General features: G+C 33.6%; 1 protein-coding gene across 4 annotated transcripts; it reads right to left on the minus strand.

Annotated features, from left to right (window-relative positions):
- Positions 1 to 13853: 13853 nt before the first annotated feature.
- LOC118186223 (glutamate receptor U1-like) lies at positions 13854 to 93786 on the minus strand. Of its 4 annotated transcripts, none has more exons than XM_035356301.2 (9): positions 93475 to 93786; positions 63830 to 63878; positions 53600 to 53700; positions 45493 to 45580; positions 41242 to 41400; positions 31156 to 31297; positions 27467 to 27681; positions 17726 to 17927; positions 13854 to 14888 (listed from the first exon to the last, which is right to left on the minus strand). In XM_035356301.2, the coding sequence occupies exons 2-9, from the start codon at positions 63860 to 63862 to the stop codon at positions 14812 to 14814; spliced, it is 1017 nt and encodes a 338-aa protein (XP_035212192.1). In that variant the 5' UTR covers positions 63863 to 63878; positions 93475 to 93786; the 3' UTR covers positions 13854 to 14811. The 4 variants fall into 4 exon arrangements, with proteins under 4 accessions (XP_035212192.1, XP_035212189.1, XP_035212191.1 ...); XM_035356298.2 differs by having other exon boundaries at positions 17641 to 17927; positions 93475 to 93780; XM_035356300.2 differs by lacking the exon at positions 93475 to 93786 and adding an exon at positions 71868 to 71964 and having other exon boundaries at positions 17641 to 17927.
- Between the last annotated feature and the right edge of the window lie 18834 nt (positions 93787 to 112620).

Here is a 112620-nt window from a genome sequence, read left to right on the forward strand (position 1 = left end):
TTTTTTTAATAAAATTTTAAATTAATTAAAAACATAATATTCAAATTATAGATTTTTACAAATATTTTTATTGTTACCAATAGTTAATAATAAATATATTTTTGTATATTTATAGATAAGTAAATAAATGTAACGGGTGGCCATAATTAAACTGACAGTGCTCACAGTGTTCTGTAGCGCGATCTATTTGCGAGAATGACACCACATTTTGTAGGAAGATTAAACAAGACAAGGAAGGGAACGAAGGATTCCGCGAAAAAACAAATTAGTTCCCAAAGTCACCGCTAGGGGAATATTTGACGCTGTGTAATAGAAAATAGAGTGTTAACAAATTCAAATTAATACGGAATAAAATTACCTTTTATTATGCCCATTTTCTGATTTAGTTCAAGTGCAATATGGCAACACTTTTAAAAAAGCGTAAAATCTACATAAACACCGATAAAGTCTCGTGATCTGCAATATCACGTACGTTGAGCAGAAGAAGTTCTTTTTTCAAATTTCATGTTACATCCATTCGCACAGTGCCAGCTGATTGGGTTTTAAAAGGCAATGTGTTACGTTTCGAATCAATCGGATTGAAAATTTATGTGCAATGTCTCCTTCTTTAGTCGAGCGTGCGTTACTGATAAAATTCTTTTACCTCAACCAGTGCAAAGCGTCAGCCGCTCTTCGTGTTTTTAGAAGGCACAAAAAAAAAAAAAAAAAAAAAAAAAAAAAAATGCGTAAAGGTAACGGTTCTGTGTCAGTTAATGGGCTAAAAGCAATGGTTGCGACGTTTGAGAAAACAGGTTCTCTGAAGGTTCAGTCAGGCAGAGGACGAAAACCTGTCCCACAGGATACAATCGAAGCAGTTGCCACGGCGATTGTCGACAGAGGACCAGGCAATATTGCTGCCACCTCTAGCGCTCGTGGAGTAGCTCGGAATATCGCCTTACAGTACGGTATGGAAAATCTTACGAAAGATTATGAACTTCTATCCGTACAAGATCAGCCGTGTACAGAAGTTACTGTACCCCGACTATTAAAAGCGATTGACTTTTGCTCTCACCTTTCTTGCCAGAATGGAGGTGGATGATGCTTGGCCATGGAAAATCTTATGGGGAGACGAGGTCCACATTTACCTGAATGGAACTGTGAATACCCAGAACTGCCGAATTTGGGATGACAAATCACCACATGCAGTCACAGCAATTTCCTTACATTCACCAAAGGTAACTGTTTGGTGTGGGTTCACAGCGGAATTTATCGTAGGTCCATTCTTCTATGAGAACATTACTCCGACAGGACCGGAAACCTGTTCTGTTACCGGAGGGAAATATCGCCACATGTTGAACAGCTTTGTCACTCCGGCACTTCAGCAAAGACAATGCCTGGAGGAAATCATTTTCATGCAAGATGGAGCCCCTCCACACGTTGCTGTACGGGTGCAACACATGCTACGACAGAAATTTACAACATAGTAATTAGCCGCTGCTTTCCAACTGCATGGCCACCTCGGTCACCTGATCTTACCCCATGCGATTTCTGGCTATGGCGTTACCTTAAGTCCAAGGTTTATCAAGGAGTGATCCAGGACCTGGCTACGTTGAAGGATAACATATCACGGATTGTACGGGAGATTCCTGCAGACATGTTACTTTCTGCTGTTGTGCATACTGTGCACAGAATGCAATATGTGGTCCACAACAACGGCAGCCACATGGAACCTCATTTGAATGCAAAATAAAAGGTAATTTCCGTATTGATTTGCATTTGTTAACACTCTATTTTCTATTACACAGCGCAAAACATGCCCCTAGCGGTGACTTTTGGAACTAATTTGTTTTTTCGCGGAATCCTTCGTCCCCCGTCTTGTTTAATCTTCCTACAAAATGTGGCGTCATTCTCGCAAATAGATCACGCTACAGAACACTGTGAGCACTGTCAGTTTAATTATGGCCACCCGGCATACAATAAAATAATTTTTTTTTGAATTATTGGTCTGCTTTCATTACTAAATTGCAATTCTCATTTCATTCCATTTGTCCCGCTTTGTCTCGATGAAAATGTGATCACTTTACACTTGTATCATCTCTTGCATTGAAAGGGATCAAGGAAAGGTTTTTATCGTAATATCATAATATTTAGATTAAATTAGACGGCCTTAAATGTAATGAATTCATCATTAATACTAAAATTAAATTCGCAATACTTAAAAATTATTAATACTAAATTAATATTAATACTTGAGAACTTCTATGCCAATTGTTGGCACGTGTCCAACTAGGTCAGACAATTGCGTCTAAAATACATAGATTGGAATATAACTCATCAATAGATTTGCCCGCAAAAATGGAAAAGACCATAAAATTAAAAAAAAGAATTCTGTATCAATTATGCACCAGGTGACTGCGTGAAAGTTTAAAATGTCAAAGTAATTTTATCGTATATTTTTTTTCTTCGTAACAGTATATGTGGAGAGGAGCGCATTGAAGTAAGAAATGTTCAGCTCTTTATTCGCAATACATATTTGACAAACAAATTCAGTCACAATCATATTTGAACTACCTCGCACCTTTCATGTGCCATTGTCTTCTTATAGTGAGACTATCAAATATATATATTCTTTATTTTTCAGTAACACAAATTATAATGAAAATCATATATCTAAGTCTCAGATTCAATTGCCGTTGAAAATTACAGCAGAAAAAATTATTCTTTCTTTAAAAATAGATTAAAATTTTCCATTTTGTACCGTTGAAATGGAAAACGGAAATTGGTAGCTTTTATAACTTCCGTGTACGAAGTAAAGGACATATTGTAATCTCAAAAAATTTCGGGTATCATATTTCAACAAAAATATCCACTTCGATCGCTCTTGAAAGCATCTGAACTATGTTTTTGCGCGACTTCTGTACGGACAGAATAAAGAACGGACGGAGAAATAATAAAAATAAAGAAACAAAGAACGGACAGAATAAATAACTGTTTTTGCCAAAAACGAATTGTAAAATGGATTTAAAATGGATTTAGAACAGATTTGTTTGACGTCTGTACGTACATACTCATGTATGTATCTCGCATAACTCAAGAACGAGTAGCCGTAAAAACTTTGAAATTTTGTATATGGGTATAACATTGCTATAACACTTTCTCACTATGTTCCGCTGATCATTTAATACGGAACAGTACGTGACAGAACCTACGTGATTCAATGCGTGAGAGGACATGTCACATGGAGCGGATAATAGTAGAGCTCAGTAATGTTCATAAATGAATCAAGGTACATTTACAGTATGAAAACGTCTTGTCATAATCTTGATAGAAAGAGCATGCTCAAAAACAAGCACTTACAAAGAATGTGGTATCCTGATTAGAAAGAAAACACCTGTAGAGTTTCTCCATTAAACTTCCATATATTTTTTTTCCAGTGTTAGGATCGTACGGAATAACGTTCTGGAGTAACTGGTGCGACGTTCTCGATTTATGTACAGGACCATTTGCTACAGTCATCAATTAATTTATGTTTTCTTGGGTAATAATGCCTTACGGTATTAATCGTTTGTTGTTTACTTATCCTTGTTCAATGAACAATGGGAACAGTTAGAAAATGAGCTGTTCAACTCGACCACCAGATTTAAATCCAACTTTCCATTTATGGAACTATATAAGAAAGAACAGCATTTAACTCTACTTACTGATAAGAATGGATAAATGAAATGAAACACTGTAGGTAGCGTCTTTAATCCTAACTGAAATGTTTAATATTTGATAATATGGCTCATAGCTTATAAGGTAATTTCTCCTTCCTTCCAGAACGCCTTCGTTGTGTAACGGTAGCACACTCGGCGCCTATTCGAGAGGTCCAGGTTCGGGACCTGGTAAGGGCATTCGTTATTTTTCACGTCTCCAGCATCAAAACATCTAATGTCTTCAAAAGAAAATGTCAACCTTGCATTCACTTCAGTCGTGGACACCTGCTTTAAATTTAATTTTTTCATTACTTTTTTTGCGAAAAACATCCGTTAATTTAATGCAATATCGAAATTTCCGTGATGAAAACTGTGTTTTCCTAAAAAGAGTAGTAATAAAAATTTATAAATCCACACATCGTGATCATGATCTTATAGCGTCTGTAAATGAAAATAAATTTAAATGCTTTCCTGTTGGATTCCAAATCTGAGTTTAATATATAGCTGATACTTTTGAAGGTGAAACGCTGCGTATTTCCGATAATGGCGATTAAGAGCTCAGTATCTTATCAGCCTACGTTGTCATAATTAATAAAAATATTAGTTCAATTTCTTTTCCTAAGCAATTTTTCATCACTCATATGGCAAGAATTTAAAGATATTTCTCTCAGGCTCCCTTCAGATGCAATATTTCCAGCTAGAAATTCGAGGGTCTCGTGTTCAGTTCCAACAGAGTCTTTTTCAGAAATTTTTTTTTTCCAAAAAGACCTTATGACTTTAAGTATCGTTTATCGTTTTAAGTATCGACTTTAAGTATCGTATTCGTATGCAGTATTGTGCTCGTCCATTAGTTCCTATTTTGATTAAAATATATTTAACTGCAAATAAAAGAAACATAAACTAAATTCTACGTTTAGCTGTGTCTTGCACTTTTAAAGTCGCGAAAATATTAGCTTAAAATACTGAGACATTTAAGACAATTTTTCAATCTAATAATCGACGAATTATGCGTGTAATTTTACTAAGCACTATATTTATGAAGAGCAAAACTGTAATGACTCATTAACTTCATAAAAAATGAAAAGTAGTTACGTTTAAAAAATATAATAAATAAGAAAGGATACAAAAAGACTGCACACGTTCTCGTACGCGCTACAGATTTCCAGGACATGATTATAAATGTCCCTGAAAATGACTACGCGTTAATATCTCCCTCAGCAGTCTTCATGTAACATCTTGCAGCGCATCGCAAGTAGAAAAGTCATAAAAGTATCCAATAAAAAAACCTCTTTCTTAGCAACCGCGGCACCATGCGCGCAGCACTAAGTTTACGAATATTGTGGTCAGAGCGAATTTATGGCGATATATAACTGGAAGAAAATGTTTCTCCGTCGGAGGTAGATAATTTGAGGATAATGTTATGACTGTAATATTAGAAGAAGAGAGGTCGCATCACTTATCCTTGGATGAAACTGCTGTATGTGCGTTTTTAAGATTGAAGGAAACATGTAATGGTTCCTATTTTGTGTTTAAAGTATAATTTTTAATTGGTATGGTGGTTAACGGTAAGTATTTTGAAATAAAATTTTAATCTTCTTTAGATCTTTTTTTTCAAATAAAGATTCAGCCTTCATCTAGATTACCGAGATCTAGAAAAGAAATCTAATAATTTGTGGATCTAACGTAATGTATTATAATTATATAATATGTATCAATGTAATGTTCAATAATAAATATATAAAGTAAGCTATAATAATCCAAATGATTATAAATAGAGTTAAACCTAAGTTCACGAACTTAATTTATTTCTGAAGATAGTTCGTCATCCAAAATATTCGTAAACCGAAACAATATGTCCATAAGAACTCATGAAGATGATGTAATCTTTTCCAAGATCCCAAGTATTTGCTTAAAAAAGGTTACTTTGTACGGAAGTTCGCAATGTGTTCACAAAGATTTAGCACATTCACAAAGATTTAGCAGGCTTAGTTAATGATTTGAAGTCCAATCCAGTCCTTCCTAATGCCTTTAAAATTCTACTATCTTAATTCAGTTATTTTTGCCGATAGATGGTGTTATTTCCTCGCGTTTGGTACTACCAGAGGGTATAAAAATCCGTTCAGTGGTTGCTTTCCATTATTTGAAGTTCAGATTTTCAGCGTGAAGGTGCATTTTCCCCTCGCTCCCTATTTTAACTTCGCTAATGTTTCTTGTCCTTTATGCTTGATCAGATAGCCTGGCTCAGTAAAAGTAGGCGGCCAGTGTAACTCTGATCAAAAATCTAGTTATAACCACGTGCAGTGCTGATAAGGACCACGTGTTTCTGAGACTCCTTCTCCTTTATTTTCTTCTTTCTAGGTATTTATTTCTTTCTCCTGATGAGGAGGGACCTTTAGCTGCCCTCGAAATCGATTGTTTCAATATACTTACGCTAAATACAAGGTTGTTTAACGATTTTGATTGTCACATTAGCGTGTTTCTCTTCAAGTCTTGTACTGTTTTATTTATACATAATTTATTAGTTCGTTGGAGGAATTTAATATAAAATTGCTAGCAGTTTTTTAAAAATATATATATTTTTTTATGAATAAAAAAGTAATGAAGACTAATAAAGAATTTATTGTGTCTCCTGAAGTTGCTCTTGTAGATATATTGAAGTATGTCAGTGCCCTTCGTGAGGTAACATAAAGCACACATTCTCAAATGTCAATTTCTCTTATTTCGTCGCCATACCTGCAATAAAAACCGTTTGCCGAGTATCTTGTCTCGATAATATCTAATAGCTCATTAAAAACGAATGCTTCGCCATTGAAAAGGGAGCAGATTCGGCTGGTGGCGTCAAAGCAGGATCGATAGCTGGTAATGCTGGGTTGTTAGTACTTCATCATGTAACAAAAATATGCTTAGATTTTAAAGATTCTGAGATTTTACACCTGATCAGAGCTAATGAGCAAAACATAAAAGAAAAACTTAACGTATTCTTTTATTTTTAGCGAAATAAAAACCTCTGAGAACTTTGTTTTCAACGAACCACATTTCTCACCATTCTTAGCATTTCCAGATTGACATTTTGGTTTAAAGCCAAACTTTAGCGAGATAAAAACCTGTAAAAAGCCAATCGAATTAAAGTATATTTTTGTTAGTATCATCACATTAAAACTCCTGATATGAATATGTATAGTATGTGGAGGATTCTATAAATTCGTATTAAGAAAATTCCAAATTCCTGTGAATTCCAGATAGTGTTTTAGAAATGATTAAAATACGAAATAAAATACTAAAATCACTCAAAAAGTTTAAACATAATAAAAATTGTGTAAATGGCTACAATGAAGTGACATCTGCCCAAATGGAACCTCACTGAATGGGACATTTGTCAAACAAACATATTTTCAAAATTTTACTGATATAGAGGATTGTGCCATATGGGTTCCGAGAGAAATGTATGCGATTTTTTTTTTGCTAACGCTAAGAACTCGATTTTTTAAGATGCTTTAAGATGTTTCTTTAATGCATTATAAGGTATTTTATGTTAACCAATTTTTTTATTATTTTTAATACAACCTTTAACACTACTTTTACAATTTTATGATAATCAATGCAACTTCTTTTTTCCATTAGCCTTCACCAGGACGCAAATGAATTCAAAGTCTACTTAAGGCCAAGATTTTGAAGATAATGTTTTAGAGCATTTGACAACGGTACTTGTAACGATACACGTTTTACCGCTCAGATCTGCCAGTTAATATTCCTACTTTAGCTATCTGCTAACCGGCGTTAAAAATGCATCAATACAGTTCTGAACTAGCATAATTAGGAAACATTTTTGTGCTTTCCGACTGCAATGTTCTTGAAATTGCAAACTCACTTTATATTATTTTAAATGCAGGCAAGTGGCGATGTTTTGAATGTACGCAAAAATTGTGTTTCCTGTCTAATTCAGGCTTAAAAAGTTATTTGAAGTTTTCATAAGACACTTTTGTACTATTTCAGAGGAACCAATAATTCATTTGTCAGTCTAATATGGTCTGAAAGATTTTGAATTAATATTACACAATTAGGACTCTATAGCTGTAAAGCAGATTTGAGTGCGGGAAAGAATGCACAAACTGAGACTATAAGGCATTTCTCCCGCCTTCTTAGCGTGCCTTCGTGATGTGGTGGTCTGCACGCTGGGCGTCTATTCCAGAGGTCCGTGGTTCGATTCCCTGCGAAGGCGTTGCTCATTTTTCACTTCTCCTTCTTTCAAAAAAATATGTCTCCACGGTTACGCCCAAGTTAAAAGGTGGTGGATGATGATTCTCTACACCCAGCATTTGGCTTTCGGTTCCCTAAAATCCCAATCACCCTTTAAAAGGGAAAGCATATAAGGTATTTCTCCCGCCTTTTTAGCGCGCCTTCGTGATGTGATGCTCTGCAAGCTGGGCGCGTATTCCAGAGGTCAGTGGTTCGATTACCGGCGAAGGCGTTGCTCATATTGCATATCTCCTGCTTCCAAAAAAAAAATATATATATATATAACCTAATGTCTCTACAAGACAACTGACCGACCGCATAATCTAGATAATCTAGGAAGACGTTTCGTGGATACCGTATATTTATCAGGCGATGTTCTCCTATACAAATAAGTGAGTGTAACGAAAGACCAGAACTAGAAGTATAGTTCTATAAATGAGCACTCCGAGGCTGCAATCATGTGTTACCATTAAGAGAAAGGATTTTGATAAGAAGTGATGCTTCTAATAAGAAAGAATTCTTGGACTTTAAAAAGTGCAAGGATTTATCCACAAGTGTTGATTGTTCAATGTCTTCTGGAGGGTAGGAGCGCATTTTCCTCATACAGGATGGTGAACATGCAATAATTATGCATTAATTAAAGTCAAATTTACTCTAAGAACAATTCGTTTAGTATTCATATTTCTACCGCTAGTCGCTTCTTGATTTGGCTTTTGGAGCGTGTTTCATTCTTTCCTTTTTGTTTAAAATTCTGTCTACAACAAGAAGCAGAAACATTCATATTATAACTGCACATAATTACTTCAACTACTCTTTGTGCCATGTTTTTGAAAAGAAAATATTTCCTACACAGTCTCATTCATGGAGAACGAGGCCCACCCGTTAAGTATATCGAGTGAAGCAGTTTTTCATAAATGTATTTCGAACTAAGAACGAAGAACTACTAATCTAATTCTATTGCAACAACGTATTGCCCTCTCGGCTTTCGGAACTTCAGTTATTGTACTATTTAAATTCTATAGTATTTTATTTGAATAGACCGAATTCCAAAGATGTCACTTGCCGTGAAGTTACTTTCCATCATTCGGATATATTCCAGGCTAAATGATTCTATATTCTCGAGTGAATGATATTTTCACCTGATTGAGTATCATAGCTTCGTCTAATGGCGGATGCACTGGGCATAAACATGGTAATGAATAATGAATTGCTTTTGTTGTTGCTTATGCTCCTTGTCTGACGTAGTCAGACAAAGTCCACGAACTTCCACATGGCAAGGAGCGCTAGATTACGCCTGTCTTTGGCAACAGCCTTGAGCACCTAACAGGTGACAGTGCGATTTGGCTCAGTTCTGCCCCCAATTTTGAGGAAGATCAAACCGGTGGGACGGGTCCGAGAGCCTCCCACTCCTCTTCTCTTCCACCAAACCACACGAGAGGACTTTCAACTCGCCGCATATTTAGCGTGTCGTCATGCCGCCCCGACAATATACGTTTACAAACATCCATGCCTTCTCCGGGATTCGAACCCGGGACCTTCAGCACGGCAGTCAAAGACGCTAACCACTATACCGGTTGGGCGACGAATTTCTGTTATATGAAGAAAATATTTTCATATTATTTTGATAAGGATCATTACTCATGGATACAATACAACGCTCTCTATTGATGACATTTAGATTACGTTACTCTCTTAAGAAGAGCAAAAGTTTCCCTCCTTGAGGTACATTCCTCAGATCATTTTTTATTGTACCCATTTATTGGATATTTACAAATTTTTCAACTCGTTAATTTCAGGTTACATTTAATACATCAACGCCTGAGATCCCGAAGATTCCAAAATATCCAAGATAAAGGAAACTTCTATTTTAGAAATGCCTAATGACTTCGAATATATCTCACATGTCATAGGTTATTTAAACAGATACGTAGTAATGTTCTCATTTTCATTCACTGTTATAAAGGAGTGAATTCACATAAGAACGTCATAATTTACCTTTAGTTCAGACAGAGAAGGAGTTGTCTTAATCTTCTGCAGTTCTGACAGAATATTCACTGTAAACATAGGTCCCAAAGAGAGAGAGAAGGATTTGTCATACAGTTGCTTGCGAAAAAGAGAATGAGTTGGCTGAATTGCCTGCTGTTACACTCATCCTTCGACGTAGAATATCGACGAAGACATAGGACCAGACAGACAGAGAAAGACTTGACAATTGCTCTTCAGATAGAGAATGAGTTGCTTGAATCTTCTTCAGGTGCAATCATCCTTCCTGGCAGAATATTGACTGAAGACATAGGAGCCAGACAGACAGAGAGGGACTTGACAGATAGTTATTCGCAAGACAGAGAATGAGTTGTCCGAGTAGCTTGCGCTTACGCACATCTTTACTTATTGACTAACGACTTGGTTACCAGACATACAAGGATATGCCAGACAGAATATTGACTAAGGCATAGGACCCAGATAGACAGAGAAAGACTTGTGAGACTCTCGTCAGAGAGAGAATGAGTTTTATGAATCTTCTGTAGTTACATTCATCCTTTCTGATAGAATATTGACCGAAGACAATTCCAGACACACAATGAAAGACTTTCCATACAGTTCCCGCTAAGATAGAGAAGATATGATCTGAATCTCCTGGAGTTGCACCCATCTTTCTTGATAGGATATTGACTAAATATATAGGCTCCAGTTATTAAAGATCTAACAACTTGTTTTCTTGATTTCTTGTGTCTGATCAGTCTGATCTCTTATAATCAGTTCATGATCACGATACGATTTTATTTAAAAACATTCTGTGTCATTCCATGCCAGATCTTCTGTGTTTCTCAGAGTAGAATCCTATGCATTTATAATTTTTCTAAAGAAAATGGTTTATGTGATGCATCGAATAAGAATACGAGATATAAATTCGTATTGCCGATGTTTGCTAAGCTTGACATCTACAAAGCTTTGAGTTCAAATGTGTATATTAATTGATAGTATATACTTCGAAGAGTACTTTTACCTCTTGAATATCTCGAAATTTTGCTTTTATATAAAGAAATAAGATATTAACATAATTTTTATTTTCTTGTTTCATTTTTTGTATCGTCCGTGCACATACTATGTTCAAGCTATACATGCTCTCATGCTAAAATAGAACATATTTTTAAACATTACAACTGAAACTTTTAGCGTGTCACTCTTTGTTTTCTAGATAAGCATTCTAATTCTTTTTTATATCGCTCTAGTCTCTAAACACTTCCTTAAATGGCTACTTTTAATGGCCTTTTTATTAGCAAATTCTGTTTCTGCGCTTTTAGAACACATAATCACAAGTAAAGAGAGAGCAGAAAAATTAAAGTTGCATAATTTCTTAACATAGAAACACTTCATTTCACTCTTAACACTTCATTTTGAAAGAAAGGCACATCAACGTAAAATTTAAAATTAGCAAACTAGTAACTTATTTTAGCGTAGAGTTTGAATATAACTCCACCGGTTTCCAGAGCCATCAGATACGGGTCTCTGTTTTTCAGGAAAAAGGATGTGGATGAAAAAACATTCAGGCAAATGGAATGAGCGATGACTGTATTTTTCGCGATAGTCCATATTTTCCTCCTTCCTACGTTCATGTTCTCTTTTCTTTGTCCATTACTTTCGATATAAATGTGATCGTCGTTCCTTCCATCTTGCAGGATTTTTTTATTATATTTATTTATTTGTCGCCCAGACGGTATAGTGGTTAGGGAAGCCTTACTGCGATACCAAAGGGCCCGGGTTCTAATCCTGGAAAAGGCATGGATGTAAAATTGTCTGTCCCTTCATAGGAGATAACGGTGACCGCCTATTGGGTGCCTCCATAATAAAATGGCCACCACTTCTGGCCTTAGTAGTAACGCCCAATGCTGTTATGGGCAAGTGCCTGCCATTCGTAAAAAAAAAAGTTTTTTTTTTGTTTCCGCAGAACAGGAAACAGGGTCTAATCCCGCTGTAAATCCACAGAATCTCTTTCAAAGTTCTACGTCAAAATAAAGTTGCTATTTTGTCTAACTTTCAACAGATATCTCTTTTTAAAGCCATTTACTTCCTTCTTGTAATACTTAGTAGGAGGCAAAAATGGAATTTACAAATTTATTTTTTCCTAATTTAGTCTTATTATACAGGATTTTCGAAAAAATATGATTAAACAGCATTTTTTTCAAAATATTTATTCTAGATGCACAATTTTTTTAAAAATAAGGTGGAAAAATATATTGTTTTCCACACAGTTTTAACTGTGTCGAAAATGGCGGTAAAAGTGAATGAATATAAAAATTTAATGTTTTTATAGTTCCTTTAGAATAATTCGAATTAATGTTCTCTACTGTTTCATAAGTCAAATACAAAATGTTCGCTATCTTTATATACAAGATTCACAAACATTACTGTAGTTGATACTTTCCTGGCACCTGACGGTTAATTTAATTTTGACGTTCCTTCCTAACTTCGTTAAATTTGTGAAGTCTCAATAGGTAAATAAGCTTTGAAAGATTAAGTACGTGAAAGAGTTTATTCCCAAATGGCTGTTGGAAATCTTAAAATAAAGCTATGGAATGTGTTCAGCATATCAAAGCATAATGAGCATTTTAGTTACTGAAATACTTCAGCAGTTGGCATAATATGAGAATGAGATTTTGCATTAAGATTTTTATACCCATAACGTTAAATTCTTTGTTTTATGTCAAGCAGTTCTGCAGTTGGAAGTACATGCATATAAGACCAATTTTTTAAAAAAACAAATCATGTAGCCATTTGTTTCGAACATCCAGCTTAAACATTGCAGAAATAGCAAGGGAAGTACATAGTTTTAAAATCAAACACTTCAATAATGTCAGATGTTATAGTATCAACAAGTTCAGAACTCCTTTTAAAGCAATAATGGATAAATTTCAACGATAAGGGAATTTTGCACTAATGATTATTGCCAGTTGTAGAAATTTGACGTTTCTGGAAATTTAAAATTATGGAAAATTAAGTGAAGCCTGTCAATAAAAACTATCAAATACGGTTCTTTTGTTTGAACACAAACAAATTAACTAAATAGATCTGAAAAAAATTGTTAAAGATTTATCTTCAGTAAAATCAAAAATGAAATATTTATATAAATAAATCTGACTAGAAACCAAAAATTTGATGGTTATCTTTAAATTCAATCTAATATTTATTTGCATGTCTCTTATTTTGACTAAATTGTAATAATATACAAGTTAATTTTTCGTAAAGATAAATGTCAATCTATGCATTATAACTTTTACAACTGCTATTAAGAAGAACTTCTTTTGGCAATTACAATATTATGATTTAAAATAGGATTTACCTTAATATTTATCAAACAGTAAAGCAGTAATTATCCGTATTTAATTTCGTTTCGCATACAGAGGCGTGCTATGTTTGACATGAAGAAATATGTAGATATGATACTGATTGTTACATACAGACGTTTCTAAGTTTGATTGAGAATTTAATATATATAATTCAACATACAGCAAGTAAACAGCCTAATAATTATAGCTCTAAATATGGTATTCTCAGGTTTGCAAATAATATTGGCCGCATATCTTTCAGTTGACGAATAACTTATACTAATTTAGACGTCAAACAACAAAAATCAGCGTTATATTTTCAAATTTTCACAGGACTACTTTCGATGGTTTTATCGAACCATCATCCTCAGCTGCAAAAGCGCAAATGAACGAGACAAGATATAGTGATTAGATGAGAAAAGATAAGAAAGCACGGACAAGAGTCAAGATACTGGCGCCATCTGTTGATGAAACCAGAATTAAAGCATAATTTAATTACGAATAATTTAATTATATAAATTATGTTTTAGTTCTGGTTTCATGGCGCCAGTAGCTTGACTATTGTACGTTCTTTCTTGTCTTTTGTCATCTAATCACTATATGCTATATCGTTCATTTGCGCTTTTGCATCTGAGGATGATGGTTCAGTAAAACCATCTAAACTATTTTTGTGAAAATTTGAAAATCTATCGCTGATTTTTGTTGTTTGACTTCTAGATAAGTACTTGTTTGGCGTATAATTGTATCATAATGAATAATTGATAGATGAATAATCAAAAAAATTGATATAATGAATAATCAAAAAAACTTTCAAGGGAATTTTTTAGTGTTGCAAGGAATGTTATCATCATTGAAACATCATGCGCCCTTTTTTATTTGACAACTAACGATAACATCAAACTAAACATATTTTTTTAATGTTTAAGACTTTTAGAATGTATCCATTGGAATTTAATTATTCCAGTGTGTTTTGTTAAAACTGTGCAAAACCTGTTAATTAAACAGGCCTATTGAATATTAAATAGCTTTATATTTCTTTTTCTAAATAAACTATATAATAAAATTTTATTTATATAGGTCAGCACGTATTTCATATGAGAAAAGCTAATGCTGTAAAAGAAATGAATGATTTTCTATGATAAGAGTCATTCTGTATTTCAGTATTCTTGTCATTTTTATTCAATTGCTTTACACCATTGATTTAATTATAGTCGAAACTCTTTTAACAGCTGTTTCATATCAACGAATAATTCCTGAATCCTTGTACTACTGAAATATGAGACAAATGGATTGTCTCATATTTCAGTGTCTCTCATTTAGCAAATACTTCCTGATAACTACAAAATCTTGTCCCGTGATGGCCACTAACGATAGGTTCTATTATGTATGATTCAGTATTTTAGTAATGTGTATTTTAGTTTATAACGGAAATAAACATAAAAAAGTCTAATGATGCTTAATGAAAAGTTCTAATAGCAGTGCAATAACAGCAAATATGCATCCTATACTCCAAAAGAGGAAAGCATCTTTTGTGTGCGCCAAACCTAAGCTTTCTACTTCAGAGTTTCCACTTGTTAGGCATTCGGTATATCCAACATATTCTTTTTCCATACGCCGTTGCAACCAGTTGGATTCAATTGTACGTATGAACCTAAGGAAGAAAAAGTTTCGGTACTTTTTTAATAGGATATGATAATATTCAGTTTATTTAATAAAAGGCATATATTTTTAAATAAGCATATATTTTTTAAATCATTTAGTAAAAGTAGTTTTAAATTTGTAAAATTGAAGTAGTTAAAACAGAATTCAAGCTATATTGGGCAAAACTGCTGCTTGCTGAAAGCATCGCGAAGGAAAATATTTCTAATGAAATATCGCGAGGAGAAAATACCGTCATACAAAATATTGCGAAGAAAGTAAACAGGAGGATCTCGCGACTAAAACTTCACAACACGAAACACTGAGACAAAAATAAAGCGATGACAAAAACTTTACAGTTTCCAAAACATCGTCACACAAAACATTGTGATAAAAAGTAAGTAAGTAAATATCAAATGAGAATAACATGGCAAGCACAAAACAGCTTTACTTTTAAAATTAAACAAGACATTTGTTTGAGTTTCTCTATTGATTTCAAGGACGGCAGGCAAGAGTCTGTCTTTCTCGCAATCAAAATTTAAAATTGCTTTTGTTCCTGAAGAAAAGGCATCTTTTATTTACCACGTTTTCAGGTGATTTTAGTTACAAAAGCAATCAAGAGAGTAAACTCAAATATATATATATATATATATATATATATATATATTTGTGTGTGTGTGTGTGTGTACAATTTACCAAAATATCTTAATTAAAAATTGAAAGAAATAGAAAAACATTAAACACTAAATACAATTAAAACAATTAAAAAACAATTTTTACAATTAAAATTACAGTTTCTAAGCAAAAGCAAGCAATTGGGTCAGCAGGCAAGGCAGATTTTTCGGTGAACAAAACTAAAAGTTTCGTTTGGTCCCACTCGGAAAAAAGACACTGAAGGAGCAGAAAGAATTAATTCACTACTCTGCTAAATTTCAAGTGCAAACAAATATGCCTGCTATGTTAAAAAATTACGCTTACCGCATTTAAACAACTTTTAAATCATTGATAATTCTACAACTACCCCATGCATATTAACTAAAGGCATAAAAACGTTAATCGAAAGATAAGAAATACATATTCAATGATTTTAAAGCAAAAAAATGCGCAATTTACCAACATATAAGATTAAAGAAACTGAGCTGACTGAGCTGAGTAACAGAGTGGGTATATATATATATATTTGGATTTGGAGTGATTAACGACAGCATTTGATGAACTATAAAAACACAATTTATTTGCCAGTATTACTCAGGACAGATCCCAAAAACATGTTTACAGTCGTCGAAAAACTATAACAGGCACGCTGAAACAATCAGCAACACAGCCTTCAGGCTATCAGGCTATAATGGTGAAGACAGCTTCACGGCAAAGCACTAGAGTATAGCTTCCGATTCGGTTCGGTCGTTCTCGGGACTGAAAGTACTCTCGAGACTCTCCACGTTACAACTCGCGATGCACTAGACGATACGCTCGATAGCCTCAACGATGCACACTCATGATGTATCAACACGCGACACACTCGACGACCAACTCGACACTAGACTGCAATACATTCGATAGACTCGCGATCGACTGACGATAGCCTATGAGATTCTGACTGACTACTACTTCGCGTGCAGGCAGAGTTTATATAGCTTTTGGGCTGCCTTCGAGAACATTTTGTTCCAAACCGGTAAGAATTCGTTTTAGAAGGTTCTCCATCCGCCTATGGTATATCGCCAATTTTGTCACCAAATGGGCAAATTTTTGCCAAATATGACAACCTTGCTTTCTTTTGCCATTCTCTGGTAACCCTAAACCCGCTTTGCGGGGAAGCTATCCTACCGCAGCTGTGGACCTTATGTATCAATATATATATATATATATATATATATACTTTTGGTGCGGCCGATTGCAACCAAAATGGGAGATGCACAATTATATCTTGTAGCAGTACTATATACAAACTTTTAGAGTGCTGAGGCTACTCATTTTTGAGTTACGCGAGATGCATTCATAGTACATACCTATGTAAAAAGCTATGAAAAAAATCTCTTCTGAATCTATTTTAAATTATTTTGATAATTTGTTTGGGGAAAAAGAGTCCTTTAGTCTGTCCTTACGTACAGATTTCACTCAAAAACATCGTTAAATAGCACTCGATAGCAGCCAAAATGGATATTTTCGTTGAAATATAAATCCCGGAATCTTTCGTGATTACAATACTTCCTTTACTTCGTACAAGGAAGTAAAAACGACGAAGGCACAAAATGGGAGAAAAAATATGTGGCGGGGACGAACTCAGCAGATCGTTGTTGAAGTTTATAAATAATATTTTGGAAAATCTGAGTAGTTGAAAAGAATCTGAGAGAGATCACTGGAGCAGTCTAAAAGTTTTAGTTTCTAATGTTACAGATTCGTTTCATAAGTTATAGATTCGTTACAGAATCGAGGGCTTATTATTGTGAGTATAAATTGCATAAAAAAATATATTCATTTTTAGTGACGCATAAATGTATGTTAAATTAAATCACAAGTAATTTGATTTCATAATTTATTATTACTTATTCCTTACAATAATTCTTTATGTATATTTATTACAATAATTCTTATAATAATTCTTAATTCAATAATTCTTATAATAATTCTTAATTCAATAATTCTTTATGTATACTTATTCTTTATGAATATTTATTACAATATTCTTTCTCTTTGCATGTAAACTTTGGCTCTTAAGTCTAATTTTGTATTGCATAATAAAAACGTAAATAACATGGGCAACTCACAATCGATTAATCTTCTGAATCCATTTCTTAGAGAAGTTACTATTAAAGGCTAGAGATTTCCAAAGAGTCCAGGCTGGATGTTTACCTAAGCGATAATTGCAGCGAAGTCCATCTTTGTACCTCTTAGCCAAAAAACTTTTTAAACCCATTTCATCGGATATAAGAGCGAATGACCCTTTTAGAACACGTTCCATCCCAACAGTGCTCATGTCGTCGTACTTCATGATACTATCAGGATTCTGAATAACCTTCTTGAACAGCGACTGATAAATCTCTGCTTTTCCATCCTAGAAAAACAAATGTAAATTTTAGGGCATAGAGGAAATAAAATGCTGGAAGTTTGATTGTGTAAGAATATAATCCAAAAGGTTCCCGACTATTTAATTTAGTTGCTAGAACACGTGGTCTAATTTATTGAAAGAAAATGCTTCGATCAGAAAATGCAAACAGTTTATACCGTTCCTTTATTTTAATCTAACCAATTATTTTATGAGTTACATCCTTACTCCCACTTCGCTTTTCGATTCCTTACCAGAATGCAAATGAGATCGAGTATTTGAACTCGAGTTATTGGATTGTAGGACAGAACGTGTTTTTGCCTCTCGAGGCCACGTTACTAGGCTTAGCGATCCCAGATACGATTTCATTGTTCGATTTTGCGTTTTAGTTGCCAGTATTTAAATTCTTATGTCAATGAAACGTTTGAGCCTATTTCGCATTAAATCATTTGTATAGTCCTTGGCTGCTAGACTTAGTTTTAAAGTTGAACTTACTTTTACTTTAAGTTACATAACCACGAAAAGTTATTGGCTGATTCGTAAGCACGAATGCATTTATGTTACAATTCTAATTTAATAAAAAAGGTTTGTTTTAAAAAAGGTTATGCGTGTGTGTGTGTGTGTAGAGAGAGAGAGAGAGAGTGTGTTTGACTCTTTCTGGCGCGATAAACTGGTAGCAAATTCCTAACGGACGTTACGTTACGAGAATTATCGTTATGTCTGGAGATAATAACAAAATCTTGAAACATTTTAACAACCTTTTTATCAAAATTAGAATTTAACAAAAGAGCATGTCTCATGCTTGACAAACTCGGCCAGCTCTTGTGGAGAGATAACTTTAACATTCAATTTAAAATCTAAATAAGCTAATTGTCAAAGACTACATAATGCAGTTTAACGCGAAATTGGCTCACAAATCTAACCGATATAAATATTCAAATATTTGGCAGCAATAATACAAAGCCGAGTAATTCGCGCTATCAGAGCTGGGGGAAACGTAACTTGCATGCACACCGGGCAGAAACATGAACTGTCTTACAACTCAATAAACTCGGCTGAAATACTCAATCTGATTTACATTCTGGTAGGGAAATGGAAAGTTAAGTGACAGCAAATATCAAATAATGAACTAACTGATTAGTTCACATAATGGAAAGTTATAAGCAAATATAGGGTTCAGAGTCTCTTTTGTGTATACATTACGGAAAATTATGACTTAAACAGAGAATGAGACAATAAGATAAAGAAGATTTACAAAATGCCTGTAAAGAAATATATGATAAGGGTAAAAAAGACTGTCTATAAACAACTGAATCTCCTGTCAAACATTGCTCATTAAAATTAAAAGCCAGTCTGAAAAATATGCTCAATGATTAAAGTTTTCAATCAGTGTTAAACATTGTAATTCTTCGTCTTAAATTTCTGCAACTGAATGCAGAATTTTATGTCTGATCTCATATTAGCTAATGAAATATGCATATTAGGGAACTGACAATGCATTGCGTAATGAATGTATGTAGAATTCGGGCGTATATTTTTTCTAAAATTTTATGCGGTTTTTGACAGTGATAATTATTCATTAGCTATGATTCATAATATCATTTTTAAATGAAGAGAAATAGTGGCAGACAATTAGCGGAAGGAGCGACAGACATAAATGGAGATCACCTGAGATTTGAATACCCTGAAAATGTCACACCAAGAACTTTAAAATACCTTTTGCACTGTTAGTATGTAAAACCTATCTGTATTCTTCCACATAAACTAAATTAGATCCTACAATGAACCTGGCGAATTCTCGCACAGGCGTTAATTAAATACCAGCACAGAAGAAGGGTGCAAAATAACCCTTTATTAATTCAAACTAATTTAACAAAAACGCACGGACTTCGAGCGTTACAAAAACACCGTTCACTTGCAGTGGTAACTAAGCGTAGACTATAATACAATTCTGAAAATAAATAGAGCGCACTTCAATTTACGCCTAAGAGGTAGACTCACAGAAAATCTAACCGGCGTGATACTAAACTGATAAGGCCAAGAGGCTTACTAGCGTGACCGCGAAATAACAACGAAACGTGCGCTTGGCTAGCGAAACACGCTCTGAATAAACTGACATAAACACACGTATAAATAGCACTTCACTTAACTTTAAATTTACATCCTAGCGAGAGAATGTGAGGGAAGTTCAGAAGTTTACAACAGGAAAATTTAAAATAAATTTGTTATGCAAAATAAAATATAAAATCAGTATATAGACTGATGAAGGACAACCAAGTATTTGAAATGAGTTTTCTGTCACTCACGATTCAAAGAAATCGTTAAGCGAATTCAAGGTAATTGATGTTAGACCTTCAGGTTTCAACAGGAATTTGAATCAGCTATTCTATCGTTTTACGAAAACTTCGCTAGGTTGAACGGTATGTGGGAATATTAATGTTCCCCCACACTGTGTCTTCTCAAAGAGCTCCTTTAAATGGTGTTGTTTTCATGATAAGAAAAACTAAGAGAAACGGGAAATTCTACTGTTCATCGACGAGTTAGGATATAGCATGAACTATGATTCTATATATGTCTTGATCTGGATGAAAAGCAACTTGCCGTCCATTGTTTGTTAAAGATTCCGTTTCACAGGGCTTCGTTTCAAGGTTTGGGAAGGAATTTACTAAAGCATGACCACACCGAGCTGCATATCTTTGATGGAAATATTACAATTGCTCATAGATATGTGGTCGAAGTCCTGAAACTCTATATAAGAATGGTTGCTTAGGTGTGTTGTCGACCATATTGTTTGCTATTTGTTGAGATATTCATAATCGCATTCTTACTGGTTAAAAAGAAGTATAGCTTTCTGTCAGGTCTGATGTATTTCGAAACTTAATCCCATTCTATTTGTTTATATTTATATTATTTTTGATTGTTTTATGTGTCTTGTTTATGATTTGTTAAAAACATGATCTGTTGTAAAGTTATATCACTATCATAGAGCATCTTACTATCATAGAGTTCTTGATGTATTGGCTGAAATAAAATTTACTATTCTCGTATAAAAAAACTTATTATATAAATAATAAAATTACTTAAAGAAAAATTATAACCTTCTGCTTTATTCATTATATTCCTCATATTTACTGTATATCATATTTACTCTAGCTCTCCATATATATAGGTATTGTATTTACTCTTAGAAAAGAATGAAATACAAAAAAGGTAAGTAATTTTTTTAAAGAAAATATTCAAAATCTGCCAAAATTTAAATTTTAAATTTGCTGTTTCGAGCATTTTTTATTTTAAAATTAATATCATAGTTTTTCAGACGCATTTTTAGTAAAGCAGTTGGCAAATTGGATCGATCAATTTTTTTTTTTTTAAGGGAACCATTATAGGAATCTTTAATTTTATTCTTTTTTGAAGACACGCACAAACAAATAACGAAAATCATCTGCAACAGAACCATAAAAGCAACATTTAACTTTCTCTCCCTCTCATCTTTAGAATACTTTGAATTTGATTACTCTCTAAAACTCTTGCATGCTTTCCAGCATGAAATACAAGAATACACAAATGAAACAAACCGCAATTAATAGCATGTAGATGAAATTCCCTCACACTTGATAAAAGATACACCACTAAATTAAGGAATTTCACGCATTATTATCGCCATACATCGAAGAGGGATCATTGTGTTGATGTCCTTTTCCATGTAGATAGGAGAAAAATAATAAAGCATTTATGAATTCTATCTCTTTTTACACTTAGAATTCAGCTTATGGCACCTATATTAAATCTGAACCTTCATGTATCATAAAAATCACCATACAACTATGCGTGAGTCCTACCAGGAGTCAAAACGGTACCTTGTCACGAGTTTTCGTAAAGGGAGTGGAGTGTAATTCATTCAAAACAAAAACACTGAATATAAGGAAATTAGCTTTAATGGGCCTTTACTTGAGGCCTTAATTTAAAAATATTGCAAGGTAACAGTCCACAAGTCTTGACATTAAATGCTGAGTATTAGCTCGACGAATTCCTTGTTCGGTTTACTCTTATAAGGATTTGCTTAGTTTCACAAACCAGTTATTTTATGCTTTGCAATCTTTCTCGCTGATCATTTTCCTGTCAGAATGCAGATGTCTAGATCGCGTGTATTAAAATGAAATAAAAAGGAGATAGTATTTAAAGAAAGAGGGTAAAATCAAATCTAGATCCGCCTGCTAAAGGCCATGTTTGCTAATTAATTCTCTTGAGAGCAGTATTCAGTAACGATGCGTTATTCTCGCCATTAGGCTTGTCACGCTGATTTTAGGTCAGAGCCAACGTTTTGTGTCTGTGTAGACCACCTTCGGCTATTTTAAGTTAATTTAATCAAAATTTAAAATTCGTTACTTTTGATTTAAGCTATAAATGCTGGCAGTTCTGTAAACAGGAGCAGCGCCTTCTATTAAAATTTTATTTGAGTTAAATCAAAGGGTCTTTTTACACCCTGTATACGTTTCTGTTATAATTTAAAAGGACATAATGATAAGCCAATTTAGGTCTTAAAGTTTTCGTCTATGTTAAGACCAAAGAAGACGAAATTCTACAATCTAATAAGTAAACCAATTTCTTAGTGAACAATAACGTGTTTAGGCCAGCTTATATCCTCTGGAAATCTTCAATACAGGAAATTTTTAGCAGCGGCCATTTGCCAAACCAGTTTCCGAGATCTCCTCCATTTCCTCGTTCACACTCTATTTTTCGATTAAGCCTGTTTTATATACAGACTTTTGCCGTTTAAATCTACCTAATTTTTTGGAAACAATTCGTTGTGGGACTGAAGTAAGAAAGGACAATAAAGATGCAAAAAATCGAGATAACGTGTTAGTTAAACTAAAACAAAATTTTTCCAAGCTGGAACTGGCAGCATACAAGTAAAAGGTACAAGGCTCGATTTATTCGTCCTCTCTTGAAATTCCTATAAAATTAAATTTGCTTTCAGAAGTATGCGTAAGTACTAAATTCATATCTCAGTTTTAGATGGAACATTCTATGTTTTCTAAAAGCAAATTGTAACTTTCACCGTTATCTGAGAAATGCCCAAACTTTAAAAAAAAAAAATGAGTATGCTGTCATTATCCATTACTGAAAATTGTTTAGCAGTCAAAAGAGTAAAGGGGGCAAATACAATAACTTCTATAAAACAATAAAGCTCAATTAATCATTCCACTGTTTGAAAAATTATTGGAAAAGCCGTTGAACTCAGAACTTGTAATATCGAAAAGGTAACAGCTACCTTTTGTTGAAAAAATGTATTAAGTACATCATCTAATGTTTTAAGTACACCGTAATTTGCGTTATAATGATTATGGAACTAAAGTATATTTTTAACCATTCAGCGCAATGTGGCATGTTATGCAAAGAAACTTGGATTTCTTTGGTAAAACAGATCTCTGCCATATCGCATTCACCTCACAGGCCATATGTCTCATTCTTTAACTCCGCTGTTTTGAAGATTATTCTAATATACAATCTAAAGAATCGACAATTTCAATGATTTCAAGCTATCCAAAAGGAAAGAACGGGCAGACACCAAAACAGGCATACTTCCAATACTTAAAGAAATAACAGAAGCTTTGGAGCTCCAATAATCAAGTACTGTCTACGAGAAGAACAGATCTCGCCACAGTGTCTGGTGGGTGGCGGTCGCTATAGCAACAAGGCTAGTCTATTTCAAATAGGGGGAACCAAGAGTTGCTTTATTGTTATTTCGTTTTTGGCGACTGTTGGCTGAGGGGGAAAAAGACTTAAGACACCCCTACGGAAAATGGGTTAAGTCTCGTTTTTACAACAACAGACAACTGCAGACTAACTGGCGAGAGCTTTTTTTATGAGAGACAGACAGTATGCGTTCCAATAGATATTGTTTTGAAAGAGGCTAGTAATAAAATTTATACTGCAGACCTTAGATGTATTTTCCGTGAACTTTTGGAAAAGAAAAACCTATGTAAATTTAAACATAAAACATGCGAAATGACTCTTATAGTAAAATGTCAATAAGTAAATCCTAATTTTTCCTTTATATAAATAACGAATAAATACCGTTTACTATCATCTCTAAATTCTATGAAATATATTTCATAGTTCTTATATTAAGCATAAGTTTTTAAAATTATAAATATCATAACGGTTAATAAAAGGGCAAAAATGACGTCCTAATTTTTCCTTCATTTAAATTGCGAATAAATATTGCTTATTATTATCTCTAAATTCTATCAAATATCTTCCATGATTTTTTTATTAAGCATAAGTTATTAAAATTATAAACATCATAACGCTTATTAACGCTTAATAAAATGGTTATAAAACGTCCTAATTTTCTTTGATTTAAATAACGAATAATTATTGCTTATTGTTATCATAAATTCTATCAAATGCCTGTCATGGTTTTTATATTATGCGTTAAGTCCTTAAAATTGTAAACACTACAACGCTCAATAAAATGGCAAATAATATTTCCTTTGTTTAAATAATAAATATAAATGTTGCAATTTGCTTATTATTATCCTTAAACTATGAAGTAACTCTCGTCGCTTTTATATTATTCTGAAGTTCTGAAAATTATGAATACCATAACACTTAAAAAATGCCTTTATCACCTGGATTTTTATGCACCATCTCTACAATAGTATTTACTTGGTCTTTGTTCTGACAACTATTAGCAGTAGGCATTTACTCCTGTTACAGAAATACTTTAAATGACGCAAATATTCCTGTTTAGGCATTTTTTAAATTTAAAGAAGGTCAATTTTCTAAAAGATATCCCTAAATCTAAATTTTTATACTTTTCTTCGGTCAGTATACATATATTTAGAGCAATTGTACTCGTTATAAAAACAAAACAAAAACGATTTGACACTCCTGTCATACAAATTGACCAACACATTTGATATTAATGCCGGAGATCATTGTCAGGGGCTGTACACAAACTAAAGAGTGAAATGTATACATTCCTAGGTAAGTAAATTTAAAATATCCGTATAGAAAAGGATTTCTGATCTTAAGTTATTAAGTGACAAGCATTTCTATGCAGATTACTATGAAAGATACTGATCAATATAAATTTTTTAAGTCACGGAATTATTCGCGGAATGTTCAAAATTCGAGTTTTAGGAAATATTGGAATACTTCGGTAATGGTAGATAGCCAATTCGTAATATTATTAGTATTAAATAAAAAATGAAACACTTTTATATTAAAATGCATTTTTATATGATAACCAAATTGGTTTTTAACTTCACGAAAAAAAAAATAATAAGCTATTTTTATATTTTATAAAATTACGAATTACTTTGTGGAAATGTTTTCGATGTACCAAATGTAGGTAAATTATAAATTATATGAGATTTAAGAGGTAAAAATCAGCCTCGAATTATTCTTATTTAATTTATTAATCAACTCGTCAATGTAAATTGGCGTCAAAAGTCATAAATTTTTAAATTATATACCTCGGTAAATGCCACTTTTTGGTGTTTTTTTACTTCCTTGTACAAAGTAAAGGAAGTATTGTAATCACGAAAACTTCCGGGTACCATATTTGAACGAAAATATCCATTTTGACAGCTATCGAATGCAATTTAACGATGTTTTTGCGTGACATCTGTACGTAAGAACAGAATAAAGGACTCTTTTTTCCCAAACGAATTATAAAACTGATTTAAAATGGATTCAAAAAAGTTTTTTTCGTGGCCCCGTTTGTACGTACTATTTATGTACTTAAGTATATATCTCACATAACTCAAAAGCGAACAGCATCAGAACTTTGAAATTTTTTACATAGGATTGCCATAACATGAAGTTGTGTACCACTTTTTTTTGGTTGCAATCGGCCGCACCAAACGTATATATATATATACCAACTCTGTTACTCTGCTCAGTTTCTTTATTCTTATATGTTGGTGAATTGTGGAATGTTTACTTCCACAATTCGAACGAACCAAAAAAAAATTCGAACCAAAAAAAAAAAAAACGATTGAATTATATTGTTCTTATCTTCCGGTTAAAGTTGCCATGCCTTTAGGTAATCTGCACGCCCTATTTGTAGAATTATCAACAACTTAAAAGTTGCTTGGTACGGCTAAGGCTGATTTTATTTTACCATAGCAGCCATATTTGTCTACATTTGAAAAACATAGCAGAATAGTGATTTAAGTCAGTTTCTTCACCTGAGTCAGTTTCTTCATTCAGTGTCTTTTTGCCGAGTGGGACCAAAAGGAAACTTTTAGTTTTGTGCATTGAAAAATCTGCCTTCTTGCCTGCTGGCCGAACTGTTTGTTTTTGCTCACAAACTGTAATTTTCATTGTAATTTTTTTTAAATTGTTTTAACTGTATTTGGTGTTTTACATTTTTCTACATCTTTCCATTTTTAATGAAAATATTTTGATTTTGTATGCATTTTTGCCTTGCGACGAAGTGAGAACTGAATTAGTTGAATGAGAAATATATCTCTTATGAAATTCGAGGAAATAAGTTTAAATGAAATGCAGGAAAAAATGTGCATAATTTAAAATTCCGTTCAAGAAAGTCATATGGTGTACACATCAGCTTTTTTTTTTTTTTTTTTTTTTTTTTTTTTTTAAACGAGTATAAAATTTTCCTAACCTGTAAGGATCCTAAGTTTTACTAACGTTTATTTTATTTTAAAACTGTACTATCACTTCTTATTTTCTACTTCCGGCTAGAATTAAATGCTTTAACTTGTTAATGCAAATTGTCTTGCTAACGCCCAAGTACTTAAGTTGTGGCTTTTTGCCAAGCGAGAGAGAGAAGGAGTTTTAGGAAGCAAGCCGCTTGCCACTGTAGTTTTACGAGTTTTCACTCGGTTGCTGGCTGCCTTTAAGGCCAGAGGTTTAGCCCTCTTGATATTTGCAAACGTATTGTAGTTTAAGCAGCTCGGCGTACTACATACGTACCTTTTTTAAATAAAGGCCAGTCTTAGTGCTAGGCATTTGTATACTAATTCAAAGTTAGCTTTTAGTTAGAGTTTTAGTTAGTAGATTTTATATTCTTACGTTCAGACCACAAGTGGTTGGTCTCTGTATTCCGAAGTTCGGAAGTGCCTGTAAAAGATTGGAAATAAAGGGTTTCGTATACCCTTCCTGCTTGTGTTGTCTACTTCAAACCTTCTTGAACATAGATTGAGTAAGCTCCCTGTTCCTATTCAGGATCATTCATGTTTCCAAAGCAAATCAAGAGAAACACAAGTCCTGGCAGACCATAATGTAAGAGGTGGAGAAATAGAGAAAGGTATAGAAAGTTAGATTTCGTGATTTTTTACAAAATGTTATTCTTTAAATTTAGAAATGCCAAAAGATGAATATTTTCATCATTTAAAATATTTTTGTAACGGAAATTATATGTCTACGATAAACCATAGCAAAAATAAAGGACGAGTAAGAGATTTTGTGAGCCCGGCGTATCTATCTACTTCCATCGTGTTATTTATTTCTTAAAGTGGTCATCAAATAAGTAATATGAGAGGGGAAATGTAAGATGACGAAATATATCTTACTTTAAAGACCCCAAATATTGATGAGTCCCGTTCTACAATGGGTTGAATATCCTTTGCAGCTACGAGATCATTAAGTGAATCAATTTGACGAACTTCACGCAGAAAGAGATTTGTCAGAACCATTGCGCTGAAAATATAAGCAAGTATGGCAGCTCCTATCATCCAGATTCCTCCAAGAATGGCATAATAACTTCCTTTAGGCCTAAGTGTTCTTCCTGGGATTAAAAGTAAAGGAATAATTTAATTTAATTATATAAAATAAAACATAATTGTAATAATAAAGGAAGTAGTTTTTAGTATAGTATAGCCCCGATAAACCACCATCGATATTGGAACGATCGGTTACTTGAACTCCTCTAAAGCTTCTTCATACACAAAGGAGTTTAGAATTGAGCCTTAACTTTGGAAACTTTCTAAAGCAGTGCTTCCTATCCTTTTTATCGCTGAGGACCGGTCAACGTTTCATAATTTTACCGTGGTCCACTGAGGGGAGGGGACGTTGATTGTTTATATTTTAGATAGTTTTGATTTAATGATTTAAATTTAATTTTATTTAAATATGCCTTCAAAATAAAATACAGTTACACGAAAAAATGAATAGAAAGTGATTTAACATTTTAACTCACTAGAACGCTAATCAGTGAGAACCCTGAGTTTGTTTCTTTGCAACGAGACTGTCCTATCTGGAGATAATAAGAGATAATAACATCCGAAGTGTGTTATGTCCAATTTATTCCGTTGTTTCGTTTCAGTTGCTGTCGATGCAGAAATCCTCGCCTCACACAGATAGGTTGGCGGAAGTGCCAATAGGGATTTAAATGCTGTGGTGGCAATCTGAGGGTATTCCGCTATGACTTTAATCCAGAATACCTCAGAGTTGCTATTTCGAATGTAGTTTTAAGGCCTCCGCCATTTGCAATCTCCAGCAATTGATCTTCTTCTCGCACGGACATGCTAGGTTCGCCTGATTTGTTGACAAATGGGTTGAGGATCCATTCCTTGCCAGTTCGTGGGTCTTTTGCGGTTGGGAAATAGCTCTCGAACTCTTTTAAAAGAAAAGACATGTGGTCGTGCCCTAACTAGGAAGAATGAATATTCAGGCTCAGTCTCTCCTACAATCCCGCTAATGTCTGAAACATGTCCAGAATGTTTCTGTTCACGCGCCGTTCCTACAACTCCAGTTTGGCTACTTTGTCTGCCAACTAGCTATGCAGCTTCTTTGTCTGCGAGCTTGAAAACTGTTGTCATTTTCCCCTAAAAAGGCACAGATTGAATTCGTTGAGCAGGCTGAAAATGTCATACAGGTAAGCCAGTTTTTCGACTTATATCTTGTCACTGAAATGTGCTGCCAGCGAATCCTAAAACATTTGTTTTTGAAGTGATTTTTCGATTTGTTGGATATGCTGAGGTCATACTGATTCACCTTTTCTTCATCTGTTTGATATGTTTGATTTTCATTTCTTTGATTTACAATTATATATATCGATATACAGCTGGATAATTATCTTCTTTCAATTATTTTGTGCTAAATTACAGTAAATGAGGTGAACGAAAATTCAAATAGTGCTGTGCGTTTTAAAATTCTTCATTAAGTGTTTTATGAATATAGTAAAGCTAATTAGTGCAGCTAGAAATATAATAATACAGAAACTGCTAATCATTATTATCATTTCGAAATTTGAGCACGTGATAATTTTTTTCTTACAAGGGATTTTAAAAATTTAGCACTATTTAATGAAAATGATTAAAATTTTACGGTATCAAAAGATTTACTTTTTCATAATTACTAATAGTAAGTAACAAATTTTAAGATTTTTAGATTTAGGGAATATTATTAAATATTAGTATATCTTTGAATTATTGTTAAAAATTTTCAAATTACTTTAAGAATGAGATTATTGTTTAAAAATTTGAATTTCAAGAATTTAATAATTATTTTAAAAATGAGTTAAATGTTGAAAATATAAATAAATAAGATAATCTGAAAAAACTCGTTCAGGATAAAAGTGTGTTTTGAATATTAGACCAACAAATGACTTATATTCAAATCAGAAATTCGCAAATACAATGGATACTTTTGTATTTGGAAAACTGCGAGGTCTTCATAATTTGTGTTAGATAAGAAATGCCTTAATAATAATAATAACCAAAATACCATTAGTAATATTACATAAGATGTTGCCGCCCAACCGGTATAGTGGTTAGGTATAATGACTGTCATGCCGAAGGGCAGGGGTTGGAATTCTGGAGAAGGCATGGATGTTTGTAAATGTATAATGTCAATGCGGCATGGGGACACTCTAAATATGCGGTGAGCCGAACGTCCTCTCGAGAGGTTGGTGATAGGGAAAAGATGGGTGGAAGACCATCAGACTCGTCCGCCCGGTGTTCCTCCCATCGGAATTGGGGACGGAAATGAGTTAAATGGCACTGTCACCTTTAATAAGATGCTCAAGGTTGTTGCCAACGGCAGGTGTAATCAGTTCTATATCTCCCGTTCTACTGGGCCGATTGACGAACTTCAACTTGCGTTTTTCATGTCTCGAACGCGCGATTTAAGATATGTATTAGATTTATATATAGCATGGTTAAAATATAGGTATTTTGACACAAAATTGGGCTTTATCTGAAATGATATGCCAACTTGTTTCCGTATTTCGATTCTACAATTAACCTTACTTGATTCCTTCTTCTAGAATTCAAAATTTAGATTCATTCCAAATAATATTCGCCCTTTCTATGATCTATTCTTAAAATTTATATTTTTAATTAATATTTATAAATGTTTCGAAAAAAACATTTGAATTATAACCTATAAATGTTTTATTATCATCTTAAAGTAAATGTATTTCTAAGCATACCTGCAAAAAATTGGGTGCACAAAAACTGCTTATTAAATCTCATTCTTAATGGTATATACCTATCTCAATTACGACTGCTATTTTTCTAAGTAATGCTATCTATACTTTTGTAAGCACGTGTTACTCGCGCGTACCTCAATCTATTGGCGCGGTTTGAAATTTAGCATATTTGTTGTAAGCAATAATAACGCCAAATATAGTTTAAGCACTTTGTTAAAATTATTTGAAGATATGAATGATGACTTTTTTTCCGTTTGTGTACAACGAAATAAGGGAAAGGAAAATAGGTTGCTATAAATTAAAAAGTTAACTGTCAGATTTTAATTTCTGTCACAGTGTGCACATAAAAACATAAACCATTTTGGGGAAATATTTGCTTTAATTATTGTACTTTGTCCCAGCTTCTGAACAACAATTTTTAGCCTATAAATCTTTCCCAAACGGCAGACTGCTACTCAATATTTGTCTGATTTGCTTCTGAGTGGCCCAGAATTATATTTACCAGAGATTCTACCAAATGATATTTCGACACCACATTTTGTTTACTCGATTAATACAAATGTTAAGTCTTAAACTGAAAAAGTTGAAATACTTTTGTGTGATTTTATTGGCAGCGCAGAAACAAATTGACAAACTAATTTGAATTAGGATACTCAGGTTGGAGTTTTGATCATTCCACCAAATATTAAATTAAATTCATTGATTGATTCATGAAATGTCATTAATTTTATGCACATAAAGGTAACATGTCTTTATGTGCAATGACTTCAAGATACAGTACTAAGGAAATCTGTGAGATTGTAATACTGAAATAATGAACGAACCAACCTTTTTGAAGTAGAAATGTTGAAGCGTTCCACATGTTTTTGAAAAACGCATACTTGAAAGAAGTTGAATTATCATAAAGTTTGTCAGCAATGGTTGTCGCAAGACTCATAGCAATGAGAGAAAAAAATATGGAAATCCAGATCTAGAAAAATAGGGAGCAATTGTGAGAAAAAATTAACAAAAAATATACTAATATTGTTTTTTTAAATAGAAGTGAGATGAAATTAGGTGCATATATGAACTAGATTTGTTTAGCATTATTAAAAATATACGGTAAGAAACTTAGTTCATATAAATCCACATCATCTCCTCTATCAAAGTCACTAATTTGCAAAACTGTTGTTTTTGAGAGAACCTCATTTATATACTTGATGCTTGCTTGAATTTTTATAAAGCTCTAGTTGTGACTTCAGTTCTATGATTCTTATGCATATGTTAGCAATTAATTAGTTCCTTTATTCAAAACATTTCCGTCAAACATTACCGTTCAAACATTTATTGCTAGATACTTGCTTTATTCAGAAACATTACCGTCAACATTACTGCTCAAAAAATTACAGTTCAAATTATTACCGTTCTAAAAAAAACTGTTGTTGCCAATCGGGAAAATACATTTTAAATAAAATTAATACGTTGCGTTTACATTCGGGCATCCTGACTTAGTTACGACCTCGGAACATTAAGAACTTACATTTAAAAAAATTAAATCTGTAATATTAAATATTAAATCATATAGATTCACCGTCGTTTTCTATTCTTTTTCCGTGTCCTGGTTTTAGTAATATGCGGCGTGTTGTTATCGTTATCCCCAGTAACACTAATGTCATCACCATCATCATCGTCTTCTTCTGATTCAGCTGGACACTGTCATGACTTTAATTGGTTCACATGAGCTGTCGTAGTAAAGAAATGTCCTTTCACCTTCTCTTCTAATTGAGTCACTCTATAGGTATCACTTGGTAAAACTTCTGTAACTACCAAAGGTCCTCGATACTTTTGTTGTGTTTTGGTTGATTCTGCAGTTGATTTAGGTACTCTTCTCATAACTACTGTTTCTCCTCGTTCGAATGCTAAAGAATTGCTTTTCTTCTTGTCATAATTGGCTTTCATTTTCATCTTCATATCTTCAATTCTCTTTTTTAACTTCTTCCTTTTTAGATGCTCTCTTTTACCAGTAATTGCTTTCTTAGGAGATATGTCTATTCCCTCATTTATCTTAGATTGCTTTACAGATGGATTTACATCTTCCCGAGGTTTATTTCCTTTTGCAATATCTTTCTCCGGTTGTTTTTTGTTTTGTTTCTCAACAAATTTATTTCCCTTTAATTTTGTTCCTTCCCAGCAAAATTATCTATTACAGTTTCTTTTTGTAGACTTTTTTCTTTCCCTGTATTAAACTCTTTCTCAAGTGTTGTAATTTTACAATTCTTACTATATTTCTTAAGCTTTTGATTATAATGCTTTTCTTGAATAGACTTGCATTTTTTAATATCATTGATATCATCACTTCTGGTTTCTTCTTTAGGATATTTATTTTCCTCACTTGTATTCCGTTTAACGATTTTCTTTGAAGTCCCTTTCCTTTTCAGTGATTTTTTACCTTTGGAATTAGTGACTTTTGCAGTATTTGTATTTTCAAACTTTTCATCATAGTCCAGAGTTGCTGCCTTTTCATCGTTGTAGTTAGTGACAGGTATCACTGTTTCTCCCTGTATTACTTCCAATAATGAGCCCAACTCATATTCCGATCCACTTATTAAAACATAACCGTTATTTATTTCATCAGTTTTAACTTTCACGAAATTAACCGTATTACTTTCGATTTGAGTTTCTTGTGAAGCCTTCAGTTTAATTCGCGGAGTGTTGCTATCATTTTGCAACTGTGAAAATGGGCAGTCCTTAGCATAGCGTATGTGCAAGCTATTACCTATTTTGGCGTATGCAATATGTGGTAAATCAATCCATGTTCGACCAACTAATAAGTCGCATGGTTGCGTTTCATCTCCTACAATTAGAACTGTAATATTCTTTTCTTCCACATTATCAATCTCTAAACTAACAGTTACTTTTCCCAATGTTCTAGCGGCTGGTTTACTCTGGTTCCCAAAGCCAAACAATTCCTCCACATCAGGTTTTATAATAAGAATCAGTCTCTTAGCCGCAGACTGTTTCAATAAACACGAACTAGAACCCGTATCTATGATTGTAGTAATTTCTTCTCCATTATTGATGCGAGCATACTTTAAATATACAGCTGGTGAAACACCTGAATTCTGGTCCACGGATAAATTATTTTTAACATTTGTCAAGTCTGGATTCTTAGACGTACACTTTTAAAAGTATGACCCTTTTCATTACATTTTTTGCAAATAATTTCTTTTTTAGGTTGAGGACAATCCGTCGCTATATGTCCATAATCATTACAATTGAAGCATTTCGGCTCACCCTTTTCATTGCGGATGCCAGAATTATATTCCCTTTTCCTTTCGTCTGTTTTATAAAATTTATCTCTCAGATTGTATGTATTATCAAAACTGTTTTTAAAACCCACTTTGAAATTACCATCTGTCTGCATGAAATCGTTAACATTTCTGTGTCTTGAATACTGATTATAGGATCCTTCATAAAATTTAGAACCAAATTTGGGCTTAGAATTATGCCTAAAAGTTTTATTTTCTACTTGAAGTACTTTTATCCCTGCCCAAATATTTTCATATTCATCTAGTTTTTCAGCCAACTCTTCAGGATTAATGAATTTAGACCAATCATCGATGAAATGGTCTCGGATAGGAGCGAGGACCCTTTTCTTTAATTGATCCGTAATAATAAGTTGTTTTAAAAAGTCAAAATCTGTTACATTTAATCCAACAAGCTACTCTTCAAAATAATTTTTTAATTTAAACGTGAAGTCCTTCCACGTATTACGCAACGTTTTAATATGATCAACGAACTTTTGCCGAAACTGTTCAGGGCTTAACTTAAATTTTCTCAGTAGTAGTTGTTTAACGTGCTTATAGTCGTTAGCTTTTTCTTCTGATTCATGCGCAATTAATTGAGTTATTTTATAAGGCAATAGACCCAACAGCTGAGAAACAATTTTTGTTCTTCTAACCCAATACGTCGTGCCTGTCTCTCAAATAAAACTAAATAAAAACTTATATCACCTTCATTCAAATCATACTTATGCATTAATTTACTCATATCACAAATATTACTTCTACTAACATTAGAAGGAACAGAACCATTTACATTACTACTTCTGGTTTCCGCTTCTATTTTTAATTTTTCAAGTTCAAAAGTTCTTTGCTTATCTCTTTCTATAACTTCTATTTCAAATGCTCTTTGCTTATCTTTTTCTTTTTCTAAAATTTCTAACTTTTCCCTGTCTAAATTCATTTATAATTCTATCTAGCATTTGTTTAGTAAAGTCTTCGTTATAATTCTTACTATTCAAAATCATATCTCTTAAGCCTACAATTTTAATATCAGATAGGACATCTACATCAAGTTCCAAAGCAAGTTCTTTTAAGTCACATTTCTTGCCTCTTGCCAAATAAGCCATCTTAGACTTCAATTTTCAAATAATAATACAATAATTATACTTAAGTTCTTTCCGTTTAATACTTCGTTTAATATAAATTCACATACCTTTCTACTTTCAGTTTTGGCGAGCTTCCGTATTCAGTTTAGGCTTAACGTATATTAAGGCAATACGTTGTTAAATCCTAGATAATAATTCTAGTTAATCCCACTTCTGAAAATGTTAGCAATTAATTAATTCCTTTATTCAAAACATTACTGTTCAAACATTAATTGTTAGATACTTGCTTTATTCAGAAACATTACCGTCAACATTACTGCTCAAAAAATTACAGTTCAAATTATTACCGTTCTAAAAAAAACTGTTGTTGCTAATCGGGAAAATACATTTTAAATAATATTAATACGTTTCGTTTACGCATGTATATCATAGCCGCATACTTCATTTTCTTTTAAGGTAATATAGACTTTGAAAACATCATAAAAGTATGAAAACAGCAAAAAAAAATGTAGATTTTTGACTTAATCTGATTTGTTAATTAAATATAATATATTTGCTACATTTGTGAATTAATATGGAACAAATATACTATTAGCGATGAGCTAACAATACAAATTTTTTACACAATCAGTTTAATTTTTTTCTAACCTAAAATTTGTTCATTTTCAATTCGGAGTAGTGTATAGCACAGTCATTTTTTATCTGGGACATAAAAGGATTTAAAATACTTTCTTATCCTTTACTTAGCATTCTCAGCTAATATAAATATTGCTTTCTTACCTACTTGAACCTCATAATTATATTATATGGATTTTTAATCTTTTAAAATGTTAATTCCTGGATCCGTGAAGAAAGTCACCGACTACTTAACCTCTTAGTAAAGCAACTCCGAAACAGAGGAAGGTTTAAAATAAGGCCCTTTTTATTAGTTCGCCAGCCTAATAATTATAAATTATACAATTTACGTAATAAATGAAATCAAACTCCACAGCTTGCGGTAAGGGCATAAATAATAGTTACATTTGAAGTATTAAATTTATAACGCAAAGTGCACCTAGAAGGCCCTTAAACTTTTGAGAGTAATTACAATTAGCAAGTCTAAAACCATTCGAAGTAATTCATACGCTAGCAGAAATATACTGGATGCAGCTCAGTGTGATTGCGGTTAGTGCTACCGTTCTAATATCGCTATCGGATTGTCGAAGTAGTGCATGTATGTATACGAAAATATAGAAAATACTTCGAATACTTTAAAAAGCAATTCAGTTCATATGATCAAAATTTTATTGAATACATTTTAAGTTGATGTAAACTTGCCAAATGAGGTCAAAATAAATTATAAAAATTAGCAAGTGACAGAGAAAGTTCTCCAAGTCAAGGATTAAGTCACCATATAGCTTGGTTTTGGTTTTAATCAACAACTTAACATCAGTTTTAAAGCAAATTTAATTAGGTATAAATTTTAAATAACTCGATCGATTTTGAGGCCGGTCAGACACAGGTCCGTCTCCTTTAGAAAAAGAAAGAGAAAAAGAAGAAGATTCTGCAAAATTTTCTCTCCCTTGTCCTTGATCTTGGGGAGAGGAGAACCCATGAAAACATTTACTAAGTTTTTTTTTTAGTCCAAAGGGATTTGAATCCCGAAGGACTATTAGTTTCGTTTTGGCATTTTGCGTCGGACGGATAAATGTCGGTTCACTTTTCAAACTGTTGCCATAAAATGTTAGAGTCCTGCATTATATTTGAAGAAATTAAATAATGAAAATCTGCGTAAATGTATGTATATTTCTCACATTGTCATAAAATAACGGTACATAGAGTCATCGAATTTTGAATAACGTAATCCTCCAACGAATATGAGCATGTGGAAGACCAAATTTGAAATTTGTTTTATGATCGATTTCCTATTTTTAGTCCAAAGGGACTTGAGTCCCGAAGGACTATTGCTTTCGTTTTGGCATTTTGCGTCGGACGGATAAATGTCGGTTCACTTTTCAAACTGTTGCCACAAAATGTTAGAGTCCTGCATTATATTTGAAGAAATTAAATAATGAAAAATCTGCATAAATGTATGTATATTTCTCGTATTGTGATAAAACAACGGTACATAGAACAATCGAATTTTGAATGACGTAATCCTACTACGAATATGGGCATCTGGAATCCCAAATTTGAAATTTGGAATTTGTTTTATTATCGATTTCATATTTTGTAAAACTTTAACGAATTTTTGAGTAACAAACTCAACTATTTAAAAGCGAGCAATGGCAACGTTGTGCAGAAAAAACATTTTTATCTCCAGCGCGTGAGTCTCTGTATCGGAAATTCTAAAGATATGCTCGTTTTAAAAACTATTTTGCGATATTGCTGTTGCACTGGATCTTATGGTTTAAGTGCAAAGAACATGATATTTAATAAAGAAAGGTAACACACAAAATGTTAAAAAACGCCCCTTTGGACGTAATTTAAAATCTAAAACATTTCAGTTTTTTTTTTTTTTTTTTGGTATAATTTTCAATTTTACAAATATTGTCTTCAATATTAAGATTAGGGGTTCCGCATTGGTCAAATAATTTCCGGAAACGTTAAGAAAACTTTATAAATATAATTTTGTATTAATGATGCTGGGAGCATGTTTCAGAAAAACTTTTATAAATAATTATCTTTTTCTAATAAAAATTCTGGAAAAGTACCTGTTTATCGGTTTCTGATTGTCTTTATATTAAATTAGCTAAATTTCATTGCTATTTCATTGCTATAAATTTCTCGTCGTTTAATGTTGTTAAGTTAATGTTATCGAAACTGTGGCCAAATTTAATCACATTAAGCGGCGTATACTGTAGTACCGAGGCGGTCAACGATAACTGCCAAACGCTCTCTCTCTCTCGAACTCAGGAATTCTATACTTAATTACATTGATTAATTTGCAGCCTCTTGGGAGTCGATTAAAGCAGCATGATGACTTCGATTATAAATTGACAAACTATCTATATTAAAAGTCTGAATTACCAGTTTACTTTGTTTCAAATTCTGTATCTTTGCAGAACAAACGAAGCAATAATTACAATGGCAAGGATCAAGGGCAAAGATAAGTAAATATGACAAAGAACAATGACAATTAACTTTAAATTTATTTCGATAATTTGCTTTGAATTTAACAGTATAAGTTGTATTTATAGTTTTGACTTAAATTTACAGATTTGAATTAGAATAATGATTTTTAAAAAAGCAGTTTAACTCTGACTTTATTTATGGCATACTGACTATTTTATAAATCTCAGGACTATATATTCTAAGCCTAATTATAGTTAATATATTCGTCATTTGGAGAATATTCTTTACGGTAGCATCACAGGTCAGGCCCTAATGGGACTCTTTCAATAAATGGCAAGAATAGAGAACACTATCACCTGATGCAGGCCAGTATACCGACCAAGAATTCAAGGTATCAAAGTTAATACATTGTTGAATATCGGTCTACAAATTATACCCATCGTTCAGAGCAAAAAAGGTGTAACATGTCAAGGAAAATGTAGCAAAAAAACTGACATAAAATTATAAACTTCTTGCAAATGCTCAATAAAGTTGTCCACAGGGATGCCTTCATCCGTTTGGTTCATATAAATACCTTAGGTCGGATGTCATCGCGATGAAGAGTAGAGCTGAGATGAATAGTTATTAGGCTGATAACTTCGCCGACAAGATAACATAATTAATCTGTGAGCGTAGTCGTCAGGTTGAACATAAACTTTGCTCCATTTACAGAAATTATAATTCAAAAATTGCATATTTGCCGGGCTTATTGTGAACAGCTATTCTACAAGCAGATAGCTAGGTATTTAATTGCAGCGAAGCTGCTATTGTTCTGTGGTTTTAAAAATATACCTTCGTTGAGGAATTTCTGTAGAAAAACCGGCTTGTAATAATTAAGGCAGAGGCATTAATCGATGTTTTCCATTATTTAATTTCATATTCATGGAGTATTTTACATTTTCAGAAATATCTTGATTTAACATAAGGACTCCAGAAATTATTAGCAAAATCTTATTCATATTTTATTAGGGAGATTTAGTTTCTCAGGCGCTTATTTTTTTACTTAGCTTTCTGTTAGTGTTTTGTTTAAAAATTTTAAAAAAATGTAAAATAAATTCATTATTCTCTTAATGGCATATAATTTTCAAGGGTAATAAGTGCATACGTTTTGCAATAACTTAACAATTTTAAAAGAATGAAAAAGCTTTTGCATGCTTATAAATGGAAGATTTTTAGTCTTTGCTAACAAATTTATTATACATAAGGCAATGTTCTTTTTTAAGGGGATGGTGTTAGTTTTTTAGGTTTTCGTGTTTTCAACAACAAATTTTATACATATAATCTTATTCATATTTTATCAGGGAGATTTAGTTTTTGAGGCGCTTTTTTTTTTTTTACTGAGCTTTCTGTTAGTATAAAATCAGTTTATAAAATATGTGATCAAAATTTCAATTTATTTTAAATCAAAAATTTTTAAAACAAATAATTAATTATTTTAATTAAAGATTTAAAATGCTCCTTGCGCGCTATTTTTTCACTATTTTTTCTGTTAGTTAGTTATAAAGACTTGACAAAAGTTTTTGTGTATCCGTTATTGAATATGATGTATCAGAAATTCTTAAAAAGGATGTTTGTGAACTTAAACCCATTTTCGGAAAAATGTCACCTTAGGTTAAACATTATCACAAGTTTAAACTTTTTAATAACCTCATATCAAAAAATGCATGCTTTTTTTTCCAAATATCATTCATTTTTAACTAAAAAGGAGACACATGGAGCATTTTCAAGCGATACGAACTGCAAAAAATTTTGTTTTGAGAAAACCGCTTAAAGTTTTTCTTCAAACTTACTTTTAATACATGGTCATGAGAAACAGCAAATTAACTTTAAATATGAATATGTAGACACTAGATAATATTTTCGTATCATTTAACTATTTCGTATCATTTAACTATTTAATATTATTCTCATAATATTAAATATGGGAAAAGTAAACATATCGCAAATTGGTATGTGATTCGAAGTTACAGGTAGGAACAATTTATGCATTATATCCAATGAAACTTTTAAAATTAAATCGCACCATATGCTTATACTTCATTTGTTACATTTACATTATCTTTTAATGCCTGCAATATTTTTACTATTTCTGTTTTTCCAAGCAGGTAAATTCCTCCTTTTGCTTCAAGCGAGGAGATCACGCTTTTTTGCAATAAGTAGAGAAAACGAGTTTGTTTCCTCCTGTTCTAAGCGTATAGCATTCATTCACACAAACACAGTTAAATTCATTAATAGTTGTCAATGCTGACATTTCTAGTCCTTTTTTTTAGAAATAAACACTTATTTTGGGTAAATATTATATAAATTATTGCATCAATAAATAACTGTTGAAATACATTTTTTTTTACATTTTCTCCAAAATTTAAAGGGCAAAGTTTACGTTGTTTACACATTTGAAATGCTTGTAATTTCCTTAAAAATTAGAATATTTGAACTCGGTTTTTTGCATACGATGTAGTTTTGTGTATGGAATATTATAGTAAAAAACAAATCCAATATTTTGGTTGATTGTTTAGCTATTTTAAAGTCCACTGTCCCCTTAATACAAAATTTAACTGATTTTGTAAACGTGTTATTTCGTAGGTAAATTGTATGAAAAAAGTATTAGAGTTCTCTGACTTGATTGCTTTTGTAACTAAAATCACGTGAAAAAGTGAAAAATAATTTTTATTGTGAAGAAGTTAGACCTTTGCCTGCCGTTTTTGAAATCGATACAGTTTTACTCAAATAACGGTCTTGCTTAATTTTAAAAGTAAAGCTGTTTTGTACTTGCAGTGTTATTCTCATTCGATGTTTTTCAGTAGTCTTACTTTTTATGACAATGTTTTGTGTGACGATAGTTTATAAAGCTTTGTCACCGCTTTATTTTTATTTTAATATTTTGTGTTCTGAGGTTTTAGTGGCGAGATTTCCTGTTTACTTTATTTTCCATCATAATGTTTTGTATGATACGTTCTCTTCGCGCTATTTCCTTAGAAATATTTTCCTCGGTGATGTTTTCGGCGAGCACCAATTTTGTCCAGTACAGCTTGAATTTTGTTTTAACTACTTCAATTTAAAATATTTTTACTAAATGAGTTTAAAAATGTATGTCTTATAAATTAAAATTCAGAAATTTAACTATTGATTTAAAAACATTTACTTCGCCTCTGATGATGACATGTGGTCATAGTAACTTTTTATTTTGCTTATAAATTGCACTTTTGTATACTGTTTTCCAATTTTTAGTTTACTGGAGTTGTTTTGGAGCCTTTATTGCCACATCTAAGCTGTTCGTTACGTAGTAATTTTTGTTTTCCTCTTCAGGCCTTTAAATAAAGAAGTTGTTTGCTAAGAAAGAAGTAACACAATTTAGCATGCCTTTTCCCGTTTGTACCAATACTATCAGTCAGTCACATAATCATATCGTTCTAAAAATATAAAACAATAATAATCTCTTTTCTTATACTTACATCAAGGTTGAATATCTTGGCCATACTGAATAATTCTAATTCCCACTGAAAAGATGGTACTAAAATTTGTACATTGTCTACATACATGGGCATCGACATCGGAAACGAAGACCAACGGCTGTAAGACAGTGAAAATGGACCAAGTGCCAAATCAACTTCCTATAATGACAAGTGAAAGGCTTGAAACTACAATACAAAATACATCATTTATACTTATCAGATAAAATTTAATTTTAAGAAATCTTTTACCCATCACAAAATTTCTCTCTTATCTCTATACGTTAACTATTATTTATGTATTATCTTATTAGCAAACGCAAAGAGAAAAAAATGCGTATAGCATCGACACACTATGCTCAGCTAATCAATGTTTACATTTACATGGATTTATATTTACGGTGTCAAATGATGAAGATATTCGAAACTGCTGTAGATATCTTTCCCTGCAAAAATTGTTACTGTCTGGAGCTGCAAAAGAGGTTCTAAATTTTTGGTTATTTTTTCACTCTTCTGGTATGTTTATCCCCAAAGATTACACGAATTGATATCAAACAAAAATACTAAGCATTTGAAAACAGAGAAAAATATCAAAATTTTTAATTTAACTATTCCTTATTTTGACGCTGAAGATGGTAACGATGTGTAAAGTAACTTAAAATCGAATCCCAAGTTTTAAGTCTTTTATATTGGAAAACAGGTAAAGTGTTACTTTTATGCATCTAAAATTGCGAATTTTATGATTCCAGTAATGCAATCAATGGGATATTTTAAGTCTTAATATTATGATTTGCATTCTGCGAACTGTTTTCCTGTTAGTTTTAAGATAAGAAGAATAAACTTGTAGAGACATTAGGTTATTTCGAAGCAGGAGACATTCCCTCGCCAGGACTTGAATCTCGGACTTGTCGAATACGCGCCGAGCGTGCTGGCCATTATACCACGAAGACATGTTAAGAAGGCGGGAGAAATACCTCATAAGCTTTAAGACATGAGTTGCCTACTTAAGTATTTCCTTTAGTGACATCAGCATCTCAGTTAATATGATTCAGAAAGGTGAAGAGAAAAAAATGGCGAAGTAAAAAGGCGGCAATGAGAAAAAAATTATTTGTAATATAAGCGCACTCAGCTGATCAATGTTTATGTTTGCAAGTAATGTTTTCCGAAACGAGAGCAAATAGAAACGATCTGAGAGCGATCATTCAGACGTCAAAAATTTGTAGTTCTCTCCAAGCGCTTCACAAATTAACGTCAAGAATGAGCAGTCAGAAATGTTTGGGTTCCTTCCTTGCGCTTGCCGAGTTAATATCAGTATTAACATATCAAAACAATCATTCGAGACAAATCAGTGAAGTGAAAACGAAGATTCAACACTAAACGGAACACAGCTGTGTAGGTTGGCCATGTTAATTTGTAGCGTATATGAACAAGAGTAGGTTATACCCTGCTTTCAAATATCCCGAAAGTATGAGGTCTCGTTCACTACTCTTTATTCTTTACTTTTTCATTCTCCCATTCTCATCCGCATACATTTCATACACTAGCGAGATTCACGCGTTCGATTATTCGATTCGTTGGAAAACTGGGACCTTACTAGTTGTTATACATTATTTTAACAATTATTGTAACTCTAGAGTTCCTGCACTTTTCCTTTGCTTATCAAATAGCAAAAATTATATTTCGAAATTAGAGAATAAAAGATAATCCTAAAGATGCATGTAATTTTCCGTTGTTTTGTGTAACCAGTTTAAATGATAATCTCCGATATTCTTTTAATTTAAATTTAAAAGATTTAAACAGAGGATTTAATAGAGGATGTAAGAATTTAAAATAATTGCATAAAAATGAATTCAAAATTTATTGGTTACCAAAATTGAGTGTAACGCAGTGTAATAAAATTCGAATCCCCGTGAGGGCATTGCACATTTTCTTTTTTGATTCCTGGTGCAACAAACCTAATGACTCAATAATGTATGCATATAATACATGTTGCCTTTGCAAAATGGAGAACTTAAAATACCGTCTAGCGGAAAGTTTAGTAATATGGCAAGAAGGGTAGGAGATCCTTGGACTATTGACTCTCCTGAAGAGGGTCTGCATGAAAACTGAGATAGAAGTGGCCAAAGTTGGATGTTTACCTTTCAGTTACGTAAGATATTTGGCCAACGACTGCCTTCTTCTACTTGTCGACTATGATGAATTCATAGATCTGATCCGGATCTTTCAAATCAAGAAGGCAAATAACAACAAACGTTAGCTTATTGCTAGCCTAAGTCCAACTCAAATTCCTCTTTCAGCATATCGGCAATCAGTTGTATTCTTTGTGAACGACTTATCTTCCATAACAGCAAAAGCAAATTTTATTTGCCTTCAATGAATTATTACTAATTAAAAAAAAAGTCAATACAATTACCAGTACTGGTTCTCCTTTAAAAAATACTTTACTCTAAATGAAACCAATTCGTGCACCAGACTGGGCCATCTAGAGGTTCTTGTTTCTCTCCAGACAGATTAGAAGGTTAGTCATCATCTATGGAAAGAAAAAGTCGCTAATCTTATCATTTGCATTTTATCTTCCGTAGCTACTTCATTTATCCTTCAAAACATAACCTATCAAAACAGAAACAGTTAATCATTACTGGCTTATGATTCTGGAATTGGTAACCATGCGGCCCAGACGGGGTAGGTAGTTAGCGACGCCTAGACCTTTGGATCTGTCCTCTGTGTGCTTTCCTTCAAAATTGGGATTCAGTTGGCCAAAGTCATACTGTCACTTACATCGTGTTCAAGGCTCATTTCAGACGTAATCGAACGGAGAGATTTTTATTGCAAGAAATGTGTAGCATTTGAAATAAAAATAATATAAATATATATATCAAAATTATAGCTGTGAAATAAATAAAAATGTTAAATGACAACGAACAAAACTATCATGAAATCTATTAAATTAAAATTCATAATCGTACGTAATTATGAGAATAAAGAATTTTTCTAAACTATTTTACATTAAATACCGTTGTATTTTAAAGCAGGTAATAAGAGCAAAATAGTTTCGGATTAGTAGCGATAATAAAAGTAAGAATTACGTTTAAAATTTGAATGCATTACTGAATTTTGAAATTATAAGTAAAATGAGTAATTTTTTTCCCATGTGAGAAAAATCTATAACATACTTATTAAATGTTGTTAATTCAAACGACTGCTGACATAAAATAAACTTATTCTTGCTTAGCTATCTCACATTCTTTTAAGGTTTGTAGGAGTTTATTTTAATGTTCCAATAGTTATTTTTATTTTGGACAGGTGTTTCTTATACTTCTGCTTTTCCCATATACTATTCCCTACCAGAATGAGTTTTCAGGACAGCGTTTTATGTAAATGAGGTAGAAAACAGTATTTAAGTTGATGTATCGGTCATTTCAATAGAAAAGCTTAATATAACCTAGTAGAGCGTGTTCTGCCGTCTGGCCACGTTGTTGCTAAAGTATAATCACTACGATTTGGCCGTATTATTACGTGCCTGCTGGTATTCGCCGGTGATCTTTAATAAGGGCCAACTCTGTTTTTTCTGTGCAGTTTGGACTGGTTTTAGTTTAGTTAGTATTAGATTAGTTTCTTATTTTCTATCTTAAATGGAGGCTTACCATAAGCACGAGAAGGGGTCATCTGTGAAATTATTTGAATTGGAATAAAGGGTGAATTTAACTCTTCTTTGGACTTGTCATTTAAGTATGAGTCAGCGATTATTCTCTACACAGTTCTTAAGTATTCTAGCTTTCAATGACTACAAATTCAACTAGAATGTTACAGGTTTAGTGATCAGAACAGTAATTTATTTTATAATTTGAAAAGAAATTTCGGAGTCTATTTTTATTAAAATACTTATATAAATTTCAAGCTTATTCCGTATAAAAAGTAATATATACACAATCATTCACAAATTCATTCAAAATAAGATAGTATTGTAGACTTTATCATACTCGTAAAAGTCTTTGTTGTTGTTTATGAAAGAAATTCCTAGTATGCAGGAACTCTTGAGTAGGATGCATTTTGATACAAATCAAGTATTTCAAATAATGTTTATACATTTCAATGATTTTCACCAGAGTGATCTGATCTTTAAGTGATGTATAATTTTATTAAAGTGGAAATTTTTAACATATTCTAAAATTGCATTATATTTAAGCTTCCAAAATAGTGTAAAATTGCGCATATTTAAAATTTAGTAGAGTATTTGTTGGAAAATAAACTTACTTTTCTCCATAACATTCCTAGCATTCCTGTCCATCCATCTGGTCTTTTTATACCCCACGTGTCTCCAGGAACTCGGTATAATGTGTATCTAAAATTAAATTACATTTAAAGCAAAAAATAATTGCTATCTTTGAAAAGATGTTTTTATAGCCGTTTTGTTAACAAACTGTGAATCTCATAATATTTACGCAATCTTTCGGTGCAAAAACAAAATGTATAAATTGGAAAAAAGAAAACTGGCAATGCTTATTTTCTTGGCCATTGACTTCCTAGAATATGATGCTATGCACGCCTAACATTATAAAGTACCTTTCATCTTTAATTCCTAGGGCACTGCATAAACCACCATGGAAATAATTGAATGACTCCGAAGCCGATATCCGAAACAAATTAATCTTTACTTAAGGAATCTCTAAAACATTTTGAAGAGGTATTCCTTTGTCCATAACTATCCTGGTCTGATCCTAGATGATTGTATTTTATACTTGTTATCACATTGATTCTGTTGGAAACGAACATATGTCACTGTAGTAGCAGCACCAACTGGATATGTAGACTGTAGGCAAGGGGATAATTTTGAATAGATTCGGTTAAAAACCATATAGTGCGGACTTGAGGTTTGTATTTCATGAATTATGCTTATCTTATTGTCATCTGTTGCGATTTATGAGTTTATAAATATTAAAATGTGTATCCTTTTATAAACATAAATTAATAGAAACATTAATTAATATCGCGAGTTTATAAACAATAATCGATGTATTATTGTATATAAATTTATGGTATTATTTCAGTATCAGATTTTTCGTGGTAAAATACTCAGACCATTATGGAAACAATTATATGCTGCGTAACTGCGTTGAACGTACTAGCAACGAATGTAGTCTGCATGTTCACTTTCATTCATATTCTGAAACTGTTATACTGACGATCACAAAGGTGTTTTATTTAAATTTTTGTGCTTAGTCTTAGTAACCGTACTTTAGGTGGGTTTTGTAATGAAAATATTATTTTATTGCATGATAATAACTGATATATTTTTCTAGTTTTCCTTACCCAAAGTAATCGGCATTACTTTTAAGTAATTTTATTATACTTTACACTATATATTTTAGTCCCATTTAAAGTGTTATTTCACCAACATCGATATACTTTTCCCTGTGCTCGCTGCGATATAAAGGTTAAAGGTATTTTATAATGTTTTGTGTATTCATATTCTAGGAAGTTAACGGCCAAGAAAAAAAGCATTCCCAGTTTTCTTTTCCAATTTATACATTTTGTTTTTACAGCGAAAGATTGAGTAATTATTATGAGATTCACAGTTTGTTAACAAATTGTCTATAAAAAATCTTTTCAAATATATCATGGAATCAATTCTGGAGCTTCAAACGCGAAATATTATTCAAGTCATGCAGTGTGTGTCCTTGTATCTCATTCACACCATTCATTCACTGTAGTAGCAGCATTCAGTATCCACGGAATCCACCATGTCTGAATTTCCTTCGGTGAAGTTTTGTTTTGCATGGAAACAGATAAAATCTCACTGAACAAGAAGATTTTGTGAAAGCTTTAAAGAAACATTCTGGTTTTCTTCAAGAATTATCGTATGGAGAAAGTTCCTTTACAATTCTGTTGAATGGTATTTTGATAGTCTTCTTTTATTTACAGCAGCATGTCGCATTTTCTCATTTCTGCTCGTCAGTGAATCGCAGCAGTCACCCACTTGTAATTTATTCAAATATTATTTTTATACTAAGTCTATGCTAAGTTTTTATGCTAAATGTACCTTGTCTAAGCTTCAAGTTCAATCCACCAAAATAAATGATCGTTGTCCTGTATGGGAACAAAACTAGAAATATTGGAGGACGCTTTTGGGAGCAGAAGCAGACACAAATCAGCACTGAGGCCAAATTGCTTTGCTCAGATTGATGCCATTGTAAAACATAAGCGTGCAAAATCTTAAGCTAACAAAGGCCTAACGTCACGACCAGTAATAACGAAATGCTTTCTTGCCGTATTGTCATTTTGGTTATTTGGGAGTCCTCCTAAGTGCATATGGAATTCTTACTCTTGAACATATTTCCTTTACTACATTTTTACATATTTTACCTACATTTCTTCCTAGTTTTGTAGACGTTTTAGTAATATTTTATTAGTTTAAATATTCCACGAAAACTACCGATTTTTCATCCTAAACATAAATAATTGTTAGCTGACTGCAGTTCTTATCACAAGCAGACATTAAGCTGAAACCATAAGTAGGGTAACTGTCCATTAGTAGCGTTGATAAAAAAATGATAAAGGTATAATTGCACATATATATTTCTAAAAGCATATTCATTTCAAAGGAACCTTTAAAATTTTCTCGATGAATAATTTTCAACGCATGTATCTTATTCTCTCTACACTGTAGAGTTTATTATTAAGGTCACGAAAGCAATGCAGGAAACCTGAAAAATCAGCTATGTCCCCCGTTAGGCGTCGAACCACGCATTTTCGGATTTCTAACCGGTCGTGCTACCAGTTACATCATAACAGCACATACGGAGGAAAAAGATATCTCCTTATGCACTTTTCATGACTAAATTTCTGTTCATGAAGAGAAAGCTTGTTAATTAACTAATATCTATTTTGATAATAGTTAGCATAGGTTGAACATTGCTTCACGTAACCTTTAATTACTTATCGGAAGCATATACTGATATATGAGTCAAATGAAATTCCTATGTTAAAGGAAACGAAAGAATATCTTTTATATCAACTTTTTAAAAATAAAGGGTATAGCAGAAAATTGAACGAATTAATAACCCTCGTCAAAAGCTTACGAAAGAAGGAAAGGAGGAACTTAGTTTTTAAATGCAGTTCTCTATAGCTCACTGACTACCGCAAATCTACTTCCCAACACACATCATTAATTCTGCTGGAAATGTCTGAGATTTTATATATTCCACCTCCCTACCCCGAAACTCGCCTGTCTTCTCGTGAGAAAAAAATTTCAAATATGAGGACAGTTTTATTAATCTCTTTCGACTTACTGAGAAAAATTCTGATTATTAAAAAGTTATTAAAAAGTCTAATTCTTGACCGGGTACAAAATAGAGTATTCGTACGATTCTTTACAGATCTACGAAGGGCAATCAAAATGTTCCCGGAATTTCGTTGCAACTCTTTATCACCACAAATAATTAATTTATCTTTTACTACTAATTTTATTTACTACCGGAATTCATAACAGGCAGTGCAGCTGAAGGTAGGATGGTATGGTGATCAGTTGGTGGATGTCGAAGTTTGAGCAAAGGGCGAACATCACATTCACGTGCAGACTGGGGAAATCTGCTCTAGAGACTTTGTTAGCCTTACAAACAGTTTACAGAGACGATTCTGCATAGGAAACGTCCGCTTACGAGTGGTTTTTCAAGATTTCGGAGTGGCCAGGAATCGCTGGAAGACGACCTTTAACGTCCAGAAACGAAGGAATGTTCGAGCAAATAAGAGAGTTAACCCGTTGAGGACCAGCGTCACGTATAGGCGACGCAATGATTCCACTCTTACCAGCCCAGCGTCCCTATTCGCGACGCAACGATTCTGCTCCTACGAGCCCAGCGTCGCGTATACGTGACATTAAAACGGAACGATTTATTTGAATTTTTAAAAGCCAGTACATGGGGTTAAGTGGTAATTGTTTTCACATAGGTCGATTCATACGGCATTTGACCTTCATATGCTGGCATTAGTTTCTGTTTTGTGCTTCTGGTTTTGAGCGATTTATTGAAATAAACAAGCTGGAAATTACGGCTCTTTATAAGTGCGCCTGTGAATTAAAGGGGCACAGGCGTTTTTGTTTATTTCATTAGAATTTTTTTGTTTTGTTTTTCTGTTTATTTTGAAACTTAACATAAGCTTTCTTGGTTAATTAAAAAGCAACATTACAACATTATTACAGAAGGGGAAATACTATCAGCTTTCTCGACGAGTAATGCGTCTTGCTCACATTTCTCAGGAAAGAGCCAGCATTTTTGTTTTTCTCACTTGATTTTATAGGTCATTATATATAAAGCCTTAAATGGTCATTATAATTATATATAATGACGCAGGCATTATATTTTGGTATATAATGTATTTATTATATACCAAATGTATTTATTATATACCAAAATATTCATATAATGTATATTTTTACATATAATGTAATATTTACGTGATCAGTAACGGATATCTCGCCAGTGGGGGTCATTCCTTGATCACTTTCCGGTCATCGTGGAAGCTGTTTTCGATTTAGAACAACAGGAAGTTTTCTAATATAAAGGATAGGATGAAATAATATATTAGTAACTTTTTTTTTCTATCCTTTGTTTTCCCATTTTGAACAACTCGATTTAAATTTAAGATTTTTACATTCGATATATTAACTTATGGAGAATCTTAAATACTTTTCATGTATTAAATTGAAGTTTTTGTACCAAGATAAGACTGAAGTTTCTTTTCAGTCTTGTAATTTTTATATTATTTAATTTTCTATGTTTTTTTTTTACTTTTTGAAACGTTGATGTTAAACTCTTCTAAGTGTTTGGCTGTATTCTTAAGTTTTCAGATTTTAATTTTTTAAAATCGTTTATTTATCGAATTTTTACAAATTTTTCATTATCACAAATTTTTCAAATTATTACGAATTTTTCAAAATCAAACTCAATTAAAATGCAAAAAATACAAAATGCATAATACACAGAAAGAAAAACCTAGAAAAACTGTACACAAATGCATTGGAAAACGTTATTCTTTTAAAATCATGAAAACGTATGAACGAGTCAAAAAACATCACTAAAAAGGAGCTAGGGTCTTTTGACGCAAGCTTAACTTCTAAAAAATTAGCTGCTTCCGAAATGAGATAGTTTCATAAAAATCGTTATCATTTTTGTATTCAAACTGTTTAATTTATGTTTTTCTGACTGCCTAATGGTTTTAGTCTATGACTCTGCTTTTCTGTTTGTTACATTTTTTCACATCTTCCAGCTAATCCTTTAATTTCCATTTTTAACTACTGTAAACAAATTACAAGACTGAATATGAGTTTATTATCTTGCTTATCTTTTATTATAAATTTATGCACTTTCTATCACAGGATAACGGGACAGAGACTGATGTAGGTGCTTAATTTCGAGAAACAATTGCCAATATTTTTCACTCATCTTTACGTTTACATTCATTTACCAAGAAATCACCTTAGTATAATTCTTTAAATACATACAATGAAAATGTTGTGATAAGTTGAAACGAACAAAGAATTACTTCGGTTTTCATTAACACGTATAAGTTAAAACGAACAAAGAATTACTTCGATTTTTATTTCATTAAACTGTTCCACTGCGATAACGAACTAGATCGAAGTTTGAAAATCCTGATACATTTCAAACGCATTTGTATTCTCATTATGCTCAATAGATGTCGCCACCAATAAGTTCAAGCTAAAATTGCATTCAACTATTGTATAAATTAGTGTGGCAGACCACAAGTAGTACCGTTTTCAAATTTTGCAGGAGAGCACGTAATGGAAATGTTTAACTATTTCAGAAACCCGACTTCATGAGATTTCTTATAATCATTCCCTGAAGTCAAGATAATATATTGCTACTTTAATCAGCAAAAGATTCAAAGCTATTGTGGTTTCATTTAATTTTCTTTTTTTATTAAAGAACTTATTGGGTTTAAAGTATTTTTTGAATTCAATGAATGATAACTTCATATAAAATAACATTTTATGGTTTTTATTACGTAAACTAGTTTATTATTGAATTGAAAAATATGCAGGTTAAATTGCCTCCATCATTGACAGTTACAGAAACAGGAAAAATCGTCAAATCTCGCCGCAATTACGAGTGATGAGACGACAATTTCCAGTACCTTTTTCCCCTTGGTAGTTTTAAAAAGGCGATATACTGTCTAGTTAAATAACTACGCAGAAGTGTTGAAAAGCATGTCTACATAGAAATGTCTTATAGAAAATATGTCTTATTATCCAATAGAAAGACGTAGAGAGCGTTTCACATCATGCAGTTGCCGCATACGATAGGAAGGAATGTATAAACAAAATCAGCATAATATATTTTTTGAACAATTCAATATACGATGTCTCATCAAGCTTCCCATTGTGAAACTTGGATTCAGTCTAATAGCAGTATATTTTCACAGCTACTCACCTAAGTTTTAATTACAGATAGCAGATTTTATGCCGCCTGAATTTAAAAATTTTGAGGATATATCCTTGGACTGGGTCGCGAAAAAGCAATGGATGTAGCAAATACTTTTCTGATTCGAAATTTGAACAAATATTTATATATAGCTTTTAATAATAATCTCTCTTTAAAGTTGAATGGGATTTTTCCTCAGTGTTCTGCTTAAAATAACTTCTAATATTTATTGCTTTTATAGCAGAAAAATGTCGCTCAAGACCAGAAATTGAAGACTATAGTTTATTTCATTTTCCCGGCTTCAAAAATGATAACGATTTTTATGTAACTATCTCATTTCGGAAGCAGGTAATTTTTTAGAAGTTAAGCTTGCGTTTTTGACCCTAGCTCCTTTTTAGTGATGTTTTTTAAGACGTTCATACGTTTTCATAATTTTAAAAGAATAACGTTTTCAAATGCATTTGTGTACAGTTCTTTTAGATTTTTCTTTCTGTGTATTATGCATTTTGTATTTTGTGCATTTTAATTGAGTTTAATTTTAAATTTACTTAAAGGTAAGTTTAAAATCTTAGAATTTTAAATTTTTCAATTACTTATAATTTTGAATTTACTTAAAATTACTTCATTCTTTGCTTGTAACTAATAGAGGCAAACAACACCTCGGAGTAGTTCTTTGACATTATGAGACTATTAGAAATATTACTTTGCACTCCCGAACAACTAACTAACAGCATTTTGAGTCACATAATGTCAGGAAGAACGAAACGTGTGTTCGACGCTAATTAATCATCCGGGTTTAATGTTTCAAATACTAAAACCTTCAAAAGTTCTGTCTGAAGTATTAAACATAAGGGGATAAGTAGTTTTTATTTTTATTTTTATTTGTTATTCCAGTTCAAACATTTTTCAGCTTTATTTTTTTTCACTTCTAATTAACATTTTTACTGCTCTACATAAAGGCACAATTTACATTTTCACTTCCAATTAACATTTTTACTTCCCTACTAACATTATTTTACTGCTCTACACAATCTTCCCCAGATAGGATAATCTTAATTTTTCTAATATTGCTTTATATATATATCACTTTCCGAACTGCGCAAACCACCTCGTTCTATGTATGGAGATTTAGAGAGCGATTAAAATAGAAAGACATTTTTTTTCTTACGTTAGGAGAAAATGTTTCAGTGAAGCAAGACTGAAAAACATAACCGGAAACCAAATTCAAAGACTTTAAATAAAAATAATCATAGCGAGTCATTTCCTAAAAGTGATTTGTTAATCAATTGCTATAAATTTAACAGTGTACTTGTATAAATCTTACTATCAAATGTTTATCTTTTTTTTCTTAAATTTAAAAATATTTAAAAGGAATGTATAAACAAAATCAGCATAATAGCGTTTAGTTGTTATATGTATGTAATCAGCATGATGCTTAAAAAAGCGTACCGTTTAGTTGTTAGTTACATTTAACGCATTTACGCTTTCTTAAATGTGCATTGAATATATATGTGAACCATATTCTTTACTATCATACATAATTAACTGAACTAACAATCGTTGCAAATGTTCTAAGTATGTTTATTACATTTAATACGTTTCTATTTCTGACTTCATTCCTTATTCCTTTGAGTACGTTTATTTTAAATATTGTACCATAATCATGAAAAGGTCTACATGCTTCTGAAGTGTATTTACATCCAGACCATGCATTAGGTATGCAGCTTTTTATATCTTGTAAAAGCTTATTTTGAGCAGTAAGTTTCAAATACTTTTCAATATATAGTTTTATGAATCCAGTGGGTGATTTCTGGAATTCCTTTTCGTTTTGTATAATCATGCAATCAGAATTAATTCCTTAAATCTTATAACAAGAACTTTAGATATAATTTAACTAAAGAATATTGAAGACAAATACATACGTGAAATTCAAACGTCGGGACAGTAAATTGAAGGCTTCAGCTAGTGGTCCAGACATACTTACACTGCTATTTTGCCTATCAAGAAGCAGGAAAGGCGGATACTGAAATCATAATAAAACAAACCACTGATCTAAGTATATAAAAAACACTGACATAAATAATTAAAAAGAGGAATCAGATTTTTAACAGTCGCCCAGAAGGGTTTGTTAAGCTTTTCTACGCTCTCTCTGAGCTCACAGTCTACCAGCCTGCTGTTGCACTCATTCCTGCTAACCCATTTCTTTTGTATTTTTAGCTTTATTTTTAAGCATATTTTCTTTGCACTTACGCCATATACAACTGAGTAGCAAAACCACAAAAATTTTGAAAATAACTTATGTTTAGTATTCCAAATGAAGTGTTAACTGTTGGTATCAAATTTTTCTAATTATTTTTCAGTCATTTCTCAGTTTATCATACCTATGTATGGTTTTCTTAGTAAAATGGCTTGCAAAACCTTTCTTCTCTTTTTATTATTAACGTTTTTTGTGTTAAATTTATTAATTAAATATCATGCTCTTCGCATTTAAGCCATATAAAATTCAGTTGAATAGCAAAATTCCAAAATATTTAAAAACAGCCTATCTTTAGAATATACAGTCTCGCTCGTTGAAAATAACAATATGTTAATCCGGACAATATTGCTGCAGCTCGTTTTCAAATCGTTGAGTTTGTTAAACATTCATAGTTTTACTAAATATGAAACATAAAATTCTAAATTCAAAATTCGGGCTTCCAGGTGCCACATGTTCGGGTAGGGAACTACTTTATTTAAAATCTGACGGCTCTACCTGATCTGACGGTTTTTTCACAGTGCGCGAAACATACATACATCCACGCATATTCCTCATTATTTAATTTGTTTAAGAGTAATACAGGGAGATAATATTTTGTGGTAACCATTTGAAAAGTAATTCAGACGTTTAAAGTGATACGCAGCGAAATCCCTTTTCGACACTAGCAGCCCATTCGGGCTAATGCGCTTTGGGCTCAAAATATTGCGTTAAAATATATTTTAACTTATTTTATGATAGAAGGTAAATAAATTTATCTCAATAACATTTATAGCATGTATGTTTAAATTTTACTAACAAAATGTTATGTAATTTTCAGCTTTCCTGTTTGCTTCATTTCGCCAAAAGGTTCGCTCATTCCAGAATTTATGTAAATTTTAGGGGCAAGTAATTTTACTATATCATTAAAAGAATTACAAATAGTTGTGTATGAGATGTTTGCCTGGCATTACTGCCTTGTCGTGTAACGGTATGCTTTGCATTGCTTTACATTGGTGACACCCAAGCTCGGCTTGAATGACATAGCGTAGCAATAGATGGTATTAAGATGTATGTTTGAATTTCTGTCTCGATGTAGCCAAATCATGTTATCTTTGATAGCGCTGACTTTAACTGTTTGAATTTATAGAAGTTTGAAGAAAGTTTATGTTTAAGCCAGAACGAGGCGGTAATTTTCTGTTCTTGTTTTTAATCTAACCCTCACCAGCGATGAAAATGTATTCGTAGAATACAAATGACACCTTCTTAATTAATGGTAATGGAGCTAGCTCACGTTATATGAACCCAAGACAGATATTACACATTTTGTAAAGAAATAATTACACATACTGGCCCATAAATTAGAAACCCGAGATCAATATTTTATTGGACCATCTTTTGCACGGTTAACTGCTCTGATTCGTTTGGGCATCGCGTCTACATGCTTCTGGAGTGCATTTACATCCGGGGAATACCATGCATTGGCTATGCAGCTTTTTAGATCTTGTAAATTAGATGGAAGAGGAGAGTGCTGTTGGATGCGTCTTTCCACCATATTCCACACATTTTCTATGGGTTTTAAGATCTGGGCTTTGCGGTGATCAGGGAAGGTGTTCGAAGTTAAACTGATGTTCCGTGAACCAATTTTGAACACTTCTGTCACGATGTATAATTGTACTAACTTCTAAGAAGTATCCGTCGCCATCATGGTAAAAATGCAACATTACAGGGTGAACTTGATCTGCCAGCATAACTAAGTATCTTATGGCTGTTGCATAACTAAGTATAACTAAGTATCTTGGAAAACTGTGCTTGAACCGCATTTACGTCTTCTAGAGAAGGACTGTGGGTTCTGATTCCAACCTTTGAAAACCATTGATATGGCTGCTTTTCAGAACTCAGTGAGATTTTCTGTCTTCGAAATAGAGGCCCCTGCTAAACGGGCACCAACAATAATCTCTTTATCAAATGGTGAAAGATCTGTCGTTTTTCTCATTTCATTCATCGTGAAAAGCACTCTTACACCTTACTTATACTAGCATTCTAACTACGTGTAACCCATGTCATAATAAATTGCATACTTCTTCCCCAGCACACATTCAAATGAAAATCTCAAAGATTTCTAATTCATTGGCCAGTGTGTGTAGTTATCTAAAAATCAGAATACTCACACTTTCAAAACTTTTAATTCATAATTCTTGAAAACCTCTGCTGTTCCTCAAACACTAAAGAATTCGTAAAAATTGTTGTGGGGCTTATTAGAGAAGCACGTAGAAATTATTATGCAACCCTTTAGGGAATCACGCCAAAATTATTACGTACGTGCAGATATTCTAGACTTATATTTTTATTTTTATTTCGTTAAGTAGTTAGAATTTTAATTATTTTTTCTGCTTGCATGTAGAAAAGTATCTTGAGACTTATTAACATTAATTTTTTTAGACTTGTTATTTAATTTGAAATGTTCTTCTTTATTTTTAATACTTCCAGAGAATTTTATTTCTTATAAATTACAATTTAAGACAAATTCAGTTCAGTGAGTTGCAATTAAGGGCAATTCACGACTAATGAGTTGCAATTCACGAAAGTTTTTTGTACCTTACACTCTGGTCTAGTACAATGTTTCCCAAACGTTTTCGTGTATCCCTTAACAAGACGTTTTTATTAAAGTGTAGCCCTAACTTTTCCTTCAGAACATATGATCCCCTTACCCTTCCACTATCCCTGTTCAAACCTCATTATAGTCGTGATCTTTGAGCCCACTTTTCTCAACACAGTGTTTTGAAGTAAAGGCAAAATATGAAGAGTTTAAAAATTTTGAAGTTTTAAATCAGAAGAATATCGTGTTTGGTCAAATATACGTGAAAGTTGAGGTTATTCTTTCCCCATGTTCAGTGTCTGTAAATGGCAAAGAAACATTTTAATGACTTGTTGGAAGAAATTATTAGTTTTTTCTCATATAGGAAATGTGCAGTGCTCTCGCTGGAATTCGAACTCTGGACTTCCCGATTATGAGTCGGAAGTACCATCCATTTATACAATGAAGGCACGCGGTAAGGAGGGAGAATACGCCTTATCAGTTATGAATTTTAATTTCCTTTTCAATGTGAAATAAAGTCATATAATTGCTTGCCGAACAGCACATATATTTGTTTCTTCCAAGATGCTACAAATGTGCTGAGCAATGCATGCTTGCGTTCATATTTACAAAGTTTAATATGTGTCTTCGAAATAGAATATCCTTTACGTTTTCTTAGAACCAAAAGATGCAGGGATTCGTGTATGAAATGAATCGAATGACTATCGAATGCGAGAGTTATTTGGTTCGAAAGTGGCAGCTGATTATTGTTCCCTACCCAAATGAATCTTTGAAACTGCAATTCAGAAAAAAATTGTCAAAAACTGATTCCTTCATCTTCAAAATCTTGTTTGAGACTATGTGACGCTACGGGCATATCATTTTAGTTAATTAGCCAAGAGAGTACAACTTAGGATGATAGCAGAGGATGAAATGTAATTGGAAGCAGATGTAAACGGTAATATTGTTTTACAAACTAACTTACATGCATATCTGACATCAACTCGTCTCCAACAACGCGCCAATAGCTTTTACTACTCTGGCACTACGACAAACCACCAGATGCATATTTGCAATACTAAGGAATAAATCATTATAGGCTTTTACCCATCGTGCTGCTGTTTTTACAATAATGCAGATTCTTCCTATTCCTCACGAAGACCTTAAAACACAGTTGTACTGTACGGTCACTCAATCTCCGCAGTTCTTCTTTCGAAAAGTTCGTGGCAGACCCAATGTTAGACAGTCAACTCATACGAGACTCCATTCTTCCAGTCGCGTCGCATGCGTTTAGTGTTGGTAGAAAAAGTCTGTTTTGTATGAGACAGGTGTTGAATTAATGTGACGTATAAAAGACAAACAGGTTTTCATTTCATAGCATTTATATAATAGTGTTGCCATTATTAAAACTTCAGTTTGTGTACAATTTTAATATTTTGATAGCGGCAGTATGAATCACTTGGGACAGTCACCTAATGGTATATTTTTTCACTCTTGTCAAACAAAATCCACTAATTAAGAGTATTCGTACAAAACATAACGCCATTCTGACCATTAGAAGCGCGAAATTTGATTATACTTAAGGTAATTTCAACAAATCGGTTATAAACTTTCAGAAGAGATAAGAGTACACCTAGAAGATAAAAGCTCTCATAGCAATGAATGGTCGAAAAAGCTTTCCTGGCGAGGTAGTGACAATAGAAAATACAAGAAAGGAAGAAGATTAGCAGGGTGAGGAAATACATTTATTATGCTTTTTAGTACAACAGCAATCAAGAAATAAAAAGAATATAGACAACAATTGTCCTCAAAGAAGGTGTTCAAAATTACGGCCCCGAACCCTGCGTCTCAGATCGCCGGATCTGATATTCTCTAAAATACCGTACATTCCAGCGCTTCTCCAGCAGCTCCTACGATGCATGCAACAAGTTTCTCAGCACTCTTGTTGGGCATTTCTTACACTAGTGTCTTGACGTAACCCTCAAAGGGAGTAGCCAATACAAGTGAGTTTTCGGCGATCTTGCTGGCCAGTGCACTGGACCACCTCTGCCGATCCCATGATGAGGATACGTTTTGAACGTAATTCCCAACACCATGTTTGATGAAGACCGTCTGTTTTTGTTCTTGAACAAAAACTGAATTAGGAATGGGTAGCGCATTCTGTACATATCGAAATAGCATCGTAATTAAATGTTGGAGCATCCAGCTAAATAGAACAAATTCTGAATTTCAAGCTGAACTTATTGCTATCAGAGAAGTAATTTAATTATCAAAACAATTTTCAAAAAAGGGTACTCATCTCACATAATGACTCAAGCATCCAAGCTATTACTGGTCAAAATCATTCATCATTAGTTCAAGAAATTCAACAACTTCTTACGCAATTCCCGCAAACGTTTAAACCTAAGCTGCACTGAACTAAGCCCTGCGTAGGCACTATTGATAATGAAACCGCTGACCAAAAAGCCAAGGAGGCAAATAGCCCAATAATATAAAACACTAGTCTGACCTAATCAAACATCCCACTTAAAATCAAGCCTAGAATCAGACCTTTTGTTATTATGGACATCTTACTGGAATCAGGTAGAAACTGGAAAAAAAAAGATACAAATTTCTACCTACTCCTTCAAGAAAACTTATTTCAACAAATCATAGTCTCAACATTTTCTGCCCCATTTTTTCTTACCTAAATACATTCGGATTATATCATACTAACAGCTGCATTTGTGCTGCCATAGGTCCAATAGATCACTACATGTTCGATTGCGAAATTACCAAAACACTTCACTTCCAGCCATATACTGCAGAAAACGCTAGGATTTGTTTTCAGCAATTGTTAAAGAGCAATATCCTAAGACAAAACTTTAGACTTTAAGAAACTATTTGACTTCATATGGTGACAATCTAAAAACAGTTAACTTCTATCAATAAACTGATAGACAATATCACAATAACTTTACGTACTCCTTCATGATATTACGTAGATATTTGGATATTGATTTATATATTAGATATTTGGATATTTTTGAATTGAGATATTTGACTTTTGATATCCAAAACTTTAATACATAACTTCATGTTATACACCTCCAATTGTCTAAGACTGGGTTTCTTAATTTGTGGGTCACAACCCCCAAGGGTATCGAGGGATCTGCAGCAGGGAGTCGCCAAAAATTTTATCAGTTTTGATATTTCTTTAACTTATTATAATAATTTTACAAGTACCAAATATTTTTACACAATGTATCTGAAAATAGATAAAGATAAGACAATACAGACAAAGAAAAAACGAAAATGTTTCCACGCATTCTTTTTATAATATAAATGTTCATTTTACTTATTTTGCATGTGTCGCTGTCATTTCGTCCGTTACTTATTTAAAATTTTCACATTGTTCTATTTCTTAAAATTAAAAATTAAAGTTAATGACCTAAAACTGCAATAGTATATTACAGTACAAGTGAAAAAATTTACATTTTCACTCACGCGTATGTCGGATTTGCGCAATGCTTATGAAGTCTCACAAAAGTTTTGTAAATATGGTCCTGGGGGTTACGAAAATATCTCAGTGATTAAAAGGGATCGCGACTGAAAATCATTTAGGAAACCCTGGTCTAAGGATACATTTTTCTGGACAAGGCATTTCTATTTCGGCCAAATATTGTAAAAACTGCATGTAAAAAATATAATTTTATGCAAAAAAAATTGCATAATTTCCTTATGTAGTGCTCACCAATGCATTGAATTATATCACTTGAATTTTTCAATAAATGCCGCATGGTCCGCGTAATAAGCGCTAATGTTGAAACTTTGTAATGACGGTACAGCAGCTTTTTACCGCAATGATCACTCGTCTCCTATCTTATTCTTGTTCTTATTTCTTTGTTTTCCGCTGCACTAAGCATAATAAATATAACCATGTTCACGTCGTTCATTTCTTGAGCTTTGTGTCGTCACTACCGGACCAGGAAAGCGTTTCGGACCATGCATTGCTAGACGTTTTTTCATCGTCCTCTATCTCTCCTGAAAGTTTGTCACCGATTTGCTGAAACATACTGTATAGCATTATTAATACTTATAATGTATTTAAAAATTAATTGCGTGTAAGGGTCTTGTAATATTGGTTCGAAGCACAGAAGTTGGATATTGTGGTTTTCATAACATTTATATCTTTTTAAACGTAGAAGTGAATAATCAGCGTAAAAGAATCTGATACTTAAAAACCGATTAGATATTTAAAAATAATAATTTTGTGTAAGTAATATTAAAAGCATATTCATGTAAACAGAAACAACATTCAATAATTTATTGTAATTTATTCCATTGCATTAATAATTAGGCATAAATTATTGTCTAGTTTCTAAACATGTACTTTTCTCTGTCAAAACGTATGGTTCTAATATTTAAAATAAACAACACGCAAGTTCTTAAAAATTAACAGTGTTAAAATAAGTAAGATCCGTTAAAGCGCAGTTAACAAGAATCTTTGAAAATTATGGACTTACATTATTCTTTCGTAATTATGAAAACATAAATGAATTATTTTGTTAAATATGAAAAAGTGATTATTTATTCGGTTTTATATATCTTTCGATGTCCCTAGTGAAGACAAAAGATTCAGGACATAGGAAGCAGGATTAAATACATTCCTATTGTTTTAACCGTCGAAGTAAATGTATTTATTAATGGAAAATATGTATATGATCCTATTTTAATCTAGAATACTATAATCCCTTGAACATTTTCACCGTACGAACGAAGGAGACGAACTAAAGACTCCAATTCAGAATGACTGAACAAATCAGCGGTGGATAAAGCTACCATGGGCTGAAATGTAAATAAGAGACTTAAGATGAAATCACATATTTGAGAAGTCTCTCAAGTGTGAGAACGCCTGCCATGTTCGGGTAGCTTAACGAAGAATGTGCACAAAATATGCTTCAAATTATAATTCCAAGGCAAAAACTGGTTGAAATAGCAATGAAAAAATGGAAATACAGACTGAACACACAGAATTAAAATAAAAAATTAAGGTAATACAAATTAACAATAAACTAGCCCTCAGGGGGAAACTATGTGCAATATACACTGCTGGGCATTAAAATTGCAACACCAGGAAGGAATGGTCTGACCAACGTCAAAGTTAAATAGTTGAATAAGAAAAGAAGTTGAGATATGCAAATAATTACTATTTCAGCGCATTTAGACGACGCAGAAGGGAGAAACGATATCTGAAGCAGTGCATAAAAGAAACGTTGTGCAGTGGATTTCTTATTTTAAAAGTGCTTTGTGAGGTTGGAGTTTGTTCAGAATATCGTCTTATGTCTTGTATAAAAAGCGGAAATACTTACCAGCAAGTTTTGGATTTCGATAGAGGCACGATCGTGGCTCATCGAAAGTGTAGATTATCGTTTCATGATATCGTTCGTCGCATTGGCCGACATTCAAGCACTGTCATGCGAATATAGAATCAGTGGATTGATGAGGGTCATACTGAACGGCATGCAGGATCTCAACGCCCTCTGATGACTAACACCAGAGAGGACAAACATATTGTGAGGTCAGCCCTGAAAAACCGTACGACCACATCACGGACCATTAGTCAGGAAATGGGCATGTTTGCAGCACGCCCAGTATCAGCTCGTAAGGTGCGTCGACGTTTGCAGCAGCGTGGACTATCAGCAGGGTGACCATTATTTTGGATCCCCTTGACAATGCAGCACAGAGAGAGACGGCGATTGTGGTCCGCCAGACGCCAAAGCTGGGTACAGGACTGGCACAATGTTGCCTTTTCAAACAAGTCTCGGTTCTAGGTGCAGTATTCTGATGGTCGTATACGTGTCTGGAGTGTCCAAGGAGACCGCATGCCTTCTGCTTGAATTTGATATCGGCATAGGGACCCTGCACCTGGTGTGATGGTTTGGCCAGCCATTGGGCACACGACACGCACATCTCTAGTTCGGATTAACGGTGATTTGAACCCAGATGGTTACATTTCTGACATCTTACGTCCAATTGTTGTGCCTCATATTCCAGGCTTCCAAACGTCATGCTCCAACAAGATAATCCGAGATCACATGTTGCACGTCGTGTTCTGGCATTCCTCGATACACAGGGTATTCGATTGCTGCCCAGGCTGCACGGTCTCCCGATCTGTCACCAATTGAAAACATCTGGTCATGGGTTACTGAGAGAGTGGCCCTCCACCCCTCTCTAGCTAATACGGTTCATGAAGTGTGGCATAGACTTGAAACAGCATGGAATGAGTTGCCCATTTCTGTCATCCAAGCCCAGTGTGACTCCATTCCTAATGGGGTAAAGCGCGTTTTAGCTGCAAGGGGCGGCAGTTGTTTCTACTAATTTCGCACCCCTGTAATCCTCCAAAATGTTTACAAATTTAATAATTTTGTCTTCATGCCATGCTGTTTAAGTGCAATAAATATCTTTTTTTTTATTAGCGTTCCTTTATGGTGTTGCAATTTTAATGCCCAACAGTTTTGCTTCTGAAGCTAGCGCTAAAATGTTAGGGGGAAAACACGAAAGGAAATACGGTACTTACTTATGATCTAAAATTTTGCGGCAGTTAGTCTTTGCCACAATCACCCACTATTAAACCGTTTTTGTGTCTAGAAGAGCAGCCTAACAATGAGTCTTTTAAAATTTATCGCAAATAATCTGCTTCTTAATTGATTCATTCTGTTGCCTTTTCAGAGTAAGAATGGGGCGGGCTATCTAAAACTCCCCCGCTTTTGCCGATTTAATAGTTTTATATAACGTCGGTATACATGAAAATTATTTAAATTGCTTAAATTATTGGAATCATTATTGTTGATTCAATAGTTCTATATAACGTCGGTATTTGCAAAAACAATAATTTGAGCATGTGTAACAATAATTTTTCAAACGACAATTTTTATTAAATATTCATGTGTATTGATTACTAAGTGACATGAGAATTAAATACTGTTACTTTTAAAATAATTAAGCTGACTGTTGCAGAAAATCTAATTCCTATTCTTAAATAGCTCCATATGATATCATCAGAAAGAATTCAGCGTATATGTATGTGTTTAGAGTCCATTTTAGGTTTCTTAACTCATCCCACTCTCATGGTGCTATTTAATTTTCTAAGGAATATTTAAAAAAACACTGAATATTTAAAGCCACCAGTGTCTGGAAATATATTCATCTACCATCATGGGTAGCTTCCCTAAATTAAATGCACTTACAAAATTGTGTCTATATCTTAATTAATAATTGTGCAGTCTTCCTTTCCTTTTCAGAAATCAGTGAGAAAAATTTAGAGTGAGAATGAATCAATGAGAAAAAAAACTAGCAAACCTCTCCAACAGCTACTTTAAAGTGCCTTTCCATTTAACGATACCTCCTCCTGTAAAATAATAAAAATATATAAATTTTTGGCTTTATACAGTCAGAAACAAACAGAAAATTGTTTTTGATCAGTCATTATCAATGAGAATTAATTTAGAAATATATAATTTCCACGCAATATTAAAAAACAATATTTTGCACAAAATAAGAGAATCAGTTTAAAGAATTTTAAGTTGACGTATGAAAGTTTTTCTAATACTCTTTTAAGAAGCCATCCTTTGATATTCTTCTAAAGGAAATTATTTTCATTTAAAAGATTTTAGAAAGTATCTTTTGAAATAAAATTTTCTATAGCGTTAGGAATTTTACCAGGAACTAATTTGCGTATAATGTCTCTTCGTTCCAGTCATGATATTGCATAGTAACTCATTTAGTTTTATTGAATAAGAGGTGTTGCAGCAGCAATAGTAAAGCTATGCTTGGAAGTTCTGAATATAATGTAATTAAAATATTTAAGATATAAAAATATAGTCTGTTAGGTTATACTTGGTATAGCACTGCTACTTTAGTCCTGTAACGCTAACAGACGGGATGAGAGTTATTATATCTGAGATAAAACGACAGAGTTTTATTAAGGTTATAAAACATTTTTCTTATTTAACCAGAAATTTGAACGTAAAGGCATGAATTTGTGTTACAACAACCACAGTTTCTAGAAATGCAAATTAAAATGAGAACAGTCAATTCACATTGAACGTTGATCCGCAATCGAAGATTACGTAATTAAATACTAAGAAGGTGGGGGAATAATTTACTGGAGCCTCAAATTAAAGTATCGGCGGCGACAGACTCAAAGCTGAGTTAATTACAATTGCTAGAACTTTTAGTAACTAACTTCAGTAATTAGTGCTCAATACCATAAACACTCTCTCTCAATATCCAAAAACCTCAGCTTAAATGCTTAAGCAACTAATTTTATTTCTGGTTAGGATTACGGAAAGATACATGCACATAGAACATTGATGGCATTACGCAGAACATCAATGGCAGCGAGAGAAATGTAAGCAAAAACAGAAGTAAATCATAAAACTGCAGTACTAATTGCACTATATCAGAGATATTTAAAAATTCTACAGCCATTTTCGGATGTTAGTATTAGCTGAAGTCAAGCGTCTTCTTGATTTTCCTAACTTTTATTTCGTAAATTCTAGAACAGTATTTATGTAGACGTTGACAAACAATCTGTTTATCTTGTAAATGAGCTACCTAAATTTATAACATAGTTGACTACAGTGTAGTACTATAAATGTATTGCATGTGTATTTATAATCAGTAATCTATTATTATGTGCCCAAAAAGACTTCCACTCAACACTATATAATTTATGATTATAATTAAAAAATAAACGCAAAAATGATGTTTACTGCACAAAGCTGTTTAAAATTACATCGGTTGTAATTATTATGGAAAATGAACTTACTGTTGGGCAGACATTTTGGATCAGATTATGAAAACAAAGCGGACGCCAGAAAATTATCAAGTGACGCTTTAAATGTGTATTTGAAAGTCGATGACTGGTCACCAGGCTTGAAGCTGATTAAACACAGTCAGATGTCTCCAGAAAGCTAAACATTCTTCAAAATGTGATTTCAAGAAACTGAGTCCGTTGCCGTAAGCAAGGAAATTTAATCTGAATTATCAAGACTGTCCGAGGGTGAAGGTAGCATCTAAAGACTATTATTTGCCGTCGTTGGCACAAAAGATCACTTCCAAACTGAGACCTGTCTCAACTATTGGCACTTGAGTGAGCAGATCTACTGCTTATTGAAGGCTTCATGAGCATGGTCTTTAAGTGTGAATACCATGGCAGTCTGCATTCCGTGTCTTCTAGAATACAGTGATTAAGGGGCTATTTTGTTCGCGAAGTTCCATTTCGAGCTTTCTTAGTTTAGGCTCTACGGAGATGGCAATAAAAATACTGTCACTTCAGTCCTTTTTTTTCCCTCAGCTTTTCTGCAGGTGTTCTGGAGGAGAACATCAAAAACAACACAATTTCAGGCTTTCTATATTTAGGCTTTCATTATGTTTGGTAGGAAGATACTGGAAAAGGAGGACATTAGCGAATTAAAGTCCCATTTTTAAGAATCTGTAAAATAAGGAATCTGCTTTACTAAAAATTATGATAATAATACTATTGACAATTTTCACGATTCTTTGGAACACTGTATTTTTAATACCGATTTAATATTACCAAATCTTCAAAAGTTTTCATTTTTCGCTTTAACTGAATCAATTTTCGGTTTCAGTTTTCAATTTTCAAGACGTAAAATTCTCAAAATATTTTAGCAGAGATTATTCATTACAAATCAACATGATCCTATTTCAAGGTAATAATAATAGTGAACTGTAATCAAATTCTAAAAATATCTTGTTTAATGTATTAGGTGTATTCAGTAATGTCATTAATGGTTCCTTAAGCAGTGCCTGAACTAAGCTTTAAAGCTAACGCGCCATTTTGAGATTGCGTAATACATATTTCACAGTCAGGTTACCTTCAACTGCGTTTTTGGATTTGACGTTGACCCTGAAAGAAAAGACTGAAGAATTGTTCTTACCTATCCTATCAAAAAAGACTGAAATTGCACAATTTTTAAAAAAGCATCACCTGGGAAAGCCTGAAATGGGATGTAACCTTATTTTTGCCGTTACTGCAGCAAGGATTTCAGGAGGTACAGATGTATCTTGATTTAGTTTAAACAGTAACACTGGACATGAGTTTCACTTAGAAAGACCACAAATCATGCAACCTTTCGTTTCATATGCATGAAACATTTCACGTTCTAAACTTCTTAGTTGGGAAGAATGATGAAACCAACCCTACCAAGCTTCATATCTGTGATAGAGGTTCTGTAACAGCCCAGAGATATGTACACAAATTTGTAAGGGCTGAGTACGTGTCCTATGGGTCCAGACGCTTTGTTCCCGCTTGACGTCATTGAGCTGCTTTAGTGACTGAATACCTTTACATTGAGAATATAGTATTTCGATTAGACTGGCTACCATGCTAGTCTAACTGCAGTGTTGTTGAGCATGTATGAAATCATTCTCAAAAGTCTATAATCAGAGAGCTGCAACTAGTGAGCTTCTTTTTCGTAGTCTCCAGGAGCCAAGATATGCTGTTTTACAAAAATAACGTTTGATTTCATATCTGCAAATGTTATGTATGTCTAATTATAACAGATAGCTCTTCTTTGCGGGCAATATCGAGAGGAGTGTAAAATCGACTTGGATCCTAAAAGGTGTGGATAGTTCTATGTCTGATTTAATTATATTTAGCACTTCTGTATTAATTAAAAAAATTCTCCATTTAGTACTCTGTTTTTAGATCCATGCAATGGATGATTATTATTGTGTGAGAATGAAATTACAGTTGAATCATCGATTTGAAAAGGGGAACAAAACTACTTTTGGGGGAGGAAAAGAAGATAAATCTCTTAAACTTCGCCCTGAAATTCCCCTAATTTTCCTTAATGAGCATTGCTGCCCACAACGAGGGGAAATATTTGGAGGATATTTTCAAACAAATACTTTTCCGCAGATTTATTGTCCATGAAATTGTTAAGTAAAATAAAAAAGTCATTAACAGCGCACTGTTTTTGTATTACTAAATTTATCATCGTTAGCCTCTACCTCAGTCATTATTTCCATAATTCATGTTAGTTAATCTGTTACACATCTCTTTGAAATAATGCGGTGCTACCGACAGGTAAACAAAGTGGTCTAATTTTTAAACATTTCTATCATGTGTGCAAACTATCATCGATTTCCATTGACATAACTGAAAAGAACATTATATCCTTCAGAGACAAATAAGTAGGAATTTCAAATTGTAAACTTGCAATTAGTAGACAAAACGATAAGGCAAAAAACAACTGTAGTGCTTAAAGGAGGTCCCTTTGCGATTGTACTTATCGTAATAGGAATTTCGTTTCACGTGATACCTCATAATTATTCCACATCGAACACGAAAAACAATAACAAATGAAATGACCAGCAAATTATATATTTTGGCGTTTGGAAAATGTCAACGATAGAAAACGCAAAGCTCTCGTTAGTGTTATATCGTAGAATCGTTACCGTTACTCGTATAATTTTAGATCTACAAAGAATACGTTCTTCAAATAACGTCATTTTGAATTTAATTTAGATCTAACTCGGGATTTTCTATTTTTTAACTCAAAAAATTAAATGAATGTTTTGGACATAATGTATGTAAAGAAAATACTAAAAAAATATCAGAACTACGCCGAGACTACCCGTCAACGGTTGTTCTGCACAGGTTCTTAATATACGTATATAAATCTTAATAATAATAATTAGACACAGTGAGTCTCCTATTAGAATATCTGTTTACAATTTCAATATTTATAGAAAAAGAAATAAATCTTATCTACTTGAATTCTGTACATGCTTCTTGACGAATAAACATTTTTATTAATACTCAACATCAGCATTTTCATAGTTTTCTTTGAAGTAAAGCAGGAACTAGGATATTATTCAATAAACAGAACACACATACAATATATAACTCAATTCAATTCATATCAACATTAAATCCATAGAACACTTCTATCACTAAGCAAACACAGATCAGAACGTGCATGGCAACGCCGAAAACTGATGCCATCCACAAAAAAAAAAGGATACATAAAACTCGCGTCATTAAAATATTAATACATTAAAAGTCTCGTGTTCATTCAATAAAGTTATTCATAAAACTGTCTCGTGGATATCTTCCGAAGTTTATTGACGGCATTGCGTAACATCCTCGCACCTTGATTTGCCACCTTCGAGGTAAATTAACAAAGTTCGAAAGTTCAATAGCCCAGTCTCTTAGGTATCTTGATTACTCTGCCGCTTCTTTAGGTCGGAGGAGCTGCTGAAACATCCTTCTGAATTGGAATGTCATTCTGTGATGTTGCTGGTGGGTCATTAGTAGTATGTTGATCTGGTATAATGGGATCCTCAGAAGAATTAACTTCTAGAGGGTAAATGTTTTGGACTGGACGAACAAGATGACCAAGTGGAGTTTTGACTTTGATGACTCTCACATGGCCGTCTCACCCTGGATACAGTTCTTCAATCACTTAAAGTGGCCAATTAAATCTCTTTTGGTTTTCAGAACCAACAAGGACCACTTCTCAAACTTTGAAAATTTTGTCAGATGTGCCAGCTTTTTACACCAACTGACCTATTTCCGGAATCGTCCTCTGAAATTGTTCACGCAGTTCTTTGGCAATAACGTTCTCCCTTTACTAGTTTGTTCCTATCCAAATGATCAAGATCAGCCGTTCCAATCTCTTTTACATCTTGGAGAAAGTTGGATGGTGTTAGAGGCCTCAACTAATCTGCATCGTTGGAGATGTATGTTAACGATCAAATTCGGTCCCTTTACCAAACAGTCATTAAGAGAAGGTGCTCGTTTAGATTTACATGATGCGTCAAATACCGGCCGTACCTTGGTGGTAAGACTATCCGGTTTAATAACAGGATGATGCGTCAGATAATGTCCTTTAGATTTAAGATCGCACACCAGAACTTCCTCTATCACGCCTTCAGCAAGCCATTCTCTAAAAACCTTATCCTACTCTTCAAATATATTCAAAGATTTAAGTTTTTGTGTTGTGCTGAGAAGCCTTTTTTCCGCAATATCGCGGTTGGATGGTAAATCTATGTTATGTTCTAACCAGGGTAGACCAACACAGTACCTCCTCTCTTCATTTTTACATAAGGAGCCTAAAAACTGTAAATATCTTCTTCCACGTTCTTTGTAGAATTACTGCTGGAATCTGAAATTCCTATTGTCTCTAAGTTCGAAAGATCGGATACGTTTAGGTCACGAAACGTCAGACTTAACATTCAGAGTATATATACCACTACTTTGTGGTTCGGAATGATCCTTAAGTCGACCACAAACAGTCCATCCTAATGTAGTGTCAATTGCAGTCAAACCTCCATCGAGCTGTTTTACTTTTCGTGTAAGAATTGTACCGTAAATGTCACTACCTATTAGCATCTCTATCTTCGGACAACCTGTTCCTATGTCTGAAAGCCAGATCTTTTTACACTTCTTTTAAAATAGGGCCCTTAGGTACGCGTGCTATATTTCCACATATAGCTTCCTGATCCAAAAACACAAATTACATTTCTTTTCTCATATAAGGATTGAGAGAGCGTAGCTTGATTCGATACTTTTTATGTACGTTCGGTTCAATTTTAACCCTTCCAAAAAGCGTGTGAGCTACAGTTTCCTCGGCAATGGCAATTAGACCTAATTCCTGTACCATAGACTTCAAAATGTATGATTTTTGCAATCCGCACTCGAGAAGCGCTCGTACTTCTCTCGTGCCTGATTTTCCTAACACATTGACTTTAATTGTCATGAGAGCTACCTCCGTGGAACACATCTGTCCCGCTGTAGTTGCCTGAATGGTGTCTGGCTCTGTTGCCTTTTCCTGCGTTTTCTGTATCTGCAGATTCGGGCAGAGAGAAATTGTGTGAGCCTTACCACACTTACCACAACATACAAACTGTTTACACGACTTAGCAACATGTCCAGGAGAAAGGCACTTTGGGCAACACCTCTTAAGCCTAATTTTATTTTTTTTCTCATCTAATGACAGAGAGCGTGCTTCGAATCAGTCCTTACTATCATGTAGTTTATCGCAAAAATAGTTATTATCTTTCGTCGCAAGGAAACCTGCCGCCGTAGGGACATTCGTTAACTGTTTCGCTTTATTGCAATACTTGTCTTTTTGCCCAAAAATTTCAAATCCACTCCGCACTAACTTAAGTCTTTCCTCCCCTTCCATTTCGCATCTTAAAAATTTCATCAAATTATTAGTTAGGAGAGAAATATTCTGACTTCTCCAAAAAGCGGGCTTCTTTGCCAGGCTCTGAGGACTTCCTCCGAGAGGCATGATTCTACCATGGGATATAACCAACAAGCATTGCTTTCCGTTTTTATATCTAAGGATTCGAGAGCTCTTAGTTGTGCTTCAATCTTATCAAATAATTGCGGCAATGGTAATTTTTCACTACTGCTTGTCTTAACATTCGTTACAATCAACTTTACGAGCTCTCTCACGTGTACCTCAATTAATAAATCATGATTCCTAAAACGTTCCTTAAGAGCACTAATAGCTTTTGAATAATTTTTCGCAGACATTGGGTAACTATCAATAAAATCTCTAGCGCGCGTACCTTGTTTCATGCTTTGCACAAGATACTGAAATTTGTCACTTTCGTGCAAATCAGGGTCCTCGTGTATTTTTTCGAACTGTCGAAGCCAGTTGAATAATTCTCCATTGAACTTCTTAAGCTCTATTTTCGGGAGCTTTAATGATCTAGTATTACCAGGTGAATTACTAGAAATACTACCTTGCGACCTAGTTTCTAAATTTATCTGTTCTAAGACACTTAACTTCTCACTAACTAAGCGAGAAATGGTAATAAATTCATTCTTATAAATATCCCAGCTTTCCATTTCATCGTTAACTTTTTCAGGCATTACATCAGTCGAAATTATAGAATTCAAAATCTGCTCGTTAAATTCCTCAATATCTTTCTGTAACATATGCAACTTTGTAAATTTATCTTTAATTATACCTGGTGAAAATCATCCTTACCAATTTCGCTTTTCGAAACATTAACAGTCTTGGTAAAGGAAGAAAGCAATCCTCCGCGTTTTGCAGTTAAAGGATTCATAATAAAACGATCAATGAAACCAGCTTTACTTCACAAAATACCATTCAACAAAATAATTCTAACAAAAACCTCACTGCGTCCTGTCGCGGACGCCACTTGTAACGAAAATACCAAAAAATATCAGAACTACGCCGAGACTACCCGTCAGCGGTTGTTCTGCACAGGTTCTTAATATACGTATTCTTAATATACCTTAATAATAATTAGACACAGTGAGTCTCCTATTAGAATATCTGTTTACAATTTCAATATTTATAGAAAAAGAAAAAATCTTATCTACTTGAATTCTGCACATGCTTCTTGACGAATAAACACTTTTATTAATACTCGACATCAGCATTTTCATAGTTTTCTTTGAAGTAAAGCAGGAACTAGGATATTATTCAATAAGCAGAACACAAATACAATATATAACTCAAATCAATTCATATCAACATTAAATTCATAGAACACTTCTATCACTAAGCAAACACAGATCAGAACGTGAATGGCAACGCCGAAAACTGATGCCATCCACAAAAAAAGGCTACATAAAACTCGCGTCATTAAAATATTAATACATTAAAAGTGTCGTGTTCATTCAATAAAGTTATTCATAAAACTGTATCGTGGATATCTTCCGAAGTTTATTGACGGCATTACGTAACAATGTACACGTAATACGTAACTTCCGACAAGTGGCGATTTAGAGGTCCTATCATACGTCGTTTCTGATTTTAAGTCAGGGATATGTTTTATTCTTGATATCTTTAATAATAAAGGAATTACTTTAGAATAAAATGGAATTAAGGATGTAAAAATTAACATAACATTTATAAACAATTTATTTGTATTCATGCAGAAATGCATTGCATACGTATGTATTTTATAAAATTAACACACACTATTCCTCTAAATAAGTTTTTATTAACAAGAAGACGTAAATGACGTCTTTAGTTAAACAAAACAAGTGAAAATTGTTAATTATTTTTATTGTTCAGTGGAATTGGGACTAGTTTATTTAGTTATTCATTAATGAATGTATGTTTTTTCTTTTTAACTCTTATATTTCGTAATAAAATTGGTCTAGTTCTCGAATTTGTTTTTCAGCTTTTGTGAAATGATCTATGTTTTGATCCATATTTTCGAGTATCTGAATGCCTTGATTTAATTTATAAAAGGCTTCAGACAATCATTTTGCAATAATTTTTTTTGATAGTGCAGATATGTTATGGTTCCAGATTACTAATGTATTTATTACAGAAGGCAGAGGATCATAAATGGAGCAGCCGCACCATCATTACAGCTTTCGGCAATGGATGCTCCATTAATGGATACCATCTACTATCTGCTAAAACAAGCCAAAGAGGTGACTTAGAGGTCAGCGGGCATTTATTGAGAATATTTTACATAAGTTTATACATGAATAATGATATAGTGTTTTAGATTAGATAATGTGTACAGAGAAACATATAAACAATTATAACGGTAATACAATTTTGAGATGTGTAGAGATACAGTTGAAAAATTAAACAGATAAATGAAGTTAAAAATGTCAGAATGTAGACATCAAAAGAAACTTTTCAAACATATGCAAATAAAATTAAACCAATGAAATCAGGATGCAACTTATAATTTTGACATATATTGCCTAGAATTAATTATAAATAGTTAGTAAATTTTTATATAGTCATAGAGAATTAGAAAAACTCTAAATAAATATAATATTGAAACAAAGTGTCTTTAGTTCCTTAAAAGAAGTCCAGGAGTTCATAAACTTAATACGAACGAAAGTCCATGTATAAATGGGAATTTGAAGATAAGTATATACGAAGTAACATGAATAGTACATATGTCCTATAAAGGTTTGTAAATTCCAGTGGCCAAAATGCAACCAGTGGTGTCTAATGGAAGATTGTAATAATATTAGTCAATGTATTTTAAGTTATGAAACCGTAACCTTAATTAGGTAAATCATAAGAAAATGAAGGATTCTCTTAGTATCAACTAATTTAAATACATTTTTAATTAAGTTTCTCAGCTGTAACTGTTTTGTAATTAGCGATCTGGTTTCAAGAGGAACATGATTCAAAACTCTCCAATGTCTGTCTGTAACTCCTTATAGGCAGTTACAGACAGACATTGCAATAGAATTCTAGCAGCATTTCACATTTTCAATAATTATTTGAGTTAATAAAAATCATTGTATATTATCTGTAAATTTTAATTATGGTTCTACATGAATGAGCTTCAATACTAATGACCATTAAATCAGTAACTAAGAGATCTAGATTACCAGTGGTATATTATCTGCAAATTTTATTCTGGTTCTACATGAATGAGCTTCAATACTGTTGCGTACGTACGGGTTCGTTATGAAATGAATGCACAAATCCGATGAAAAATGAACAAAAATTTATTATTATCACAACAAAAATGCTTAAATCTTCTCAAATTATCATGCAGTATTACAATATCTCACAGTAGTTATCTTTTAACTACTCAAATGTACAATAGAACGTAATTCATAACAGCTAAAGAACGCTAATCCGCGAATTCGCTATAATCAACAACAGCAGTTTTCTAAACAACAACAAACTAAGCAACTACTACAAACTGAGATGTTTTCCTCCTTTTATAAGATTTTAAAATCACGCGCTAGAATTTTCCAGTACTTTCTCGAAATCAAAAAGAGATATTTATTTATTTAATGCACGCGCTCTTGTATTTTCAATTTTCCGGCTTAGCTTTCTTTTAATATTCGTCACGTGCTGCACTGCGCGAGAAATAAAACCATTTAATTTATAATTAAACTAACATTAGCTTTTTAAATACCAAATTCGTAACACTGCCCCCTTCCCAAGGACTGCACGTCCCGGGCAGTACAATCCCTGGACAGGAAGCTAAACTTACAACTGTGGCATAAACATTACATTACAATATCAAACAACATGAACAATAAATGCAATAACTAACTTAAACAAATCAAATGCTATCAAATACTAAATACAAAACAAATACTAAATACAAATCAAATACTAAATGCAAATCAAATACTAAATACAAATCGAATCAAATACACATTTAAAAACAAAAAGGACCATGGTCTGATACTATTTACAATTATTTACATTACGTACTATGCCATAGTAATGAGCTAACCTGTCGTAAGAGTTCGAAGACTCACGGATCCGAACCACGACGTCATTCGTGTTCAGCACTGTATATGGACCATCCGAAGGTGACTGCAATTTAGGACTCAGTCCTTTTCGTTGAATCGGGTTCCACAACCACACCTTGTCTCCTTTGTTGGATCTATGTCTAGTAGCTCTTGTGTCGCATCTGGTCTTCATTTTCTCCGTCGCCAAGTTGACTCGCTTTCGTGCGGAACGGTGCATCCCCTCAAACCGGGCCTGGGCGTCTTGGATGTGTTCCTCAGGCGATGAAGGCGCATCCAGGCGACTAAACAGGCGGTCACAAGGCAGACGAAGAGCTCCTGGGATGGAGAATAGCTGGTAGTCTTGCGTTTCTTTTCGACCCTGGTATGATTTCGGCAGCTTCCCGAGCTGGATCTTTCGGACAAGGCGTCGACATTTCCAGGCGAGGATCCCTTTTGAGGATGAATAGTCATGCCATCAGATGCTGAAAGCAGCTTATTGTTTTTGAAATCTAAGGAAAAATTGTATTTCCTTAAAAAGTCCAATCCGAGTATGCATGGATCTGTAATATCCGCCACATATGCCGTGTGATGGTAGGCGGCACTTCCAAACGTGATGTTTACGTTTAACTTACCAGTTATGTCGATCTTGTCACAAGACGCAGTCTGAAGGGTAACACAGGATGGCGTCCAAATAAGTTTATCTTTAAACTGTTCAGCTAAATCTTTCCTAATGATGGTAACATTAGCTCCTGTGTCAATGATCATATTGCAAGGAACTCCATCGATATTCCCATTAATGGACAGTCCGTTACTGTTGCCACTCACTGTATAAATTTTAAGCGCTTTAAAACAAGGTTTTTCATTATCTGGCAACCTCCGTTCCTCGATATGGTCACTAATTTGTTTACTGCTTCGTTGCTGGGAAATGGTCTTATTTTCCGTACCTCGGGGTGTTCTGCAGTTTCTTCGTATGTGGCCTTCAACTCCGCAGTTCCAGCACTTTAGAGCTACTTTCTTTCCACTTCTGTTCCGTCTCAAGCCACTGACTTGTCTGGTAAAATCATCTGCTTTATATTCCGTCCCCTGGGGTGTTCTGCAATTCCGTCTTAGGTGACCTTCACTACCACATCTCCAACACCTTAGAGCCACTTTCTTCTCGCTCCTACTCCGTATCAAAGCGTCCACTTGTCTGGCTAAATCATCTAAACGAGCCATCAGTTGATCCACTGGCTCATGGACTCGCACAGCTCTAACTGGGTAGCGATCTCTATTAGTTGCTTCCTGGACTGCCTCGAACTTCATGGCGTACAACAGAGCGCTTTTCAAATCTTTAACATCCGCCACTCGCAGTGATTTCTGTATTTCAGGGTCCCGGATGCCATCGATGAAATATTGCAGCGACAGGATTTCCCTCGTTTCTCTCGGGCACTCCGTAAAGGCGAGGTGGGACAGCCTTTCAACATCCGTGGCGAGCTCCTGAAGTGTTTCGGTGGGCTTCTGCTGACGGGATTTTAGTTGAAGCCTGCTGTAGTCTTTTAAACACTTCTCTCCAAAGCGCAGCTCCAATGCGCCGGATAGAGCTTCAAAGTCTAGTCTCTGGTTTTCGGGAAGAGTCTGCAGGATATTCGCTGCGTCTGCTCTCAAAGAAGCGGCAAGATGACAGGCCTTAGCTTGAGAATCCCATCCATTCGCATCCGCCACTATAGAAAATTGTGTTTTATACACTTGCCAGGAGGTCTTCCCATCATAAGTGCATAACTTCAGAGAGGGACGAGCAGGCATGGGTAAAAATTTAAAACCATCACTATTGTTCCCTGCCGTCGCTACGAATTTCTTTAAAATATCCACTTCTTTGGCTACTGCAGAAACCCTATCATCAATTTGTTGTTCGATTTGGTGTTGGACGGCACAAACTCTTCCTTCTATATGTTCTTTTACAGAAGAAACTCTTTCTTCTATTTCTACTTTCACCGAAGAAACTCTTTCTTCAATTTGATCTTTTACAGAAGAAACTTTTTCTTCAATTTGTCCAACTTTATTTTCAACTGTGTCAATTCTGCCTTCCATAGCTTCAAATTTATTTTCTATTATGCAGGTAATTTCTCTTTTCATTTCTTCTTGACCAGCTTGAACGGCTTTCATTTCGTCCTTAACGGATTCCTGGCCCAATTTCATTTCGTCCTTAACGGATTCCTGGCCCAATTTCATTTCTTCCTTAACGGATTCCTGGCCCAATTTCATTTCTTCTTTAAATGAGGCAAAGGCTGATATTAAATGCCTTAATTGCTCTTCCATCGCTCTTGTTATTGGCATTCAAATCCCACTTCTGACACCAAAAATTGTTGCGTACGTACAGGTTCGTTATGAAATGAATGCACAAATCCGATGAAAAATGAACAAAAATTTATTATTATCGCAACAAAAATGCTTAAATTTTCTCAAATTATCATGCAGTATTACAATATCTCACAGTAGTTATCTTTTAACTACTCAAATGTACAATAGAACGTAATTCATAACAGCTAAAGAACGCTAATCCGCGAATTCGCTATAATCAACAACAGCAATTTTCTAAACAACAACAAACTAAGCAACTACTACAAACTGAGATGTTTTCCTCCTTTTATAAGATTTTACAATCACGCGCTAGAATTTTCCAGTACTTTCTCGAAATCAAAAAGAGATATTTATTTATTTAATGCACGCGCTCTTGTATTTTCAATTTTCCGGCTTAGCTTTCTTTTAATATTCGTCACGCGCTGCACTGCGCGAGAAATAAAACCATTTAATTTATAATTAAACTAACATTAGCTTTTTAAATACCAAATTCGTAACAATACTAACGACTATCAAATCAGTAAATAAGAGATCTAGATTACCAGTGGTGAATTACGTCATATTAAAAATTTAGGTTCATCTTTTTAAAACATGTATCCTTTACACTGAAAAGTTATGTTTTTCATAAATGCTAAATATTCTACAAAAATTGGAATAAAGTCATAAACTGTAAATTTTAAGGAATATGGTCTATTTATGGATTAAATACGATATAGATATGCAAGTCAACAGTTGAACTCATAATTTTGCCGAAATATTGTAACTACGCCGAAATAAGAAAACTACTTCAAAAATAATATCAAAACCAAGCTCCTGAAATAGAGCAACCTGTATTTACTAAATATGCAGCTAATGAATAGGCTATTTTTTATGTACGTGATTTCACCTTATTTACTAAACATTTTTAAAAAGATATATATGTAACATGAGCTCTAATGTTTACTTTAATTTAATTATTATTTAACATAAACATTTACATTAGTAAATTACTAAGGCGGAATTTCATTGATGAAAAAAAGATAAGCATTAAATATTTCAAGTTAACCAATAGACCTCTTTATAATGAATTAAACACTATATTTTAAGAACTGATGATAGTGTTGATGAAGATTATTTACGATGATCGTTGAACATATAATTTCAGTGTTCCAATGAGTTAAATAGTTCACATAATAACAGATTTAGAGAAATGTATAAGCACATAACATTTCACTTACTTTCCTTAATTTCGATTAAGTATCATGTAAAGAAGAAAAATTAACTGTTCCTCTAAATTATGATTGATTGCATGTCTATGAAAATTTTCTTTGCTTACTTTCTTATTTCGTGGATACACCTTTATATATAAAAGTATAAAAGATGCAGTAAAAAAGTGCAAATGTCAGTACAATCTCTTTGTTCCTCATTTAGAAGAGCATCAGTAAAAAATGTTGATATTTATTTATTATGATGATGCTCGATTATTATGATGATGAATCAGCAGATGGCTGTAAAAAAAAATCGTGATTAAAAAAATCTCGAAGGACTCAGATTTTAAACGTTGCACCAGAGGGTTTGTTAAAATTTGTCATGCTGCCATTGAGGCTACAGTTTATCTATCTTCTCTTGGATTCACGCCTGCTAACAAAGCATATTTTTGTCAAATTATTATTATTAATCATCACTTTCCTCGCCCTTATGCCACATAAAACTTAATACAAAATTGCATTTAAAAAACATCATATGTTTAGAATTCTCAATACTGTGTTAAGTATTGGAATACATTTTCTATTTTTTATTTTTCAGTGCTTTCTCAATTCATGCTATGAGTGTTCAGTTTTCTTATAATAAGATGCCTTACACAATTTTTTTAATCTTTTTTATTATAAACTTCTTGTGTTTTTAACTTTGTTTATTGAATATCAAGCTTTTCCCACATGCCACATAAAGTTCAACAGCAAAATCGAAATATATTGTAAAACAGCATTATTTTAAATTCTATTGAGTTTTCGGGACTGCCGTAGAGAATTTTATATTAGCTATATTATTTCTTTATAAACAAGCCGTTTTTGCGGCCATCCGCCTAAAATAGTTATCACAAAAAAAAAAAAAAAAAAAAAAAGTAATGATTTCAGTGGATCCAGCTAGCTTGTCATTTCATTAAAAAGATTTTATATTTCTCATTAGATATCTCATGATTTTAATGAGTTTTTATTTAAACAAATCATATTAAAAAGCTAAAAAAATATTCTGCGTTTATTGCTTTTCAATCGCTAGTCTGTTACTCAGTAACATTAAATTTGAAAATTAAGTGATCTTAGGTTTTACTGAATGGCAACATACTGGCACGTGGAAGATATAAGCATTTTACTTCCCGCTGTAGGAACACATTGCTTTCAAACAGCTGAGTTTGTTTACTAAAGATGAAGACCATACACTTTCCCGAATGGCAAGAGTCTACTGCGCTAGAGATAAAAATGTTTTATTTCGAACACTACTACCACTGCTCGTTTTCAAATCATTTAGCTTGTTAATCAAAAATTCGTTAAAAGATTACAAAATATGGCATAAAAAATTCAAAATTCAATTCATTCGGCCTTTAAAATAAAGTTGCACATGTTTAAAGTTGCACATGATCGGGAGGAGGTCTGTATGTACTCAGAATTAGGCTCTAGGAGCCGCAGTTTCTCTACTCTGCTAGGATCACTCATACCTACAAACTTACAGATTCTTTTGTATTTAATTTCTTTAAAAGTAAAACATGCGGATATCAGACACAGATGTAATACGAAGCAAAAGTGACTTTCGAGACTAAAAGTGCCTTTGCTGCTAAGAAAAAGGATATCCATTTTGCGTGTAAGGTAATACAATAATTATTAGAGATAATATAAATGAACTATGAATTTATTAACTACCATCATAAATTCAATAAAAAATATTAAAATTAAGCTTTCTGATTTTAATATTCTCTAAAAGGGCTCTTTTAAAATTTAATACGTTTCATGAGCAGAGATTATCAATAGAGATGGCCTAAGTAGAATAGCGAAATATTATTCTATTCATGTATTAGATGAATATACATTTAAACTAACATTGAAACGTTACATAACTTCTGTATATTTAAAAAATGAAATATATATAATGCAATTTTATAAAAAAATTAATGTTTTTGATTGGATATATCATGATTTAATTACATGTTTAAAAAATGAATTAGGTTAAAAAATTTGTTAATATTTTTAATAAGATAAATCGTGAATTAAATGAAAGTTTTACTTAAATCAGTCACATTAAATAGTAAAGTAATAATATGTTAAAGAACTGCATCTATTGTTCTAAACTAGCACCGCAGTATTTTGGCATTAGTAACTGAAATTTGGACTCACTTTAATTAATTAAATATAAATTTAAATGCACATTACATTCTAACAAAAAAATCTGATGTGGGCACGCACCACATGACTTCCTTGAACGGAATATTAAATTATACGCATTTTTTGCTGCTTTGCATTTAAACTTATTTCCCCGAATTTCATTCTCATTCAAGTAATTCAGTTCTCACATCGCGGCAAGACAACAATACATAAAATATCTATTAAATAAAAATTGAAAAATCTAAAATAGCAGTTAAAATAGTTCTTGTCAGCAGTTAAAACAATTAAAAAAATTTTACAATTAAAATTACAGTTTCTACTCAAAAACAAGCAATTCGGCCAGCGGACAAGAAGGCACATTTTTCGGTGCACAAAACTGAAAGTTTACCTTTGGTCCGACTCGCCAAAAAGACACTGAAGGTGCAGAAACTGGCTTAATTTACTATTCTGCTAAGTTTCAAATGTAAACAAATATGGCTGCTATGGTAAGAAATTAGTTTTAGACGCAATTAAATACCTTTTACGTTGTTGATAATTCTACAACTATTGTATACAAAGTATCTAAAGGCATAAAAACCTTAATTGGAAGATAATAATAACATAATCCAGTCATTTTTAAAGCAAAAATGCATAATTTGCCATTATGTAAAAATAAAAAAAAAATCTGAGCTCACAGAGCCAAGTAACATAGCGGGTATACTTTTGGTGGGGCTGATTGCAACCAAAAAGGGAGGTGCACAACTACATGTTCTAAGAGTCCTAGATACAAAATTTTAACATTTTGAGGCTGCTCGATTTTGAGTTATGTGAGATAGTACATACATACATACGAAGAGACGTCACGAAAAAAAATATCTTCTGAATCCATTTTAAATCCTTTTTGAAACCCGTTTTGGGAAAAAGAATCCTTTATTCTGTCCTTATGTACAGATGTCACAAAAAAACCATCGCTAAAATGCATTCGATAGAGGTCAAAATGGACATTTTCGTTGAAATATAATTCCCGGAAATTTTCGCGATTACAACATTTCCTTTACACAAGGAAGTAAAAAACGCATTTGTAGTAAAACCTTTAAGATAAATACAAATAAACAATCAGAATAAACATAGTCACGTGGAAAGCACTTATATCCGGAATCTGTATTACTTTCTCAAAAGAGTTTATGACACTGTATATAATGCCTTTCGCTCCCAAAAAATGATAACCGCTAGTAGGATTTTAAATTACCCGCACTTTCATGACAAGCACAAGAATCTTTAAAAGCTGCCATCCACAACACTGATTTGTGTAATGAGTAGCTTAATCGGCGCAGCAAACTGAGTAGTAATATTCCTAAAAACTCACGTCAAAGTGGTAGTTTTCCCGGAACTATGTTGTTGCATTATCGAAATTTGTTTTACGAACAACAAATTACGTAAAAATGTGAGAAAACTGTTTCGTGAGAAGCATAGTGTGAACAACACGTGTTTAAAAATAACCAGCGGTTTCGTAATGATCATAACATATCCTGAAAGAAAGGCGGTGGACGAAAAGGCATCGTTACGCCTGTGAAATAGAGAAGAGGTAGTTTGGAACTACAAATACCTATTTGGAATTTTTTGTACTATAATTTTTTCGAAACTAAATTAGCATTTATGTGAGGGGATCTGTATCTGCGTTACTGCCAGTTGCACGCAATGCTTTAAAAAACGTTTTTTGCGTTTTTAAATCTTGTGAAGATTCTTCAATCTGTTTTGTACCTTTACAAAAGTAAAAAGCTTTCTTTAAATTCTAGCTGATGCTACTCGTGCTCTGCTTAACATTTCAGTGGTATCCAGGTCTGTTCATTCTGTACATTCTCTCACAAAATTTGTTTATTTTCACCACTCAGAGTGAGTTTCACTGACTCGTCTCTCTCATTTTCAAAACGGGTTCTGAGGAAAATTGGAGCAGGAATTTTAAATTTCAATGTAATGCTGAACAAAGCAGTTCTCTCACTAATTCCAAAGTCTGATGCTTTTCAATTGTTCGTAACGCTTCAGCTCTAAATTTCGGTGATTAAATATATGCTAAAAATGTGTTAATCATAGTACTTATTCATATTGCAATTTAAATAACTTTCTCTATGATTTTTCAAAATTTTTCAAGCCGTTTCGAGATCTTTCCAAATTTAACATCTTCAGCAAAGAGGTAATTATCCTTCAAGATTTTATCTAAAGTAATCAAAACTGGCTTTAAATTAAGTACACATTGTTTTGTATTTTGCTTGAGTGCCACATTAAGAGATTTTTTTCATACAATCATTGTCATACATCGGTCTTTTGATCAATTCATCTTTGTCTGTTCGTTTCTATCCACTTATGAATGTTATTAGTCAACTCTATTTGCAGGAAATAAACTGGGACACTTATGCAGGTTTAACAATAACATGAGTTATATTTTAATTTTGTAAATACAGTTTAACTTCACAAAGTATTGCTTTTATTCACATTTACATCAAACGTAAAAGTAATACATTGAATCTCTCAGCTCTTAACAAAAAAAAAAAAAAAAAAAAAAAAAAAAAAAAGCTAACTTTACTCTCGGAATACAGCCAAACTAATTTTCAATTTTTTTTTTTTTTTTTTCACGAGCATGCCGTCCTTCTCGCATCAAGCACGTTTCTTCTTCCCGTTGCCAGATACTTTTTCCTCTTCTTTCAGATAAACTGTTTCTTTCACACGAGCATGCCGTTCTTCTCGCATCAAGCACGCTTCTTCTCGTTGCCAGATTTTCTCCTCTCTCCTTTCAGCTATAAGTCGTTGGCTTTCAGCTATAAGTCTGTTCTTCCGGCAGGTTTGGTCGGTAGCATAGAATATGTGCATGACAATCATAATGAAAATTGGCTCGATTATACGAGAAATAGTCTGACCAGTATGTCTAACCGGAGGCAGTAATTTAGTAACAGGTCTTATACTTTGGTGTTATAACGTTTCAAGAAAGAGTCAGCTATATGAAAGTTTTATTCCTATTCTGGTTTTGGTTAATGATGGCTACGGAAATAATAAAACGATGTTATAATGAGTATTTTACTTAAAGCAAAAATCAAAAATTGTATATCTCTAATTAGTCATAATGCGCTCCAAGGCAGCAACTTTGCATTTTTTTTTTTTTTTTTTTTTTTTTTCAAGATGCCTCTAAGAAAATGGATTAGAGCTCATTTCTACGGCTGCAGACAATTAAAGACATTCTGTCGTGAGTTGTTTTTGTGATAGACAGATAGTAAGATTCAATGTATTTCGGGTGTCACATCTAAACAGTGTCTTAAGTTCCTTAAATTTGTCACGGTCAAGCTAGTGGCTTCGAAAATATTATGCGACATCAATAACCTTGATATATTCAAATGTTTGGCCAATTATAAAAAATATCTGCTGAGTATTCACAAGGTATAACCTGAAAAGCCTTCTCTAATTTTTGCCAAATTTGATGCATTAACGGTTACAAAACTACGAATTTTACATTTAAGTTGGTTTCAACTTATGTAATGGCATCAGCACTACGGATACGTAAAATCACTTGTATCTGGTGTTAGTGAAGCATCAATAATTACTATCATTTATTACTATCAATAGATGCTACATCAAATACTAAATGCACAGATCCATCTACTGCGCAATCCCATATGTAACTGTAATTTTACTTGCTTGTGCGAAGTAAAGGAAGTGTTGTAATCGCGAAAAATCCCGGTACCGTATTTCAACGAAAATATACATTTTGACCGGTATCGAATGCAATTTAACGATGTTTTTCCATAACATCTGTATGTAAGGACAGTATAAAAGACTCTTTTTCCCCAAAAGGAATTATAAAACTGATTTAAAATGGTTTCAGAAGAGATTTTTTTCATGGCGTCTGTGCGTACGTATGTATGAATCTATCTCGCATAACTCAAAAACGAGTAGCCGCAGAACATTGAAATTTTGTATATAGGACTGCTATAACCTGTAGATGTGCACCTCACTTTTTGGTTGCAGGCGGCCTAACTAAAAGTGTATAAATAAATATATATACCTCGGCTCAGTGAGCTCAGTTTTTTATTCTTATATCTTGCTAAATTGGGCTTTTTTTGCTTTAAAAATGATTGAATTATGTTGTTCGTCTCTTCCGTTTAAGGTTTTTATGCCTTTAGTTAATCTGCATGCAATATTTGTAGAATTCAACAATTTAAAGTTGCTTAAGTGCGGGTAAACATAATTTGTTTTACTTTAGCAGCCATATTTGTTTACATTTGAAACTTAGAACAGTGAATTCCGCTTCTGCACCTTCAGTGTCTTTTTGCCGGAGTGTGACCAAAAGGAAACTTTTAGTTTTGTGCACCGAAAAATCTGCTTTCTTACCTGCTGGCCGAATTGCTTGTTTTTGCGTAGAAACTAATTTTTAACTGTAAAAAAAATGTTTTTTTAATTGTTTTATCTGTACTTGGTGTTTTATGTTTTTCTATAACTTTCTATAACAATTTTTAATGAATATATTTCGAGTTTTTATGCATTATGCTTGCCACGAAGTTAGAACTGAATTAATTGAAGGGGAAATATATCTCTAACGAAATTCGAGGAAATAAATATTCCGTATTAGCAGCAAATAATATTATCAATAATCTATCTTAGACAGAGGAAAATGTTTAGGAGTAGCGCATACGCATTAGGTAAGCGGCGCTGAATCCTCTATGAAAAACTCTTTCTTTTTTATTTGTTTAATTTATTTTATATATCGTTTTAGATTTATTATAATGTTTGAATAGAACATGTGGCAACGATTAGGTAATTCTTAAAATGATATAATTTTTCTGCATTCTGAACTATAAAATGAATGGGATTTAACGCTGTTAAGCAACTGTCGCGCCAGAGTGTTGCTATAGTAAATAAATACATTGCATTTTAAAGAGTGCATTTATTCTATTGTATTTCATGCGCTATCGACGAAGTAGATTTAATTCAGTTCAATAAGTTTAAATGAAATGCAGGAAAAACGCGTATAATTTAATATTCGGTACAAGGAAGTCATGTGGTGTACACATCAGATTTTTTTTACCATAGCAGCCGTTATTTTTACATTTGAAACTTTGCAGAATAGTGGATTTGCTACCAATCTAGAGAAACTAAGCTTCGCAACATCAAATTAACATCTTCTTTTGTTATTGCGAATTAAATTATGCTTAATCCATTCTGGAATCATCATTTAAGTTATCAAATTATCCCATATATTGACTCAACATAGCGTCCACAACAAATTAAGTCAGTTTCTAGGCCTTCAGTGTCTTTTTCCCGCGTGGGCCCAAAAGTTAAAAATCTGCCTTCTTTCCCCCTGGCCGAATTACTTGTTTTTGAGTAGAAACTGCAATTTTAATTGTTAAATAATTTTTAAATCGTTTTAACTTTATTTGATGTTTTATATTTTTCTATATGTTTAAAATTTTAATATAGATATTTTTAGTTTTTATGTACTTTTTTTACCTTGCGAAGTGAAAACCGAATTAATTGAATGAGAAATATATCTGTAATGAAATTCGAGGAAATAAGTTGAAATGAACAGCAGGAAAAAATGCATATAATCTAATATTTCGTACAAGGAAGTCATGTGGTATACATATCAGATTTTTTTAGCTCGAAGTCTAGATTAAACGCAAAGCATTAAACATACTATTTGATTAAATAAAACAATATTGTATTTCTTTATCTGTTCTTAAATATAGTCTGTTTGGTTTTAAATTATACTATTTAATAATTAAATACTTAGTCTTAGATTAAGGCTTTAACCAGACCGCAGCGTCGCCACTAATATTACTGTTTGATTTATTTGATTATGGCAAAGCATATGAGTAATATCTACACCAGACTAGACGAATTTGGAAGCGACATATTTTCTTTCATTGTACTAACACGGCGTGTTTAAAATATTTCATGATTTTACTTCGATAAAAAGTTTCTGTTTCTTTTATCTAGCATTTAAGATATCCTCAAAAGTAGTGTAGGTTATACTTAATCTTTTATTTTAATATTATTGCCTGCGCACAGGTTCGTAATGGATTGAATGCACATGGAACTGATGGCAGCACGCTAAAATTTTTCAAAAGAAACACTTTACAGTTCTGGAACTTTCCATAAAGTATTCGAACATCTCTTCCAATAAAACAGAGCAAAATAAGTAGTTACCCCTTCAAACTACTATAAACGTAAATGTAGCATAATGCAAAGCACATCAAATGAGCGAAGCTCACGCTGAGGTCTCTGAGTACCGAAGTCAAATCTGAACTAAAATTCGAGAGCTGATGCTTTCTCCAGTCTTATACACATTTCCTCCAGTCGCCGAGAAATCAGTAGTACCTTCCATTTCTCGAAATTACTGTAACTCATATATTATTAAAGTTACATGTAAGAATCAGATACCGCTACAATTACACCTAGGAATGAATTACATTTTTTTCAATTACAAAACCAATTACGATTGTACAGGTACCAGAATAAAATGATCACCAAATTGCCCACTTTTGGCGATTCCTTGCCGACAAAAATTAGTCGCCAAAACCATCTCCAGATTGGCAATATCTCATCAAATCCTCGAGATAGACATTTTCCCCAATTTTAAATGGATCTATCCCTCTAAGCTTATTTTTCCATCCGCAACTTCATTCTTGAGGTCTTTCATGTTACATTATGCAATAGATACTATAATGTTAGGTAGAATTTCACTAAAATTATTTATATAAACATATATACAAATTCCATAACTTTGTCTCCTTCCCAAGGATTCCACTTTCCGGGCAGTACAATCATCTGGACAGAAAGCCACACTTACAAATAAGGAAAATCAATGCAATACTAAAACAACATTTTCATTAAATAACATACAACAAATCAAATATTAAATCAATATAATTGAATGCATGAATTTACGAATTAATATACACATAGAACCATGGTCTTAGTCAACTATTTGATTTATTTACACTATGGGGAATACGTACTGTGGCTAGTCTGTCGTAATGAACAACGTTAGGCTTACAACTTCATGATTTACGGATCCAAACTACCACGTCATTCGGCCAGTTTAAGACAGAGTAAGGACAGTCCAGGACGACTGTAGTTTGGGAAAAAGTCTTTTTCACCGAATCGGATTCCATAACCACACCTGATCCCTTTCGTTGAATCGATGTCTTATAGCTTTCATCTCGTATCGAGTCTTCATCTTCTCCGTCGCCAAGCTTTCCCTCTTGTGATAAACTCTGCATCATTTCAAACCGTGCCTGGAGACCTTGAATGCACTTCTCAGACGATGAAGGCTCATCTAGAGAGCGTCCAAGCAACTGATCACAAGGCAGACGAAGAAAATCTGAGGTGGGGAATAGCCAAGCTGTTTCGGTAAACAATAAACCAGTAAGATTACCAGATCGTGGTAAAGGCCTCAGGATATCAGAGACTTTGCGTCCAAATAGCGCTCCTACATTGGAAGGTAGCACCTTACCTCGGCTGCGTTTCTTTTGTCCTTTCCGGCTCGCATAAACATCGCAAGATTTCCATCATTTCTGCTTAGATCTTGTCTTACTCCAGTAGAACTCTCGAACTCTATGCAAAATCTTCATTATTCGGAAGTGGCTTTCGTTGGACTGCTGCATAATTCTTTACGTAAGCCCAAAATCTGAGATCTTGGAAGTACCCACTGCCATCCGAATACTTTTATTAATCCTATTCAAAACGCTGGTATAAAGCGCCGTTTCAAATGAGGAATGAGTCCCAGTGAGACTAAAACTGTTTTGTCATAGGATTTAGGTCGAAATCTCCTGCCAGATAAACTTCTTATTTGAAGAATTATGCAGCAGTCCAACGAAAAATTATGCAGCGTAAAGAATTATGCAGCAGTCCAACGAAAGCCATTTCCGAATAATGAAGATTTTGCATAGAGTTCTACTGGAGTAAGACAAGATCTAAGCAGAAATGATGGCAATCTTGCGATGTTTATGCGAGCCGGAAAGGACAAAAGAAACGCAGCCGAGGTAAGGTGTTACCTTCCAATGTAGGAGCGCTATTTGGATCGAAGCGAAATACGAGCTGGATTATCGCTTACCGAGACTGCTTGGCTATTCCCCATCTCAGATTTTCTTCGTCTGCCTTGTGATCAGTTGCTTGGACGCCCTCTAGATGCGCCTTCATCGTCTGAGGAGTGCATTCAAGGTCTCCAGGCACGGTTTGAAATGATGCAGAGTTAATCCAATCGCACGCCAAGATACAACTTCAACACCATGTGACCCATTCCCATGGAGGGACCAAACCAGCTCGTATTTCGCTTCGATCCTGGAATAATACCTTTATCTTTCTGGCATGGTCTTCTAGACAGGACGTCGGCGTTTCCATATGATGCTCCTTTAGTGTCACGCACATTTATGTCATATTCCTGGAGTCCCTGTGTCCATCTTGCTATCTGGCCTTCAGAATTCTTGAAATTTAATAGCCAGTTCAACGACTCATGATGTTTGCAGAGCAGGAATTTTCTGCCAGCTCTGATTGTGTGCTGGTCTGTACGAGTTGCTTGCTAGATTGCCTCGAATTTCATGGCATACACTAAGGTGTTCTTTAAATCATTGACATCCGCCATTCGCAGCTCTTATTGTATCTCGGTATACCGGACGCCATCAATGAAATATTGCAGGGACAGGACTGTTCTTGTTTCTGTTGAGAAGACCGGAAAGACGAGATGAGACAGCCTTTCAACATCTTTGGCGAGCTTCTGGACTGTTCATGGCTTTCCGCTAGCAAGAGTTCCACGGAGGTCAGCTATAGTCTTTTAAACACTTCTCCCCAAAGCTCAGCTCCAACGAATCAGACAGAGTTCTGAAGTCTAATTTCTGTTTCCGTGCAGAGTTTGAAGGATATCCGTTGCGTGTGCTCTCAGAGAAATGGCTAAAGGCCTTAGTTACGGAATCCGATCCCTTTGCATTTGTCACTGACAAGTCACTCAAGAGATATGAGTCCTGAACATTTTCCAGGAGGTATTTCCATTTTACGTGAACAGCTTTAGAGAGAATCCAGAACTAACAAATAATTTACAGCTATCAGAATTATTTCCTGCTATCAGTATAGATTTCTTTAAGCTGTCAACTTCTTTGGTGGCAGCAGCAGAAACTCTGTCATTGATGTGTTGTTCGAGAGCTAAAACTCAATCTCTGATTTGTTGTTCCCGGCAGTCGAAACTCTTTCTTCTATTCGCTGTCTGGCAGCAGAAACCACTATTTTTCCAAATTTATTTTCAACCGTGTCTATTGCGCCTTCCATTGCTTCGAATTTATTTTAGATTTTGGTAGTAATTTCTCTTTTCATTTCCTCTTGACCTGCTTCAATCTTTTCTTAAACTGACTTGACGGCCCCTCCCACGTTTCCTTTGACCGCTTTCAATTCTTAAAGGGCTTTCATCTCTTCTATAACAGATTCTTGGGTCACATTCCTCTTCTCTTTAATTGCAGCAAAGAGCCGTTCGAAACGGTATAGTGGTTAGCGTCGTTGGCTGCCTGCTGAAGGGCCAGGGTTTGAATCCCTGAGTAGGCATGTCCAAAAGTCCTCTCGAGAAGTTGGTGGTAGGAGAAGAGGGTTGGCAGACACTCGAACCTGTTTTCCCGGGGTACTATCCATCAAAATTGCGGGCGGAAATGAGCTCATTCGCACTGTCACCTGTAAGGCGCTCAAGACTGTTGCCAGTGACAGGCGTATCTTGCACTCCTCGCCACGAGGAATTTCGTGGGCTTGTGCTGACTATGTCAGACTAGTGAGCATTATCAACAGCAACAACAACGTAGCAAAAGCTGTCCAAAATTGTCTTAGTTGTTTCTCCAGAACCCTTGTTACCAGCATTCAGTCCAACTTCTGACACAAAAGATTGTTGAGTGCGTATGGGGTCATAATGGTCTGACAGCGGACAGAACCGATGATAGCTTGATAAAATTTATTTTTCCAAATGAAAAATTTTCAGTTTTGGAAATTCTTACAAAAGTACTCGAATAGCTCTTTTCAGCATAACAGAATACAATCAGAAGATAGCACTTCAAACTACTAAAACGTTAAATACAACACAATGCAAAGCGCATTTAAAAAACAAAGCTCGCACGGAGGTCTCTCAGTATTCATTTAACACCGAACAAAAATCTGAGCACTACTGCTTTCTTCGGTCTTATTAGATTTCTCCCGGACGACGAGAAACTTCCAGTACCTTCCATTTTTCGAAATGACTGGAAGGCATATACAGTGAAAGTTTACGGGCCGGATATGGTTGCAGTTACATCTAGGAGTCAATTACATTTATTCAATTACATTGCCAATTACAGGTGTACAGGAACCGGACCGAAATGTCGCCAAATGGTCACCAAATTTGGCGATTTTTTCCGAAATGCCATGTCTCACAAATTTTTTTTATAAAAATTAGTCGCCAAAACTATCGCCAGCTTAACGATGTAAAATGGGCCTGACCCTGTAAACTTATTTTTCCGGCCGAACTTTGCTTCTTGAGGTCTTTTTTGTATTGTATTACACAAGAGGTGCTATGTAGTTTTACCTATAATTTCCCTAGAATTGTTTACATATATGCAAAATTCGTAACAATACACATGTAATCATTTAAAAATGAAAAAATATATATATAATTTTTATCAGCGTTTTTTAAAGCTCAACATTTTAAATATATGCCGATGGAAGGTGTTTAAGTACCTTCCATCGGCAATATTACGAATTTGCAATGTATAAAATGTTAAATGATTAAAATCATACTGAAATCATTTATTTTAATTAGTTGATTAAACGCCTTGCAGCAACGTATATTGCGAAAGTAAAATGTTTTTAAAAATAAGTATACCCTAATGTGCAAAAATAAAGGACGAGACGGTTTTTTTCAGTATAACTTTGTACAAAAGCTTTCCAAATAAACACATTTAATACCGTAAGATCCCCAATACGTAAGGACATGAGTAATGTAAGCAACACTTACTAAAAGAGAAATCAGAGGGATAAAAAGAAGTTTATTGAAAAAGTAGCATGGAACGCAATGCGACTGAAGGCCGAAATATCCCTGTGATGGGTGTCCAGAAAGAAACATCCGGTCTTTAATAGGGGATATGATCTCCCCTGACTGCTAGGCAGGTTTCACAGCGTCTGCCCATGCTGAGAATGAGTTGTTGAGGCATTGCTGCCCATTCGTCTTGCAGCGACAATCGAAGCTCCGGAATCGTTACTGGTGGTAAGGTACGAGCTGCCAAGCGTCTGCCTAGAAAATCCCATACATGCTCGATGGGATTTAGATCCGGAGATCGCGCCGGCCAATCCATACGTTCAATATCCTCACTCTCTAAGAGCTGTTCGGCAGCTACTGTGCGATCACATGGTGCATGTCATCCATGAAAAGGAACTGCGGACCCATAGCGCCTCTAAAAAGACGCACATATGGAAGAAGAATCTCGTTACAATAACGGGTCCCGTTGACTGAACCTGCATCGAAGATGTGAAGGTCTGTACGACTACCGAGCATGATGCCTCCCCAAACGAGAACACCGCCACCTCCATACCTGTCCCTTTCAATGATGTTCGAGGGATGATTGCGGCTTCCCTGCTCTCTCCAGATGAGTATGAGATGAGAATCGCTACTCAGACTGAATCTGCTCTCATCTGTAAAGAGTACTCGTCCCCATTCATTGTCTCTCCAATTCTGGTGTTTCCGGCACCACAGAGAACGCCCTTTTCCGATGGGCAGGCGTTAGAGGTACACACCGTGCAGGGCGTCGTGCAAACAGACCACCACCATGCAGTCTTCTGGCCAAGGTAAAACGCGATATCGGTCGTCCAGTCGCCTTTGTCGTGTGTCTAGCGATTTCTCCCGCTGTCTGCCGCCTGTTTCTTCTGGCCTGTAAGGCAATATACCGGTCATCTGCGTGTGTGGTTCCTCCTGGACGACCACTATTAAACCCCCGGATAGCTGTTCCTGTAGTTTGAAATTGTCTCCAAAGTCGCGAAACGATGCTGTGAGCAATTCCGAACTCTGCAGCCACACTTGTCACACTGCGGCCTTCCTCCAACTTCCCAATGATTCGACCTCGGGTAAAAGCATCCAGATGTCGTCTAACAGATTGATTATTCGCCATTTCTCGCTGAGGCAGCAACTCGGTGTGATTTTAACTGCTATACGGCGTGCAATCTCTTTGCCAGAAATACTGATCTTACACCGACAACATGCTTTATACTACTCAGACACTCCCCCATTACGTCTACCTGCATATCTGCGCATGTGCTACCGTACATCACCTTACTTAATCTCCTGATTGGCCTTTCTGTCCGCTCTGCCTCTTCGTTCAGCTAATATGCTAAGTTTTCGACTTCGTCCTTAATTTTTGCACACCAGTGTATATATAAATAAAGCATAATGAATAAAGCAAGCTAATGTTGATTAATGACAGAAACGTTCACGTCAGAAACGCGCTTGAAGTTATCTGAGTCTCTTTTGCATGAAATTCTGTATTTTTCTGCCTAAATAATGTTTAACAATTGCTTAGAACATCAGGGATGTCTTTACCTCAAGGCTGATAGCTGTCGAGTTCTGCTTGTGTATTAACACCAAGAATTAGATCATTATTTAACATCTAAGCATAATAAAATATCTCGGAATAATACAACCAAAGCTGAAAAATAGGATGTGTGAAATAATTTTTCTATGTAAGAAGAAAAGTGCTGAAATAAATAAGTCTTGAAAAAGTTTTAAACACAACTTCTTTAAATTCCACATTTTGGTGACAAAATTCAAAAATATGTTTTTTCATTTCAATCTGAATTTAGTGACAGCATTTTAAATATTATCAGAGAGTATGCATGTGAAACGTTTGCCCGAATTTCCAGAGAAATTTTAATGTTATGTTAAAAACTTTAAGCATGATACATATATTTAAAAATGTTACTATATTACTAATTTTAAATGACAGAAAGCTGTGTAAAATGTATTATATTGTAAATTATTATATATTATTATTATATTGTAAATTTAAAAACGAAAGAAAGACATTTTAAGTTGTACTTACCTTATAATATGTGGAAAATTAAGGTCCGTCCATACGAGTACGCTCGCGACGTAGTTGACGCAACTTTTTTGACGCCGGCGTAAATTCGCGTGACGATGAAGACGTAAAATAAAATGTAAATGCGCCATATAAATGTAAATGAAGCTAACGCCTTTTTTCAATATTTAACATTTTAGAGAGTCTTCAGCCTATGCTTAAGAACAGGTCTATCAATATAATGTGATTTTCTCTATCATATTCTCTTTCTAAGGAATTATTTTTCCCTTCCTCCTTCCTTTCTTGAAATTTTTTTTTTTTTCGGATAAGCAAGCTGCTGCATTAGAAACAGCGTATTTAACACATGTGTCATAATACAAGTAGTTGTAGTGAGGCAAAAGAAACATCTGTCATTTTTTCCACAAAGCTCTTTTTATTTTTTTTATAATTGCAGGTTTGGGGTTATCTTTAAAAATATGGTTCTTTCATTTGATGAGTCACTTTCGAAAATAGTGACTGAAATGTGATTGTCCTCTTGTTTTCTTTTGTTGCCAGGCCTGAGCCTGTAAAGTAAAATCGAAAATGTATGCGTGTTTGGGCTGTTGCTAGCAGATTTGCATAATAATGAAGCGAAAATCTGTGACGTTATTTGTTTACTTCTTTCGCTGTTATGGATGATACTTGATGTGACAGATGTTAAGGTAAATTTTACTTCAAATTGCAGATAAGGTGGAAGCTATTTGCGTACGGAGCATGTCCCGTTGTTTTGATGAGAAATATCGGAAACCTTAAAAGAACTGACATAAATTATGCATGTATATATAGCGTGTTCAAAAAAGTTTTGAACCGCCCTTTATTTTCGCAGTCTTGGTCGTAGACATATACTTTTCAGTTCAAAAATGTTTTAACTGACGCAAATATTCATGTTCTGGCATTTTTAAATATAAAGAAATCAGTTTTATAAAAATTACGAAATCTATCTTTTATATGTTTCTCCAGTTCTTACTACTTGTTAAACTTGACTCCCACCTGCCAAAAGTTGATCGGGATATTTCATTTCAATACTTGTGATTTTTGACGTCCTTTTCAATTTGCATTGGGAGAGGATCGGTTAATAAATAAATTAGAATAATTTGAGGTTGATTTTTGTTCCATTAAATACCATTCAATGTTATTGTTTTATGATTTACTAGTCTTTTCGCTTAAAATTTATTTCGCTTAAAATTCTATTTGTTATGCCGAAAGAAATTTCACGTAAGTAGTTTACAAGTTTTCAAAGTCTAAAAATATGTTATTAAGATTCTCACGAAGTTTTATTACTTTGGATTCCTAATCTGGTAATCTTATAAACAATTCATTGAACTGCAAATATTTTTACTGAAGTTTACCAGTGTTTTCTATAAGAAGAATCTACACAGCTGATCAATAAAATTGCAACACTAAGAAAGCAATAATCTGGCGAACGTCAAAACCACATAAAAGGAAGAAAAGGTTGTGATATGCAATTAATACTTCAGCTTATTTAGACAAAGCAGGAAGGAGAAACGACATCTAAAGCACTGCATAAAAGAAAAGCTGTCTAGTGGATTTCTCATTCAGAAAGCATATTGTAAGGTCGGAGGTTGCTCTGAATATCGTATTATGCGTCGAAAAAGGAAGTAAAAGCGCTTACTAGCAAATGTCTCAATTCGACAGAAGCAGGATCGTTGCGTATCGAGAGCGTGGATTATCGTTCCGTGCTATCGCCCGTCGCACTGGTTGACATCTAACCTCTGTTATGTGAATATGGAATCAATGGGTTTTTCAGGGTCATACGGAACGACATGCAGGATCTCAACGCCCTCCCATGACTAATTTTCGAGAGGACAAATACATTGCGAGGTCAGCCCTGAAAAACCGTACAACCACATCACGGACCATTAGTCAGGAAATGAGCATGTCTGCAGCACGCCCAGTATCAGCTCGTACGGTGCGTCGACGTTGGCAGCAGCGTGGAATATCAGTATGGAGACCATTAATTCGGCTTTCCTTGACAATGCAGAGAGAGATGGCGACTCTGGCGCGCCGAACGACAAAGCCGGATACAAGTGTGACACAATGTCGTCTTTTCATTCGAGTCCCGGTTTTGCGTGCAGTAATCTGATGGCCGTGTACATGTGTGGAGACACTGAGGAGACCGCACGTGGGTTGTTTGCATTCGATATCAGCATACCTCGTGTAATTGTTTGAACAGCCATTGGGTATAGGACACGCACATCTTTAGTTCGGATTGACGGTAATTTGAGCGAAGATCGGTACATTTCTGACAACTTACGTCTACTGGTTCTGCCCCATCTTCGAGGCCTGCCAAAGGCCATCTTCCAATAAAATAATGCAAGACCACATGTTGCAAGTCGCCTTCTGACCTTCTTCGAAACACAGGATATTCGATTGCTTCCCTGGCCTGCACAGTCTCCAGGTCTGTCACTCATTGAAAACATCTGGTCATGGGTTGCTGAGAGACTGCCCCACCACCCCTCTAAAGCTAATATGGTTGATGACGTGTGACATAGACTTGAAGCAGCATGAAATGAGTTGCCCGTTTCCGTCATCCAAGCCAAGTTCGACTCCACGCCTAACCAGAAGGCCTTTTCAGCTGTCAGGGGTAGTAGCTGTTTCTACTAATTCGCATACTTGTAAACCCGCAAACTGCATATAAATTTAAACATTTTGTCTTCATGCCATACTGTTTACGTACAATAAATATATTTTTTGTATTTGATTTTCTTAATGCTGTTGCAATTTTAATGGCCAGCAGTGTATAATATTATTTAAATAAGATCTCTCTTTTGAGAAATAACATTATATTAATCACTATAATTTGCATGGAAATGCTCGTTGTTTAATCTCTGAACGTCAGAAACCTCTTTTAAGCGGATGATTATTTTTAACTACGTGTAAATGCAAACAATTTGCTCTTCAGTTTGTGTTCGGCTTCTGAATATAATTCTTTATTTTAATACCATATATCATTGTCAATTTTTGCCATGCGGGATTTAAACATTTCGTGAATACAAGATTTTCTTGAATAAAAATATAGAGACCAATTTAATGTATAAAAATTTAGATATCATATTTTATATAAAATAAATTTTGTTCAGAAATACAGAAATATGAATCTTTACGTCATCTAAAACATTTTCTAACTGGAAGTCTATATCTAAAATCAACAATTGCGAAAATAAAGGCTAGGCAAGAATTTTAAGGGTCGTTCACGCTAGGGTTTATCTGAGCTAACGGAGAAAACTGACATAACCGACCGATCCCGAAAACCAATTTTTCTCCACAGGGCAGCAAGTTGAAAAATCTGAACTGCAAGTATAGCGGAGCTAGTCGATACATGGAACTGACTCCGTTAGCTCAGATAAACCTCAGTGTGAATGTCCCTTTATTGACCTTGAACGCCACTGGGCAGGCTCCTGACTTAAGGTATACACAAGTCAGGCCTACTCAGCGGAAGACTTAACAGTAGCTACCGCCCTTGCCCAGCGGAAATTATTTTGTATATATTCGCAAGCAAGGTTAGGTTAGGTTAGGTTATTTAATTACGGCAAAGCCTCGAGGGCTATCTGCCTAAGGGGAGGGATGCCTTCTTGGAGGACCTTCTACTGGAAACTGGCTCGTATGGGGAAAACCACGAAAACACCCATGCGGCCAGCCTGTTCGCGGGATTCGAACCTCAGAAACGAACTACAATGTTCAGCGACTTTACCGCTCGGCCGCTGGTGGACCATATTCGCAAGCAAACACAAGTTACAGTAACCAGTTACATAAATGAAACATAGACATCTTTGCACTACTGTGCGACGTGCGATTAAATGCATGTAACGCTCATGTGATTTGCTGCAGCGAAGGATACCTTCAACTATTCAGAATTAACATAAAAGAAGAGTCCTATGAAGGTCAAAATAGTCATTTGTGCAGTCTTTTAAATATAATAGTCATAAGTATATTTAAATATAATATTCATGAAAATCTATAAAAGGTCCAAAAAATGTTCATAATAAAAATCTCGATGAAACTTTGTATAGTTCACAAGTAAGAGTTCTTTGTTTGTCAATGTTCATTATTCACAAGATCGTAATCATTATGTACACATGTAGGTCCAATTATATAGTTCGCAAATAAAAATTTTGAGCCCATCAAGGTTCATAAAGTAACGATATAAATCACATAATCACTATCATTACATAGACTTGTAAGTTCAATTGAAAAAGGTCTAGGCTTTGACATCAAAATTAGAACAGTTTTTAGTTACTTGGCAGGCATGTCACATATGATTAGTTCCATATGCCCATTGTGCATTTATATAACGTAAATCATTTTAAATAATAGTAGATAATAATCCATTTTTCCATTATGACATGACACTACCAAAACAGTTAGTGAGTTCACTTAGGTGTCATAACTATCATCGTCAATACCGATTAAGTAATGACAATAAAATAATGGATACCAAATTTCAAATAAATACTTACATGTAGTCAAGAATAATGGAATTCAAACAGAATTATTTAACAAATTAATTAAAGAAAATCAGCAAAATCAATCTCAAATTACAAATTAAATTACTTAATTGAGATAAATATTACCTATAACACATAAAACATTATGAATTATACAATAGAAAATACAGAATACAAGCATACAAAACTGTCATAATTACACAATAATAATATTTTAATTAGTTAAAATAATTTCTTAACTGCATTTTCAATTAGGCTTGGTAAACCGGGCATCGACGCGAACTACTTAGCATGATCAATATTGTCTCCAGTGCCTGCTTCTAAATTAGATCTTATGTAATTAATGCATGATGGTCTTTCTTTACAATCAAAAACGTGCTGTTCATGCGTCTAAGCACGTTGCACACAGTGGCGCGTAGCCTTACAATTTCTTATATGATGACTAAAGCCCGGAATCCAAAACATCTCATTATTCTAATATTATTTTCTAAAAGGACAGAAAGAGAAACAAATAAACATTCAACCACGAAATCACAAGTCCATTAGATACCGTTTATCAATCTTCAGCACCCAATTCTTAGCATTATCAGTGCTGGAGAAGCTAGTAACATAAGACAACTGTGATTTCGAAGTAAAGTTAATAAGTGCATCAAAAGTTGTCGTATGTCCTCCTCAGAAACTTGAGGGGGCAAATCAAAAATAATAATTGAATCAAACTGCTGTTTAGATACACGAACTTTAAAACTACCTTCTGAACGCAAGAATACGCAAGAATTGAATCTTTGAGTTTTACTTGTTGTTCTAAATTGACACAGCCAGTTAATATGTCTTAATAGTATGCATGGTAGTAATTTGAATACCTCGCTTTAAGGGGTTAACCAAAGAGGCTAATTTTAGACGCAAATTCTCAGGTAAAGAAGATGATTCTTTTGAAGATACTTAGTATTACGTTTTGTATTCTTTTTCTTAGTATCCAGATGTTCCACATACGCTTTTTCAGTATGTTTCGAACCAACGCACCAGAAGACTGAGGGAAGGATGATTGAAACATTTGAAGTGATGCTAACCCTACCACAGAGGAAGATGCCTGAATAATTTTATCCTTTTTCTCTACCAGATCGGTTTGAACATCTTTATCTAGCCCTAAATCCTTTGAAACATCGTTCTTTAAATGAGCTGTTTGAGTACAAGAATCTGTTCTCAAAATACTTTCAGATTGTTGAGACTTATCTTCATTAGAAGTGAACGAAATTTCTGTATTCATAGACTGATTACTGAAATCCTCTCATACATTCTTTCCTCCACTAATTGTTTCAGAGATGACAAAGTATGAACTATTTCATTTCGTTGCAATTGTATAGCAAGTAAAGTTTTATAATTATCCAATAACTTAACATTAGAATTTATAAAGGTCTGAAAACGTGTCAACAGGTTTCCAAGCTTTTCTGTATCTTTCTTATTAAGTTTCAAACAATCCTGCGATTTTATCTTATCTTTAAAAAACGTAATTTCAGCTTGGTTATCAGGCTCCCTCATATGTCCCTCACCAGCCACTGTCATTATAATAAATTAAATAACTATTAAAAAATTGCGTAAACAAAACTTTAAAGGTTATATTTCCAGCATACTTGTGACTAGAATGCGACCAACGGAAGCGATAAAAGTAGACAAATGGCAATCGTAGAATTCCTAATTAAAAAAAAAATGGAAATAACCCAAAACATGAATTAAAATTATTCTATAAGAATCTATTGTCTGACAAAATAAAAAAAGACGCATTAATAAATCATAAAATATATAAAAACAAATATTTAATATACTGCTTCACAACAGTTGACGCCAGCAAAATATTAAAATGTTTGAAGCCAAGTACATAATTTTAGAAAACAAAATTAACAATATCTTCATAAGAATCCATTAATATACATAAATAGAAAAAGTAAAACGCATTGCATAAAATAAAATTGCTGCATATCAATCCAAAGGCGAGAAGAAAAAAATGGAATGCTAAAACGTGATGTATAACAACTATGAAAACAAAATATATTTTCCACTTGTAATAAAGATAGTATCTTCGTCAAAACTTAATGCAGCATAATAAAACTTATGTCACCGTAATAAAAAAACATAACGAATAAATAGCAAGCTTACAGCTTTTCTATTAGAATACGTTATCATTATGAAAAATTGAAAAAAACCTCGCTATATGTCGAAACCGAAAGCAAATCTGAGCACACACAGTTTTAGTTTTATATTTGCCAAAACGTATCTCTGAGAAATGAAACTTACACTATCGTAATCAGAAGAATCTTTTGAACAAAAAACGAACCTGCATTGTATGGATCCAAAGTCTATTTGACTGTGAAAATAGATAAAATTACACAAACTGACGACATGGATGACGATGTAAACAAATGCATTGTACGTATCCAAATGATCAGAAGGTTGTTGATGCTTGTTCCTTGATCTATTGCACCAAGATATTTTACTGTACATTTATTTACAATTTATTTACAAGTTGTATGCCACCTGGCATGTTTACAAGCGTTATGCCTCCTGGCATGTACATGATAGACATATTCTGCCATCTGGCATGTGAATTGATACATCATATTAGTTTTCTGCCACCTGACAGATACGATGCAATTACCTCAATTAGCGGTAATACGCCCGACATTTTGGCGTGTCCGCTTCCCTTACGTTCTGTTACGCAACTAACTTTTTGTGCGGTGCGCCCTCTGGGCACAAATCACCGCAATCACCAAGGAGGCCAAAACATGCATCAATAATAATTTTCAATAATTTCACTTTAATGGACACTTTGTGCGTGCGTTTATATATATGATAATTTATAGGTTCGCAGTCGTGATACATTCACTTTTTAGACGTTGTCGGAGTGGTAATAAATGTCACGCACATCCACGTAATAGATGTCGTGAACTCTGATAGGAACCATTAGAAACCTTGGATAAACGTAATATAACATTCTCACTTAACAATTACCTAGCTCAAACATCATGGTGAATAGCATAGCTTAATGGAAGCAATCTTCTAGCCAAAACATTTAAATATGCACTCACATTTTTGTAAACAATAAAAAAAGATTGCAAAGCGAGATACGGTTCTTATTCAAGCAGCCACCAGGAAAGAAAAGACGACGCGTTCTAAATGTACTACTTATAAGCCCGAAAGTTGTTTTAATATTGAGCACTGATTTGGTTGAAGATTTTTCAGTGCTGAGAAATTTCAGGAAAAGAGTGATGTAACATGCTGCAGACAAAAGTGTATTCTTGAAGCGGGGATGTGTTTAATTGAAATTTATGGATTAAAAGGTCTATTGCCAGTTGGTTCCAAATAAGTTTAATAATTTTCTTTCATATTTTATTTCATATATATACGCGAGTGAAGATTGTTTCAACAAAGCGGTTACAAACTCTCAGGTGAGTACATTTAGACGATGGAAAAACACATAGCAATGCATGGTCGGAAATGCTTTTCTGACGCGGTAGTGACGGCAAAAACACAGGAAGGACACGAAGAGGGTGAGAATAATGTTTATTATGCTTAGTTAGCGAAGACTAAGAAATAAGGAAAAAGACAGCCTATCGTCATCAAAGAAGGTGTTCGAAATTACTACCCGGACCGTGATGCAAGAACCGTACGTCATGCATCTTCCATGCGATTTTCTATGCTTGATGCAGATCTTAGATGTGTCTGAGATGTGAGGACTGCATCACCATACGGGGTCGTAATTTTGAATACATTCTTTAATGACAATCGTTGTCTGTTTTTGTTCTTATTTGTTGATTTCTGTTGTACTGAGTTTGCTGAAATACCCTGTATATATATATATATATATATATATATATATATATATATATATATTTTACTTTCATTTTGGCACTATGTATGTTTCACATATCGGTTTTAGACCAATTTGATGTTTTGAGATTTTTTGAATTTTTAATGTGCATAATGTAAAGTTCTATGGTTTTTAACAGTCATTTTAGCGCTATGTATGCTTACGCTTTTTTTTCCAAGTGTTTCGAAAATCTGTAGGGAAAATTCTGGTACATTTGAGATTCGAGGTTTCGTTTTTATATGAATTTTACAGTCTTTAATAAAAACTTGATGAAATCGATATACGGTTTTTGATCTCAAATGGACCAGGAGAAGAAAACATATTAATCGACTTTTGTGAAGCTTTAATTCATTTTCCCGTGATTAGTTGTGAATTCGAGTTTCAATAAAAGGAGATTAATTTTTTATTTGTATGGTTTTGTATAAATTCCCTTTCGCAATTTTACTTTTTGAGATTGTTCTATTCTGAATTCCCTCTTTAATTCTATTTATTCTGATATTAAGTTCTAACTCTTATACACGGTTGCAATTATTATATTATTGTAGAGGAATTACCTTGCTTTTATTCCAATTTCCTAATTAATTTAGATGATTTTAGTTTATTTTGCTTCAGTCCTGCAGCTATAGATCAGGACGGGATTTATAAAAAATTTTCATTCGAATTATTCCCCTATTTATATATTTCTTTTCATATATGATATATATATTACCATATATATATTTGCATGATACCATGTATATATATATATTTATATGGGACCATATATATATATATATGTGTGTGTGTGTATTTTATTATATATATATATATATATGTGTGTGTGTGTGTGTCATGATTCTGGGAACATAGAAGAGGAATTAGTCGTAGCTGAGTGTGAAGGCTTAGAGATAAAGATCACAAAACATGAAAAATTTCCTGTATTTATTTTCACACATATAAAATCATCTCCATAGATTTTTATCCAATCATAATGTAATCCGATACATTCCTATGATTCAATCATAATGAAATATGATAAATTGCTATTTACATTGATTCTTAAAATTAAGACGCAGGCAATTTAGACGGGGAAGCAAAGCGAGGAGATATTGGCAAGGTGGGGGCTATCAGAAATGACGTAATTCACTGCCAGGGTTTTTTATACCAGAGTAGGTGCGATTCAAGAGATAAGCTATGATTGGTTAGTTATTAGTTTTGGTTACCGTTTTCAAGCAGCGTTACGTAATGTCGAAAGATCTCGAATTTGGGAGAACAGACGAATTTAGGGGGAGTTACCAAATCTAGAATGCTAATTTTGAGGTCGCCAATTATTTTTTAAAGCAGCTATTGTATTTTGTTCTATCTTACATATGATATAAAATATGAAAACAAACTTCTAACTTTAGTTTGGCAATGCTTCCTTTTAGTCCTCCTTTAAATTTTGCTGCTTTCCCTTTCTGTCCTAAAATTGCTAACTGTTTATAATATTTAAATTTAAAGTTGGCCATATCAGAATTAATACGCATCATGTCATCTTATGCAGCGCTTAGCAGTGCGGATATATTTTATCCAATCACAGATCAAATTCTAACAAAGTACCGATTCTGTATCTCTTGCTGCTGCTGAATACGTACTTACTTTACTCGCTGCTATTAACATGTGTTGCTCTGATCTTGGAAAAGATAAAAATTTCAAAGAATATCATGAAGAGAGTGTTTATACCGCACTCATGATAATATGTGAACCTAATCACCGGTCTGAAGGTTTGCTTTATTAAAAAATGAATTATATCTTATCTTCGGCCCTGTCTGTCTGCGGTGTCATCATTTCATCTATGTAATAAACTTCTCTAATTCTATTACAACAATCACCTAGTCGTAAAAATACAGATTATATTAGATATGCATATAATGCAAGCATGTAGTATAATGAGTATATGTATTTTGTATACGTATTTCTTCATGCGCGCACAGAAATTTAGAAAATTTGTCACCAATAGCTAAACTTTTAAACGGTAGAGTTGCTGAGTACTGGTAGTTTGATTTTGGCTAAAAACGGCCTGGCTGGAAGGAAATTTTCGTAGTTTTCCGCAATGTAATGTAAATACGAGTCATTCTCTTTTAAAAATTACTACACGAAAGTCTTCGTTCCCATTCGCAGATAGTCCTTGAGTTGCACTGATTTAATAAATTAATTTAAGCCGTTAAGGTAAGTCAATATATCCAAAAGGCATATCGCTAAGGAAAATGCATAAAGGCGGAAAACATGGAAAGAAAAAAGGGATTGCACCATTTGGACAGAACGTGATTCAAGAGATATAGGAAGAACCATTTCCGCTAGCAGAAATAGATACAGAACTATATCAAATGAGCTAATTAAAATATTTGAGATCAAAAGCCAAATTAGAAACGTTAAGTTACGTATCGAAGATCAAATTGCTAAATTAGGGAGAATATTAGGAACTTGAATTTAAAACTTTCGGAGTGATGGGATGACAAAACAGAAAAGCTGAATATTTATGGCCAAGTGGATATGTGAATTTCCCATAATTGCAGTTTGCTGATCGCAGTTGATGGGCAAAGACTCTGTCTTTCAAGTAACACCAGAGGAAATTCTCTCGAGTTGTACAATCTGTCCGAGAAGCGGAAGAGCTAAATCAAATCCCCAAAGGGAATAATCAGTTTAAAAATGTCAGTCAGAATACAACCGTACTTGTTTCAATTTTGTACCATCCTGCTAGAGTCAAACTGTTTCTACGATTTGGATTGCCAATAGTTCTGAAGATCTTCATTATTCCACAGCAGTATCCACAGAGCGTCTTTCAGACAATTTTGAATGAATGTTTTCGCTACTATATCGGCTAGCAATTCAAAATATTAAGGGTCTCAGTAGATGTAAATATATGCTACATAAGTGTTTTGGAAACACTGCCATCTCAAGATCCTGTTTCTGCAAATGTAGAAAGCAGAATCCTAAGTAAACAGACAGCATAAAGACTGAATGGAGAAACCTAAGCATAGGTTCCTGACGTAAATCTTCTTGTTAGAATCAATTTACGTCCTCTTGTGCAGTAGTTTGTAAGATACTTTGATAGAATTTGTAAAAGGAAAGCTATGATTTATTTTCGTATTAACTTGGTTTTAATACAGAGTGTTTGAGAAGGGTGAGCACATGCTTTGTTTCTTTAAACACTGATGCTAGGCCTATTTTTCCAGATCCAACATTTTTCAAAATAATGCAAAGGAATTTATCAAACCTCCTTCAGCGTTAGCGCTACGGGCGCGGTACGTAAATATATAAAAAAACTATTATTTTTTATGAAATGTGTACAGTAAAACATTCCAGTTTATAAAATACTCTTCGCTTTAGTAAGTTTGTAGAGAACATGCTTTATTTCTTTATTGAATGTAGATCTATTCTTCCAATTGCAACTTTTTTTCAAAATAACACGAAGAAATTTATCGAAACTCTTTCTGCACTATGGGAGCGTCAGAATACGTAAATATAAAAAAAAATCTATTATTTTGTATGGTCTGTGTAAAACAGAAACATATTCGATTCCCTCTAGTAAGTTTGTAAAGTATTTTCTTTCTCCCTATTGCATTACTCTGTGGTGTAATTGGTAAACACGCCTGGCTAACAATTTGAGTTTGAATCCCCGGTGAGGGCAATTATGGGTTTCTTTGCTTTCCTGGTATCCAAAAATTCTAATCGCCTCTACAAGAAACACCCGAACTAAAAGTATAATGGACGATAATTCTTCACCACCAGGATTTGGCGACTTCATCCATTCCTCCCTAATCACTTTTTAAGTGGGAGAGAGTCTAAGATATTTTCTTCCTCCTCAGTGCGTGCCTTTGTGGTGTAACTGGAAAGCACGTCCGGTTAGCAATAGGAAATTTCGGCGAGGATTACTGCTGATTTTTCATGTTTCCTGCTTAGAAAGGAACACAGTGTTTCTATAATTTAAGCAGAAAAAATTCCGTACTTTTATGCGCAAAATTCATGAATATTTACATAATTTAATATTTCCACGGGACTAACTTCAAGTTTAATAATAAATTCTGTTTTATCCAATATAGAAACTGTAACTGGATCTGTAATTAATTGGTTCATTAAGACCAGGAACGTAGCATAGGATTTTAGCAGTGAGAATGTGTTTAATTAATGAAAATCGCAGACCTACTTTCAGTTTCACGCATGGTTGGAATTATATTGAAGCTTGAGCACTTTGTAGCTTGAGATTGCTGCCATACATTCAAGGTTGAGTTATCTCTGAAGAATATTTTCTTTCTGGCCATAAAATGATTATTTTTGAACTTGCTTTATGCCTTCCGATCGTATCTACTAATTTGAGTGCTTTTAACTTAAAAAGAGCAAAACTGGCTTTTATTTATAGATCTTTGTAAGAGAGAACTGCGTGATTTGAATATTCTTCTTGGTAGTTGCTCTGACTGGATTACATTAGAAAATGGTGTAAATAGACTTTCCACCGTTATTTTTAATTATGCTTCATTATCTATTCCGAAGAAAAAAGTATGAAGAATGCTGTTCCTTGGTGGTCTAAGGAAAGTGATTGTTATAGGCCTGTAAATGCTGCTAGGCGTAAACTCCAAACAGAAAGTAACAGTATTTTTAAAGATAAATATAAAATTAAGTATTTCGAATTGCTACATAATTATACGGCTAAATTAGCCAAAGCCAAGCTTGACTTCTGGAAAAAGTTTCTCTCGAACTATTAATGTTCATAGTAACAGGAGAAAAAATATATGTAAATATGAGATCAAGACCAGGTTTGCTAAAATGATTGAGATTTCAGGAATCAAACTCACGGATAGCAGTGTTATTTCGTCATTGTGTGATACAGTTATCGTTATTATGACAAAGAACGTGTTTCATAAAGCTATGCATACTGAGTCAGAGGAGCAATTTATTTCGTTTATGGACCGTCAGTTCTGTACTTCAGAAGTTAACAAGGCTATTAAAAATCCCGAAGAGAATAAATCTCCTGAGCTAGACTCGCTTTTTAATGAAATCATACAGCCTTTCATGAGGTGGATAATACTTAATTGTCCAACCTTTGTTTATCATTAGGAATCTTTCAATCACAATGGAAGAGAGCCTGAGTTTTTTTAATCCCTAAAACTTTACATCCAAAGACTCCTCATCTGGATAACATTAGATGCATTAGCTCAGAGGTTCCAAACCCTATGCCCAAGAGCACCATGGCACCCGCCGATCGTTTAACGTGTGCCTTCTCCGTTGTGCGATCACACTAAAACTGTTTTAGTTTTCAGTAAAATTCTAAGTGAAAGTTTCTCATTTTAATGAAACAGAAATTGCATCCAACGGAGATACCAGGGCAAAGCGAAATGCGACCTATCTCCTTTTTTGTGTGCATGTATTAATAACTGTATCCAACTATAAATTCACCTGGAAAAAGTAAATGGTGCCCGACGTCTAACAGATATTCTAGAATGTCCTCTTAGTGACAAAGAGGTTGGGGGCCCTTGCATTAGCCTATTACCTACTTTGGGAAAATCTTTTGAAACTCTCTTCATTAATAGAAAAAAATGACATAAATGAATGAAATTGAGACTGCAATGTCTTTACAATGATTCTCAGTTCGAGGTTACTTCTCGGATGTCTACTGAAGTATGAAAAGCAAATGAAGTTAGTTCTTATTTTTCTGCATTTCAAAGGTGCTTTTAAATAATGCTTGGTAGCTGTCTATCTTAAAATTTCTGAACAATGCTGGAATACTATACAATATCTATAACCTGCTTAAACGCTTCTTAAGCGGGAAGATCACTGAGCTTCAGCTTAGGTCCGAAAGTAAGGTTTATTCTCTGTAAAAAAAAAGCTGTCCTCAAGGTTTTGTGTCCATACCTACTCATTGTAATATAGTGATAAATGATCTTTTAAGTAATCTGGACGGTTGTTTAAAAATTGAATTTCCAGACGACTTATTTTAATTTTTCAGAGAAAGATTTTGAAGAATATTCTTTCGATAATACAAGTGCTGAATTTTCTCTCCAATTGGGGGATCTCTCATAAGCTCATTTTCAGTCCTTTCAAATGTAAAGCTATGATTGTTTTCAGAAATTTTGATGAACAAAATATTGTTTATTTGATACTCGATAATACTTTGGGGTAATTTGTAGAAAAAGTTAAGTATCTTAGTCCCATACTTGACCAAACATTAGCACTGTAAAAGCCCATTGAATTTTTTTCTACTAAATGTGAGAAAAATATTAATGATTTTCAAAGAATTGACAAAACTACTTTTGGAGTAAGCTTATGAAGTCAAAAAACTGATGTATAAAGAGTGTATAGTGCCTTTCATTTGTACGGCTTTTGTGCTTAGGGACATGTTCTTGCAAAGAAGGTTAACAACAACAACAACAACAAAAAAAAAAAAAAAAAAAAAAAATCCGAGAAAGATTCAACGAAAAATTCTGCTTCATATTATTGCAGTTAGAGAACCTTTAGTTATGGAGCTACATTTGTTCTTGCAGGAGTTCCACCTATTGATTTCGAAATTGAATATAAGACTATTTTAGAAGGTTTGGCAACTGATACTTTGGAAAACGGCATAAATGGAAATGTTCCCTTCCCTGATATACCTCATCCAGCTACTTAAGAGCCAGCTATCCAGCTACTTTAGACTTTTAGATAAATTACTGAGATTATAAAGAAACTATTAAACGGTCTTTTCATACGGTTTGCCGCACAAATAGCAGTGAAATGAACAATAAGACTAGGCTTTGCATTTGTTCTTTAGGAACCGTATTCGAAATGAATGCACAGTTTTTCAAGTGAAACTTCTTGGTATTTATCTTGCCATCAAATGGATAATGGGACAGCATCCTCAAGGTACCTTATGTATTGTGATTTCCTTTCTTCTCTTTACTTTTGAACATTATTACCAGCAGTGATAAATCAGTAATAGAAACTCTATTAATTGTCAGTTCCCTTAGAAATAAGGGAATTTGTATCAGTTTTGCTTATGTGGGTGGCCCTTATGGATTCTACGGAAATGAAAGATCTGATTTCTTATCTAAATATGTTTTAATGTTATTTAAATATGTTTTTATGTTTTTCTATAGATATCAATAATAGTATTCCAAAGAGTTATGGAAAATCCTTTCACTGTAAGATGCTTTTAGCTAAGTGGAATGAGGAATGTATTTCATCTTGTAATGCTGAGAGCACCAAAATATTCTTTCCTTCTATTTACCATAGACTGCATTCCAAGTCTTTCCTCTTTGTTAAGTACTTCCGTTTTTATCTCATCACGGTAAATTTGCAAGTTACCAGTTTCGTTTCAATCTCTGATCAAATAATTGAGTGTAAAAAAAATGAATTTCAAGATTGGGAACATTAAATGTTTTTCTGCACTACTTTCGATGGCCCTAGATTTTGCTTTCAAAACGATTTGAAAACGTTTCTCGTGACTTTGCCAGTGAACTTATCTGTTTTTTTTTTTTAATATCTGTTTAAACGCTTATTTGTTTTTAATATCTGTTTATCTGTTTTAATATCTGTTTAATCTGTTTTTAATATCTGTTTTTTTTGTATAGGTTACTGTTCTCTGCTTTTGTTTGTTTCATTTATGTAATATTTAATGCTTTAGCTCACTTACTTTTCTAAGCCCCGTGTTGTACACTTGTGTTTCATTGGGAAATTGTATATGTTAAAAAGCACATTATTATTCTGTGTATTGAAGACAAGCTAAGTAATAAAAAATATTTTGAAAATCAAGAACGACTTAGCTTAATAAAATTAAAAGTTTAATTAATTAATTGTACCAATTACCGAAAAACCTATATATATAACGTTTTATATGTACTTCATTTAATAATTATTAACAAACTTAGACACTACATAACTCTAAACTTAATAACACTATATAGTATCTACAACTCTAATCTACTACAAACAAAAATACGGGATTATATATATATACATATAATTTTTATCCTGTTTATACAGATTTTTCATTTTAATTGTATTTAACTGAAGGTAATTGTTAGGGATTTCGAAAGATAAATATTATTAAAGTAATAGTGTTAGTATAGTATTAGAGATTAGAGAACAGTTATAGTGTTGTGATTTAAAATATTAAAAAAAAGCACACAAACACACATATGTATGTATTTAACTTTGTATTGTGCATACGCGTGCATTTATCATTTTGGAATTCAGATGAAAGAATATATTTAAGAAGGATTTTGACTATTACATATGCGTCGTGAATATTTATTTTTTAAGTTGTTTAATAGAAAATTTCGCATATGTTACAAGCTGTAGAAGGTAAACAGATTAATTATTACAAGCAGAAATGCCCTTTTCTCAAACTTGTCACCGATTTTGGCGATTTTTATCTCATTTGATAACTATTTAATAATTCAAATAAACTTTGCTTGGAATGCTTTGTTGCGGAAGAAACTATAATCATACTTTGAAATATAATAAATCCTCTTTTATTAAGATAAATGTTACAAATATTTAAACATAGACAGCACATCTAAAAATTATCAGACAATTCTATTTTACTTTGATAAAATTGTCCTGTATTAAGGATTGTTTATCTTGATATTTCTTTAATTTTGTAAATTATGTAAAAACCTTAATTACATGTATAAAACAATATTAAAAATCAGTTGCTGAAATAAGAAAAAAGTAAATGTCATAAAAGAAATGCGCTATTTTCTTTATCAGGTATTCTGAATGTTCCAGTGGATTTGTTCCTCTTATTGAACTATGAATTAACTACAATCGAATCTTAACAGTCTTTGTTAACGGACACTCCACTTTAAGGGTTACTTTCCATTAACTGATAGTTCTTGAATGTCCAGATACTCGCAGTAGGTGACAAACGAGCTTCAGCTTAGCAAACATTCCATTATAACAGGTAAAAGCCTCAATCATGTGACTTTCGTTGGAGTTTCGGTTGCATAAGTCAATTATTACTGATTTTGCGGCGGCCGAGGAGCAGTTATTGGTTGATGGCAACAGTTGCTCAATTTTTTTTATTTATTTAATTAATTTATTTATTTTTGTGTGTGTGTGTGTGTTTTAAGCAGCGGAGATGAGATTTGCAGGTCGCAACATTTACGTGTCAAATTGGAAGTGCAATGACAGAGACTCGAGTTGAGCCTTCTGAGGAGAGAACCGAGGCCTAAATCATAAGAATAAAATATTAGTTTACCTCTTCACAAAAGAACTTTTCTGTGACTTCAACGCTTTCAAATTTTCGACTGTTGATTGACGTGGAGGACCAAAAAAAGATAAGAAATTCACGTGTAAAGTTGTAGAGTCATTAGGTTAATTGGAAGCAGAAAGGATGAAAAATATGCAACCGCCTTTGCCGGGAATCGAACCACGGACCTCTGGATACCGGCCCAGGCACGCTAAGGAAGTGGAAGAAATATATAAATTAACCAACAACTCCCAGCCTCCGAGCTCTGGGCTTTGACATTGCAGAAGCAATAATTCGTTCAGTAACGTCTCCACTTCGCATTACAAGAATCATAACTTCATAACTAATGTCAAGAGATTTTAGCGATATGCACTATGTGTGTCACCAAGGCTTTCGACGTCCTAGAGCGAATTAAAATTTTCGACTGTTGATTGGTGTGAAGGACCACTAAAAGATAAGAAATTCATTTGTAGAGTATCCCCACAACTTCCAGCCCCCGAGCTCTTACGAGGAATGAGAGGACATAGTTTGACATTGCAGAAGCAATAATTCGTTCAGTAACGTCTCAACTTCGCATTACAAGAATTATAACTTCACGACTAATGTCAAGAGATTTTAGCGATATGCACAATGTCTGTCACCAATACTTTCGAAGTCCTAGAGCCAATTAACCAACCATCTTATATCTCCTCTGATATCACTTTAAATGTAACGAATAAGAGGACGTAAAGTACAGCCGAAAAATTAAAATAATGTTTTTAAATTATTCTGCAAACTGCTTTAGAGATCAAGAAATTAGAATGCTTGTCATATTCTTTTTCTTGGGCGTGTAGCTTCTGGATATGTGTTTACTTCCTACCGTAGACGTATCGTATTGTGTGCGTTGCATAAAACAGCCATTTTAACGGCACAACACTTTATTAACACACAAATAAAAATAATAAGTACAAACGAGTAACACACAAGTATAACTTCGTACTGACATACAACACGTTTCCTTCGTTACTTCGCTACTACCTACTAACTACTCTTCTCTAGTAAGTCTCATGAGAGAGAAGCGTTGCAGGCCGTTCGGCTAAACTGCGCATGCGTGGTCATCACGTCATGACACCTCCCCTCGAAAAGATTTGATTGCGTCTTTCAATGACCTGTCAAATCCACATACATAAACATTTCTTGAAACAAAACAAAATAACATTCATGAAATTTTCGAACATAATTAACCAATTCTTACCATTTTAAATTAAAATTACTTCAACATAAATTCAGTAATCCTATTCATTTAAAAAAAGTGTAACATTCAATTAACTTTTCAAACTTAAATCCTTCACATAATCATAATCATATAAGCAGTTATCATATAAACGAGACAATACAAATCAATCATTAACATTAAACATAATACTTTAGCAAACCCTAGCTAAATCTTTAAACAACGTTAGAAAAATAATTAGCATTTTAGCTAAAAAAAATCAAACTAAAGAGTCAAAATGTCTTATAGTTCATAGTTCATAACATCAGTCATGCATGCTTCACTCACTGGGAAATATAATCATGTCATTTTAAGTCACGTCATCAATAAATTCAGCATAGTCTTTTAGTCTACACATAATGTTACT

This window comes from Stegodyphus dumicola, chromosome 7 (genome assembly GCF_044657685.1).
Source record: "Stegodyphus dumicola isolate Sdum_Otavi_A_Nest chromosome 7, ASM4465768v1".
Taxonomy (NCBI): Eukaryota; Metazoa; Arthropoda; class Arachnida; order Araneae; family Eresidae; genus Stegodyphus; species Stegodyphus dumicola.

Excerpts from the sequence above, each read along its gene's own strand:
- LOC118186223 (XM_035356298.2), bottom strand. The coding sequence starts at position 63,862 with ATGGAAAGGCACTTTAAAGTAGCTGTTGGAGAG. Across the intron at positions 53,701-63,829 it reads TTAAAGTAGCTGTTGGAGAG|TATCCGCCTTTCCTGCTTCT; the intron begins GTTTGCTAGTTT and ends TTATGATTTCAG. Across the intron at positions 45,581-53,599 it reads TCCCGACGTTTGAATTTCAC|ATACACATTATACCGAGTTC; the intron begins GTATGTATTTGT and ends ATTTAATTTTAG.